General features: G+C 47.3%; 1 protein-coding gene across 1 annotated transcript; it reads right to left on the bottom strand.

Annotated features, from left to right (window-relative positions):
• Positions 1-36,368: 36,368 nt before the first annotated feature.
• Positions 36,369-92,631, bottom strand: LOC147114525 (desmocollin-3-like). Its single transcript, XM_085992260.1, has 16 exons — positions 91,824-92,631; positions 76,629-76,722; positions 73,751-73,956; positions 67,075-67,203; positions 66,815-66,970; positions 63,162-63,306; positions 58,830-59,002; positions 57,644-57,778; positions 55,816-56,001; positions 54,496-54,743; positions 54,035-54,177; positions 49,213-49,446; positions 46,835-47,059; positions 43,310-43,440; positions 41,719-42,066; positions 36,369-39,864 (listed from the first exon to the last, which is right to left on the bottom strand). Exons 1-16 carry the CDS (start codon positions 91,908-91,910, stop codon positions 39,670-39,672), a joined length of 2,835 nt encoding a protein of 944 aa, XP_085848386.1. The 5' UTR covers positions 91,911-92,631; the 3' UTR covers positions 36,369-39,669.
• Positions 92,632-144,179: the final 51,548 nt, after the last annotated feature.

A 144,179-nucleotide genomic window follows, 5' to 3' on the forward strand; every position in this document is an offset into this window, starting at 1 on the left:
CTTTAAAATTATGAAAGGGATTTGATAGGATAGATGTAGAGAAGATGTTTCCCCTTGTGGCTGAGACCAAAACTAGGGGCCATAAATATAAGACGATCACTAATAAATCAAATAGGAAATTCAGGAGAACCTTCTTTACCCAGAGAGCGGTGAGAATGTGGAACTCGCTACCACAGGGAGTGGTTGAGGCAAATAGCATAGAGGCATTGAAGGGGAAGCGAGATAAACACATGAGGGAGACAGGAATAGAAGGATATGTTGATGGGGTGAGATGAAGAGGGGTGGGGAGGAGATCCATGTGGAGTAGAAACACCGGCACAGACCAGTTGGGCTGAATGGCCTGTCTCTGTGCTGTAGTACTTTGTATTAAGGAGGCTGTTTCTAATGTTTGCGTGGCTTTTGGTTGCTGTCCTATTTTGACAGTCATTTTCCTGATATCAGTCTACAGATTGTGGCGTGACGAGGAAATTGGCCAATCAGGGGCCTCATGGAGGTCGCAGCCAATCACATGACACTGTAACTACCTGCAGCAGACGCCATGAATCAGATCGAGCAGTGGCACTGGGCAGAAAGTGTCCGGCAACGCCTCGAATTTAAAATTCTCGTCCTTGTTTTCAAAACCCTCCATGGCCTTCGCCCCCCCCCCCCACCATCTCTGTTACCTCCTCCAGCCCCAAAACCCTCCGAGATCGCTGTGTTCCTCTAATTCTGCCCTCTTGAGCATCCCCGATTTTAATCGCTCCACCATTGGCGGCCGTGCCTTCAGCTGCCTGGGCCCTAAGCTCGGGAATTCCCTCCCTGAACCTCTCCACCTCTGAATGTGCAGCAAATTTGATCTGATTATGTTAGAATGCAAACTATTTACACTGTCTGACCTCATTTCTAAGTTGCAGAGCAAAGAAATATCACAGAATAAGGGAACTGGCTGATTGCCTAGGTAGGTGATTCAGCTGAAACAAGTTATTCCATCAGTGCTCAGTGAAGATTAAAGGGCCAGGATTGTGTTTCCAACTGCTCAATATATACTGACTAGACAAGTGACACAGACCAGTCTTTTCAACAACAACTGTACCTGACTAACACCCAGCTGCAAACTCTCTGTGATCCTATCCTTTATTATTCAGTCACAGGATGTGGGTGTCGCTGGCAAGGCCCAGCATTTATTGCCCATCCCTAATTGCCCTCGAGAAGGTGGTGGTGAGCCGCCTTCTTGAACCGCTGCAGTCCGTGCGGTGAAGGTGCTCCCACAGTGCTGTTAGGGAGGGAGTTCCAGGATTTTGACCCAGCGACGATGAAGGAACGGCCGATATATATTTCCAAGTCAGGATGGTGTGTGACTTGGAGGGGAATTTGGAGGTGGTGGTGTTCCCATGCGCCTGCTGCCCTTGTCCTTCTAGGTGGAAGGGGTCGTGGGTTTGGGAGGTGCTGCCACAGAAGCCTTGGCGAATTGCTGCAGTGCATCTTGTAGATGGTACACACTGCGTACACATGGTACGAATTACAGTATGCAGCCGATGCTTGCGTCTGCACACACTCTGAGGCCGAACTCCAAACCATCGTCAACACCTTCACCGAAGCGTACGAGAGCATGGGCCTTACACTAAACATCCGTAAGACAAAGGTCTTCCACCAACCTGCCCCCGCCACACAGTACTGCCCCCCGATTATCAAAATCCATGATGAGGCCTTGGACAACTTGGACCACTTTCCATACCTCGGGAGCCTACTGTCAACAAGGGCAGACGTCGATGACGAAGTCCAACACCGCCTTCAGTGTGCCAGTGCAGCCTTCGGTCGCCTGAGGAAGAGAGTGTTTGAAGGCCAGGACCTCAAACCCGCACTAAGCTCATGGTCTACAGAGCAGTAGTGATACCTGCCCCCCTGTATGCTTCAGAGACATGGACCATGTACAGCAGGCACCTCAAAGCACTGGAGAGGTACCACCAACGCTGCCTCCGCAAGATCCTGCAAATCCATTGGCAGGATAGGCGCACCAATGTCAGTGTTCTCGCTCAGGCCAACATCCCCAGCATCGAAGCTCTGACCATGTTCAATCAGCTCCGATGGACGGGCCACATCGTCCGCATGCCCGATACGTGACTCACGTGAGGGGGAAAGAAATAGAGGGTTATGCTGATAGAGTTAGATGAAGTAGGGTAGGAGGAGGCTCATGTGGAGCATGATCCAGTTGAGCCGAATGGCCTGTTTCTATGTATTATTGCTGATTATTACCATTGCAATGTGCAGTGAGTCAGTGACTCACTAATGTGATGGTAAGGTATGCGAGAACAGTGTTCTCGCTCAGGTCAACATCCCCAGCATCGAAGCTCTGACCACGCTCGATCAGCTCCGATGGACAGGTCACATCGTCCGCATGCCCGATACGAGACTCCCGAAACAAGCGCTCTACTCGGAGCTCCAACACAGCAAGAGAGCCCCAGGTGGGCAGAGGAAACACTTCAAGGACACCCTCAAAGCCTCCTTGAAAAAGTGCAACATCCCCACCGACACCTGGGACTCCCTGGCCCAAGACCGCACAAAGTGGAGGAGAAGCATCCGGGAAGGCGCAGAACACCTCGAGTCTCTTCGCCGGGAGCAAGCGGAAGCCAAGCGCAAACAGCGGAAGGAGCGCACGTCAACCCAAGCACCCCACCCACCCGCCCCTTCAACCACCGTCTGCCCCACCTGTGACAGAGACTGTAGGTCCCGCATTGGACTCATCGGTCACCTGAGAACTCATTCTTAGTGTGGAAGCAAGTCATCCTCGGTTCTGAGGGACTGCCTAAGAAGACACACTGCAGCCACGGTGCGCCGGTGGTGGAGGGAGTGAGTGTTTAAGGTGGTGGAAGGGCTGCTTTGTCCTGGATGATGTGACCCCACAGCAGTTTCAGTGCAAGCTGACTAATTCATGCGTGTTAACCACTATTATAATAATATATACACTCGGCAATAAATGCTGGCGCTGCCAGCGACGCCCACCTCCCATGTGTGAATAAATATAGATTTTTTAAAAACACACCTTGAACCTATTATGATCCCACGGCCATTATTTTGAAGAAGTGCAGGGGAGTTATCCCCGGTGTCCTGGGTCAATATTTATCCCTCAATCCAAAAAAAACCAGATGATCCGGTCGTTTATCACATTGTCGTTTGCGGGAGCTTGCTGTGCGCAAATTGGCAGCCGCCCTTCCCGCGTCACAACAGCGACTGCCCGCCAAAAAAGTGCTTCATTGGCTGTAAAGCGCTTTGGGGCGTCCTGAGATCGTGAAAGGCGCTATAGAAATGCAAGACTTTCTTACCGGCCAAGAACTCTTACAACCGCAATTTTTGTGTGCAATGAAGGTTCGTGGGATATTTTAAGCAAATCATATCATTGGTGATTCACAGGAAAAGGTTCCAGTTGCATTTTTAACAAATTAGATTGTGTTGTACTTCTGCTTCACCTTGCTGGTCAAGTTTGTAAGTTTGAGCACATTTAGAACTTAACACTGCCGGTGTGACAGGAAGCGAACGTGAAATAAATGGAAGGATTTGAGTAGATTAATTACAGGAGTGGTGTGTTTTTATTGGAATTGCTGAAAGTATAGTTGCGGCTCCAGATTATTGGGCCTGATCTTGCTGGAGCAAGGCATCTCACAGCGCGTCTTTAGTTAAACATTTTCCCCACACCCTTCAGTTCAGAAATATTCTATGCCGTAACTTATTTAAAATTTGTTTTTATGGGATGTGGGCGTCGCTGGCAAGGCCAGGATTTATTTCCCATCCCTAATTGCCCTTGAGAAGGTGGTGGTGAGCCACCTTCTTGAACCGCTGCAGTCCGTGTGGTGAAGGCACTCCCACAGTGCTGTTAGGGAGGGAGTTCCAGGATTTTGACCCAGTGACGATGAAGGATCGGCTGATATATTTCCAAGTCAGGATGGTGTGTGACTTGGAGGGGAACTTGGAGGTGGTGGTGTTCCCATGCACCTGCTGCCCTTGTCCTTCTAGGTGGAAGAGGTCGTGGGTTTGGGAGGTGCTGCTGAAGAAGCCTTGGTGAGTTGCTGCAGTGCATCTTGTAGATGGTACACACTGCAGCCACAGTGCGCCGGTGGTGGAGGGAGTGAATGTTTAAGGTGGTGGATGGGGTGCCAATCAAGCGGGCTGCTTTGTCCTGGATGGCTGGCAGTGCGAGCTGGTAATGGCGTGGTGAGGGCCACGGGGCATATCTGGGACCTCGGTGACCGATGGGACCAACAGTCTGTCTCCTTAACCAATGAGACTGAAGGATTGAGAAAGAAACAGAGGAACGACGGAGAAGGAATTTGAGCGAATTAGAGTCAAATCAGGCACAGAGAGAGAAATAAAGAGAGGGAAAGAAAGATTGGATTAATTGAGAGAGGGAAAAAAGAGACAGAAAGGAAAAGTTAGGGAAAAAAATTTAAAATTCTAAATTGAAATTTAAAAAATCTCTAACAACAATTGACTACCAGCAGGCATGAGACTGAACAGTTTAAATTGTTTCCTTTCTGGGCCGGAGAGGTCGATTGGCACTGCAGTAACAATTATCATGTCGTTAAAAAGGTCCTTAAGCTCTTAATCACCAGTCCTAACTTTCTGCGGTGAGTTTAATGGGCAATTAATGTGCAACGTTCTTAAAAATAACGGGGAGGTTGAGGGCGAAATGTCGTTTGCGGGAAGATAACAGCGGAGCGGCGTGAACCGACCAGCAAGTTCTGGCGATTCACGACTCACGGCAAATCTCTTCATCCCCTGAACTTGCTGGCGGATTTTGCTCATTAATAATGGGGAGCGTTATTTATCCAGAAGATTTTTTTTAAATTTTGCTTAAAATCAATTTTGAACTGCTGACTATGTCTGCAACCCGCCAGGTTTAGTATTTTAGTTAAGCCGCCTCCAGCTGCTCATTCCCCGCTACCTGTTGCCAGGCCTGTTTCCGAGGCAACTCAAGGCCCACGGCACAGAGTAGGTTCATTAACCTGCCTCTCACTCCAGCTGTCCTCGAAGGAAGTGTTAGCAGCCTGATTGGGTTAAGCACTTAAATATATCCAAAACTCAATGATCTTACCCAATTTTTCTTGCTGTTTTGCCTCTTTATATTAACACGGGCAAGCCAGAGGCTGCATTTCCAAAGCAAGATGATTTCATTTAGAAGGCCTTTACTCTCTCAGGCATTGCATCCATCTCTCACAGTGACTGGTACAGTACTAAATTCATAAAGATCCAGGTCCTTGCTCAGATGGTGCTGAAAATGAAGGATAATTTCAATGAAACGAGAAAGAGTATTTATAGCCCAGAAACAGGCCATTCGTCCCAACTGGTCCGTGCCAGTGTTTATGCTCCACACGAGCCTCCTCCCACTCAATTTACCTCATCTCACCCTATCAGCATATCCATCTATTCCTTTCTCCCTCATGTGTTTATCCAGCTTCCCCTTAAATGCATCTATACTATTCGCCTCAACCACTCCCTGTGGTAGTGAGTTCCACATTCTCACCACTCTCTGGGTAGAGAAGTTTCCCCTGAATTCCCTATTGGATTTATTAGTGACTGTCTTATGTTAATGGCCCCTAGTTCTGGTCTCGCCCGCCAGTGAAATGTCTACCCTGTCGAACCCCTTCATAATTTTAAAGACCGCTATCAAGTCACCGCCCCCCAACCCCAGTCATCTCTTTTCCAAAGTAAAGAGCCCTAGCCTGCACTGCACTTAAAATATTTACGATCCGTTTATCACCGATAACACTCCCAAAAATAGTGCTGAATCAGAATAGAAGATCTGCTTTCTCCAAGCTACAGGGTAAAGGCTCGTGCAGCTCGACTGTGAAGAACTTATCTGTGATTGATAGGCAACAACTCAGATACAAACCGGCCATCATTAACTTGACAAACCTTCTCCATCCGACCCCACTAGAGTTACCTCGGCATCAATTTAGTTCCATTTGATGTAGATATGGTTGCTGTAAAGTTACAAAAATGGTCAGCTACATTTCAATTCATAAAACTTATATTTCTAAGGATTCTACTCTTCCGCACATCATTCACTCCCTCCACCACCGGCGCACCGTGGCTGCAGTGTGTACCATCTACAAGATGCACTGCAGCAACTCGCCAAGACTTCGGCAGCACCTCCCAAACCCGCGACCTCTTCCACCTAGAAGGACAAGGGCAGCAGGCACATGGGAACACCACCACCTGCAAGTTCCCCAAAAAGTACTTCATTGGCTGTAAAGTACTTTGGGACGTCCTGAGGTTGTGAAAAGTGCCATATAAATGCAAGTCTTTCTTTCTTTCTTTAACAGAACTGAGATGACAGGCCATCTATTCATTCCAAATATAACCTTTATATATTTATGGGAACACCACCACCTCCAAGTCACACACCATCCTGACTTGGAAATATATCGGCCGTTCCTTCATCGTCGCTGGGTCAAAATCCTGGAACTCCCTCCCTAACAGCACTGTGGGAGCACCTTCACCACACGGACTGCAGCGGTTCAAGAAGGCGGCTCACCACCACCTTCTCGAGGGCAATTAGGGATGGGCAATAAATGCTGGCCTTGCCAGTGACGCCCACATCCCAGGGACGAATATAAAAAAATTAAAAATGTTTGCTTTGATCCCACAAATAATCTCCCTTTATGCCATCTTTCGATAGTGTGCTGCCAGCTTATTCAGTGGGAACAAAACTGACCTTTAATTATCCTTCTCAGACATTAAACAGATGGCCTACTGTTCAGCATCAGGAAGCGCTGCACTGGAAGCAGCTGACACTCTGTCTCGCCTGCTGTTACTCTGCTTGCAGCCTATTTGTCTCTCAGATAATGAACCTTGATCTCTGCGACTCCTTCTTATCACTCGACCATTTTGACCCCCTAGTATGTCGTTCTTATTTTTTGTTCTTGGGATGTGATTGTGGGCTGGAGCCAGAGGTCGGCCAGATCAACAACAACAACAACTTGGAGTTAGAAACATAGAGGATAGGAGCAGGAGTAGGCCATTCGGCCCCTCGAGCCTGCTCCGCCATTTAATGAGATCATGGCTGATCATCCAAATTCAGTACCCTGTCCCTGCCTTCTCCCCATATCCCTTGATCCCTTTAGCCTTAAGAAATATATCCAACTCCTTCTTGAATATATTTAATGAATTGGCCTCAACTGCCTTCTGTGGTAGAGAATTCCACAGGTACACAGCGCCTTGAACGTAGTAAAATGTCCCAAGGCGCTTCCCAGGAGCCATTAGCAAACAAAATTTCACACCGTGCCACCTTCTCAAGGGCAATTAGGGAAGGGCAATAAATGGCCAGCGATGCCCACATCCCAGGAACGAATAAAAAAATAAGGAGCTAATGGCCCAGAACTTCGGGTCTCCACGGGTGAGTACGCACGGGGCACTCACCCGTAGGCCCAATGGAAGTGCCGGTTTCCTGCATGCACTGCGCATGCGCGGGAAACCGGCACTTCCGTTCCCCTGAAAGAAGGGGTTCAGAGGTGGAACGCGTGCGCGGGAGAGTCTGCGCGTGCGCATCGAACTTACGTTTTTTTCCCAGGTTTTCCCGGGAGGGTAAGTCTGCAGAATTTACACATTTAAAAAGCAGTCGCAAGGCCTGCTTTCTACAAGGTAAGTGGTGAATTAATTAAAATTAAAACATTTTTTCCACAGGTTTATTATTTTTAAATACTTTAAAGAAAGGTAAGTTTATTTTTAGCCCCGTTACAAAATAAAATTATTTTTTCCAAAAATTTAAATTATTGTTTAAAATAGTTATTTCATGTAATTTATAGTTTATTTAAAAATGTGATTTAAAAAAAAAATTATTTGAAGATTTAATGATGTTTTGGGGCCCGTAAGATTTATAAGTTTTGACAGCTCTTCCTGTCAAACTTATGAATGGGCATTTCCCTGCTACCATTGGCTCTCCATGGCCCACATGATCCCAGGGGACGCTTCGAGCTAACTGCGCCCCTGGGATACGCAAGCACTGCGCGCCGGCAGTTGGAGCAGGCCCAGGATCGGAATCCCACGGGGGCCCACAGCTCAACGGCCGGCGCGCTAGGTAAGTGCAGGTCGGAGGCTTGCACCCGCGGGAAGCCCCCAACCCGAATTTCTGGGCCATTAATAAGAAGATGTGAACCTTCTTTCTATAGTAACTTGCTCAATAGCCAAATGTTGTGCTAGTGACCTGCAGTTTATCGGCACGGTGCTGCCTGCTGTGAGAAGCTCATTCGTCTTATTTTAGATGTTTTATCTTTCTTTTCTTTTTAGTTGTTTGTATGTGTTCTCTTAGGGCTTGTACCATCAATTGCAGAGCTGTGGGTCTCTCCCGGCCTTAAGCAGCAATCTCCAGCACAAAGGCCGTGACCTCCGGCATTCCAACCGCACCGGGGATAACTTTATGTTCCTCTCATGACCTGGGGTTGGATTCGCTGCTTACTGTCCTGTGTCACTCGAAGCCTAGGATCGTACGGCACAGAAGGAGGCCATTCGGCCCACCGTGCCTGTGCCGGCTCTTTGAAAGAGCTCTCCAATTAACAGCTGTGCGCAAATGGGCTGCCGCGTTTCCTACATTGCAACAGTGACCACACTTCAAAAAGTACTTCATTGGTTTTACAGCGCTCAGGGACACCCTGAGGTCATGAAAGGTGCTACAGAAATGCAAGTTCTTTCTTTACACTCACCCCATGTCAAAATCAGGACAGATGTTAACTGCGGACAAAGTTTGACATGAATCAGTCATTCATGAAAGAAAGACTTATGAAATAATACTGAGCGGCCTGCGGGTGGCGCTGTCCAGGGAGCGTATAAATACTCGGGCACGGGCCCAGCTTGCGCAGGACATTCTTAACAGGAACTAGTGAAGGGCACAACTAGACCTCCATGTTGTAAAACAGTTGATTAAAGCTTTGTTTAGCGCTTAGACCAAGTGCCTAGTAGTTTTCTTACATCAAAGTGACCCAAACTTTTTTGATTTGATGAATTGAATATTTAGATTGGCAGTCGTGAAGGTCACTTTAAAAAGACTTCTGCTCATTAACACATACCTTTACCAATGCATGTTCTGTTCTTGCCACTGGTAACAAGCTGTCGGAAATGCGCTCAAAATGTGGAGCTAGAGTTTCATTGTTAATGCTGGATGACATTATGCTTATGCACACGGTGCTGATTTAGCAGCTCAGAGGTCGAGAGCTCAAATCCCACCATGGCAAGCTGTGCAAGCCAACTCAATAAATCTGGTAATTTATGGGCTGGCACCGGAGAAAATGGAAGATACCAGATTGCTGTAAAAACCCAACTGTTGTAACGATGTCCTTCATGGAAGCTGCATCTACTTGAGAACCTCTCTAGCTCTGCAACCTCCTCCAGCCCTACAACCCTCCGAGATCTCTGCGCTTCTCCAATTCTGGCCTCTTGAGCATCCCCGATTTTAATCGCTCCACCATTGGCGGCCGTGCCTTCAGCTGCCTGGGCCCCAAGCTCTGGAATTCCCTCCCTAAACCTCTCCGCCTGCTATTTAACCTTCAACATATTACCAAGATATGCAGTTTTTGCCGGTGTAATTTGGTCGCGCTGCTTCATTTTTGAACAATTCACTCTCGGAATGTGTTGCCCTGCGAAGGTGGTGGTGGGCCTTCTTCTTGGATCGCCAGTAGAACTTGACCGAACCGGGTGGATTGCTGGGACACTTCAGAGGCCAGTTAAGAATCAAGGGGCTGGAACTTCATCTACTTACCGCCTCTCCGTAGTGCCATGAAATGACGATAAAATGGCAGCCTCCGCTCTTTCGCCAGGTGGTGGCGGGTCTCGTGACGGCCGCCATGTTGTTTTTTTATTCCTTCTCGGGGGTGTGGGCGTCGCTGGCAAGGCCAGCATTTATTGACCATCCCTAATTGTCCTTGAGAAGGTGGTGGTGAGCCGCCTTCTTGTACAACTGAGTGGCTTGCTCGGCCATTTCAGAGGGCAGTTAAGAGTCAACCCCATTGCTGTGGGTCTGGAGTCACATATAGGCCAGACCGGGTATTTATTCCTCTTTCTCTTTGCACTGCTGGTTACTGTCAGCGCCCTGGAAAAAAAATGGCGCCGTGGTGATGTCAATCTCGGCGTGTCACGCCGACTTAATGTTACCAACACGAACTTCGACACTAGCGCTGAAAGCATGCCAGGTTAACCTGCCGTGCAAGCGGGCTGACAGTGGCAATGTCTGCAGCTCTTAAAGGGACACACACCTCATTCAGGTAAGTTTGAATTTAAGGGTTTGGACTCGGTTTTTTTTGATTTTATTGAAGTGGTGGCTTGCTGCAATAGATGTGAAAAGTTTTTTAAGTGTGTAGGGAGTGCTGCTGGATGCTTGCAAGGGCTCGGATGGTAAATGAAGGCATTTGAGAAGACAGAACATGCTGCAAATACTCAGCAGGTCACGAAACATCAGTGGAAAGAAAAACAGAGTTCACAGGCTGGATTTTCATTGAGGAGGTGGGTAGGAGGCGGGACTACAACTTTCGGGGTTGTAGTCCCGCCTCCATCGAGTTGTGGCCAACCCACGTGATTTTCACTTGATTGACCTTGTTGAGCCCGCCCAGCGGGCCCAGCAGGCCAATTAAGGGCCACCCGGCAACAGGTGACGTCACAGATTGACATTTCAACTGTCAAGACCTTTTGACAGATGCAATATCAGTGTTTGACAGCTGTTTGAAGCTGAATGCTGCAGATTTTGACAGCTCGCAGCCATTCTGCTTTCTGTGCCGGTGAGATGAGGGACTCCCGAGACCTGAAGGAAGGAAGGCTGTAAAGGTAAGTTGAACTTCTTTAAACACTTTACACACACCAAACACACTTACCTCTGCACTCAAGCACACATCACTCACCTGAACACCGGACATCTCGACCCCTCCAAGCCCTTCAGCCCGACGGCCCACCTCACTAACTTGGCGTGATTTGGAGCCGTCGGGAGTCCCACACTTCAACAATGAAAATGGGGATTAGGCTAAAAACTGCCTGGTAACTGAAAACTACCTGTTAACAGGCAGTTAATTGGCACTAATCCCCTTCCCACCTCGGGGAGGCGGCTCCCAGTGCGGGTAAGGTACCCACATCCTTTGAAACTGGCATGGAGGTGGGTTGGGGGCGGGATGGGTTCGTGCCCCCCGATTTCGGGATTTTAACCCCCCACACGCCTCCAATCCCGAATCCACGGCCCAATGAAAATCCTGCCCCACATCTCAGGTCGACAACTGAGTATTTCCAGGATTTTATGCTGTTATTTCACATTTACAGCATTCGCTTGCAGAGGGAAGAGGAAGACGCAGAAGAGGAGGAATCAGACGCAAGGATGTATCCCAGACAGCCGCTTTGTGGCCGGGATATCTGGGATGGAATCATCCGCCTGCAGTCCCATTGGCTGGGTAGGCTGCCTCTTCTTGTTGACCCACTGGCTGGGCAGGCTGCATTTCTTGGGTGTGTGAAATGAGGAAGGCACGAGGGTGGAGTTGTGCTGACGGGAGGGTGAGAAAGCAAGAGCTGCATGCGAGAAGGAGGATAACGTATGAGGATACCAGCATCTTGTATCCTCCCAGCCCCGCCGCTGGCCAAGGGCTCAGCCATGGCCCTGCCAAGAATGGCCAGCACCGTCTCCTCCAAGGGGGTGAGGTGAGGTTAGGAATGGGAGATGTGCCTCGTCATTGGTGCAGATTGTTGGTAGGTGAGTGATAGGGGGGTTTGTGCATTGAGCAGTGTGTGAGGCGAGTGGTGCAGTTGGTAGGAGATGGCTTTTGAAGATGCATTGACTGACCTTGACCACTGGTCTGAGGTCATGAAGCTTCTTTGGGCACTGGAGCCAGGTGGTGGGGGCGACACTGCTGGCAGTGATGGCCTTAGTGACGTACTCCCCACATTGTTCATTCTGGAGGGCCTCCTGGCCCCTGTGGGTAGAGGGCCGCTCTTGCAGTGTTGACCCCCTGCAGAAAGCTGGACTGCTGCATGTGAGACCCTCGGTGCCCCTTCCCTGGCCTGCTGAGCCATTTGCGTTAGTGCTGAGGCAGTTTTCCCATTTGTTGAGGTTAGGAAGGTAATTCAGCCTTAACAGCTGAATATTCACATTTGGAACTTCTTTAAATATTGAATATTTCTTAAAAGGCAGAAAGGGCTACAAAATGTATTGATTCACTGCATTTTATTCTGTATTGCGTCAGTGTGCGTGGCCCCTTTAATTCTCAGACCTCTTCATTGCCCACAATTTCCTGCGAGCTCCACAGCTTCGCTCCCGTTGGCTGTGGGAAGCTGCAACGCCAGACCTGGACAGGAACTTCGTCCCGGATCCCTCCCGCAACGCCACCAGGATGGCGTTCCACAGAAGGTGAGCGCTGCACCACCTACCTCCACACCCCCCCAGACCAATTTCACTCGGTTAGCGTTGTGGCCATTTCCAGCGGCCGTTAACTGCGGTTGCCGGTGACGCCGGCACCTTTGGTGGCGAAGACGAATTTTTTCCCCAACCACTTTGATGTGGGACTGGAGTCACATATAGGCCAGGTTTCCTCCTGTAAAGTACATCAGTGAACTAGTTGGGTTTTTAAGAACATCAGAATTAGGAGCAGGAGTTGGCCATTCGGCCCCTCGAGCCTGCTCCGCCATTCAATAAGATCATGGCTGATCTTCGACCTCAACACCACTTTCCCGCCTGATCCCCATGTCCCTTGATTCCTCGAGAGTCCAAAAATCTATCGATCTCAACCTTGAATATACTCAACGACTCAGCATCCACAGCCCTCTGGGGTAGAGAATTCCAAAGATTCACCACCCTCCGAGTGAAGAAATTCCTCCTCATCTCAGTCTTAAATGACCGACCCCTTATCCTGAGACTATGCCCCCTAGTTCTAGACTCTCCAGCCAGGGGGAAACAACCTCTCAGCATCTACCCTGTCAATCCCCTTCAGAATCTTTACAACAAAACTGACAGCTTCCAGATTTTCTTTAAACCGAATACAAATTCTCGAACTGCCACCGTGGGATTTGAACTCATAATCTTATATGATTATTATCCAGGCCTCTGGATAACTAGTCCAGTAACATACTGAGCAACATTTTCATCCTCCAATGTCCCACACCTTTATATGAATCACAAGTTTCAGCCTCAGTCCTTTCATCTTTTCTTAATCCAAGCAGAACAAAGACAGATCCTCACACAAGGTGCGACTGCCCCGGAGGAGATACAGTCACACTTGAGGGACCGGCTCTACTTGGGTGGGATATCTGTAATGATCTAATCAAAGATCTTTGGAAAACATTTACTATGGTCTCAGGACAGCCCAAAGTGCTTCATGGCTGATAGATTACTTCTCAAAGTTTTGCCGTATAAGCGATTGTGACATCCAATTTACACACAGCAAATGAACGAATGACCAGATAATCTGCTTTTGGTGATGTTGGTTGAGGGAAGAGCATGGGCTTGGTGTTAGCTGTGATTCAGTGGGTGGCACTCTTGCATAGAAACATAGAAACATAGAAGATAGGAGCAGGAGTAGGCCATTCGGCCCCTCGAGCCTGCTCCGCCATTCAATGAGATCATGGCTGATCATCCAAATTCAGTACCCTGTCCCTGCCTTCTCCCCATATCCCTTGATCCCTTTAGCCTTAAGAAATATATCTAATTCCTTCTTGAATATATTTAATGAATTGGCCTCAACTGCCTTCTGTGGTAGAGAATTCCACAGGTTCACCACTCTCTGGGTGAAGAAATTCCTCCTCATCTCTGTCCTAAATGGCTTACCCCTTATCCTTAGACTGACCCTTGATTCTGGACTCCCCCGCCATCGGGAACATCCTTCCTGCACCTAGTCTGTCTAGTTCTGTTAAAATTTTATAAGTTTCAATGCCTTTGAGTTCAGATGGCTGTTGGTTCATGTCCCACTCTAGAGACTTGAGCACAAAATCTAGGCTGATACTTGAGTGCCGCACTGTCAGAGGTGCCGTCTTTCGGATGAGACGTTAAACCGAGGCCCTGTCTGCTCTCTCAGGTGGATGCAAAAGATCCCAAGGCACTATTTCAAAGAAGAGCAGGGGAGTTCTCCCCAGTGTCCTGGGGCCAATATTTATCCCTCAACCAACATCACTAAAAAAAACAGATGATCTGGTCATTATCACATTGTGGGAGCTTGCTGTGTACAAAATTGGCTGCCACTTTTCCTACATTACAACAGAGACTACACAACAACAACTTGTATTTATATAGCGCCTTTAACGTAGTAAACCGTCCCGAGGCACTTTACAGGAGTGTTATAAGACAAAAAATTTGACACCGAGCCACATAAGGAGAAATTAGGGCAGGTGACCAAAAGCTTGGTCAAAGAGGTAGGTTTTAAGGAGCGTCTTAAAGGAGGAGAGAGAGGTAGCGAGGCGGAGAGGGAAATTCCAGAGCTAGGCAACAGAAGGCACGGCCACCAAAGGTTGAGCGATTATAATCAGGGATGCTCAAGAGGGCAGAATTAGAGGAGCGCAGATATCTCGGGGGGAGGGGGGGTTGTGGGGGTGAAGGAGATTACAGAGATAGGGAGGGGCGAGGCCATGGAGGGATTTGAAAACTTCAAAAAGAACTTCATTGGCTGTAAAGCGCTTTGGGACTTCCTGAGGTTGTGCTGTATAAATGCGAAGTCTTCCTTCCCTCTCTTGGATACCAATAGAATTTCCTGCAATTTTTCAAATAATGCTATAAGATATTTTATATTCATCTGAGAAGTTCAACAGGGCCTCAGATTATTGTCGGCACCTCTGACTGTGTGTCACTCCCTCAGTACGGTACTGATAGTATGTTCTCAGTACTGTACTGATAGTATGTTCTCAGTACTGTACTGATAGTATGTTCTCAGTACGGTACTGATAGTATGTTCTCAGTACGGTGCTGGGGGCTCAACCCTGCAGCTTTCTGATTCAGAGCTGAGCACCACCAACTGAGCCAGACTGACACCGTCTCGGTCTGCTGGATCATGCTTATGAGTTGTGCCTCGATGAGCCTGCACACATATTGGTAGCATGAGCAAGGCACTGTGAGCATTGGAACAAGCTCAGACTTGATCAAAAAACAGCAAAGCAACAAAATGATCAAGAACAGGGGGTGATGGGTGAACGGGACTGGGTGTGAGTTAGGACACGGGGCAGTGAGCACAGGGGGTGATGGGTGAACGGGACTTGGTGCGAGTTAGGACACCGGGCAGTGAGCACAGGGGGTGATGGGTGAACAGGACTGGGTGCGGGTTAGGACATGGGGCAGTGAGCACAGGGGGTGATGGGTGAACGGGACTGGGTGTGAGTTAGGACACGGGGCAGTGAGCACAGGGGGTGATGGGTGAACGGGACTGGGTGTGAGTTAGGACACGGGGCAGTGAGCACAGGGGGTGATGGGTGAACGGGACTGGGTGTGAGTTAGGACACGGGGCAGTGAGCACAGGGGGTGATGGGTGAACGGGACTGGGTGTGAGTTAGGACACGGGGCAGTGAGCACAGGGGGTGATGGGTGAACGGGACTGGGTGTGAGTTAGGACACGGGGCAGTGAGCACAGGGGGTGATGGGTGAACGGGACTGGGTGTGAGTTAGGACACGGGGCAGTGAGCACAGGCGGTGATGGGTGAACGGGACTGGGTGCGAGTTAGGACACGGGTGGCAGAGTTTTGGATGAGCTGAAGTTTATGGAGGATGAAAGATGGGAGACCGGCCAGGAGTGCGTCGGAATAGTCAAATTCAGTTTGAGTCACTTGATAAATGGTATCTGCTGGTAAAGGTTTTGAATTCTTCCAGCATTTAAAATAACAGATGACGGGACGTCAATCAAGTGCTGCAATCTGAAATGTTGTAGCACTTACTGAATAGGCCTTACTGACAGGCGCTGCACAGTCTGAGCAGTGAGAAACAATGAGCCGAGACTGAACTGTTGTTCCAGAGACATCACATATTATCATCGAATCATAGAATGGTTACAGCACAGAAGGAGGCCGTTCGGCCCGTCGAGCCCGTGCCGGCTCTCTGCAAGAGCGCTTCAGCTAGTCTCACTGCCCCCGCCCTTTCCCCGTAGAATTTTTTTTTCTTTCAGGTACTTATCCAATTCCCTTTTGAAAGCCACGATTGAGTCTGCCTCCACCACCCTCTCGGGCAGTGCATTCCAGATCCTAACCACTCGCTGCGTAAAAAAAAGTTTCTCCTCGTGTCGCCTTTGGTTCTTCTGCCAATCACCTTAAATCTGTGTCCTCTGGTTCTCGACCCTTCCGCCAATGGGAACAGTTCACTCGATAGCTAAACAAACACAAAGTCAGACAAAAGGATATTGTACGGAGAAAAAGGAAACCATTAGTAACCGCAAAGGCAATTACTTCTCAAAACTAAAAATACAACACAACAACTTGCATTTATATAGCACCTCTAACATAGTAAAACGTCCCAAGCTGCTTCAGAGGAGCGATGATCAATCAAAATTTGACACCGAGCCACATAAGGAGATGTTAGGACAAGCGACCAAAAGCTTGGTCAAAGAGGGAGGTTTCAAGGACCATTTCAAGGAGGGACATAGGAGCAGGAGGAGGTCATTCAGCTCCTCGAGCCTGTTCCACCATTCAATGAGATCACGGCTGATCTGTATCTTAACTCCATTCGCCTGCCTTGGCTCCGTATCCTTTTATACCCTTGTTAGCAAAAATCTATCAATCTCAGATTTAAAATTATTAATTGAGCCTCAGCGTCTGCTGTTTTTCTGTAGGAGAGAGTTCCACACTTCTACCACCCTTTGTGTGAAGAAGTGTTTCCTAACTTCTCTCCTGAGTGGCCTGGCTCTGATTTTAAGGTTATGTCCCCCTTGTCCTAGACTCCCCCACCAGCGGAAAAAGTTTCTCTCTATCTACTCTGTCAAAATCTTAAAAACCTCAATCAAATCACCCCTTAACCTTTAATAATCCAGGGAATACAAGGAGAGAGAGGCGGAGAGGTTTAGGGAGGGAATTCCAGAGCTTAGGGCCTTGGCATCTGAAGGCATGGCCGTCAATGGTGGAGCGATAGAAATCGGGAATGCGCGAGAGGCCAGGATTGGAGGAGAGCAGATTTCTCGGACGGTTGTAGGGCTGGAGGAGGTTACAACAACAAAGGTTGTGAGTTTACTTATCTTGGCGGGTCCGGGGCGGGCGTTGTCGGTGGCGGGTCCCAATCCCGCTGCTGGCTCCTTCCCGCTCTGTGAAATGATCTTCCGTTGATGGGGCTTGTTAAGCCCCGCCCAGCGCATTTCCCGGCCCAATTGGAGGAAGCGGGTCTGGTGACGTCGTTTCATGACGCGTCATCAGCCGGTTTCCTTAAAGGGACCACGGCCACATTTGTCTTGACGTTTGTGCTGTCAGCGTTCTACAGCATTGAGCTGCTGCAAACACTGACAATGACTGCACAGAGGCACAGGGCTGCACCCAGGTTCTCCCATGACTCACTCCATATGCTTATGGAGGGAGTCACAGCACGCAGGGAGGTCCTCTTCCCTTCCCATAGGTGGAAGAGACCGCCCCAGGAGATCAACACAGCCAGGTTGCACATTGAAATGGGTTAGTACAAAGCCACACTCAACCTCATCCTGCTGTGCCTCTCATCACATCCCCATCATTCTGCCTTCCCTACCCTACTCCTGCACATCCTTACTCACACCAACTTACCTTGCACCTCCACCCATCCCTCTCTATCTACATTATCACTTCCCCATCTCACTAGCCACCCCTCACACTCACCCTCATCCTAGTGCAATCATACCAACTAACAACACACAAGGGTAGGCACTTGGGTGTTTTATGCAACGTTCATATGAAGTTTCTGTTAATGTGGTGTTGTGGCAAAGCCACCAAAGAGACTCTCACAGTAACTTGTACAATTGTCTTTAATCATTATTGTTACCTTTTAATGTTTGCCCTGTTTAAACAGCGCGGGATCGATAAAATCGCGATCTGACATGATGACGTCATCACGTGGGTCACGTGACATTCCCAACAGCGGGAAACGTGATGACGTGATGACGTCAGGGTTGGAGGGCGTTTTCCAGTGAGTCCTCATGGAGTGAGCTAGTGTACAGACCTGTTTGGAGTTTCTCCTGCGTTTTTGTTTTGTAATACTTTCAGTGCATTAAACTAAGTTTGTTAACTACCAGTTTAGTTCACAGTGTTTTTGTTAGGAGTGCACAGACTCCTACAGTGTCAAACATTGAAACCTTTATTTTCAACACTTTGCGTTCTTGGACAGATTTGTGTGCACCTTTGGAAGTGGTTTAGTGAGTTGCAGTGAATGGTGAGACATAATGGTACCCCCCGCAATGGTGATGAGTGTGAAAGGAATGGCTTGGGCATTGTAGGGGTGCTTTATGGTGTTGGTGTTGGGTGGTGCCAACCTGGCACATCATGTGGCAGCCAGGGTGGAGAAACATAGACATAGAAACATAGAAAAATAGGAGCAGGAGTAGGCCATTTGGCCCTTCGAGCCTGCTCCACCATTCAATATGATCATGGCTGATTCTCCATCTCAATACCATATTCCCACTCTCTCCCCATTACCCCTTGATGCCTTTTGTGTCTAGAAATCTATCTATCTCCTTCTTAAATATATTCAGTGACTTGGCCTCCACAGCCTTCTGTGGTAGAGAAGCCCACAGGTTCACCACCCTCTGAGTGAAGAAATTTCTCCTCATCTCAGTCCTAAATGTCCTACCCCGTATCCTGAGACTGTGACCCCTCGTTCTAGACCCCCCAGCCAGGGGAAACATCCTTCCTGCATCCAGTCTGTCAAGCCCTGTCAGAATTTTATACGTTTCAATGAGATCCCCTCTTATTCTTCTAAACTCTAGTGAATACAGGCCTAGTCGACCCAATCTCTCCTCATACGACAGTCCTGCCATCCCAGGAATCAGTCTGGTGAACCTTCGCTGCACTTCCTCTATTGCAAGTACAGTAAACTTTTTCGTATCCGGCACCTACGGGACCGGGATGGTACCGGTTGATTAAAACTTTCGGATAACGGAGAGGTATACCCACCGAGGCAATTTATATATCGGCCGACCTCAGACCAGAAGAAGGGACATGGAGTGACAATGGCCCAAGGTACGAGAGCCCCGTTACACAGCCACAGGTGCAGGAACCCCAGTTACATGACCACAGATCCAGGAGTCCATGTTACACAGCCACAGGTACAGGAGCCCCGGTTAATCAGCCACAGGTACAGGAGTCCCGGTTACATGGCCACAGGTACAGGAGCCCCGGTAACATGGCCATAGGTAGAGGAGCCCCGGTTAATCAGACACAGGTACAGGAGTCCCGGTTACATGGCCACAGGTGCAGGAGCCCCGGTAACATGGCCACAGGTACAGGAGTCCCGGTTACATGGCCACAGGTACAGGAGCCCCGGTAACATGGCCATAGGTAGAGGAGCCCCGGTTACACGGCCACAGGTGCAGGAACCCCGGTTACACGGCCACAGATTCAGGAGCCCCGGTTACACGGCCACAGATCCAGGAGCCCCGGTTACACGGCCACAGATCCAGGAGCCCCGGTTACACGGCCACAGATCCAGGAGCCCTGGTTACACGGCCACAGGTGCAGGGACCATGGTTGCACAGCCACAGATCCAGGAGCCCCGGTTACACGGCCACAGGTGCAGGAGCTCTGGTTACACAACCAGAGGTGCAGGAGCCATGGTTACACGGCAAAAGGTACGAGAACCCCGGTTACACAGCCACAAATATACAGTAAAACTTACCTTTGGGTTCCTCTTTGGCTGGGCGGTCAGCTGATACTGTGCGGGGAAGATTGCAGCGCCCACAGCGATGGCGGAGACAAGTGGTAAGTCATTCCCCACCATTTTCGAGACACTACTGCCCTGTTACTTCTGGGGCGGAAGCCTCAAAACCTACTCCTGAATTTTGCCGGTTATTAAAGAATTCCGGATGATTAAGTGCCGTTTAAACAAGAGTTTACTGTATATCCTTTCTTAGGTAAGACCAAAACTGCACACAGTACTCCAGGTGTGGTCTCACCAAGGCCCTGTACAACAGTAGTAAGACATCCTTGCTCCTGTACTCAAATCCTCTTGCAATGAAGGCCAACATACCATTTGCCTTCCTAACTGCTTGCTGCACCTGCATGTTTGCTTTCAGTGACTGGTGTACAAGGACACCCAGGTCCCTTTGTACATCAACATTTCCCAATCTATCACCATTTAAATAATACTCTACCTTTTTGTTTTTCCTACCGGAGTGGATAACTTCACATTTATCCACGTTATACTGCATCTGCCATGTATTTGCCCACTCACTCAACTTGTTTAAATCGCCTTGAGGCCTCTTTGCATCCTCCTCACAACTCACAATCCCACCTAGTTTTGTGTCGTCAGCAAACTTGGAAATATTACATTTGGTTCCCTCATCCAAATCATTGATATATATTGTGAATAGCTGGGGCCCAAGCACTGATCCCTGCGGTGCCCCACTAGTCACCGCCTGCCACCCCGAAAAAGACCCATTTATTCCTACTCTCTGTTTCCTGTCTGTTAACCAATTTTCAATCCATGCCAGTATATTACCCCCAATCCCATGTGCTCTCATTTTGCACACTAGCCTCTTATGTGGGACTTTATCAAAGACCTTTTGAAAATCCAAATACACCACATCCACTGGTTCTCCCTTATCTATTCTACCAGTTACATCCTCAAAAAACTCCAGTAGGTTTGTCAAACATGATTTCCCTTTCATAAATCCATGTTGACTTTGTCTAATCCTGTTGATATTTTCTAAGTGTCCTGTTATCACATCCTTTATAATAGACTCTAGCATTTTCCCTACTACTGATGTTATGCTAACCAGTCTGTAGTTCCCTGATTTCTCTCTCCCTCCTTTTTTTAAATAGTAGAGTTACATTTGCCACCCTCCAATCTGCAGGAACTGTTCCATATTTGTATTTGTTTAATTGCTTACCCATTTCCTTGTTCCCCATTATGAATTCTCCCGTTTCTGACTGTAAGGGACCTACATTTGTCTTCACTAATCTTTTTCTTTTTACATACTTGTAGAAGCTTTTACAATCTGCTTTTATGTTCCTTGCAAGTTTACTCTCATACTCTACTTTTCCCCTCTTAATCAATCCCTTGGTCATTTTTGCTGAACTCTAAACTGCTTCCAATCCTCAGGCTTGCTACTTTTTCTGGCAATTTTATATGACTCCTCTTTGGATCTAATACTATCCTTAATTTCTTTTGTTAGCCATGGTTGGGCCACTTTTCCTTTTGTGTTTTGGCGCCAGAAAGGAATGTATAACTGTTGCGATTCATGCATTCGTTACTTAAATGTTAGCCATTGCCTATCCACCGTCATGCCTTTTAATGAAGCTCCCCAATCTATCATAGCCAACTCACTCCTCATACCTTCATAGTTTCCTTTGTTTAGATTTAGGACCCTAGTTTCAGATTGGACTTCTTCACTTTATTATTGCTAATATGGTTTGGCCAGTCTATATGTAGATTAAATTCACCCATGATTACTGTAATACCCTTGTTACATGCATCTCTAATTCCTGTTTGATGCCATCCCCTACATTACCACTACTGTTTGGAGGCCTATAGACAACTCCCACCAATGTTTTCTGCCCCTTGGTGCTTCTTAGCTCCACCCAGACTGATTCTACATCTTGATTTTCTGAGCATCAAGTGAAGTAAATTTGGCCATGGTGAGACCATCCCTGGCCTCCCAGGCAGCTGATTCCCTGTGTCCTTTACAGCATCAGTTGATTGTGGAGAAGGTTGGTGTTGTTGTTGGTGCTGCTGGTGTGCCCGGTGCTAATTGTTGTGTATGTACCTTTAAGAGAATAACTGGTCTCAGACTGCAGTACCAGCAGTGACCACCCCTGTATAAAAGGCGCTAGAGAGCCTCTGTTTGTTAGTTTCACTATTGACTTCCACCAGTAAAGACTTGTTTGTTTTCACTCCTGCTGGTCCGTGTCTCAATCATTCACGGACTTAACACTGGCGACGAATAAGAAACAAACTTACCTGCAACTCAGCAGCACCTCAGACGATGTTGTTGAAGGTCGGAGACAGAAGAAAGAAAAAAAAATAGAGTCCAAAGAAACTCGGGAAACGGGCATCGACCGTCAATCATCGGTTTGAAAACTTGCAGGAGTGACTGTTCAGAGCCAGGCTGGGTTCCTCAGTCTGTGGTTTCCCAGCTAATCGGGCTGGTGGCAGGTAGTGCTCTGATCCTTCCTGGGCTGCGGCGGGCTGAAGCTCGATCGGGTGGCTTTTCAACGGGGCCGGGCAGCGAGTCGGGAAGCAAGGAGAGAGAGAGAGGGTGCAGCACATAGGGCGCGGCCGGTGCTTCGAAGCCGGGCAGCGTTCGGACCTAAGAAGAGGGAGGGAAGTGTCCCAGAGGGTCCGCTCCACGACGGGAAAATAATAAAAGAAAAAGAATCAATATTTAACGCGCAAGAAACCATGGAAAGCAGCGCTAACAACAGCGGGGAAGAAGGCAAAGCGCGGGAGGCGCCATTTTGTTAAATCGGGGAAGAAGGCAAAGCGCGGGAGGCGCCATTTTAAATTTGCAAGATGCCGAAGACTGGCTGTATCACTGCTTTTGATAATACATTAGAGGACTGGACCACGTATGTGGAAAGAGTCGAGGTATATTTCGAGGCAAACGAAATAGCGGAGGGGAAAAAGGCATCGATATTACTAAACTTAATGGGCGCTAGAATGTACGGCCTATTGCGGGACCTGATTACTCGAGCCAAACCGAAGGCGAAGAGTTTTAACGAAATTGTTGCTGTCCCTGCACCGCTGTTGATAGCAGAAAGATTTAAATTCCATAGGAGAACTCAGCACAAAGATGAGAGCAATGCTGAGTATCTTACGGAACTACGCAAGCTATCAAAGCACTGCCAGTTTGGAGCAGGACTGGCAGATACCCTACGGGACAAATTTGTCTGTGGACTCCTGAGTGAAGGAACACAGAAGAAGTTACTCTCAGAAAAAGAGCTGACGCTAGATAAGGCTTTCAGCGTGGCAGTATCGTATGAAGCAGCAGCCAGGGGAGCTGCAGAAATTCAACAAAAACCACAGGAATACGGCACCCACGAAATGACACGGGGATTTGCAAAATGTTATCGCTGCGGCAGAACTAACCATGACCAGAAGGACTGCTGGTCCAAAGACAAAATATGCAGACAATGTGGGAAGATTGGACACATTGCACGAGTTTGCAGGTCTGGGAAGAAGACCAGCGACAACAAAAAGGCTACTAAGGAACCGTACAAGAAAGTACAAAAGATGACGGACAGTAGTTCTGAAGACCAGATGAGCGATAGTGAATCCGGGAACAGGAGACTAAGCTGTCACAAACTTCACAATGTAATCGCAAAAGAGGATCACCGAACTATTTGGGTCGCCCTCACGATAGCAGGGTACTAAGTTAAAATGGAATTGGATACAGGATCAGCGCTAACCGTCATGAATCGACGAGACTACGAGTGGCTATTTTCACACATACCCTTGAGAGAGACATCCATCGTCTTGATGACGTATACGGGGCAAAAAGTATACCCCAGAGGAAAAATAAGGGTGCCTGTCGAATACAATGGCAAGAAAATACGGAAATTGTATCTCTACATACTGCCAAATGGTGGACCACCGTTATTGGGACGGGAATGGATCAGGAAGATAAACTTAGATTGGCATTCCATTCATGCAATGACGGTGGACGGTAAAAAAGATGAAGACGTCGCTCCTGGACGATTGTCAGCAATCTTAGCTAACGCCAAAGAGGTATTTCAACAAGAACTGGGCACGCTTAAAGGCGTAACCGCCTCGATAAAAATAGAAGAGAATGCAGTTCCCAAGTTTTTCAAAGCAAGACCGGTACCATATGCAATTCGCCCAGCCGTCGAGGCAGAGCTGGAGAATCTGGAGAAGGCGGGCGTGTTGTCTAAGGTTGACTGGAGCGAGTGGGCGACACCCATCGTTCCTGTCATGAAGAAAACGTTAAGCAATAAGCCCGGAGAGCCAAGGAAGATTCGCATCTGTGGGGATTTCAAGGTGACGGTGAACCCTGTCCTTCACACAGTACAATATCCTCTTCCAAGGATAGAAGACATCTTCGCCTCACTGTCTGGAGGGAAGCGTTTTAGAAAAATTGACCTAGCACAAGCATATTTGCAGATGGAGGTTGAAGAGTCCTCTAGGAAGTATCTCACGATAAACACTCACAAAGGTCTTTACCAGTATCATCGATTGGTATTCGGAGTAGCATCGGCTCCGGCGATATGGCAAAGAACGATGGAACAAGTCCTGCAAGGGATTCCGGGTACTCAGTGTTACTTGGACGACATCCTTGTAACAGGTGAAGATGACAGTGAACACCTTAACAACCTAGAACAGGTGCTCACTAGACTACGGGAACATGGGCTGCGAGCCAACCGCCCCAAGTGCGAATTTTTTAAGAAACAGATATCGTATTGTGGCCACGTGATTGATGAAGAGGGGTTACATAAGTCCCCTGACAAAATTGAAGCGGTTGTTAAGGCCCCAGCACCTGAAAATGTGTCGCAACTGAGGTCATTCCTCGGGTTGGTGAATTACTATCATAAGTTTTTGCCGAATTTGTCGACAATTTTGCACCCACTGAACGCCCTGCTACGAACGGGGGTAGCATGGAAATGGAGCGATGATTGTAAGCGTGCTTTTCAGAAGAGTAAGGACTTAATCACTTCAAGGGAAGTATTGGCTCACTACAACCCAGCACTGCCAATCAGGCTGGCGTGTGATGCATCTCCCTACGGCATTGGGGCGGTACTGTCACATAAATTCCTTGATGGTTTAGAGAGGCCGATAGCTTTTGCGTCACGCTCGTTAACTTCTGCTGAGCGTAACTACGCCCAGATTGACAGAGAGGCCCTCAGCCTAGTGTGGGGGGTGAAGAAGTTCAATCACTATCTGCACGGTCAAAAATTTACTCTACTAACCGATCATCAACCTCTTGTCTCCATTTTCAACCCTCAGAAGGGCGTACCGATAATGACGGCACAACGGCTGCAGAGATGGTCCCTTTTCCTAGGGGCACACCAATATGACATCGAGTACAAAGGAACTAAACAGTATGGAAATGCTGATGGATTGTCACGCCTACCGTTGCCGACGGTGGAAGAAGAAGACCTTGCAGTGGATCCAATGGAGTTATTCCACTCGACCATAGTCGAATGTCTCCCTGTGACGAATGCAAACATAGAAAAGGAAACACGGAATGACCCGACACTATCACGAGCCTATGATTTAACGGTGAAGGGATGGCCAGCACATGGCGAACCACTGCTGCCAGCATTCTCGCCGAGAAGAGAACAGCTGTCAGTGTGCAGAGGAACCTTGATGTGTGGATCCAGCGTAGTAATTCCACCTAAGTTGACGGATAGAGTGCTCAATGAGCTTCATGAGGGTCATCTGGGTGGGGTAAAAATGAAGAACTTAGCCAGAGCGTTTGTGTGGTGGCCGGGAATCGATAGAGAAATCGAAGAGATGACCAAGAGCTGTGCAGGATGCCAGAAGGTCCAAAACGCCCCACCACAAGCTCCTCTGCATCCATGGGAGTGGCCCTCATCTCCATGGCAACGGGTGCACATTGATTTTGCTGGTCCCTTCATGGACTCGATGTTTTTAATTGCGGTGGATGCACATTCAAAGTGGCCAGAGGTAATAAAAATGTCCTCAACCACCACGGAAAGAACTATCACAGTTTTGCGAACCATATTCGTCAGGAATGGGCTGCCTGAACAGATTTGCTCTGACAATGGACCACAGTTTGTGTCTGAAGAGTTCCGGAGGTTCTTAAAGAACAATGGCGTTAAGCATTACACATCTGCCCCATATCATCCAGCCACTAATGGATTGGCCGAGAGGTTTGTCCAAACATTCAAGAAGGCTATCATGGCAATGTGTAATGAAGATATACCCCTACAACACAAGGTGGACAACTTCTTGTTTCCCAGCGGAATGCGACACATGCGGTTACCAACCAAACCCCAGCCATGATGTTCTTCAATCGAAGACTACGATGTCGCTTGGATTTGGTTAAGCCAAACGTCCGAAGAGATGTGGAGAACAGGCAGTTTCAGAATATGAATGAAAGGCCGACCAGGAGTTTTAAGATAGGTCAAGCAGTTTTGGCCCGGGACTACCGCACTGAGAAATGGCAGCCAGGAACGATTTGTACACGGCAAGGACCTCTCATGTATACCATGGACATTGGAGAGAGCATTGTAAGATGCCATGCTGACCAGATTCTAGAGTCAATGGAAAACGTCAACTCCACACCACGATCTGATACACCTGGCAATGAAATCGACGTACCAATTGCAGCTACCGCAGAATCGGTGATATTGGAAGCAGATGAACCAAACAACGACATTGATCTCGACTCAACATTGCCAGAAGAACCTGATACCCCAAAGAGGCGTTATCCAGACAGAATCAGGAAGCCTCCTCAAAGACTGAACTTATAATTGCTTAAACTTAACCAATGTATCTAGCAACCGTGATTGTGATTGTAATTAGTTATCATTTAGTTGTTAAATGAATGTTATGTACTGTTTATCTAAATGGGGAGGAATTGTTGTGTATGTACCTTTAAGAGAATAACTGGTCTCAGACTGCAGTACCGGCAGTGACCACCCCTGTATAAAAGGCGCTAGAGAGCCTCTGTTTGTTAGTTTCACTATTGACTTCCACCAGTAAAGACTTGTTTGTTTTCACTCCTGCTGGTCCGTGTCTCAATCATTCACGGACTTAACACTGCTGGTGTTGGGGCTGATCGTGATGGGATTCTGAGGACCAAAGTGAGGGAGTGTAAAGGGCGCCCATGCTGATGGAACAGATGGCAGGTGAAGTAGAGCTGACAGAGGCATTCTGTCAATGGTGAGATAGTTCTTCCAATGAGGTGAGAGTGGTTGGGGAGTGGAACGTGGAAAGCCTGCAGAGTGGGTGCTGGAAATGGAGTGAGAAGAAGCTTCTGCCTGAGAAAAGTGAATATCAGTCTGGTGGGAGCTTTTACTGTACATCTGAAGCTGTCAAGTAATCAGCTGGAGCAATGGCCACTGAACTCATGCCTCAGCTTGACAGCCGTGGTCTGCGCACAGTGGGACATCCCGTGGTCATGAAGTTAAAGACAAAAGGTAAGTGAAAAAAGGCTGTTAAGCATCTGGCGACTAGATGCTAATCCTTTTAATTGCCTCACTTGCTGCTGCCGGTCGGGTCTGCTCAGCGTTGACGGACCCAACATTGGGAAAGGTGCGTGGCGGCGGGTTCCCGACCCGCTGTCAAAAACAAACACTTTCCCACCTGACCCGCCACCGATCCCGCCCACTGATCCCCTTGGAAAATTCCTTCCAAACATACACCACTAGTGAGAGGAACAGCACCACAATTGATGATTCACACTTAATTTGAAACAAATCAGCTAAGGATCCATTTGCACACTGCTGCAAAGCTATTGTGGATCTAACAGTAAAATGTGGGAGTGGGTTCGCGGCTTGACTCTCCGCTTTATTGAAGCCACATTGCATGGGATCCACTACAGCGGCTTGTTTTACACCTGTGTTTGCAGGAACTCTCACCATAAGAGGTCTGTGGGCTGTGAGAACTGTGGCCACGTCAAATTACACATACATAATGCACCTTTGATGCTTGAAAAACTGTGAACCTGCAAAAAACGGGCATCTGCCCAATTAAATCGAGTGGCTCAGTGGCTAACGGTAGATGCAGGGAGAATGTTTCCCCCCTGGCTGGGGAGTCTAGAACCAGGGGTCACAGTCTCAGAAAAAGGGGTCGGCCATTTAGGACTGAGATGAGGAGGAATTTCTTCACTCAGAGGGTGATGAATCTTTGGAATTCTCTACCCCAGAGGGCTGTGGAGGCTCAGTCGTTGAGTATATTCAAGACTGAGATCGATAGATTTTTGAATATTAAGGGAATGAAGGGATATGGGGATAGTTCAGGAAAATGGAGATGAAAAAGAATTTATACAATGCTTTATGTCCTCAGGGTGTCTCAAAGCATTTTATAATCAATTAATTACTTTTGCCTTAGAGGGAGTGAAATGAAGGTTCACTAGACTGGTTCCTGGGATGGGGGGAGTGCCCTATAAGGAGAGATTCAGTAGACTACACCTATATTCCCTCGCGTTTAGAAGAATGAGAGGGGATCTCATTGACATTCTTAAGCGACTTGACAGGGTAGATGCAGGGAGGATGTTTCCCCCCTGGCTGGGGAGTCTAGAACCAGGGGTCACAGTCTCAGAATAAGGGGTCGGCCATTTTGGACGGAGATGAGAAATTTCTTCACTCAGAGTGTGGTGAATCTTTGGAATTCTCTACCCCAGAGGGCAGTGGAGGCTCAGTCATTGAGTATATTCAAGACTGAGATCGATAGATTTTGGTTATTAAGGGAATCAAGGGATAGAAACATAGAAACATAGAAGGTAGGAGCAGGAGTAGGCCATTCGGCCCCTCGAGCCTGCTCCACCATTCAATGCGATCATGGCTGATCATCCAAATTCAGTACCCAGTCCCTGCTTTCTCCCCAGACCCCTTGATCCCTTTAGCCTTACGAAATATATCCAACTCCTTCTTGACTATATTTAATGAACTTGCCTCCACCACCTTCTGTGGTAGAGAGTTCCACAGGTTCACCACTCTCTGGGTGAAGAAATTCCTCCTCATTTCTGTCCTAAATGGCCTACCCTTTATCCTTAGATTGTGTCCCCTGATTCTGGACTCCCCGACAATCGGGAACATCCTTCCTGCATCTAGTCTGTCCAATCCTGTCAGAATTTTATAAGTTTCAATGAGATCCCCTCTCATTCTTCTAAACTCCAGCAAGTACAAGTCCAATCGACCCAATCTCTCCTCATACGTCATTCCTGCCATCCCTGGTGAATCTTCGCTGAACTCCTTCCATGGCAAGAACATCCTTCCTCAAATAAGGTGACCAAAACTGCACACAATACTCAAGATGTGGTCTCACCAAGGCCCTGTACAACTGCAGCAAGACATCCTTGTTCCTGTACTCAAACCCTCTCGCTACGAAGGCCAACATACCATTTGCCTTCTTAACCGCCTGCTGCACCTGCATGCTTACCTTCAGCAACTGGTGCACAAGGACACACAGGTCTCGTTGCACTTCCCCTTCTCCCAATCTATTGCCATTTAGATAATAATCTGCCTTCCTGTTTTTGCCACCAAAGTGGATAACCTCACATTTATCCACGTTATCCACGCCATGTTTCTGCCCAATCACCCAACATGTCCAAATCATCCTGGAGTTTATCGACATCCTCCTCACAGCACACAAGCCCACCCAGCTTTGTGTCATCTGCAAATTTGGAGATATTACATATAGTTCCCTTGTCCAGATCATTTATATATATTGTGAAAAGCTGGGGTCCAAAGATCGATCCCCCACTAGTCACTGCCTGCCATTCGGAAAAAGACCCGTTTATTCCAACTCTTTGCTTTCTGTCTGCCAACCAGTTCTCTGTCCAAGTCAATACCTTGCCCCCAATCCCATGTGACTTAACTTTACACGCTAATCTCTTATGCGGGACCTTATCGAAGGCCTTCTGAAAGTCCAGATACACCACATCCACTGGTTCTCCCTTATCTATTTTACCAGTTACATCCTCAAAAAATTCCAGTAGATTAGTCAAGCACGATTTACCTTTTGTGAATCCATGTTGACTTTGTCCGATCCTGTCACTGTTTTCCAAGTGCACTGCTATTACATCTTTTATAATGGACTCTAGCATTTTCCCCACTATTGATGTCAGGCTTACCGGTCTGTAATTCCCTGTTTTCTCTCTACCACTTTTTTTGAATAGTGGGGTAATATTAGCTACCCTCCAATCCATGGGTACTGTTCCAGATTCCATCGAATGTTGGAAGATGATCAGCACTGCATCTACTATTTCTAGCGCCACTTCCTTAAGTACCCTAGGATGTAGATTATCAGGCCCTGGGGATTTATCGGCCTTCAATCCCATCAATTTCCCTAACACCATTTCCCTACAAGTACTGATTTCTTTCAGTTCCTCCCTTTCATCATACCCTATGTTCCCCGGCATCTCTGGGAGGTTATTTGTGTCCTCCTTTGTGAAGACAGAACCAAAATATGTATTTAGTTGGTGTGCCATTTCTTTGTTCCCCATTATAAATTCCCCTGATTCTGACTGCAAGGGACCTACGCTTGACTTCACCAATCTTTTTCTCTTCACATATCTATAAAAGCTTTTACAGTCAGTTTTTATGTTCCCTGAAAGCTTACTCTCATATTCTATTTTCCCCTTCTAAATTAATCCCTTTGTCCTCCTTTGTTGAATCCTAAACTGCTCCCAATCCTCAGGATTATTGCTTTTTCTGGCCAATTTATATGTCCTCTCCTTGGATCTTATGCTATCCCTAATTTCCCTTTTTAGCCACGGTTGAGTCACCTTTTTTGTTTTATTTTTATGCCAAACTGGGATGAACAAATTCTGTAGTTCATCCATGCGGTCTTTGAATGTTTGCCATTGCGTATCCACCGTCAACCCTTTGAGTGACATTCCCCAATCAATCCTACCCAACTTGCGCCTCAGACCATCATAGTTTCCTTTATTTAAATTTAGGACCCTAGCCTCTGAGTCAACTACTTCATTCTCCATCTTAATGAAGAATTCGATCATATTATGATCGCTCCGACCCAAGGGGCTTCATACAACAAGATTGCTAATTAATCCTTTCTTGTTACATAATACCCAATCTAAGATGGCCTGATCTCTGGTTGGTCCCTCGACATATTGGTCCAGGAAACCATCCCGTAAACACTCCAGGAATTCCTCCTCCACAGTATTGTTACTAATTTGGTTGGCCCAATCTATACCTGGATTAAAGTCACCCATGATGACTGCTGTGCCCTTATTGCACGCTTCTTTAAATTCCCTTTTAATACCATCCCCAATCTCCGCCTTACTGTTTGGAGGTCTATATACCACTCCCACTAACGTTTTCTGCTCCTTGGTATTTCTCAATTCTACCCATACAGATTCCACATCATCAGAGCTAATATCCTTCCTTACGATTGTGTTAATCCCTTCTTTAACCAGTAATGCTACCCCACCTCCCTTTCATTTTTGCCTGGGGATAGTGCAGGAAAGTGGAGATGAAAAAGAATTTATATAATGCTTTATGTCCTCAGGGTGTCTCAAAGCATTTTATAATCAATTAATTACTTTTGCCTTAGAGGGAGTGAAATGAAGGTTCACTAGACTGGTTCCTGGGATGGGGGGAGTGCCCTATAAGGAGAGATTCAGTAGGCTGTGCCTATATTCCCTCGCATTTAGAAGAATGAGAGGGGAACTCATTGACATTCTTAAGGGACTTGACAGGGTAGATGCAGGGAGGATGTTTCCCCTGGCTGGGGAGTCTAGAACCAGGGGTCACAGTCTCAGAATAAGGGGTCGGCCATTTAGGACTGAGATGAGGAGAAATTTCTTCACTCAGAGGGTGGTGAATCTTTGGAATTCTCGACCCGAGAGAGCTGTGGAGGCTCAGTCGTCGAGTATATTCAAGACTGAGATCGATGGATTTTTGGATATTAAGGGAATCAAGGGATATGGGGATAGTGCAGGAAGGTGGAGATGAGGTCAAAGGCCAGCCATGACCTTATTGAATGGCGGAGCAGGCTCGAGGGGCCGAATGGCTGACTCTTGCTCCTAATTCTTATGTTCTTATGTGAGTGGGCAAAACTGTGGCAGATGGAGTTCAACGTGGGGAAGTGTGAGGTCATCCACTTTGGACCCGAGTAAGATCGATCAGGGTATTTCCTAAATGGTGAGAAGCGAGGAGTTGTGGAGGAGCCGAGCGATTTAGGGGTCAAAGTACAGAAATCATTAAAGACTAGTGGCTAGGTACAAAAAATAATTTAAAAGGCTAATGGAATGTTGGCCTTTATCTCGAGGGGACGGGAATACAAAGGGGTGGAAGTTATGTTACAGTCTAGAGCCAGGTCTTTCAGGAGTGAAGTTAGGAAACAATTCTACACACAAAGATTGGTAGAAGTTTGGAACTCTCTTCTTCAAATGGCAGTTGATGTTGGGTCAATTGCTAGATTTCCGTTAAGAAAAGGTATTAAGGGATGATGTAATAAAATTCACTACACACTTGGTTTGAGTATAAAGCAAGGCTTTAATCAACTTGTTTCAGAATATGGAAGTCTAGTTGTACTTCACTCGCTCCTTGTCTTACAAAATGTCCCTGACAAGCTGGGGCCCACACCCGAGTATTTATACTCCTTGGACGGCGCCACCAGCTGGCCGTCCAGCGTTATTTCCTAAGTAGTTTCTTGATGATGAGATTTTTAACAAGGGATATGGTGCAAAGGCGGGGGTTCGGTCACAGATCAGCCATGATCTCATTGAATGGTGGAACAGGCTCGAGGGGCTAAATTTTTCGACTCTAGGGATAGCAAGGGATATGGAGATCGGGCAGAAAAGTGAACTGAAGGTCTAAGTCCACCATGAGGGACGTATGGCCTACTCCTGCTCCGATTTCTATGTTCTTAAGTCGCCTACTCCTGTTCCTGTGTTCCTAAGCTGTACAGAGCTCTGGTTAGACCCTATCTGGTGTAACTGCGTTCAGTTCCAGGCCCCACAGCTCAGGAAGGATATATCGACCTTGCAGAGGGTGCAGCGCAGATTCACCAGAATGATACCGGGGGCTAAAAGAGTTAAATTATGAGGACAGGTTGCACAGACTGGGCTTGTATTCCCTCGAGTATAGAAGATTAAGGGGGTGATCAAATTGAGGTGTTTTAAGATGATTAAAGGATTTAATATGGTGGCTAGAGAGAAACTATTTTGTCTGGTGGGAGAGTCCAGAACAAGGGGCTTAAAATTAGAGCCAGGCCGTTCAGGGGTGATGTCAGGAAGCACTTCTTCACACAAAGGGTGGTGGAAATCTGGAACTCTCGCCCCCAAAAAGCTGCTGAGGCTGGGGGTGGGGGGATTAATTGAAAATTTCAAAACTGTGATTGATAGATTTTTGTTGGGTAAGGGGCATTGAGGGTTACAGAACCAAGGCGCGTAGATGGAGTTAAGGTACAGATCAGCCATCATCTGATTGAATGGTGGAAGAGGCTCGAGGGGCCGAATGGCCTCCTCCTGTTCCTACCTTTCCATTCGCACACTTTATGATGTTTCAAAGTGCTTTTTACATACTTGTTTTTGGAGTGTCGCAATAAAGTAAATAATATATTTCAATTTGGTTGTCAGGCATGTCATTCCAGGGTGTGTACACAACAGTACCTACAACAAAAGTCCCTTTCATGCATGGAAGCAAATTAAAGGATCACATTATTATTGACTATAAAAACCGAAACGAGCCACACCCTCGTGTGAAGGCACCTTGCGAAACATGTGTTTGTGGTAATGATCAATGCATCAGTGTGCGCGCTGGGTGAAACTACAAGCTGTGACACAACTGAATGGTTATGTGCCAAACAGACACGGAGCTGCTAGGTTATCCTCATAATAAAAAAGACTTGCATTCATAAAGCACTTTTTATGACCTGGGAACGCCCCAAAGCCCTTTACGGCCACTGAGGGATCGTTTGAAGTGTAGTCAACTGTCATAATGTAGGAAACGCAACAGCCAGTTTGTACCCGCAAAGAGCTCGGCGATAAAAGATCAGATAATCTGTTTTTTTAGTGATGTTGGTTGAAGGATAAATATTGGCCAGGACACCGGGGAGAACTCCCCTGCTCTTCTTCGAAATAGTGGCCCTGGGATCTTTGACGTCCACCTGAGAGGGCAGACGGGGCCTTGGTTTAACATCTCATCCAGAAGACGGCACCTCCAACAGTGCAGCGCTCCCTCATTTACAACACCAACTGGCATTTATACAGCGCCTTTAACATAGTGAAGCGTGCCAAGGCGCTTCACAGGAGCGATTATCAAACAAAATTTGACACCGAGCCATATAAGGACAGTGCTCAAAAGCTAGGAGCATCTTAAAGGTGGAGAGAGAGCACAGAAGTTTAGGGGGGGAATTCCAGAGCTTGGGACCTAGATAAGTGAAGGCACGGCTGCCAATGGTGGAGCGATTCAAATCGGGGATGTACAAGAGGCCGGAATTGGTGGAGCGCAGAGATCTCGGAGGGTTGTAGGGGCTGGAGGAGGTTACAGCGATAGGGAGGGATTTGAAAATAAGGATGATATTAGATTCGAGGCAGTCGGGCTGGGAGCCAATGTAGTTCAGCGAGCACAGGGATGACTGGTGAACGAGACTTGGTGCGAGTTAGGACATGGGCAGCAGAGTTTCGAATGAGCTGAGTTTACGGAGAGTGGAAGATGGGAGTGACTGCTTTTTTTTTTTTGGCACAGTGACGCCAAGCTGTGGAGCATAAACACCGGCGTGGACCAGCGTGGACCAGTCGTGGACCAGTCGTGCCAAATGGCCTGTTCCTATGCTGTATGCTGAAACACTCATCCCTGCCTTTGTTACCTCGAGACTTGACTATTCCAACGCACTCCTGGCTGGCCTTCCACATTCTACCCTACGCAAACTTGAGGTCATCCAAAACTCGGCTGCCCGTGTCCTCACTCGCACCAAGTCCCGTTCACCCATCACCCCCTGTGCTCGCTGACCTACATTGGCTCCCGGTTAAGTAGCGCCTCGATTTCAAAATTTTCGTCTTTGTTTTCAAATCCTTCCACGGCCTCACCCCCTCCCTATCTCTGTAATCTCCTCCAGCCACACAACCCCCCCCCCCACCCCGAGATCTCCGCCCTCCTCTAATTCTGGCCTCTTGAGCATCCCCGATTATAATCGCTCAACCATTGGTGACTGTGCCTTCAGCTGCCTGGGCCCTAAGCTCTGGAATTCCCTCCTTAAACCTCTCTCTCTCCTCTTTTAAGATGCTACTTAAAACCTACCTCTTTGACCAAGCTTTTGCTCATCTGTCCTAATTTTTCATGTGGCTCGGCGTCAAATTTTTTCTTTTGCAATTCTCCTGTGCAGCGCCTTGGGACGTTTTACTAGAATAAAGGTGCTATATAAATACAAGTTGTTGTGGTAGACTCTATGTAATTGGGCACATGTCCGTTTTTGCAGGTCCACTGATTCCCAGGCATTAAAATTAATGAACGGAATATTCTCGGCCTGTGAATTGGGCGCCCACCTGACTTATCTCTGATCTGGAAGCGTTTGCAGGATTGATAGTTGTACGCAGTTAGTTAAAGTGGCTGACCAATTAAAAAAAACACCCGCGGTTGCAAGGTCTGAAATCATTTCTAGTTGGTTGCCAACTGAACTTAAGAAATGCCGCAGCGGTGTTGGCAATGTCTGCTGTAGCCATTTATGAATTGAATTGCAGCTCTCCTTAGAAGGGTATGCCGATACGGTGAGATGAGGTTCGAATGGAGCATAAACAATGGCCTGGGCCGGTTGTGCCCGTTTCTGTGCTGTTAATTCCATGTAACCCTTTTCACAGAGGAAAGTGCAGGCTTACCAGAGGACCTAGTACACTTAACTCCCTAGCGTCAGCCGTGGCTCAGTGGGCAGCACTCTCGCCTCCGAGTCAGAAGGTTGCAGGGTTCAAAGTCCCTAGTCCCACGCCAGAGACTTGAGCACAACTAGGCCGACACTCCCAGTGCAGTGCTGAAGGAGCGTTGCACTGTCGGATGAGACGTTAAACCGAGGCCCCATCTGCCCTCTCATAGAAACATTGAAGATAGGAGCAGGAGTAGGCCATTCGGCCCCTCGAGCCTGTTCCGCCATTTAATGAGATCATGGCTGATCATCCAAATTCAGTACCCTCTCAGGTGGACGTAAAAGATCCCATGGCCACTATTTCGAAGAGGAGCAGGGGGAGTTATCCCCAGTGTCCTGGAGCCAATATTTATCCCTCAATCAACATCACTAAAAACAGATCATCTGGTCAACTATCACATTGCTGTTTGTGGGAGCTTGCTGTGCACAAACTGGCTGCCGCATTTCCCACATTACAACAGCGACTACACTCCAAAAAGTACTTCATTGGCTGTAAAGCGCTTTGGGACGTCCTGGGGGTTGTGAAAGGCGCTATATAAATGCAAGTCTCTCTTTATGCGCGCAGTTTCCCAATGAAAATGGCGAGAAATTATGGTTTGTTGGTTTCAGTAGTTAATTGTGTAGAAATCAATCAATCCTGAAAACACTGTGCAGCATTAAGTTAAATAAATTTGCTTGGTGTATTCAGAGAAATCAATTTAATGCAAAATTGCAACATGTCAAATTCAACATACTGGATAGCTCTTCTGAAAATAGACCGGCTTACTCCTCCTCATATATACCAATTTTATTTTACAAGTACATTTTGACAGATATACAGATATAAAGTCAGACATCTCCTATTACATCAAGATGAACTCCATTCTGAAACAACATAGCATTGGGATGACTCATTGTTCAAACCTTCTAAGGCAGTTCTGGATTTTAACACATTTTGAAATACCTAGCCATTTAGTACAACTTTGGTTCAGCAAGTCATCATGGTACTACACTCGTTAATGCCACGTTTTGCACAACATCTTCAGGAACAGGTTTTTTAACTGTACAGCGCTCAAAATTATTTGTGGATATTTACACTAATGTAACCATGGAAGCCCGCATTTTCTTATTCCTGTATTTCAAAAACCAGCACACAACAGAAGCAACATATTTGAAGCATGACAATTGAAACACATTTCTAGAAACATAAATGGGTAAAATTCACCGATTCCACACTCACAGCAGGTATCGTGACTTCGAGCCACAGTACAAAGCCGCAAGCCATTTTATAAGTTGGTAGGCGTGCTGCGAGGGAGCACTGCGACAGAAACCGAAGCTTGCTTAGAGCTCAATAAATTTACCGAAAACTTATAAATTCAACATTGGAACAGGAAGCTAAACCTCAGTAGTGTTTCTTTAAAAGAAAAAAGACGCAACATCTTGCTCTTTTACTTGGAGAATGAAGGAAAGTTTCCCACCCCCAATAAAACAGCAGTTATTATCTACTACAAGCCCCAAAATCAGGAGGGTGTGTGTGTGTGCGCGCAATTACAAAATCTTGCATTTATGTAGCACCATTAAGCGTCCCAAGGCTCTTCACAGGAGCGATCATCCGACAAAACGGGGGACCGGTCCATATAAGGAGATACTAGGGCAAGGTGACCAAAGGCTTGGTCAAAGAGGCAGGTTTTAAGGGACTTCTTAAAAAGGAGGAGCAAGATGTAGAGAGGCGGAGAGGATTAGGAACACAACCACTTTCCTTCCAATGAAGGTTCGGTTACCATTCCTGCACGGTGGCATAGTGGTTAGCACTGTTGCCTCACAGCGCCAGGGACCCGGGTTTGAATCCGGCCTCGGGTGACTGTCTGTGTGGAGTTTGCACATTCTCCCCGTGTTTGCGTGGGTTTCCTCCGGGTGCTCCGGTTTCCTCCCACAGTCCAAAGATGTGCGGGTTAGGATGATTGGCTATGATAAATTGACCCTTAGTGTTAGGGGGATTAAATACGTCGGGTTACGGGGATCGGGTGGGATATGTGTCGGTGCAGGCTCGATGGGCCGAAATGGCCTCTATCTGCACTGTGGGGTTTCTGTGTGATTCTGTGTGTGAAATTAAAAGTTCAACCAATCTGCAAAACAAAAAAAGGACTTAACATATTAAAAAAAAGTGAGCTTGTGGCAAGCAGTACAATCCCACCCAACATGAACAAGCAGCACTTACATTTTCATAAACCACTGAGACAACAATCGATCTGGATCTTGCCAGCACACGTTGCTGCAGTGGTTTAAGGCGGCGGCTCACCACCACCTTCCCGAGGGCAACTAGGGATGGGCAATAAATGCCAGCCTTGCCAATGACGTCCACATCCCGAGAATGAATAAAGGCAGGCCAGGTGTACATTAATATGGGCCCTACAGCAAGTATAGGAAGTACTAAATTCCCCTAATCTCGACCACCCCAAACCCTAGAAGGCGCCAACTCACGCTGGGGTATGTTCCCACAGGCACTGCAGCCCTCTGCTACTGGATTCAAGTGCCCAATCTTCAGGTGAGTCTAGGCAGGGAGCATCAGCAGCTCATTCCAAACCGGCTATGTACACACACACACAAAATGTCCAGCAAGCATCAACTGATAGCGATCGGGAGCAGGAAACCTCTTGCTGATAGCATCCGCGCCACCATCACCCCCCACCCTCTCCGCAACTGTACAACCTCACTGGAATCCAGGCCAAGATCAACCAACTTTGGAGAAGTTATTCCTAACTTTTCAATAAAACTTGCGCAGAGGAAAATAAACCACGAGTAACAAGTTATTTGGGACCGTTTCGGTGACTTTAAACCAGTGTAATACATTTTCTGTTATTTCGGATTTCCAGCATCCGCAGTATTTTGCTATCGTAATACAGGAGGTGTTACATTACCGCAGGGCAAGGACAGCAGGACCTGTAATTTCAGGTTATGTACTTGCTCCTCACTCAAGCCCAGCCAACGCAACTCAAGCCCAGGTTTAATCGTCCGATTGGCAGAGTAAGACAGTACAAATTGTGCATCACCTTGTATTCACACTCTAACCCTAACCTCTAAAAACTCCAATAGGAATATTTCATATCAACAGTTTAATACTCCACACTTTAAAAAAAATTATATATTTTTTTTTTATTTGAGCCAAAATGTACCCAGCTTCCTAATGTAATTTAAAGTAATTGGTGGAAGGATTAGAGGGGAGTCGAGGAGAACTTTTTTCGCTGGAGTTTAGAAGAATGAGAGATCTGATTCAAACTTATAAAATTCTAACAGGACTAGACAGACTAGATGCAGGAAGGATGTTCCCGATGGTCAGGGAGTCCAGAACCAGGGGTCACAGTCTAAGGATAAGGAGTAAGCCATTTAGGACTGAGATGAGGAGGAATTTCTTCAACCAGAGAGTGGTGAACCTGTGGAATTCTCTACCACAGAAGGTGGTGGAGGCCAATTCATTAAATACATTCAAGAAGGAGTTAGATATATTTCTTGAGGCTAAAGGGATCAAGGGATACGGGGAGAAAGCAGGGACAGGGTACTGAGTTTGGATGATCAGCCATGATCTCATTGAAAGGTGGAACAGGCTTGAGGGGCCGAATGGCCTACTCCTGCTCCTATCTTCTATGTTTCACCCAGAGGGTGGTGGGGGTCTGGAACTCACTGCCTGAAAGGGTGGTTGAGGCAGAAACCCTCATCACATTTAAAAAGTACTTGGATGTGCACTTGAAGTGCCGTAACCTACAGGGCCACGGACCAAGAGCTGGAAAGTGGGATTAGGCTGGAGAGCTCTTTGTCGGCCGGCATGGACACAATGGGCTGAAGGGCCTCCTTCTGTGCCGTAGATTTCTAATAAAACTGAGGGGTGCATCTTCGTTGCAAGAACATTATGCTACCCGGCTGATCTGATCATTTGTCGAGTCCGTTCAATACAGTAAAGGCATGGAAAGAATACCAGTCAGCAACTAGCTCGGAAATCTTCCAATCCAAACATCCATTTCCAAAATACCTTTCACAAGATAAAAAAAATAAAATGAAGTGGTTTAAACGGTTTTGAAACTCAAGACGTGGCACGGGTGTTATCTTTTTAAACAAACATTGGCCAAGTTATTAAACTTGGGTCCCAGATCATCCAAATAGTCGGATCCTGTAGTCTCTCGCACTTCACTGCAGCAGCCGACTGACCCATTAGCTGACTCGGCTCCCTCGTAGTGATATTCGTGTAGGTAATCAGCGGGGATAACCTGTTCTCCCAGCTCCTCCTCTTCATACACCTTAACAAATCAAAACAGCAAGCTTAAAATTTGCCAAGTCTTTCAGTATGAACGGCGACACATTACCTTCAATAAAACAAACTTAAAGTGAAGTAACTTTCTTTTTCGGACTGACAAAAGATTTGTCGTTTAATTACAAATCTTTATTGCAGATTAAAAAAAGGAACAACCAAAGCATTACTTTCCAATAAACCTCATTTTTGAAAGGCGCATGGGAACACCACCACCTCCAAGTTCCCCTCCAAGTCACACACCATCCGGACTTGGAAATATATCGGCCGTTCCTTCATCGTCGCTGGGTCAAAATCCTGGAACTCCCTCCCTGACCGCACTGTGGGAGTACCTTCACCACACGGACTGCAGCGGCTCAAGAAGACGGCTCACCACCACCTTCTCGAGGGCGATTAGGGATGGGCAATAAATGCTGGCCTTGCCAGTGACGCCCACATCCCATAAAAAAACAAATTTAAAAAAATTAGTTGAAGAGCCAAAGGCGAGAGGAGAAATTTATTTTACGTAGCGTGCTATGATCTGGAATACACTGTCTGAAAGGGCAGTGGAAGCAGATAGAATCATAGAATGGTTACAGCACGGAAGGAGGCCATTCGGCCTGTCGAGCCAGTGCTGGCTCTCTGCTAGTCGCCCCCCGCCCGCCCTCTCCCCGTAGCTGGGCAAATTTTTTTCCTTCAGGTATTTATCCAACTCCCTTTTGAAAGCCGTGATTGAATCTGCCTCCACCAACCTGTCAGGCAGTGCATTCCAGATCCTAACCACTCACTGCGTAAAAGTGTTTTTCCTCATGTCGCCTTTGGTTCTTCTGCCAATCACCTTAAATCTGTGTCCTCTGGTTCTCGACCCTTCTGCCAATGGGAACAGTTTCTCTCTATCTACTCTGTCCAGACCACTCATGATTTTGAACACCTCGATCAAATCTCCTCTCAACCTTCTCTGCTCTAAGGAGAACAACCCCAGCTTCTCTAATCTATCCACGTAACTGAAGTCCCTCATCCCTGGAACCATTCTCGTAAATCTTTTCTGCACCCTCTCTAAGGCCTTCACATCCTTCCTAAAGTGCGGTACCCAGAATTGGACACAATACTCCAGTTGGGGCTGAACCAGTGTTTTATACAGGTTCATCATAATTTCCACACTTTTGTACTCTATACCTCTATTTATGAAGCCCAGGATCCCATAAACCTTTTTAACTGCTTTTGCAACCTGCCCTGCCACCTTCAATGATTTGTGCACACATACCCCCAGGTCTCTCTGTTCGTGCATCCTCTTCAAGATTGTACCATTTAGTTTAAATGTCCTCTCCTCATTCTTTCTACCAAAATGTATATCACTTCACACTTTTCTGCGTTAAGTTTAATCTGCTCCATGTCCGCCCATTTCTCCAGCCTGTCTATGTCTTCCTGAAGTCTATCATTCTCCTCCTCACTGTTCACGATACTTCCAGGTTTTGTGTCATCTGCACATTTTGAAATTGTGCCCTGTACACCCAAGTCCAAGTCATTGATATACATCAAGAAAAGCAGTGGTCCTAGAACCGACTCCTGGGGAACACCACTGTATACCTTCAATAATAACTTCCAAAAAAAGGGAATTGTAAGGGAAAAATTTGTAGGGCTATGGAGAAAGAGGGTGCGGGATGAATTGTCGAGCTCTTTCAAAGAGCCGGCACAGGCACAATGGGCCCCTTTTCTGCGCTCTCATTCATTTCAGCCGTAGTTAACCTTCTGCTCCCCATAAAAAACATGCATACATTGCTTAAATTACTTGCGAGTTACTCCTATAAAAAGATATAGGTGCAAAGTTTCACAGCTTGGTTTAGAGTCAAATTGTAATATTCACCTGCTCAACCCGTGACCGCAGGAGATCCATCAGCCCATGACTGTTTCTGCGACTGAGTGAACTGGCGTTTGCCATGGCCATGTTTCCATTCATCATGCTGCCCTGGGAAAGCATCGTATGTTGGGCATTCATCGTTCCGCTGTGACCATAAACCACTCCACTGTTGACGTTCATCGTTTCAGTAGTGGTCATCATTGCCCCACTATTCATCCCTTGCACTCCATCTGCATGGCTGAGAATGGGATACTGTCCCTGTCCAAAATTAGTTTCTTGGTCGACAGCATACGCGCCACCTAGAGTTGCAATGTTATCTTTCTGAGACAGAGGGATATCCAGGGCTGCAAGATCCTGAAAATGGGAGCACAGTAATAAGCAATTGCGGTATTGAATCTGCGAATCACTACATTAAGAAATGCAACAATGGAGTCAAAAACTATTCCATAACAAACTATTCTACACGGGCAGATATTTATCAACCAACACTATGTGCAAACAGGCTTTACAAAGTGCCATGAAAAACAGGTTATGTCCTAAAGGGAGGTTACAAAAGTGCATAACATTACAAATATTAACAGATCGACCCAACATGCTGTGCTCGTCAATTTTGTCAGTCAATTCAAATATTAATTTAAAAAATTGAATATATATCTACATTATATAAATAATATATAGAATATAATACAAATAAATATTTATGTAAATATATATTAATAAATGATCAATGGGTCTCTGAAAGAAACTCTTGGTAGTTCATAGTGAACATTTCAAACCGGTTTTCATTTTAAGTCATTTACATTTATAAAACTATTAAAACATGGCTGTACATTCCACACAATATTAAGGTCTTGGCAGGTTTACATTCTTCTTTTAAAATTTATTCATGGGATGTGGGCGTTGCTGGTAAGGCCAGCATTTATTGCCCATCCCTAGTCACCCTCGAGAAGGTGGTGGTGAGCCGCCTTCTTGAACCGCTGCAGTCCGTGTGGTGAAGGTACTCCCGCAGTGCCGTTAGGGAGGGAGTTCCAGGATTTTGACCCAGCGATGATGAAGGAACGGCCGATATATTTCCAAGTCAGGATGGTGTGTGTGACTTGGAGGGGAACCTGGAGGTGGCGGTGTTCCCATGCGCCTGCTGCCCTTGTCCTTCTAGGTGGAAGAGGTCGTGGGTTTGGGAGGTGCTGCCGAAGAATGTGGGAAATGCAGCAGCCAATTTGCGCACAGCAAGGTCCCACAAACAGCAATGTGATAATGGCCAGAGAATCTTAAAAAAAACAAAAAAAGTGATGTTGGTTGAAAATAAATATTTCCGGGACACCAGGGAGAACGCCCCTGCTCGTCTTCAAAATAGCGCCACGCGATCTTTTGCGTCCACCCAAGGGGGCAGACTGGGGCCTCAGTTTATGGTCTCATTCAAAAGACTCTCACTACTGAACTGGGGAGTGTCAGCGTGGATTTTGTGTTCAAGTCTCCGGAGTGGGTCTAGAACCCATGGCCTTCTGACGCAGAGGCGGGTGCGCTACCCACTGAGCCACGGCTATAATTTCACAAAGCGAGACGCGGGAAGCAGAGGCGCAGGCTTGAGAAAACCCACCTTATCTTGTTGCCCACCACCCTCTTCATTAGAGACAATGAGGCTTTGATGATACTGAGTATCCGGATATAAGAGAGATGGCTGCTTCTGGTCATGTCCGCAAGACAGTACAAGTGCTGCCAGGAGTAAACCTGTTAAGAATACAAGAAAAGGATTGTTATGCGCTTTCAAGTTTTGAAAAACACAACATCTAAATGGCCCAGAAATTCGGGTCAGGGGCTTCCCGCGGGTGCAAGCCCCCGACCTGCACTTACCTTGCGCGCCGGCCGTTGAGCTGTGGGCCCGCGTGGGATTCCGATCCTGGGCCTCCTCCAACTGCCGGCGCGCAGTGCTTGCGTATCCCAGGGGCGCAGTTAGTTCGATGAGTCCCCTGGGATCACGTGGGCCATGGAGAGCCAATGATAGCAGGGAATGCTTCATTCATAAGTTTGACAGGAAGAGCTGTCAAACCTATAAATACTATAAGCCCCAAAACATCACTAAATCTTCAAATAAATTTAAAAAACCATCACATTTTAAAAATAAACTATAAATTACATGAAATAACTATTTTAAACAATAATTTAAATTTTTGAAAAAAATAATTTTATTTTCTAACGGGGCTAAAAATAAACTTACCTTCCTTTAAAGTATTTAAAAATAATAAACCTGTGGAAAAAATCTTTTAATTTTAATGAATTCACCACTTACCTTGTAAAAAGCAGGCCTTGCGCCTGCTTTTTACATGTCTAACTTCTGGAGACTTACCCTCTCGGAGAAACCTGGAAAAAAAACATAAGTTCGATGCGCACGCGCAGCCTCTCTGGCGCACGCGTTCGACTTCTGAACCCCTTCTTTCAGGGAAACGGAAGTGCCGGTTTCCCCCGCATGCGCAGTGCATGCAGGAAACCGGCACTTCCATTGGGCTTACGGGTGAGTACCCCGTGCGTACTCACCCGTGGAGACCTGAATTTCTGGACCAATAATTTAGTAGAGGATAATAAAGCTGGATATTTAGCTGTGTGCATTTTGTTTTTTTAACTCCTTCATGGGACGTGGACGTCGCTGGCAATTTATTGCCCTCGAGAAGGTGGTGGTGAGCCACCGCCTTAAACCGCTGCAGTCCGTGTGGCGAAGGTCATTTTTTCATCGCGCATTGATACAACTGAGTGTCTCGCTCAGCCATTTCAGAGGGGCAGTTAAGAGTCAACCACATTGCTGTGGGTCTGGAGTCACATATCGGCCAGACCGGGTAAGGGCAGCAGATTTCCTTCCCTAAAAAAAGGACATTAGTGAACCAGGTGTTTTTTTTTAAATGACAAGTTGCATGGTCACCATGAGTTGAGGCCTCTGAATTACTAGCCCAGTAACATAACCACCATGCTACGGCACCCACGAGGTTTGTTAAATCAAAAGTTAACGGCAAGCTTTTAAAAAAAAACTATAAATTCACTAAGCTCATTTATCTGAGCAACTTATAAAAGATTTAAGGTTCTCTATACCAGAAAAGGGGTTGAACAGTTCATTGTTACTATAGTGTTGGCATCACTATTGTTCACAATTTGCATCAATGATTTCGACTCTGGAACCAGCAGTACAATTTCGGACGACATCAAATTGAGAGGTGGTTAATACAAAGGATAATGGGACAAAAGACAAGAAGAATGGGCATGTAATCGGCAAAGAAAAAGGATACAGTGGTATTGGAGTGAGGTGCAAAAATATTCACAACGATGTTACCAAACTTGTACTGATCAGGCAGGGGCTTTGTTCTCTAGAAAGAGAGAACAGGACACAGAGAGAGAGAGCGAGAGAGAGAACAGGAGAGAGCGAGAGAGAGGACGAGAGGGCAAGAGAGCGAGAGAGAGAACAGGAGAGAGCGAGAGAGAGAGAGAGAACAGGAGAGAGCGAGAGAGAGCGAGAGAGAGCGAGAGCGAGAGAACAGGAGAGAGCGAGAGAGAGAGAGAGAACAGGAGAGAGCGAGAGAGAGCGAGAACAGGAGAGAGTGAGAGAGAGCGAGAGAGAGAACAGGAGAGAGCGAGAGAGAGAACAGGAGAGCGAGAGAGAGAACAGGAGAGAGCGAGAGAGAGAACAGGGGAGCGAGAGAGAGAACAGGAGAGAGCGAGAGAGAGAACAGGAGAGAGCGAGAGAGAGAACAGGAGAGAAAACAGGAGAGAAAACAGGAGAGAGAAAGAGCGAGAACAGGAGAGAGAGAGAACAGGAGAGAGAGAGAACAGGAGAGGGAGAGAGAGAGAGAGCGAGAGAGAGAGCGAACAGGAGAGAGCGAGAGAGAGAACAGGAGAGAGAGAGAGAGAGAGAGAGAGAGAACAGGAGAGAGAGAGAGAACAGGAGAGAGCGAGAGAGAGAACAGGAGAGAGCGAGAGAGAGAACAGGAGCGAGCGAGAGAGAGAACAGGAGAGAGCGAGAGAGAGAACAGGAGAGAGCGAGAGAGAGAACAGGAGAGAGCGAGAGAGAGAACAGGAGAGAGAGAACAGGAGAGAGCGAGAGAGAGAACAGGAGCGAGCGAGAGAGAGAACAGGAGCGAGCGAGAGAGAGAACAGGAGCGAGCGAGAGAGAGAGAACAGGAGCGAGCGAGAGAGAGAACAGGAGCGAGCGAGAGAGAGAACAGGAGCGAGCGAGAGAGAGAACAGGAGCGAGCGAGAGAGAGAACAGGAGCGAGCGAGAGAGAGAACAGGAGCGAGCGAGAGAGAGAACAGGAGAGAAAACAGGAGAGAGAGAGAGAGAGAGAGAGAGAGCGCGAGAGAAAGAGCGAGAACAGGAGAGAGAGAGAGAGCAGGAGAGAGAGAGAGAGAACAGGAGAGAGAGAGAGAGAGAGACAGAGAGAGAGACAGAGAGAGAGACAGAGAGAGAGAGACAGAGAACACAGGAGAGAGAGAACAGGAGAGAGAGAGAGAACAGGAGAGAGAGAGAGAGAGAGAGAGAGAGAGAGAGAACAGGAGAGGAGAGAGAGAGAGCAGGAGAGAGAGAGAGAGCAGGGGAGAGAAAAAGAGTGACCTGATAGAAGCCTTTAACATTGTGAAAGAGGTTTGATAGGTTAGACGTAGAGAAGATGTTTCCACTTGTGGGCGGGTCATAAATTTAAGATAATCACTAATAAATCCAATCGTGAATTCAGGAGAAACTTCTTTACCCAGAGAGCGGTGAGAATGTGGAACTCGCTGCCACAGGGAGTGGTTGAGGCGAATAGTATAGAGGCATTTAAGGGGAAGCTCATTAAGCACGAGGGAGAGAAGAATCGAAGGATATGCTGACAGGGCGAGATGAAGGAGGGTGGGAGGAGGCTCGTGTGGAGCATAAACACCTTTTTTTTTTCTGCTGTAGACGTGAAAATAAACCAACAATGTAAAATTGACTCAACCCATAAATCAGCAACCGTTTATAACATTCATTCTGTGCGTGGAGCCTTTTTAAAGTTGTTGTATGTCATTGAACATAATCAGGAAACTTGTATTTTTTTTTCTTAGCTCTTTGTGAGGTTTCAACTGCTTCTTAAAAAAAAAAATAGCAATCTCTTAAAAAACTTACAGAGCAATAACAATGCCGCCAACAACATTACAAGGATTCCCACTCCGCCGAGGACAGCATTTCCAGAAGCAAGTTTGCCGGCACAATTCACATTGTTCGGGCAGTCGCAGATCATAATCTTCAACGTTTGTTCGCTTCCCTGATGCTGCTGATCCTGAACGATGACAGGAACTTCATAATAACCAGGAGCAAGGTTCGCGGTTGGTTTGATATGGGCATAGGATCCTAGGAGAAAAGGAAATGGCGATGAGCTGAAGGTGGCAAAAAAGTTTCGTGCAAGAGGCGCTGCAACAGTTTCGTTCTCAACTTACATAAAATCGACATAAAAACCACACACTGGGCTTTCATTTCGTTTCAAAAAGAGTTCATTTAAAATTTCACCCAAAATCTTCCGATGCATTCTCGTATACCGTCAACTAAAATAGGAGACACACGAAAAGCATGCAGATATTTTAAGATGCAAAGAGGTCATTCCGTAATCTTAAGCAATGTTCCCGCTAAGGTGCGCGCAGTCATCCGAAAGGTCCCGCGCAGGCCACTCACCAGCTTTCCCGTTGTAAATACTGCCCACGCGCAGAAATTTTTTAAAGGACTGCGCAGCTTACAGGCAACGTTGATCTGAACGCCACGTGATTAGCACCTAACACGAGCAGAAAAATGTGTTCAACAGTCTACCTGGGGTTTGCTTCAAAAGAATAAATTTATCTTCTATCTTGCAAACCAAGGCCAATTCATACATCATCTACTGTATTCCAACGCACTCCTGACCGGCCTCCCACCCGACATAAACTGGAGGTCAGCCAAAACTCGGCTGCCCGTGTCCTAATTTGCACCAAGTCCCGTTCACCCATCACCCTGTGCTCGCTGACGTACATCGGCTCCCGGTTAAGCAACGCCTCGATTTCAAAATTCTCATCCTTGTTTTCAAATCTCCCCATGGCCCTCGCCCCTCCCAATGTCAGTAATCTCCTTCAGCCCCACAATCACTCCCCCCCACCCCCCGAGATATCTGCACTCCTCTAATTCTGCCCTCTTGAGCATCCCTGATTATAATCGCTCCACCTTTGGTGGCCGTGCCTTCTGTTGCCTGGGCCCTAAGCTCTGGAATTCCCTGCCTAAACCTCTCCGCCTCTCCACCTCTCTCTCCTCCTTTAAAGATGCTCCTTAAAACCTACCTCTTTGGCCAAGCTTTTGGTCACCTGCCCTAATTTATCCTTATGTGGCACGGTGTCAAATTTTTTGCCTTAAAATACTCCTGTGCAGCACCTTGGGACATTTTACTACATTAAAGGCGCTGTCTAAATACAGGTTTTTGTTGTTGTTGTATGCCGATGGAATGATCTCCCAAAAGAGTAGGATGGTAGAAGGCCAGATTCAGTTTGAATTAAAAAAGGTAAAAAAAACCAGCAACATCCTTTCACCTCAAGTACTCTAGTCGCAATGTGCGTTGACATTAACACCAACGCTCCCTCTAAGCTGCACGGTCGCACGGTAATGGGAAAGGTCCCGCGCGCAGGCCGCTCATCGGCTGTTACGTGGTAAATACCCTGCGGGCGCAGAAATTTAAAGGGACCACGCATTAAAAGGAACCGGCTGCGCCGATCAGCACGCAGCTTCCAGGGAACGTGGCTTAACACCAACCCCCATTGATCAGTAACTTTTGCAAACCTGACTGTGAACCTCCCCCCAACTTCGCCTCAAATATTAAAAGGGTAACAAACAAACCCCCCCGCCCCCCCCAGGTTTTTAATAAGATGGCAGAATAGCTTTCGGTGACGTGCACTGTTAGTGTACACCGAAATATTGTACACCACAGAAGTATACAGCCAAGCCAGAGTTCTCGCTCAGGCCAACATCCCCAGTATCGAAGCTTTCACCACGCTCGATCAGCTCCAGTGGACGGGTCACATTGTCAGCATGCCGGTACGAGACTCCCAAAACAAGCGCTCTACTCGGAGCTCCGGCACGGCAAGAGAGCCCCAGGTGGGCAGAGAAAATGCTTCAAAAGGACACCCTTCAAAGCCTCCTTGAAAAAGTGCAACATCCCCACCGACACCTGGGAATCCCTGGCCCAAGACCGCACAAAGTGGAGAAGCATCCGGGAAGGCGCCGAACACCTTGAGTCTCTTCACCGGGAGCAAGCGGAAGCCAAGCGCACATCAACCCAAGCACCCCACCCACCCGCCCCTTCAACCACCGTCTGCCCCACCTGTGACAGAGACTGTAGGTCCCGCATTAGACTCAGCAGTCACCTGAGAACTCATTCTTAGCGTGGAAGCAAGTCATCCTCGGTTCAGAGGGATTGCCTAAGAAGAGCCAAGCCAATAAAGTCTTAAACATCAGAACGCAGATTTAACGGAAAAATAAAGAAACTGTACCCATTTGTTTCGAGATCATCCATTTTTTTTTTATATCCTCTGGGGTATTTGGCAGCAGAAATGTAAATGGAGCTGAATTAGGCATCGCGTCGAGATCCTCAGCCGAAACATTCACAAACTGTTGGAATCCATTCTCGCAAATATGCAAGTGGTTGTTGTGAATAATTGGAATGTTGTCATTGACATCATCGAGGTTTATGACCACCGTGCCAGTTCCGGTTCTTGGGGGAACTCCTTATGTAAACACAAAAAGAAATATATAGTGAAATGCAAAAACCTTAAACCATGTCATCCAACTTAACATTTGCCATTTTTTTTTATATTGGCAAGATTATTGGCGGACAAGTTCATTTGGACAGTCAAGTACTAAACAAGAGCTGAAACCCGGAGATCAAAGCATCGATTTTCAATGCTCTCTCCCCTGCTAGTTCCAGGATTTGATACCTGAAGGAATGGAACCAAGGCGGGCAGATGCAGTCAAGATACAGGTCAGCCGCGATCTAACTGAATGGCGGAACAGGCTCGAGGGGCTGAATGGCCTCCTCCCATTCCTAGAAGCGATCGGGGACATACAATAGGTCCACTTGTGTATGGGGTGGACTTATTCTACCGGATATGCAAGCGACAGAAACACAAATCATCCAGCGTATTTTTCTATATTGTACCATAGCAATGCTGGACTGAAAAAGGACACTTGCGAGTTCTTGGCCTCCAGAGTTACTACGGGGGTGGAGGAGTTATTTGCATTTTTGGGTGGGGGGGGGGGAGGCGGACATAAAAAACCTGCAAGGGGACATAGACAGGCTAAGTAAGTGGGCAGAGATTTGGCAGATGGAATACAATACTGGAAAGTGTGAGGTTATGCACTTTGGCAGGAAAAATCGTAGAGCAAGTTATTATCTTAATGGCAAGAAACTGGAAAGTACTGAAGTACAAAGGGATCTGGGGGTCCTGGTGCACAAAACTCAAAAGGTTAGTATGCAGGTGCAGCAAGTGATTAAGAAGGCCAATGGAATGTTGGCTTTCATTGCTAGGGGGATAGAATATAAAAATAGGGAGGTATTGCTTCAGTTGTACAAGGTATTGGTGAGACTGCACCTGGAATACTGCGTACAGTTTTGGTGTCCATACTTAAGAAAGGACATACTTGCTCTCGAGTCAGTACAAAGAAGGTTCACTCGATTAATCCCGGGGATGAGGGGGTGGACATATGAGGAGAGGTTGAGTAGATTGGGACTCTACTCATTGGAGTTCAGAAGAATGAGAGGCGATCTTATTGAAACATATAAGATTGTGAAGGGGTTGGATCGGGTGGATGCGGGGAAGATGTTCCCGATGATGGGTGAAACTAGAACTAGGGGGCATAGTCTTAGAATAAGGGGCTGCTCTTTCAAAACTGAGATGAGGAGGAACTACTTCACTCAGAGGGTGGTAGGTCCATGGAATATGCTGCCCCAAAAAGCTGTAGAAGCTACATCATTACATAAATTTAAAACAGAAATAGACAGTTTCCTAGAAGTAAAGGGAATTAAGGGTTACGGGGAGCGGGCAGGAATTTGGACATGAGTCTAGGTTCGGATCGGTCATGGCCCTGTGGGTAGCGGAGCGGGCCCAGGGGCCGTGTAGCCTGATCCTGCTCCTATTTCGTGTGTCTAATTCTGTTAGATTCAGGAGATGGTTCTGTGATAGTGGATTGGCGGTTAGGATCAGATCAGCCATGATCGCATTGAATGGCGGAGCAGGCTCGAGGGGCCGAATGGCCTACTCCTGCTCCTATCTTCTATGTTTCTATGTAGATCATGGCTGATCTGCATCTCAACTCCATTTACCTGCCTTGGCTCCATAATCCTTAATGCCCTGGCCTAACAAAAAGCCGATCAATCTCAGATTTGAAATTTAAGTGAACCACCCCCGCCCCCCCACCGCTCCAGCCTCAACAGCTTTTTGCGGGGGGGGGGGGGGGGGGGGCGGCGAGAGTTCCAGATTTCCACTAGCCTTTATGTAAAGAAGTGCTTCCTAACAGCACCCCTGAACGATTTGGCACTAATTTTAAGGTGATGCCCCCTTGTTCTGGACCCCCCCCCCCCACCCCCCCCCCACACCAGAGGAAATAGTTTCTCTCTCTATCAACCCCATCAACTCCTTTAATCATCTTAAACACCTCAATTAGGTCACCTCATAATCTTCTATAATTCAGGGGAATACAAGTTCTAGTCTGGGCAACTTGCCTCGCAATTTAATCCCGTCAGCCCCCGGTATCATTCTGGTGAATCTGCGCTGCTCTCCCTCCGAGGCCGACATATCCTTCCCGAGGTGCGGGGCCCAGAACTGAACACAGTGTCCAGATGGGGTCTGACCAAGGCTCTGTACAGCTTAGCAACATCCAGTTCAGATGTGTTTGTTACCCCTCCAATCCAATCCCTTCAATACATGTCGCCACTTTATTTTCTCTCCTCTCAATTTAAGTTGCCAGTTCTTAATATTCTCTCTCCCGCCCCCAACAGGATCTGGCAATTTTCTATCTCCCTGCCCCATCCTCTATTTCAGCTACGTCTACAGAGCAGTGAAACCCGCCCTGTTGTATGCCTCGGAGACATGGACCATGTACAGCAGGCACCTCAAAGCACTGGAGAGGTACCAGCAATGCTGCCTCCGCAAGATCCTGCAAATCCATTGGCAGGATAGGCGCACCAAGGTCAGTGTTCTCGCTCAGGCCAACATCCCCAGCATCGAAGCTTTGACCACGCTCGATCAGCTCCGATGGACGGGTCACATTGTCCGCATGTCCGATACGAGACTCCCAAAACAAGCGCTCTACTTGGAGCTCCGGCACGGCAAGAGAGCCCCAGGTGGGCAGAGGAAATGCTTCAAGGGCACCCTCAAACCTCCTTGAAAAAGTGTAACATCCCCACCGACACCTGGGAATCCCTGGCCCAAGACCACACAAAGTGGAGGAGAAGCATCCGGGAAGGCGCCGAACACCTTGAGTCTCTTTGCCGGGAGCAAGCGGAAGCCAAGCGCAGGCAGCGCAAGGAGCGCACGTCAACCCAAGCTCCCCACCCACCCGCCCCTTCAACCACCGTCTACCCCACCTGTGACAGAGACTGTAGGTCCCGCATTGGACTCATCAGTCACCTGAGAACTCATTTTTAATGTGGAAGCAAGTCATCCTCGGTTCCGAGGGACTGCCTAAGAAGATGATTTCAGCTACTGCTCTTCATCCTCCCTCAACCTCATTTAAACTCGTCACTCTTCTTCCAACTACCTCACTCAGACAGCACTCTCTCTCCCCTCCTGGAATTCAAGCTTCCATCTCTTCGGGGGCCCCAACCTCGCACCCCCACCAAAATTCCTGCCAGCAATTAGCTTTCCTTCGACCCCCCCCCCCCCCACCCACGACCCTGTTGCCACCGACACACTTCATCCCCGCTCCCCCCAAGTCATTCTCGTTGCCTCACTACATCTTCAACATAGCTTCTGGCTCCTTTCCCCTAATGCGGCTGCTCGAGCAACTCGAAGCCAATGCATGCGGGAATCAGAGAGTGAGAGAGCAGGAATCGTCGCCCAAAGTATACAACCGCAGTCCATATGAACATAAGAAATAGGAGCAGGAGTTGGCCATTCGAGCCTGCTCCGCCATTCAATGAGATCATGGCTGATCTTCTGCCTCAACTCCATTCACTGGCCCTATCGCCATATCCCTTGATGCCCTTACTAGTCAGAAATCTATCGACTTCTGTTTTGAATATACCCAATGACTGAGCCTCCGTCACTCTGGTGAATCTGCGCTGCTCCCCCTCCAAGGCCGATATATTAAATTTTGGTTAAATTCCAAAGATTCACCACCCTCTGTGTGAAGAAATGTCTTCTCATCTCAGTCCTAAATGGCCGACCCTTTATCCTGAGACTGTGACCCCTGGTTCTAGACTCCCCAGCCAGGGGAAACATCCTCCCTGCATCTACCCTATCAAGCCCTGTAATGATTTTGCATACTTCAATGAGATCCCCCCTCATTCTTCTGAATTCAAGAGAATACAGGCCTAGTTTACTCAATCTCTTCTCATACGACAGCCCCGCCATCCCAGGAATCAATCTCCTGAACCTACGTTGCACCGGGTTAGAGCAGTAGCAAAAGAGAGAGAGAAGCAGGGAGTGGTGTAGAAAGGAGAAGCGAAGAACTGCACTATTTACTGTCCATGTGCCCTGACCTGCCTTGGAGGCAGAGTGTGTGAAACATAGGCAAGAGAAAAAAGAGTTTAGAAGAAGGAGAGGTGATCTCATCGAAACATACAATATTCTTACAGGGCTTGACAGAGTAGATGCAGGGAGAATGTTTCCCCTGGCTGGGGAGTCTAGAACCAGGGGTCACAGTCTCAGAATAAGGGGTCGGCCATTTAGGTCTGAAATGAGAAATTTCTTCACTCAGAGGGTGGTGAATCTTTGGAATTCTCTACCCCAGAGGGCTGTGGAGACTCGGTCCTGGAGTATAATCAAGACAGAGGTCGATAGATTTTTGAATATTAAGGGAACCAAGGGATATGGGGATAGTGGAGATGAGGTAGAAGATCAGCCATGATCTTATTGAATGGCGGAGCAGGCTCGAGGGGCCAAATAGCCGACTCCTGCTCCTATCTCCCTATTTTCCTATGTTCCTAGCAAACCAAGTGCTTATCCTTTTGGTCAAGAGTGCGGAGCATGTAGATAATCAGGTTTTTGTCTGCATTTATTAATTTATTGAGAAAATGCAAATAATTCTATCCAGTCAGGTTGTAATTCTATGCATTACAATACTAAAAATATACATTGAATTTGTTGTACTTACTGTCTTCTATGGCGAGCACCGTAACATTGTACTTATTGTTTTTTACAAATTCAGACTCTCTGTCCATCACACTAGTAGTTTTGATCTGGCCAGTTTTCGCATCAATGGAAACCCAATCTGCGGGATCGGTTAGTTCCGTATACCTGGTTAGTCAAACAAGAAATAGAACATTTTGAAAGTTAGCTTCGTTCATTCATAAACTGGGTCACTGAAGCGTTCAACTAATAGTGAAGGAATAATGTAGCTAATGTACCCCTCAACCAACAATTACCTGGTCATTATATTGCTGTTTGTGGGATCATGCTGTGCATGATTTGGCTGCTGCGTTTCCCACATTACAAAAGTGACTACACTTCAAAAAAAAAAAAGTACTTAATTGGCTGTAGAGCACTTTGGGACATCCAGAGGTCGTGCTGAAATGCTTTACTTTCCCAATCACCAGCGATAAGCAATGATGGTACCTGATGCCATGGCTGCTCTTGGACTCCGGATCCTTTGCGGTGTAAGATCCCAGAACCGTGCCGGTGGCCACATTCTCCTTTGTCCACAATTGTTTGACGGCGGGTTCGAATTCCGGACCTTCGTCCACGTCCAGCACGTTAACGGTTACTGAAGCGGTCTGCCTTGCAGTGGAGCTCCCAATCAGAGGGACCTCGTTTTCCACCGCCACCTCTAATGGGATTGAAGACGTTGCCTCGGCATCCAGCGGCTATAGAAAGCACAGACACAAGAGAGAGATTACACTACACACCCGATTCATCTCAGGAACCAAGCAATCCTGCCTCAAGATGGAACATTAAACACACTTAGGGTCACTGCCACTGATACCACTGTACTAGAGCACCGTGGGACATTTTTACTCTGTTAAAGGTGCTATATAAATGCAAGTTGTGGTTGTTGGGTTTATTTCCCCCCTCCCCCTTTTATTTTGACCAATACTAAGAATTGTAATCTGATCGAAAGATTTAAATATTTTGTCCATAAGACTCACATTTCTATCGCGCCTTTCACGACCTCAGGACATCCTGAAATGCTTCACAGCCAATAAAGTACTTCTTTTGAAGTGTAGTCACTGTTGTAATGTAGGAAACGCGGCAGCAAATCTGCGCACAGCAAGCTCCCACAAACAGCAATGTGATAACGACCAGATAATCTGTTTTTTGTGATGTTGATGGTGGGATAAATATTGGTCAGAGCACCAGGGAGAACTCCCCTGCTCTTCTTCGAAATAGTGACCGTGGGATCTTTTACATCCACCTGAGAGGGCAGACAGGGCCTTGGTTTAACGTCTCATCTGATAGACGCTCCCTCAGCACTGCACTGTGAGTGTCCTGAAAGTTTTATAGATTGCGCGGGGATCAGTTTCAGGATAAAACAAATTACGCACACATATGCTCTTGTGCGAAGAGCAGAGGAAAACCAAGAACGTCGCAGAATTGAAGGGCACTGGAAGGTATGATCACCTGTGCCAAAGGCGGACGACGGGTCTAGAGGGGATACAGCACCATGGCCAGTCCCAGCTGTTTGGTGACTTTGGTTAGGGCTGGTTTGGTGCGGCGAGAGGGGTGTAAACTGGATTGGAAGGATTCAAACAGGGGAGGGAGATGGGCCCTGGCGTATCCAGGAGAGATCCATCAGTTGGGGAAAATGGATCGACAACTAAAGTTAGCAAAGGGCCAACATATGACCTCGTTTTCATTCAATAGCATTTAAAAGAATGCAAAAAAGTGACCATTTCATAGCAAATCTAGCAATATTTGCAGGACAAATCATTTGCTTACCTTTACAACATACAATAGACCGTCATTTGTTTTGGGATCGGTTAAGATCTTGAAATTTCCGTTTTTATTCCCCTTTGTGATGGTGAATACGGCTCTGCTAGCGTTCGTGTTCTTCAAGTCCTTATCATCCACGGGCATCCGGAGGACCATTATGTCGCTTTCAGTCTCGTTAACAGCAATGGTGTACTGAAGCAAAAGAAACAATGTTTAAAAAACAAAGAGATTAGGCAAATAATTTTAAGTCAGAACAGTCCACAATTAAAGGATGTGAAGGCCTTAGGAGAGGGTGCAGAAAAGATTTACGAGAGTGATTCCAGGGATGAGGGACTTCAGTTACGTGGATAGACTGGAGAAGCTGGGGTTGTTCTCCTTAGAGCAGAGAAGGTTGAGAGGAGATTTGATAGAGGTGTTCAAAATCATGAGTGGTCTGGACAGAGTACAGAGAGAAAAACTGCTCCCATTGGCGGAAGGGTCGAGAAGCAGAGGATGCAGATCTGAGGTGATTGGCAGAAGAACCAAAGGTGACACGAGGAAAAACTTTTTTACGCAGCAAGTGGTTAGGATCTGGAATGTGCTGCCTGAAAGGGTGGTGGAGGCAGATTCAATCGTGGCTTTCAAAAGGGAATTGGATCAGTACCTGAAGGAAAAAATTTGCAGGGCTACGGGGAAAGGGCGGGGGAGTGGGACTAGCTGAAGCGCTCTTGCAAAGAGCCAGCACAGGCTCGACGGGCCGAATGGCCTTCTTCTGTGAGGTAACCATTCTATGAATTAAAGTTGCTGTAGCTTAATAATGGTGATAACTTGATCAATGATGCAATACGGTTAATGTATGATTAAGAGCCAGGAAAACGAAAATGGGAATTCTGAAATTTGGATCAGACAGTCGTTACTTAGATCTTGAAATAATATTGTGCAAACATATACATATAATTACTTAACATAACTATACCAGTGCAAATTCTGAACACATACTATTTGAATAGAACTTTTAACAGGTGTGAATGGTGCCTTCAGCTGTCTAGGTCCTAAGCTCTGGAACCCCCTCCATAAACCTCTCCACCTCTCTATCCCCCCTTAAAGATGCTCCTTAAAAACTACCTCTTTGGCCAAGCTTTTGGTCATCTGCCCTAACATCTCCTTATGTAGTCCGGTATCTAATTTTGTTCGATAATCGCTCCCGCGAAGCGCCTTGGGACGTTTTGCTACGTTAAAAAGGTGCTATATAAATGTAAGTGGTTGGTTAAAGTCTTTATTAAAAGTAGTGGATATTTCTTAAGTGTCAAGCAGTTTTTATACTAATTTCAATGCCTCAGTAATGGTCAACCCTACTTTCCATGAATTTATACTGCACATATAATTTTTAAAAAAGGAAGGTGCTATAGACTCAAATTTGTAGTGAAATGTTAAATGAGATGTTAATCCATGGTAAATGTAGAACCTCCACATCTCCCACCTTCTGGCAAAAGAACCAGAGGGGAAGAAAGAGGAGGATTTTATTTTTCACGCAGCGAGTGGTTGTGATCTGGAACGCGCTGCCTGAAAGGGCGGTGGAGGTAGATTCAATATTAAGTCAATAGGGAATTGGATAAATACTCGAAAGGGAGAAAATTGCAGGATTGCGGAGATAGAGCTGGGGGAGGGGGGGGGGGAAAGAGTGGGACTAATTGGAGAGCTCTTTCAAAGAGCCGGCACAGACACAATTTGGGCTGTCTGGTCTCCTTCTGCGCTGCATCATTCTATAATTCCTGAATCAAGCACGGAAGAATGTCAAAAACATTTTTTTAAAAACCAAATCAGATTATTTTTCCCACAGATGTCAGTAACTTACTTTGGTGACCTTAAAGGTCGGAGTATGGTCATTCACATCAGTAACTTGTACAACGACCGTAGCGGTCGAGAATAACCCATATGGTGCTCCACGCATGTCTCTAACTTCAACTGTGAGGTTGTAAGTGTCCTGGTCCTGAAAATGTCGAACATTTGATGGTGAAGCGGTGCACGTAATTTGAAATGACAAAATTTTAAACACAAACATTACGTTGACGCTTTAGGAAGTGTACTTCCGTGTTTCCTCCACCCACACAAAGTACAAGTGTCAGCTGAGGCTCAGTGGGCAGCACACTCGCCTCCGAGTCAGGTTGTGGGTTCAAGTCCCACTCCAGGGACTTGAGCACATAAAGCTAGGCTGACACTCCCAGTGCAGTGCTGAGGGAGCGCTGCACTGTCAAAAACGCCGTCTTTTGGATGAGACGTTAAACCGAGGCCCTGTCTGTTCTCTCAGGATGGTGTAAAAGATCCCACGGCCACTATTTCGAAGAGGAGTTAGGGGAGTTATCCCCGGTGTCCTGGGGCCAATATTTATCCCTCAATCAACATCACTAAAACAGATTATCTGGTCATTGTCACATTGCTGTTTGTGGGACCTTGCTGTGCACAAATTGGCTGCCGCGTTTCCCACATTACAACAGTTGTACACTTCAAAAAGTACTTCATTCACTGTAAAGCGCTTTGAGACGTCCAATGGTCGTGAAAGGCGCTATAAAAATGCAAGTCTTTCTTTCTTACTAACTCCTCAGTGATGTAGGTGCGCTTTTAAGCTGAATTTGATCATCCTAACCAACATTCGTACCCGGCAAGACAACCAAAGCAAACAGGGTGGTGGGGGAAGACAGAATTCGGTATAAATGAGTGTTTTGAGACAGGACATGTGAGGAGTGCAGCGAGCTCGGGAGGAACGGGTGACTTTGGACACATGGTTCAGACAGCTCTCCGCCACTGGGGGTTTTCCTCATCACGTGCCTGGGTCTGTCGTAGACCAATTGATCAAGAATACCATCCTGAATTACCGAAAATGGACAGGAGCTACCTGCGGTCAACAGTTTGGGTGAAGCCCACCTTTTTCCTCTCAGATGCTGCGCATTTCTAGTATTTCAGACTTCACTATTTTGTGTTTTTAAGATCCCAAGTTACAAAATGCAATCTACAATTGACATACGGAAGGAAGCCTAGCCTACCTCTCGGTCCAGTTTATCACTGCTGGTTCTGATTTCGCCCGTACTTTCATCCACGTAGAAAAGCTGACCGAATTTAGAGACTGGCATCTGCGACAGAATCTTGTAACGCAGCATGGTATTTAAGGTTTTGGCTTCATCTCGGTCAGTAGCATTAAGAGTCATTACTGCTGTACCTAAAATTGCAAGTGTAAAAGTTATAAAATCTACTTTCACCACAAAGTTGGATGAGACAGTTAACTGCATGTGTAGAGAAAGACCCCGCCAGGTACAGGCAGGTACTTTTCCCGCCTGCTCAGAAGAGCGGGTTAAAAGGGACAATGGTGGGATCCAGGAAGGGACATCGGTAGTTCGCAACCTTGGGGTCACATCTGACCCGGAAATGAGCTTCCGACCACATATCCGCAGCGTAACAAAGACCGCCTACTTCCACCTCCGTAACATCGCCCGACTCTGCCCTTGCCTCAACACATCCGCTGCTGAAACCCTCATCCATGTCTTTTGTTATCCCTGGACTTGACCATTCCAACGCACACCTGGCCGGCCTCCCACATTCCACCCTACGTAAACTTGAGGTCATCCAAAACTCGGCTGCCTGTGTCCTAACTCGCACCAAGTCCCGTTCACCCATCGCCCCTGTGCTCGCTGACTTACATTGGCTCTCAGTTAAGCAGCGCCTCGATTTCAAAATTCTCATCCTTGTTTTCAAATCCCTCCCTGGCCTCGCCACTCCCTATCTCTCTAACCTCCTTTAGCCCCACAACTCCCCTCCCCCCAGAGATATCTGCGCTCCTCAAATTCTGCCCTCTTGAGCATCCGATTATAAATCGCTCAACCTTTGGTGGCCGTGCCTTCACAGAAATCACAGAAATCACAGAAACCCCACAGTGCAGATAGAGGCCATTTCGGCCCATCGAGCCTGCACCGACACATATCCCACCCTATCCCCGTAACCCCACGTATTTAATCCCCCTAACACTAAGGGTCAATTTATCATAGCCAATCAACCTAACTCGCACATCTTTGGACTGTGGGAGGAAACCGGAGCAACCGGAGGAAACCCACGCAAACACGGGGAGAATGTGCAAACTCCACACAGACAGTCGCCCGAGGCCGGATTTGAACCCGGGTCCCTGGTGCTGTGAGGCAACAGTGCTAACCACTATGCCACCTTCTGTTGCCTTAGGCCCCAAGCTCTGGAATTCCCTCCCTAAACCTCGCCGCCTCGCTACCTCTGTTTCCTCCTTTAAGACACTCCTTAAAACCTACCTCTTTGACCAAGCTTTTGGTCACCTGCCCTAACTTATCCTTATGTGGCTCGGTGTCAAATTTTGTGACTTACAATACTACTGTGCAGCACCTTGGGACGTTTTACTATGTTAAAGGTGCTATATAAATACAAGTTGTTGTTGTTGTGGTGTCACCCAGTTGATTTTAACTACCTATTCGCCTGGTTTCTGCTAAGCTGATAGGGTTAAAATCGAGCCCAAGATGTCTGGCGGCATAAACTGGTCTGTTTTTTGCCTCACTTAGAATCATAGAATAGAATCATCGAATAGTACAGCACAGAAGGAGGCCATTCGGCCCATCGAGTCTGTGCCGGCTCTTTCGAAGAGATGATTAAACACGCAGACGACAAACTGAAACTGGCTATCCTAAAACTCTTCAACTTGGTTCTGAGTGTCGGTTATTTCCCTGACATCTGGAACAAAGGACTCATAACACCCATATACAAAAGTGGGGACAAAATCGACCCAAACAACTATCGAGGCATCTGTGTAAACAGTAACCTGGGGAAGGTATTCTGTAGCATCATAAACAAAAGACTTATAAACTTCCTTGAAGAGCACAATGTCTTGAGTAAAAGCCAAATTGGATTCCTGCCAAACTATAGAACATCCGATCATATCTTCACCCTACAGACCCTAATTGACAAACACGTTCACCATAACAAAAGCAAAATCTACGCATGCTTTGTAGATTTCCAGAAGGCTTTCGACTCCATCTGGCATGACGGTTTATTCCTGAAACTTATCGAAAGCGGGGTAGGAGGTAAAACATATGATGTAATTAAATCAATGTATACAAACAATAAATGTGCAGTTAAAATTGGAGACAAACAAACAAAATACTTCCCACAGGGGCGGGGGGTGACGCAGGGCTCGCCAATCTCACCGACACTCTTTAATATTTACATTAATGGATTGGCAAAACTACTTGAACAATCTACAGCACCCGGCCTCACCCTATATGAATCCAAGGTTAAATTCCTCCTCTATGCCGACGACCTGGTTCTGCTGTCACCAACTAAGGAGGGTCTACAGCAGAACCTGGACCTGCTGGAGTCGTACTGCCAGACTTGGGCCCTGACAATAAATCCCCAAAAAACCAAAGTCCTTGTGTTCCAGCAAAGATCCAAACAACATGGACCCACAATAAATTTCACAGTAGGAACAACCAAAATTGAACAAACCACTTACTACACATACTTGGGCTTAAAAATCAGTTCTACGGGAAACTTCAAACTGGCTGTGAATGAACTGAAAGAGAAAGCAAGAAGGGCTTTCTATGCCATCAAAAAATCAATCCAAATAGAAATCCCAATTAGCATTTGGCTCAAAATTTTCAAATCAGTAATTGAACCAATTGCACTCTATGGCAGTGAGGTCTGGGGACCACTAACACAACAAGATTTTGCAAAATGGGACAAACACCCAATTGAGATCCTACATGCGGAATTCTGTAAAAGTATCCTCCGGACTCAAAGGAAAACAGTAAACAACGCATGCAGGGCGGAACTAGGCCAATACCCATTAATAATCACTATCCAAAAAAGAGCCACCAAATTTTGGAATCACCTACAAATGAGCAACCCCCAATGCTATCACTACGACGCCCTGAAATGCCAAGAGCTGACCATAAAGAAGAATACCCTCAGTCAACTAGTCCTGGGACTCAATAAAGTAACTAATAACAATACTAACAATAACCAGCCCCAGGACAGTGACAGGGTAACACAAAGAATTCGACCCAACACAATCGTCGCTAAGCAAAAGGAAAAATATCTGTCATATTGGGCAGAAACAACAAAAACCCAAAGCAAACTCAATTGCTACTTGGCCCTAAACAGACAATACAACATAGCTGATTACCTGACCATGGTAAAGGATAACAAACTGAGAAGAACCTTGACAAGGTACAGACTTAGCGAACATAGCCTAGCGATCGAAAAAGGCAGACACAGGCAGACCAGGCTGCCAAGAGAAGACAGGATATGCTCTCACTGCAGTCAGGGAGTAGTTGAGACAGAGATGCACTTCCTCACAGCCTGTGGAAAATATCAGGGCATCAGAGAGAATTTCTATCAAAAATTCTCACAAATATGCCCTGAATTCAGAAATCTGACTGACAACCAAAAACTCCCATTCCTACTGGGGGAGGAGAGAAGCTGTGTAACACTGGCGGCACACTATGTTACAGCTTGCCATGAACAGAGGGACAACCAGTAAACTAAGACAAGAGTATATATAAACAAGGCGAAAATATATTTATAAACTCAGGGATATACCTGTTTATACACTGTATGAATGGAACCGCGTTTATGTGTTCAACCATAAATGTATTTTGATGCTTTGGCAACATAAGATGTACCTTATCATGCCAATAAAGCGATTTGTATTGTATTGTATTGTAGTCCCACTCCCCCGCTCTTTCCCCATATCCCTGCAAATAATTCTCCTTTGAGTTTTTATCCAATTCCCTTTTGAAGGCTACTATTGACTCCACCTCCATCCACCACAAATCCTAACCACTCCTTGCGTAAAAAAAAAGTTTTTCCTCATGTCGCCTCTGGTTCTTTTGCCAATCACCTCAAGTCCGTGCCCTCTGGTTATCGACCCTTCAGCCATTGGAAACAGTTTCTCTTTATTTACTCTATCTAAACCCTTCATGATTTGAAAACCTCCATCAAATCTCCTCTTAGCCTTCTCTGCTCCAAGGAGAACAATTCTAAGGATAAGGGGTAAGCCATTTAGGACAGAGATGAGGAGGAATTTCTTCACCCAGAGAGTGGTGAACCTGTGGAATTCTCTGCCACAGAAGGCAGTTGAGGTCAATTCATTAAATATATTCAAGAAGGAGTTAAATATATTTCTTAAGGCTAAAGGGATCAAGGGGTATGGGGAGAAAGCCATGATCTCATTAAATGGCGGAGCAGGTTCGAGGGGCCGAATGGCCTACTCCTGCTCCTATCTTCTATAACATCTACAATTATATTATGGATATTTGCAATTAATACATTTCAGTTATAAAAGGCTTCAGTCAATGTATGCTTACCAGTTGATGAACGTTCAGCTACGTTTGCACGGAACTCTATTTGCGTAAATTCGGGGATATTATCATTGACATCAATGACTTTAATAGTCAGGTCAAGAGGCTGTTCCGGGTAGAACCCTTCCGCGGTTCTTGCAATTCCAGTCAACTGAGGAATTAGAGAGAAGCTGTTACAATTGGTCCACAATAAAAAGTTATTCCTTTTTCACAAGTGTATCCAAGCTAGCTTCAACTTGAGCATCCCCGATTTTAATCGCTCCACCTTTGGCGGCCGTGTCTTCAGCTGCCCAGACCTCAAGCTCTGGAATTCCCTCCTCAACCTCCCCGCCTCTCTCTCTCTCCTCCTTAAAATCATAGAAAGTTACAGCACGGAAGGCGGCCATTTCATCCCATCGTGTCCGCGCCGGCCAACAAAGAGCTATCCAACCCAATCCCACTTCCCAGCTCTTGGTCCGTAGCCCTGCAGGTTAGAGCATCCCAAGTGCACATCCAAGTACTGTTTAAATGTGGTTAGAGTTCCTGCCTCTACCACCCTTTCAGGCAGTGAGTTCCAGACCCCCACAACCCTCTGGGTGAAGACATTTACCCTCAAATTCCCTCTAAACCTTCCCCCAAATTACTTAAAATCTGTGCCCCCTGGTTTTTGACGCCACTGCTAAGGGAAATAGGTCCTTTCTATCCACTTTATCTAGGCCCCTCATAATATTATACACCTCAATAAAGGTTCCCCCTCAGCCTCTTCTGTTCCAAGGAAAACAGACCCAGCCTATCCCCATAGCAAAGATTCTCTACTCCCGGCAACACCCTTGTAAATCTCCGCTGTACCCCCCCCCCCCCCCCCCCCAAAAATTCTATTTGCAATTTTTATGGCGTTATTCCACCTGCACTTTCAGGGAATTATGCATTTGAAGCACTATTTATTCTATTGGGGAAACCAAACGCAGATTGGGTGACCGCTTTGCGGAACACCTCCGTTCAGTCCGTAAGCTCGGTGGCATAGTGGTTAGCACTGTTGCCTCACAGCGCCAGGGACCCGGGTTCAAATCCGGCCTCGGGTGACTGTCTGTGTGGAGTTTGCACATTCTTCCCGTGTTTGTGTGGGTTTCCTCCGGGTGCTCCAGTTTCCTCCCACAGTCCAAAGATGTGCGGGTTAGGTTGATTGGCCATGATAAAAAATTGACCCTTAGTGTTAGGGGGGATTAAATACGTGGGGTTACGGGGATAGGGCTTGGGTGGGAAGGCTGTCGGTGTAGGGACCGGGTGCCAGGGTTTGGATGATCAGCCATGATCTCGTTGAATGGCGGAGCAGGCTCGAAGGGCCGAATGGCCTACTCCTGCTCCTATCTTCTATGTTTCTATGTAAGGGGGACCCCGAGCTTCCGGTCGCCTGTCATTTCAATTCACCGCCCCATTCCCACTCAGACCTCACCGTCCTTGGCCTCTTGCATTGTTCCACGGAAGCTCACCGTAAACTCAAGGAACGGCACCTCATCTTCCGATTAGGCACTTTACAGCCTTCCGGACTCAATATCGAGTTCAACAATTTCAGATCATAACTTCGGCCCCTATCATATTTTTATATATTTTTTATCCACACTTTTGGTTTGTGCCTTTTCCTTTTTTTTTTCTCTCCCACATGGCAGCTGCCCCTCACTCTGCCAGCGCATTTCAAACCTAATCTAGAGCCATCCTTTGTCTCTTTACCTGTCCTATTACCATCTCGTCTCGCCTTGACTATCTCTTAATGTCTCTTCACCTCCCACAGACCTTCCCTTTTGTTCTTTCATCCCCTCCCCCATTTCCCAGCCCCCAAACTTGCTTTTTAATCTGTTTCATTTCCTGCTTTTTTCTCAGTTCTGACGAAGGGTTTCGACCTGAAACGTTAACTCTGTTTCTCTCTCCACGGATGTTGCCTGGCCTGCTTTCTGTTTTTATTTCACTATTTATTCTACTCTTCCTTCTTGGAAAAAAGGTAATGGCCCAGATTTTGCGCCGAGAATGTCGGCGAGTCCATCAGCGCTCACCGTTATTGAGGAGTAAATCGGATTTCAACTCCCGGGGGCCCGCACACGCGCAGTTAAAAACGGACATCTGGACTTTGCCGTCGTCTGTGGGTGGAACCTTCACCTCCGACTGCAAAATCCAGGCTGTTCCGTTGACTAATCTCCAGTCAGAGTCATAAAGGCACAGAAGGAGGCCATTCGGCTCATCGAGTCCATGCCAGCTCTCTCTAGAGCAATCCAGTCAGTCCCATTCCCCCGCTCTATCCCCATAGCCCTGCAAGTTTATTTCCCTCTTGTGCCTATCCAGTCTCCCCTTGAAAACATTGAGTGTCTCCGCTTCCACCACTTCCGTCAGCAGCGAGTTCCAGGTCCTCACCACTCGCTGCGTAAAAAGGTTTTCCCCTCACGTCCCCCCTGTATCTCTTGCCCAAAACCTTAAATTTGCGTCTCCTAGTCCTTATACCATCATCTAGTGGGAACAGCCTTTCCCCGTCTAGCCTATCCAAACCCGTCATGATCTTGTACACCTCTATTAAACCACCCCTCAACCTCCTTTGCTCTAATGAAAGTAAATCCAGCTTCTCCAACCTGTCCTTGTAGCTAAGATCCCCCATCCCCAGAACCATTCTGGTAAATCTCCTCTGCACCCTCTCGAGGGCCTTCACATCCTTCCTAAAGTGTGGAGACCAGAACTGGACGCAATACTCCAGTTGTGGCCTAACCAGTGCTTTATAAAGGTTCAGTATAACTTCTCTACTTTTGTACTCAATACCTCTATTTATGAAGCCCCAAGATCCCATATGCTTTGCTAGCCACTCTCTCAATATGTCCCGCCACCTTCAGGGACCTATGCACATTAACTCCCAGGTCCCTCTGTCCCTGCACACTCTTTAAAACTGTGCCATTAAGTGTATATTGTCTCTCCCTGTGGCGTAAGTCTTGCTGCAGTTGTACAGGGCCTTGGTGAAACCACACCTTGAGTATTGTGTACAGTTTTGGTCGCCTTAGCTGAGGAAGGATGTTCTTGCCATGGAGGGAGTGCAGCGAAGATTCACCTGACTGATACCTGGGATGGCAGGAATGACTACGAGGAGTGATTGGGTCGATTGGGCTTATACTCACTAGAGTTTAGAAGAATGAGAGGGGATCTCATTGAAACTTATAAAATTCTAACAGGACTAGACAGACTAGATGCAGGAAGGATGTTCCCGATGGTGGGGGAGTCCAGAGCCAGGGGTCACAGTCTAAAGATAAGGGGTAAGCCATTTAGGACAAAGATGAGGAGGAATTTCTTCACCCAGAGAGTGGTGAACCTGTGGAATTCTCTACCACAGAAGGCAGTGGAGGCCAATTCATTAAATATATTCAAGGAGGAGTTAGATATATTTCTTAAGGCTAAAGGGATCAAGGGATATGGGGAGAAGGCAGGGACAGGGTACTGAATTTGGATGATCAGCCATGATCTCATTAAATGGCGGAGCAGGCTCGAGGGGCCGAATGGCCTACTCCTGCTCCTATCTTCTATGTTTCTATAAGTCACGCATTTGAGGATTTGCAGCTAGAACTGCAGCTTTTTTAAAAAAATCAGTAGCACATCTTCCTGGTGGAATCACTCTTTGCAACTACAGAAAAAAAGGCATTAGAGACACTTACTTTAAACTGTGGGTATACTTCACGATCCACGGCCCGCAACACATATATTTTACCAGTCTCGGATTCTATTGTGAACAAATTCAATGGAGGAAGATCCACCCCTTGACCGCCGATTTTGTAGAATAATGTATGATTCTGCTGATAATCTGATCTTATCTGCGAAAAAGTATTTTGAAGAATTTGGGGTCAACTAAAAGTTTAGCACAATTTAATTTTTTCCTCCCTTGTCCAACTGAGATTCACTCAATACTGCAACTTACAGTTTGAACATAAAGCGGGAAAGGTCCCACCGAATTCTCAGTGATGGTAAATGGAAGCGGTCTCCACCGTCTTTTCTGACGCCGCAGAATGGTCGCACGCCGGTATCGAGAAGGTCTTCCTACTATCGGCTGAAAAATATTAAGCACGCCGCAGGTAATGTGAATATGATTGCAAAATACTGCGGATACTGGAAATCCGAAATAACAGAAGACGCTGGAAAAACTCCGCAGGCCAGGCAACATCCGTGGAGAGAGAAACAGTGTCAACGTTTCGGGTCGAAACCCTTCGTCAGAACTGAGAAAAAAGGCAGGAAATGAAACAGATTAAAAGGCAGTTTGGGGGCTGGGAAATGGGGGAGGGGATGAAACAAGAGACATTAAGAGATATTCAAGGCGAGACGAGATGGTAATAGGACAGATAAAGAGACAAAGGATGGCTCTAGATGAAGTGTAAAATGCGCTGGCAGAGTGAGAGACACCTGCCATGTGGGAGAGAGAAAAAAAAGGAAAAGGCACAAACCAAAAGTGTGGATAAAAAATATGAAAGTATAATAGGGGCCGAGGTTATGCTCTGAAATTGTTGAACTCGATATCGAGTCCGGAAGGCTGTAAAGTGCCTAATCGGAAGAGGAGGTGCAGGTAATGTTAATCCTGTTCATGAGGACAGACATTTATGCGGCGTCTTTCACAACCTTAGGCATGTCCCAAAACGCTTTGCAGCCAATGGAGTGCTTTTGGAAGTGTAGTCACTGTTGTAATGTAGGAAACGCGGCAGCCAATTTGCGCACAGCAAGCTCCCACAAACAGCAACGAGGTAAGTGGCCGGATAATCTGTTATTTAAAACTGACGTTGGTTGAGGGGTATACATTGGCCAGGGCACTGGGGAGAACGCCCCTGCTCCTCTTCCTAATTGGAGGCGGCATCGGCAGCGACTTCCAAAAAAAAACAGGGAGTGACATCACAGGACAGCAGGTAGATGATTGGTTGGCGAGTATGAAGGTTTTTTTTCCCTCTCTAACCTAGGACAGTGGTTTAAACTAGGTGCGGGAAACTACAAAGTACTGTATTAAATTTATAGCTTAACTAGTTAAACTTAATATAACTATAAATAATTGTTGAATGAAGACTTTAACTAATTAAATAAAAATACAGCTAGACTAAGATATGGCAGGGCAGGTTGTGTGTCTGGACTGCAGCGAGTGGGAGTTTGTGGACAGTGAGACTGTCCCGAGCGAACACGTCTGCAGGAGATGTCTCCATCTCGAATTTCCCCGGCTCAGAGTCATTGAGTTGGAGTGCAAGTTGGAGACACTCCAACACATAAGGGAGGAGGAGGAGGAGGAGGAATTTCTGGACCGTTTTATCCAGATTGCAGTCACACCCCAGAGGAAAACACAGGTTCAGGAAGGGGAGGGTGTGACTGTTAGGGAGTCGGGTAGCGGGGATTTAGGAGAGGTTGAGAAGGAGGTTCTGCAGACACTGGTCCTGTCCAACAGGTACGATGTACTCACTACCTGTGAGGACAAGGAGAAAGACTGCAGGGAGAACAGCCACAATGCAGACCAAGGCACCGTGGCTCAGAAGGCTGTCCGGGGGGGGGGAGAAAGAGAGAAAGAGAACAGAAATGTGGTAGTGATATGGGACTCTATAATTAGGGGGATAGATAGCGTCCTCTGCAGCCAAGAACAAGAATCCTAAAAGGGTGTGTTGCCTAACCAGAGCCAGGGATATCTCATTGCAGCTGGAGAGGAACTTGAAAAGGGAGGGGGTAAATGCAGTTGTCATGGTCCATGTTGGAACAAATGACATAGGTAGGAAGAGGGAGGAGGTCCTGCTGAAAGTGTATCAAGAGTTAGGCTCTAAATTAGAAAGCAGGACCTTGAGGGTAATAATCTCTGGATTATTGCCTGAGCCATGTACAAATTGGCATAGAAACAGTCAGATCAGGAGAATTAACACGTGGCTAAAGGGATGGTGTGGGAAAGAGAGGTTCCTTTTTAATGGGACACTGGCACCAGTTCTGGGACAGGAAGGAGCTGCACCGATGGGACAGGCTCCACCTGAGCCGGGATGGACCCGTGTCCTAGCGGAAAGGGTGAACAGGGAGGTAGCAAAGGTTTTAAACTATTAAGATATGGGGGGGGGGGTGTGGAGATGGATCTACAAGAAACGTAACCACCCTAATTATAAACGAAACAGGAAAAGAGAGCATAGGAAAGACTAAAGTAAGGGAGGACATTGATGGCAAGGGAATAAATAGAGTTATAGAACAAGGCCTAGAAATTCATTAAGGCGCTGCCAGCTTTGCGGCCAGTTACCGCCTAAAGAGGGCTTCTGCGCCAAAAATGAGTTTGCGCTGATATTCAGCGCAGCGGTATTGGCGGCGGTAGCCGTTAGCGCTGCGCCGGCACCGATGACATCATCGGTGTGCGCAGCGCCCCGGTTCCGCCCCGAAACCGGCCCGATCCCCATATTTAGTAGCGGCCGCCTCCTCTGAAGCGGCCGCAAACAGCGACCAAAAAACGGGGCCGTGCTGTAGCCTTAGTGGGGCGCTTTAAAGGTGACGGTGCGGCCGGCCGCTTTTTCGGCAGCCGCCTGCCCGCACCTCCTTCCCCGGCCTCCTCTCCCCTCCCCCCCCCCCCCCGCGGCATTGCCGGCTGCTTTCTGCGAACCCGGCACTTCTCCGTGGTGCCGGGCTCATTTGCTGGCACTCTCCAGCGGCGATCTCCCCGTTGCAGGCAGCTCCCCCTTAAGAGGAGGAGGCCTGCAGTACCGCAGCCTGCCGCTCCGCAGCGGCTGGCGCAGCGGCGCCAAGAGCGCTGAAATTCAGTGTCAGCGCCCCAAGCGGAGGCGGGCACACCCTGGTATAGCGCCCGGTTCCGATTTGGGGCGCTAACACTGAATATCTGACGATCGCTAATGGCTCCCCGCCCAGCGCTAACTTTTGGGCGCGAGCGAGCTGGCCGCCCCAAAGTGAATTTCTAGGCCCTAGAGTCTAAAAAGATGGTTAAAAATAAGAGAGCAAATCCTATTAAAAATGAGTTAATCTGCCTGTACAGCAATGCACAGTGTCCATAATAAAACAGGGGCGCTGGAGGCAATTATAAGTTGCGAGGAACCAGACATAGTAGGGATTACTGAGACATGGCTGCAGAAAAATCAGGACTTGGAATTAAACATTGCAGGGTATAACATATTTAGAAAAGATAGTGAAAAAGGGGAGGTGGAGTAGCTGTACTTATTAGGAATAACATAATGGCAGTAGAAAAAAAGTGACATAGCTATCAGCAAAACAGAAATAGAATCTATATGGATAGAGAAAAAAAGATAATAAAGGATTAATCACACTAATAGGTATAGTCTACTGACCACCGAATAGTGGTAGGGAGGTGGAGGAAGAAATATGCAGACACATTAGGGAAGGGAGTAAAAAACAGAATAATCATGGGGGATTTCAACTACCCCAATATTAATTGAACAGAAGAGGTAGGTAAAGGGGATAAGGGAATGGAGTTCCTACAATGTGTACAGGACTCCTTTCGAACCCAATATGTAAAAAGCCCAACAAGGGAGGATTCGCTATTGGATCTAGTAATGCGGAATGAACCAGAGCTCACAAGAGAAGTAAAAGTAGGGGAACATCTAGGCAATAGTGACCATAATATAATATGCTTTAAAATGATAATTGAGAAGGACATAAGTATGTTGAAAACCAGGTTAATAGATTGGAGAAAAGCTGATTTTGAGGGGCTGAGAATAGAACTTGGGAAAATAAAATGGGCAACAATATTGGCAAACAACGATGTAGAACAGCAATGGGAAACATTTAAAATGGTGTTCAACAGAGTCCAGGAAAAATATATTCCACTAAAAGGAAACAAACTAAACACTAATGAGACTCCATGGATGAATAAAATCATAAGGGGACAATTGAGGGTAAGGAAAGAGGCATACATTAAGTACATGGACAGCAGGGGAGTGCATGATAAGGGAGAATACAAAGAGATAAGGAGAGAAGTCAAAAAATCAATTAGGAAGGCTAAGAGCAACTATGAAATTAAATTATCAAGGAACATAAACAAAATAGTAAAATATTTTATAGGCACATCAATAAAAAAAGGTTGGTAAGGGAATAGGGCCATTAAGGGATAGACAGGATAATACCACAAGTAAAAAATAGAGAGATGGCAGAAATATTAAATAATTATTTTGCTTCAGTATTTACCAGGGAGATAGAACAGGTGGACATGACATTGAATGATGAGATTAGTAATGAGATAAGTGCATTTAAAATAAAAAAAGAGGGGATATATTAAATAAACTAATCAAACTCAGGATAAAACCCCTGGTCCGGCTGGATTGCATCCACACATTTTAAAAGAATCTAGGGGATAGCAGAGGCATTACTACACATATTTAATAGTTCATTCGAAAAAAGTGTAGTGCCAGAGGACTGGCAGATAGCTAACATAATACCTATATTTAAGAAGGGGGAATAGAACATGTCCAGGGAATTATAGACCAGTCAGCTTAACATCGGTGGTAGAAAAAATAATGGAATCCCCACTAAAGGAGAAAATAGAAGAACATCTAGAAACGAAAAACATAGTAATGAAAAATCAGCATGGATTTCAAAAGGGAAAGACTTGCTTGACCAACTTCATTGAATTTTTTGAAGAGGTAACAGAGAGAGTAGACAAGGGTAATGCAGTAGATGTAATTTATCTAGATTTTCAAAAGGCCTTCGATAAGGTACCCCATAATAGACTGATGAACAAGGTCAGAGAATGTGGAGTCAGGGGACAAGTAGCAGAATGGATTGCTGGCTGGCTTCAGGACAGAAAGCAGAGGGTAGGAGTAAAGGGTAGCTATTCACAGTGGCAGAAGGTGGGTAGTGGTGTTCCACAAGGATCAGTGCTGGGACCACTGCTGTTCACAATTTACATTAACGATTTAGACTTTGGAATCAAAAACACAATTTCTAAATGTGCAGATGACACCAAATGGGGGGATAGTCAATACTGAGGAGGACTGCAACAAGTTACAGGAGGACATTAATAATCTTGCAGAATGGGCATATCATTGGCAAATGAAGTTCAACAGAGATAAATGTGAGGGATTACATTTTGGTAGGAAGAATATGGAGGTCACATCACTTGGAGGGTGCGAGTCTAGGTGGGGTAGAGGAACAAAGGGATCTCGGAGTACAAATACACAAATCACAAAGTTGCGACACAGGTTAGCAAGGCCATAAAAAAGCAAACCAAGCACTAGGGTTTATTTCCAGAGGGATAGAATTGAAAAGTAGGGAAGTTATTCTAAATCTGTATCAAATCTTGGTTAGACCACACAGAGTACTGCGTGCAGTTCTGGTCGCCATATTATAAAAAAGATATAGAGGCACTGGAGAGGGTGCAGAGAAGATTTTCAAGGATGATACCAGAAATGCAAGGGTATACCTCTCAGGAAAGGATGAACAGGCTGGGTCTCTTTTCTCTTGAAACAGGCGGAGGGGTGACTTAATAGAGGTCTTTAAAATTATGAAAGGTTTTGATAAAGTGGATACAGAGCTTGTGGGGAAGAGCATAACTAGAGGCCATCAATATAAGATAGTCACCAAGAAATCCAATAGGGAATTCAGAAGAAACTTCTTTACCCAGAGAGTGGTGAGAATGTGGAACTCGCTACCACAGGGAGTGGTTGAGGCGAATAGTATAGATACATTTAAGGGGAGGCTAGACAAGCATATGAGGGAGAAGGGAATAGAGGGTTACGCTGATAGGGTTAGATGAGGAAAGACGGGAGGAGGCTCGAGTGGAGCATAAACGCCGGCATGGACTGGTTGGTCCGAATGGCCTGTTTCTGTGCCGTATATCCTATGTAATCCTTCAAAATAGTGGCCATGGGATCTTTTACGTCCACCTGAGAGAGCAGACGGGACCCTTGGTTTAACGTCTCATCCAAAAGACGGCACCTCTAACAGTGCGGCGCTCTCTCAGCGCTGCCCTGGAGCATCAGCCTAGATTTTTGTGCTCGAGTCTCTGGAGTGGGACTTCAACCCACGACCTTCCGACACAGGAGGTGAAAATGCTACCCACTGAGCCACGGCGGGTTGTACATATGAAAAATATTAAACACAGAAGCATAGCAGTAAATTCCCGCGAGTGGAGACGAGAGCTCCAGTCTCCGAATACTGACTTGACATCCAGTGGGATGTGTGTGGCAGACAGGAGCAGAGTAAACTCTTCCCCAATCCCATTGCAACCCCAGCAAGCAGGAGATTGGGGCTCTGGCCTCTTGAATACAGGGCTGGTGTCTAGTGGGGTGCTCGCGTCCAATGGGAGTGGAATGGCCAATGGTCATTGCATCTGGACAGTCCTGCCGGTAAGGAATGGCCAGACTATTGAACTGTCCACATAAAAAGGGCCTGCATTATGTAAATGACCAAGAGTACGATCTACTGGATTAAAAGCAGTACAAGAAACGGGTTGTCTTCAGTTCCGGTAAGCATGGTAGAGAAAGAAGATAGCCATAAAAACATTGTTTACTGTTGAACTTGGCAACATCAAATTTCGCTAAACATTCCGAACTATTTAACCCTTCCTGAGCATAACTGGCAGAAATCAATCATTACCAGGGCTTGGGGCAGGGATTAAGAGCAGTTAAGTGGCCCACCTGTTGATTCAGTTGAATCAGCAACAGGACATTAATTGTCCACTTCTTCAACGTCACCGAGTCTTGCAGCTCAATGTCAAAGGTCCGTTGTTCAGGAATAATGTGGAGGTAACGAGTTGCATACAAAGAGCCATCGAGCTTCAGAGCAAAATCTGGATCACTGGTGCTGATTTGCAATGTGTCCTTGTGGCATTGTTCTAAATCCACTGTTGAAGAAAAAAAGGACATGTAGGGCGAATCAGTAAGAGCATGGTTATTTTTTAATTCATGTTTCATTGTATATGATGCATCTGAAGACTGCTAGAAGTTACATCCTCAAAGTGTTCTTCACTACAGCATGCAACTTAGCAAAAGAGTAACACAATGTCAAATATAAAACATGAAAGGAATAGACCAAGTATACTTTTCGTAAGAATTAGGAGCAGGAGTGGGCCATTCGGCCCTTCGAGCCTGCTCCGCCATTCAATGAGATCATGGCTGATCTTCTGCCTCAACTCCATTCACCGACCCTATCGCCATATCCCTTGATGCCCTTACTAGTCAGAAATCTATCGACTTCTGTTTTGAACATACCCAATGACTGAGCCTCCACAGCCCTCTGGGGTAGAGAATTCCAAAGATTCACCACCCTCTGAGTGAAGAAATTTCTTCTCATCTCAGTCCTGAATGGCCTACCCTTTATCTTGAGGCTGTGGGCCCTGGCTCTAGACTCCCCAGCTAAGGGAAACATTCTCCCAGCATCCATCCTATCAAGCCCTGTAATAATTTTGTATGCTTCAATGAGATCCCCTCTCATTCTTCTGAATTCAAGAGAATACAGGCCTAGTTTACTCAATCTCTCCTCATACGACAGTCCCGCCATTCCAGGAATCAATCTCGTGAACCTTCGCTGCACTCCCTCTATGGCAAGTATATCCTTCCTTAGGTAAGGAGACCAAAATTGTACACATTACTCCAGGTGTGGTCTCACCAAGGCCCTATATAATTGGAGTGAGACTTCTTTACTCCTGTACTCAAAATACAGGCTGTAAGACACCGTACACAAGGGCCCTGGTTAAAATACAGGCTTTACTTCCTGTATAACCAAGGACGATGGAACGCGCCGACGTGAGAGGCGTCGCTGGACACCCTCTCTTTTATCTTCTCTGAAGTCTTCTCCATGTGGCTTGGGGTTTGGATGTTAACTTTCTTATACCTTTCTTTAATGTGCATTTGTCACATTCCTTGTTTGAAGGCTGTCTGAGCTTCACTGTTTAGTTGATGATCGGATGAACATGTTCGAATCTCATGATCGGGTTCCATCTCCTCTGCTCTTTGTGACGGTGTCTTCCAGACAGGGAGCATTAACCCAGCGAGCGTAATTACAATAGCCGACTCAGTAAGGCCATTAACAAATCTAGCCTTAAAGACAGGGCCCTTGTGAACGGTGTCTTACAGACAGAAAGCATGAACTTAACAAGCACATTTATAACAGTCCAGGAAGCAAACTGTTGCTTCAGCGAAGATATTAGCCCTTTACAACGGCCCTTGCTGGTATGTGGATGGCAAGCGACGATCTTGGCTAACAGATGTGGGAATTGAGGGGGATGGGGAAGACTTGCATTTATATAGTGCTTTTCACGACCTCAAGGCCCCAAAGCGCTTCACAGCCAATAAAGTAAATGTGGCAACTGCTGTAATGTGGGAAACACGGCAGCCAATTTGCGCACAGCAACGTGATAATGACCAGATAATCTGTTTTAGTGATATTAAGGGAGGGGTAAATATTGGCCCCAGGACACTGGGGAGAACTCCCCTGCTCTTCTTTGAAATAGAGCCGTGGGATCATTTACGTCCACCTGAGGAGGCAGACGGGGCCTCGGTTTAACGTCTCATCTGAAAGACGGCACCTCCGACAGTGCAGCACTGCCTCAGCACTGCACTGGAGTGTCAGCCTAGACTTATGTACTCCAGTCTCTGGAGTGGGACTTCAACCCACAACCTTCCGAGTCAGAAAAAAATTCTGCCCAAGAAGAATTTTTTTCTGACTCGGAGGTGAGAGTGCTCCCCAGTGAGCCACAGTATTTTCGGGATTGAATGGTTCGTGGATTGATTGGTTCGTGGATTGATTGATGTTAAATTAACAGCGAAAAAATAACCATACTGGTTTTCTGAAATGCTTGCTATAATTTTGCACTTCAAAAAAGGCAACAGTTTAATTTCTTGTGTCTCCTTCTCGATCAGAAATCATTCTAGTTTTCTTTAGAATATGTTCAAACAATGGGGCTGAATTAAAGGGCGGACTCGTGTTTACTTAAATAAAAATCCCACCCAAAAGCAATTTCAACCCAGCCCATTTTTCTGAGTTAAATCAAATCCCGATGTGTGCGAACATGCAGATCTTTGTGCACAACAGTAAAAGCTGATCTAAGCTTCCCCTACTACAATACCTTTTTTCTGGACCTTGTTAAACAAACTGATCCTCTTTTTAGAAGTGCTCAGAAGGGACCTAGGAGTTTCACTAATCAAAACTCACTCTCGCCACCTTTCCTCCACCACTCAAGAGCTTGTATCTATACAGCGTCTTTAACGCAGTGAAACATTCCAAGGTGCTTCACAGGAGCGATTATCAAACAAAAATTGACACCGAGCCACACAAGGAGATTTTAGGATGGATGACCAAAAGCTTGGTCAATGAGGTAGGTTTTAAAGAGCGTCTTTAAAGGAGGAGAGTGGTGTAGCGAGGCGGAGAGGTTTAGGGAGGGAATTCCAGAGCTTAGGGCCCAGGCAGCTGAAGGCACGGCCACCAATGGTGGAGCGATGGAAATCAGGAGGAGGTCAGAATTAACCAAAGCAACTCCGTTGCTCAATCTCATTGCCATAGGCAGAGTTACGTTACCTTTTGAAATGACTTGATCTGCATTAATCAGATGACTCGGCACAACAACAACAATAAAGTCGTTGACGCAGGTTTCTCCGAATCTTGAGAGCATCTATAAATAAAAAATGCAATTTTAAGTCCACAGCTAAATCAAACTTAACAGTGCAAAGTAAATTTTGAAACTATGTAAATACAGGATTAGGAAGCAAAATGCAAGAAACAATGCACGAACTACCACTTTTGCATTAATTAAATATTTGGTACTAAATTCTTTTTCTAAGTGAATAAAAAGCTGCAAAATGCTGGAAATCAAATGAAAACAGAAAATTCTGGTAACAGCAGGCCTGGGCAGCATCGGTAAACAGCAAAGATTGGTTAACATTTCAGGTGTGAACCCTTCAAAGCTAGTAACTGGGGAGCAGAGGAGCCCGTCAACAGTCTGGTTTGAGTGATCTGGCCTCAGATCCACGTTCCTAAGCTCCTACCGCAACGAACTCCAAACTCAATATCACGCTTCTTCTGCCACCCTTTATCTTTTTTGGGTCAAGGAGGCTCCCCTTCCAGAGAAATCTATGGCACAGAAGGAGGTCATTCAGCCCATCGTGTCCGCGCCGGCTGAAAAAGAGCCACCCGGCCTAATCCCGCTTTCCAGCTCTTGGTCCGTAGCCCTGTAGGTTACGGCACTTCAAGGGCATATCCAAGTATTTTTTTTAAACCGAGGCCCCGTCTGCGCTCTCAGGTGGATGTAAAAGATCCCACGGCACTATTTCGAAGACGAGCAGGGGAGTTAGCCCCGGTGTCCCGGCCAATATATCTCCCTCAACCAACAGAACAAAAAAAAAATTACCTGGTCATGATCACATTGCTGTTTGTGGGAGCTTGCTGTGCGCAAATTGGCTGCCGCGTTTCCCACATTACAACAGTGACTACACTTCAAAAGTACTTAATTGGCTGAAAAGCGCTTTGAGACATCCGGTGGTCGTGAAAGGCGCTATATAAATGCAAGTCTTTCTTTAAATGCGATGAGGGTTTCTGCCTCTCCCACCTTTCAGGCAGTGAGTTCCAGACCCCCACCACCCTCTGGGTGAAAACATTTCTCCTCAACTCCCCTCTAATCCTTCCACCAATTACTTTAAATCTCTGCCCCCTGGTTATTGACCTCTCTGCTAAGGGAAATAGGTCCTTTCTATCCACTCTATCCAGACCCCTCATAATTTTACACACCTCAATTAAGTCTCACCTCAACCTGCTCTGGTCCAAATTCTTTCAAATATTCCTTCGGTCTCCAACCTTCTTGATGCTCCTCAATCCCATCCTTTCAGAGTCCAGTCAGTTGTCTCATCAAATGCTGTCGCTAGGTTATCAGCCATTGTAGTTGCTTCACTCCCGTTAATCACCCTCTTGCTCTAAACATTTAAGCGCCTAATCCCTCAATTCCAATACTTGCAAACCCATGAACAGAGTTGGCACAGCGGTCATGGCAGAAGGACCTGAACATAGCCAAGTCTAAACACCAACACTAGGATTCATCCTCTTATCTCCCTCTGGATCCATGGTAGTTTGGACTCCGAACCATTCCCCAGACCGTCAGCCCGAGATCGTGCCTCCCCCAACATCTTCCAATCTCAGTTCCTCAGCACCGTACCCCATTTAAACCTCCTTCACAAGGTACAGAAACAAGGCTATCCTGGCACACATTTGTAAGTTTGCTTCTATCCCTCCAAACTACAGGAAACTCTTTTTTTTATCCGGCACCGACGGGACCAGCGTGGTGCCAGTTGATCAAAAAGTCCGGATTACAGAGAGGTATACTTACCAAGGTACAAGAGCCCCGTACACGGCCACAGGTGCAGGAGCCCCGGTTACACGGCACTTGTGCAGGAGTCCCGGTTACACGGCACTTGTGCAGGAGTCCCGGTTACACGGCCACAGGTGCAGGAGCCCCGGTTACACGGCCACAGATCCAGGAACCCCAGTTACACGGCCACAGATCCAGGAACCCCGGTTACACGGCCACCAATATATAGTAAAACTTACCTGAACCTACTCCTGAATTTTGCCGGTTAAGAGATTTCCGGATATTTAGGTGCCGGTTAAAAGGGAGTTTCCTGTACTGCACTCCCTTCTCAAGCCCACAGATTTCCACAACCACCCAGATTATGCTGCGTCCCACACTACTTGGTGCAAAGACTCCATTTTCTTTCTCTGCCCTGATGACTACGTCTGAGCCAGAACTTCTGAAATCTCATTTTTCCTCAGCCAACTTTTCCCCCCCACTCAGCTGTGATTGACAGGGTCCTTACCTTACTGTATCTACCCCATTTCCCCATGACTACGCTCTCTCTTGCTCCTCTCATGCAAGGGTCCTCCTGGTTCCTGCTTTTCACCCACCAGACTCTGCGTCCACCAGGTCCTTTCCCGCCATCTCCACTATAATGCCTCCACATCATCCTCTCTTTGCCTTCCAGAGGGAGCACTCTCTTCAGGAAAACCTCATCCATCCTTTCCCCACTCTGACTGCCAGCCACCCTTCACAGGCACATTCCATTGCAACCATAGCTGGTGCAACACCTGGCCATTCACCTCTTCCGACATCATTGCCCAGAACTCAATCATTCCTTCTGTAGGAGATAGCAATTTACATTGACTTCTTTCCAAATGAGTTATACTGTATTCACTGCACCCAGCGTGGCCTCCGAGACACTAGGGGAGGAGACCAAATACAGCTTTGAAAACTGCTTTGATGAAAACCTCCATTCGGTCATGAAGTGTGATCTGAGGCTTACCACATTAACTCTACGCCTCCTATTCCCACTCCAGGCATCTCCACCATTGGCTTCCCACACCATTACATACCACGCTCACCGCAGGCTACAAGAACAGTATCTCATCTCCATCCCAGGTACTCTGCAGCCCTTTTCTATAAACACTTGACTTAAAAACCTTCAGATTTTAAGCCAGCTCCTCCATTTTCTTTGGAGTAGGGGATGTCGAGGTATTACAAAATATTTGCAGCACAGAAACAGGCCATTCGGCCCAATGGGTACATGCCGGTTTTATGCTCCACACGAGCCTCTTCCCACCCTACTTCATCTAAGCCCATCGCTTTATCCTTCTATCCCTTTCTCTCTCATGTACTTACCCAGCTTCCCCTTAAATACATCTATACTATTCTCACCCACTCCCTGTGGTAGCGCGTTCCAAATTCTCACCACTCTCTGGGTAAAGAGATTTCTCCTGAATTCCCTATTGGATTTAAGAGTGACCATCTTATATTTATGGTTTCTAGTTGTTGTCTCACCCGCAAGTAGAAACATCTTCTCTACGCCTACCCTATCAAACCCTTTCATAGATTCATAACGGCACAGAAGGAGGCCATTCGGCCCATCAAGTCCGTGCCGGCTCTCTGTAGAGCAATCCAGTCAGTCCCATTCCCCCGCTCTATCCCCGTAGCCCTGCAAGTTTATTTCCCTCAAGTGCCTATCCAGTCTCCCCTTGAAAACATCGAGTGTCTCCGCTTCCACCACTTCCGTCGGCAGCGAGTCCCAGGTCCTCACCACTCGCTGCGTAAAAAAGTTTTTCCTCACATCCCCCCTGTATCTCTTGCCCAAAACCTTAAATCTGTGTCCCCTAGTCCTTGTACCATCAACTAGTGGGAACAGCCTTTCCCCGTCTAGCCTATCCAAACCCGTCATAATCGTGAAGATCTCGATCAGGTCACCCCTCAGGTAGATGGGCGTTCTGTATGTGGACTCTTCGCCGAAAACAGTTATCCTCCTTTTTCTCTCATCAGACATCTGCCATGCACATCCAGAACTTTCCAATTTTCTTCCATATTCCCTGCACTACCAGTTTTTCCTTTGCATGTTCACATCTTCCCCCACCTGCATCCCCTTCACAAGATTTCATTTTTTATTTTTTTTTTTTCATTTTTTTTTAAATGGCATCATTACTTCGTGGAGATATTCTTTGCTTTTCATCTACCAGTTTTTACCCTCTTCCCTCCTCCCCCCTTCCGCCACCCCCCCCCCCACAAAAAAACTGGTTTGCTAGTATCTGGAGTTAGGTCACAGATCGGCCTTGATCTCACTGAATGGCGGGAACAGGCTCGAGGGGCTGAATGACCTCCTCCTATTCTTATGTTCAATTTAGGCTTGTGAGGAGTCAGAATTTGCAAAGCTTGATTTTTGTCTTATTTGCCACGTTTCTCCCCCCCCCCAATCTTTTGTTCAGCCACATTAAGGTGTTTTACTCATCACCAAGTTCCAGCTCTGATGAAGGGTTTATAGAAACATAGAAGATAGGAGCAGGAGTCGGCCATTCGGCCCTTCGAGCCTGCTCCGCCATTCAATAACATCATGGCTGATCCGCAACCTCAACTCCACTTTCCCGCCCGATCTCCATATCCCTCGATTCCCACAGAGTTCAAAACTCTATCGATCTCGGCCTTGAATATGTTCAACAACTGAGCAACCACAACCCTAACCCTGTGGGGTAGAGAATTCCAAAGACTCTCAACCCTCTGAGTGAAGAAATTCCTCCTCATCTCAGTCCTAAATGGCCGACCCCTTATCCTGAGACTGTGCCCCCTAGTTCTAGATGCCCCAGCCGGGGGAAACAACCTCTCAGCATCTACCCTGTCAATCCCCCTCAGAATTCTGTGCATTTCAATGAGATCACCTCTCAATTCTTCTAAACTCCAGAGAGTATAGGCCCAATCTACTCAATCTCTCCTCATAGGACAACCCTCTCATCCCAGGAATCAATCTAGTGAACCTTCGTTGCACCGCCTCCAAGGCAAGTCTATCCTTCCTCAGATACAGAGACCAAAACTGTGCACAGTACGCCAGGTGTGGTCTCACCAAAGCGACACGAGGAAAAACTTAGGATCTGCCTGATAGGGTGGTGGTGGAAACAGATTCAATAGTAGCTTTCAAAAAGGGAAATGGATAAAAATTTGAGCGGAAAAATTGCAGGGATATGGGGAAAGAGCGGGGGAGTGGGACTAACAGGATTGCTCTTCGAAAGAGCCGGCGCAGACTCGATGGGCCGAATGGCCTCCTTCTGTGCTGTGCTATTCTATGAAACAAATTTTTTTTTTAAGTATTAAAATACATATAATCATACACAAATGTATGTGGGAGCACACACACCGTACATGGATGCAACATTTCTATCAGCCTTGGGTCACTGCTGCAGTTGGACTTTGTGAAATAGGAGCAGGGGAGGGCAAAGACTGTTCGTGAAAATGCCTTTAAAAAAGCACAGAAAGAGCGATCGAGATCGGGGATGGCCAATAATCAACAGTGCGGGGAAAACCTGTCTGGGTACGATGAGGGGAGATAATTACTACTGCTTATTAATCTTACTTTGACTGGGAGGGTGATGTGAAGTCATCAGTATCCACGCGGCTAACGGACCAACGCTTCGGTTAAATGTAAATTTATTGCATATGGCGCATGTGGGGGAGAAAAGACGTTAACCCTGAAATAAACCACATCGTCAATATTCGACGCAGTGTGAAATTTAACGCAAAAAAAAGTGAACGGTGATTCAATCACAACATGTCTGAACGGTAGTTTCAAGGTTTTGCCAGTTCAACTCAAGGTCTGAAAATTTGGTTTATGTTCTGCATAGATTTAGTTAAGTTGTTAAATGAAGTCCTCAACCTAAATGTTACAATTTGTGATTGTGAAAGCACAAGAGGTAGTACCAAGAACATAAGAAATAGGAGCAGGAGTCGGCCATTCGTCCCCTCGATCCATTCAATAAGATCACGGCTGATCTGATCTTGGTCTCAACTCCACTTCCCTGCCCGCTCCCCATAACCCTCGACTCCCCTGTTTTTCAAAAATCTGTCTATCTCTGTCTTGAATGTATTCAATGATTCCACCTCCACAACTCTCTGGGGTAGAGAATTCCAAAGATTCACGACCCTCCAAGAGAAGAAATTCTTCCTCACCTCCGTTTTAAATGGGCGGCCCCTTATCCCGAGACTATGCCCCCTCGTTCTAGATTCCCCCACGAAGGGAAACATCCTCTCAGCATCTACCCTGTCAATCCCCCCTCAGAATCTTTGTTTCTATAAGATCATCTCTCATTCTTCTAAACTCCAATGAGTAAAGGCCCAACCTGCTCAACCTTTCCTCATAAGACAACCCCTTCATCTCAGGAATTAACCGAGTCAATCGTCTCTGAACGGCCTCCAATGTAAGTATATCCCTCCTTAAATAAGGAGGCCAAAACTGTACGCAGTACTCCAGGTGTGGTCTCACCAACGCCCTGTACAGTTGTAGCAAGACTTTCTTACTTTTATACTCCATCCCCCTCGCAATAAAAGGTATTGTTCCGCTGAATGCGCCATAGAAGCACAATTTAGGAATAATTAATTTCTTTTTTAGTTCAGTGATAAAGCAGGAATATATTTGTTTTAATAAATTTGAATAAGGATATCCTGGTACATTCAAACAGATTCCAAAATCCTTGTACTAATCTATTGTTCAAGCAACCAATCTTTAATTTTATATTAATTGTGGCCTTCAAACCAATTTGTGGCCTATTAATAATAATAATTCAACTTTATTGTCATTGCACAAGTACATGAACAACGAAATGTGATCTTGCAAGCTCCCATGAGTCCAGTACAAATAACATTAACATTAAACGTAAATAGCACCGTCCTGGGAGAAGCAAAGCCGCTGCGTCTGTGCGCGCCGCCATTCCATTTCCACCGTTCCTCCTGTCCGACAATCTTCAGCCCAATGCCCGGGCCTGCTCACCAGCCGCCCCTCCCGGGGCTCCTTCCGTGACCTTCTCACCAACCGCCCCTCTTCGGGGCTCCTTCCGTGACCTTCTGCACCTGGTCTTCCCTGATGGTCACCCCTCCAGGTACTAACCAGGCCTGGCTCTGCTTAGCTTCCAAGCCTTGCCCAGTGACTCTGTCCATAGCCCCAGGAACCCAGGTCCCCTCATAACCCTGAAACGTCAGATTCAAGATTACAAAGTGACCAACCTCAAATGAATTCAGTCAAAACGTTTTCATAATCTTAATTATGTTTAATCAGAATCTACCATCTTAATATAAACTTCAAACTGTTTCACCTGTAGGAGAGAGAAACAAGCTCATGGTCACCACTAAATGTGAAGGGATAAAGAGAGAAGAATTTGGAAAGTGTGCAATTTTCAATTTGCCGTCTCTACGTTCTTATGTTACTGCTGCCCGGGATCAATACAACAGAGAAAAATGTACAGCACAATGTTAAGCTTTTAATAATACTAGTTTGGTCTAGTCAATAAAATGGAGAATATTTATTTTCATTGTTGAATACGATGATACAGAAGAAAGAAAAGAACTTGCATTTCTATAGCACCTTTCACGGCCTCAGGACGTCCCAAAGCGCTTTACAGCCAATGAAGTACTTTTGAAGTGTAGTCACTGTTGTAATGCAGGAAATGCGGCAGCCAATTTGTTCACAGCAAGCTCCCACAAACAGCAATGTGATAATGACCAGATAATCTGTTTTAGTGATGCTGATGGCGGGATAAATATTGTCCCAGGACACCAGGGATAACGCCCCTGTTCTTCTAAATAGTAGCCAAGGGATCTTTTCCATCCACCCAAGTGTAGACAGGGCCTCGGTTTAACGTCTCATCCAAAAGACGGCACCTCCCTCAGCACTGCATTGGAGTGTCAGCCTAGATTTTTGTGCTCAAGACTCTGGAGTGGGACTTGAACCTTCCGACTCAGAGTGACGCAAACCTTCTGACTCAGAGACGAGGGTGCTACCCAGTGAGCCACGGCTGACACGTGCCAGCTCTTGGTCCGTACAGGTCACGACACCTCAAGCGCACATCCAAGCACTTTTTAAATGCAATGAGGGTTTCTGCCTATACCACCTTTCAGGTAGTGCGTTCCAGACCCCCACCACCCTCTGGGTGAAAAAAGTTCTCCTCAAATCCTTCCCCCAATTATTTTAAGTCTATGCCCCCTGGTTATTGACCCTTCTGCTAAAGGAAATAGGTCCTTCCTATCCACTCTCTCGGCCCCTCATAATTTTATACACTTCAAATTAAGTCTCCCCTCAGCCTCCACTGTTCCAAAGAAAACAACCCCAGCCTATCCAATCTTTCCTCATAGCTAGAATTCCCCAGCCCAGGCAACATCCTCGTAAAGGCTTGATGGGCGGAATGGCCTTTTTATGCTCCCCTCAACTCCTTCTACCAATTACTTTAAATCTATGGTTTGGAATAGAAAAGTGAGGAAGTGATGCGGAACACCTCCGTTCAGTCCGTAAGGGTGACCCCGAGCTTCCGGCGGCCTGTCACTTTAATTCACCGCCCCATTCCCACTCTGACCTCACCGTCCTCGGCCTCTTGCATTGTTCCACGGAAGCTCACCGTAAACTCGAGGAACAGCACCTCATCTTCCGATTAGGCACTTTACAGCCTTCCGGACTCGATATCGAGTTCAACAATTTCAGATCATAACCTCAGCCCCTATTACATTTTTACTTATATTTTTTATCCACACCTTTGTTTTGGCCGTTCTCCCCCCCCCACCACCACACCAACCCAACCCTCCCCCATTCTTTTTTTTTCTCTCTCCCACATGGCAGCTGTCTCCCATTCTGCCAGCACATTTCACACCTAATCTAGAGCCGTCTGTTGTCTCCACTAGTCCTATCACCATCTCGTCTCATTTTGAATACCTCTTAATGTCTCTTCTCTTTTGTTCTCTCCCAGCCTGGCCTCTTAATCTATTTCATTTCCTGTGCTTCTTTAGTCTTGACAAAGGGTTCACCCGAAACGTTGACTCTATTTTCTCTCCACGGATGTTGCTTGGCCTGCTGAGTTTTTCCAGCATTATCTGCTGTTAACCCGAAGTTCTAGACTCTCCAGCCTGGGGAAACAACCTTGTAGTGTATGTACCTTTAAGGGGAGAACTACTTTTTACAGCTCCTGTATACTGTAGTACCGGCAGTGACCACACCTGTATATAAACCCTGAGTAGGGATCTGTACTTTAGTTTTAGAGTAACCTGCATCCAGTAAACACCTGTTGATTGTTCCTCTGCAGTCTCTGTCGATTTATTGAAGAACACCATACATCAACATTCACGGATTCAACAGTGGCGACGAGTCGATTTGAACCTAGCTGCAACTCTGTAGAAGAAGGCCGATTCCACCAGTGTGGGCGTTGACCATCCGGAGAGGACTTGAACATCGCAGAGGAGGCTGTGGAGAGCTGGGCTTGGTTCCCCAGTCGAGGCGATCCAGCGCAGCGGGCTGGCCGCAGGTACGGCGCAGACCCTTCCCGGACAGCAGCGGCTGGAGCCGACTGACGGCACAGAAAAAGGCCGAGCAGCGTCGACGGGGTAAGTGAGAGGGTAAAGCGCACAGGGCGCAGCTGGGGTTGAAGACCGAGCGGCGTCAACGAGAAAAGGGAAAACGCGCAGAGCGCGGCCGGGGTTTCAAGGGCTGAGCAGCGTCCGCGGGGGAAGAAAGAAGCGCGGAAGACGCCATTTTGAGCCAGCGGAGAAGAAGGGAGAGCGCGGGAGACACCATTTTTAGCCAGTCTAACCACACCCAGGGATGCAGAAGAGTGGCAGTGTCACAGCGTTCGACAATGAAGTCGAAGATTGGGCAACATATATAGAACGTGTAGAAGTGCCAGATGCCAGGAAAGCACTGGTATTGTTGAATTCCATGGGTGCAAAAACGTATGGCTTACTGCGAAACCTAATAACCCCAGAGAAGCCAGTGGAAAAGGATTTTGAAAGCATAGTGGCAATCCTACAGGACCACTTAAACCCCACACCGCTGCTGATAGCAGAAAGATTTAAGTTTCACAAAAGGAACCAGCATAAAGACGAAAGTAATGCTGAGTATTTAACGGAACTGCGCAAACTATCAAAACACTGACAGTTTGGGACGGGACTAGCAGATACTATAAGGGACAAGTTTGTGTGTGGGCTTCAAAGTGAAGGAACCCAGAAACGGCTTCTATCAGAAAAGGATCTTACGCTGGACAAGGCTTTCAGCATGGCAGTATCACATGAAGCAGCCGCATGGGGCGCTGCAGAGATACAACGGAGATCGCAAGAATATGGTACAAATGAAATGTCATATGGAGCAGTGAAGTGTTATCGCTGCGGCAGAACAACACACGACCATAAGGATTGTTGGTTCAAGGATCAAGCGTGCAGACAGTGTGGAAAAGTAGGACACATAGCAAGTGGCTGCAGGTCGGGAAAGAAAACCAGCAGCAAGAAATCTCCACAGGAGAAGTACAAAAAGGTACATAAGGTGACGGAGAGTAGTTCAGACGAACAGAAAAGTGATACAGACTCCGGAAGCAAGGAGCTGGGTTGTCTGAAACTACATCATGTAATCAAAATGGAGGATCACCAAACTATCTGGGTCACGCTCAAGATAGACGGAGTCCAAGTGAAAATGGAATTGGACACAGGATCAGCCCTAACAGTCATAAACCGAAGGGACTACAAGCGGCTATTCTCACATATACCCTTGAGAGATAGAGATTGTCTTGAAGACGTACACGGGGCAAAAAGTCTACCCCAAAGGAAAAATAAGGGTGAACGTGATATACAGCGGCAAGGTAACACCAAAAATGGACATATATGTATTGCCAGATGGAGGACCGCCACTACTAGGGCGTGAATGGATCCGGAAGATACAGCTAGATTGGCATTCCATACAACCACTGACTGTAGATGCCAAAAAGGATGACGACGTCACACCGGGACGACTGTCAAAAATGCTAACTGACGCAAAAGAAGTGTTCCAGGAGGGACTCGGAACACTAAAAGGCATAACAGCAATGATCAAAATAGAGGAAAATGCAAGCCCAAAGTTTTTTTTAAGGCCAGACCGGTACCTTATGCGATCCGCCCAGCCGTCGAAGCAGAGCTGGAAGGTTTGGAACGTTCAGGAGTACTGTCCAAAGTGGACTGGAGCGAGTGGGCTACACCCATCGTTCCTGTAATGAAGAGGTCCGTTGAGTAATACGCCTGGGGAACCAAAGAAGGTTCGCATCTGTGGGGACTTTAAGGTGACAGTGAACCCAGTCCTTCACACTGTACAATATCCGCTTCCGCGGATTGAAGATATTTTCGCCTCGCTATCTGGAGGGAAATGCTTCACTAAGATTGATCTGGCCCAGGCGTACCTGCAAATGGAGGTAGAAGAAGCCTCGAAACAGTACTTCACGATCAACACTCATAAAGGTCTCTACCAATACAACCGGCTGGTGTTCGGGGTAGCATCAGCTCCGGCTATTTGGCAAAGGGCAATGGATCAAGTCCTGCAAGGGATTCCAGGGACCCAGTGTTATTTGGACGACATCCTGGTCACGGGCGAAAATGACAGTGATCACCTCGCCAACCTGGAGCAGGTGCTCACTAGATTGAAGGATTATGGGCTCCAAGCTAATCGCCACGAATGCGAGTTTTTCCAGAAGCAGATCTCGTATTGTGGCCACATTATTGATGAAGAGGGGTTACATAAGTCCCCTGAAAAGATTGAGGCAGTAGTCAAGGCTCCAGCACCGGAAAATGTGTCACAACTGAGGTCGTTCCTCGGGCTGGTGAACTACTACCATAAGTTCTTACCGAATTTGTCTACAGTTCTACACCCACTGAACACCCTACTGCAAACGGGGGTACCATGGAAGTGGAATGACGAATGTAAATGAGCTTTCCAGAAGTGCAAAGAATTGATCACATCAAAAGAGGTGTTGGCTCATTTCAACCCAGCACTACCAATTCGGCTGGCGTGTGATGCATCACCCTATGGCATTGGAGCGGTGCTGTCGCACAAATTCCCGGACTGCTCGGAGAGGCCATTAGCCTTTGCGTCTCGGTCACTAACCTCAGCCGAGCGTAACTATGCCCAGATTGACAGGGAGGCCCTCAGCCCAGTGTGGGGAGTGAAAAAGTTCAACCACTATCTGCACGGGCAGAAGTTCACCTTGCTGACTGACCACCAACCACTTGTCTCCATCTTTAACCCAAAGAAGGGCATTCCGGTGATGACTGCGCAACGGCTACGAAGATGGTCCCTTTTTCTAGGGGCGCACCAATATGATATCGAGTAGAAGGGCATGAAGCAGCATGGAAACGCTGATGGGCTATCACGCCTGCCACTGCCTACTGCGGAGGAAGCACCAGCAGTGGATCCTGTCGAAATTTTTCATTCGACTATAATTGAATGCTTGCCAGTAACTAACGCTGGTATAGAGAAGGAGACCCGAAATGACCCGACACTGTCTCGGGTATATGATTTGACGGTGAACGGATGGCCAGCACATGGCGACTCACTGTTGCCAGCATTCTCATCCAGAAGAGAACAGCTGTCAGTATGCCAGGGGACGTTGATGTGTGGATCCCGAGTGGTGATTCCACCCAAGTTAAGGGAGAGAGTGCTCAATGAGCTTCACGAAGGCCATCTGGGAGGGGTGAAAATGAAAAGCCTTGCTAGGGCTTATGTGTGGTGGCCGGGGATCGATCAGCAAATCGAGGACCTGACAAAGAGCTGCTCAGGATGCCAGAAGGTCCAAAATGCACCACCACATGCCCCTCTACACCCATGGGAGTGGCCCTCATCTCCATGGCAACGGGTGCATATTGATTTTGCTGGTCCATTCATGGACTCAATGTTTTTAACAGCTGTGGATGCACACTCGAAATGGCCTGAGGTGATCAAAATGTCCTCCACCACCACGGAGAAAACTATTGCAGTCCTACGGACCATCTTTGCCAGGAACGGCTTGCCAGAGCAGATTTGCTCTGATAACAGACCACAGCTTGTGTCCGAAGAGTTTCGAAGATTTATGAAAAGGAATGGGGTAAGGCATTACACCTCCGCCGCATATCATCCAGCCACCAATGGATTGGCTGAGAGATTCGTACAAACCTTTAAAAAAGCAGTAAGGGCCATGTGCGATGACGACATTCCACTGCAGCATAAGGTGGACAATTTCCTGTTAGCCTACAGAAATGCGACACATGCAATCACCAACCAGACCCCGGCCATGATGTTCTTTAACCTAAGGTTGAGATCTCGTCTGGATTTGCTCAGACCAAATGTACGAAGAGATGTTGAGAATAAGCAATTCCAGCACATCAATGAGAAGCCGACAAGGAGCTTCAATGTAGGGCAACCAGTCTTGGCCCGCAACTACCAAACAGAGAAATGGCAACCAGGAACGATACACACACGGCAGGGGCCACTAATGTACACAGTGGATGTTGGGGAGAACATTGTGAGACGCCATGTCGACCAGATCCTGGAGTCACAGGAACGAGTCCACCCCAGGTCTCGCGTACCTGGTGATGAACCCGACATACCGGTAGCACCTACCCCAGAAACAGTAGCATCGGAAGCTGATGAACCAACCGACGACAGGGGGCCAGAATCGCCTCCGCACCAAGAGCAAGACACTCAGGAAAGGCGCTATCCAGAAAGGATCAGGAAGCCGCCCCAAGACTGAATTTATAAATGGACTATTTGCCGTTAATGTTGCATGTTAAAAGTGTTAATTGTTAAATGAATGTTATGGTACTGTTAATCTAAAAGGGGAGGAATTGTAGTGTATGTACCTTTAAGGGGAGAACTACTTTTTACAGCTCCTGTATACTGTAGTACCGGCAGTGACCACACCTGTATATAAACCCTGAGTAGGGATCTGTACTTTAGTTTTAGAGTAACCCTCATCCAGTAAACACCTGTTAGTTGTTCTCTGCAGTCTCTGTTGATTTATTGAAGGACCCCATACATCAACATTCACGGATTCAACAAACCTCTCAGCATCTACCCTGTCAATCCCCTTCGGAATCTTGTATATTCCAACAAGATCACCTCTCATTCTTCTAAACTCCAGAGTTTAGGCCCATTCTACGCACCCAATCTCTCCTCATAGGGCAACCCTCTCATCCCAGGAATTAATGTAGTGAACCTTCATTGCACCGCCTCTAAGGCAAGTATATCCTTCCTTAGATAAGGAGACCAAAACTGTGCACAGTACTCCAGGTGTGGTCTCACCAAAGCCCTGTACAATTGTAGCAAGACTTCCTTACTCTTATACTCCAACCCCCTTTGCAATAAAAGCCAACATACAAGTTGCCTTCTGTACCTGCATGTTAACTTTGTGTTTCTTGCGCTAGGACTTAAAAAGAGCTGCACTGACATAGCAACTCATCAGGTCAAAAAGTCAAGGCGCTGCACACAATGAAATGATTTTTGGAACAGTGTCTATATGTAGGAAAATCGGTACAGTCCCAACGACGTCCCACTAACAGCAGTTAGGTGAATGTCTGGTTAAACCTCAAGAGAAATTGGGTTTAGTTTTATTTTCAAGTTTAATAATCAATATTAGTCACACTCTCGCCTCCGAGTCAGAAGGTTGTGGGTTCAAATCCCACTACAGAGACTTGAGCACAAGATCCCGGCCGACACTCCAGTGCAGTACTGAGGGAGTGCTGCGCTGTCGGAGGTGCCGTCATTCGGCTGAGACGTTAAACCGAGGCCCTGTCTGCCCTCGCAGGCGACGTAAAAGATCCCATGGCACTATTTTGAAGAAAAGCAGGGGAGTTAGCCCCAAAGGCCCTGACCAATATTTATCCCTCAATCAACATCACTAAAACAGATTATCTGGCCATTATCACATTGTGGTTTGTGGGACCTTGCTGTGCGCAAATTGGCTGCCACATTTCAACAGTGACTACACTCCAAAAAGTACTTCATTGGCTGTAAAGTGCTTTGGAACATCCGGTGGTGGTGAAAGGCGCTTTAGAAATGCAAGTCTTTCTTTCTATAATAAGTTACCTTTGCCAAACCAAAGTGGCCACAAGTACCTCAAATATCAACAGGAACCAATCATTTTTACTTAAAAAATGCAACCTGTTTCCACACGACTTAAAAGAAACCATGAAATAAAGGCAGCTAAAAGCTTTTGAACAATATGAAGTGTTGCGCCGCCCTTTGAAAGGGTAACAGAATCTATCATTGTTCCCATCACCCATTCCCTCCCCTGTGTATTGTAAATCATTTACTTTAACCCATGGAGATTTGAGTCACTCGGCACACATCGCCCCGGCTACATCGATTCCCATAATACGGGGCGAGGGTGGAATTTTAAACAACAGACAGCGGCTGCTGTGAAACCATCACATTTTGAAAAGGAGCTCAATCTTACCAGAAGGAGCGAGGTGAGGAGAACGAGGGCTGGCTGGCCGCAGACCGCCATTGTCCCGGAGCCCGGCTTGTGTAGCAGCGGCACCATTCAGTCCCCTGTCTGGAAAAAAGTGTGTGTGTATGTAAAAGGGTGTAAAGTGTGTGTGAAGTTTGTGTACAAAAACGCGTACACAAGTTTCTGTATGAGTAAAAGTGTGTAAAGTTTGTGTGTAAAGGTATAAAATTTCTGTGTGTAAAACCGTGTGAGGAAAAGTGTATAAAGTTTCTAAGTGTATGTGTGTATAAAATGTGTAAAAGTATAAAAATTTCTGTGTGTAAAACCGTGAGGAAAAGTGTATAAAATTTGTGTAAAAGTATAAAATTTCTGTGTGTAAGTGTATAAAATTTGTGTGTTTGTAAAAGTATAAAGTTTCTGTGTGTGTAAAAGTATTAAATTTCTGTGTGTAAAAGTATAAAGTTGGTGTGAAGTGCTGTTTCCCTCCTCGCCCTGTTGAAGTAACTCTGAACGCAGACCCGCTTCTTGTCCTGTGCCTGTTGTCTCTGAGCTGCAGCCTGTTGTCTGAGCTGCAGCCTGTGTGGCTGGGCCAGGCCGCCTCACCCAGTCACACCCACCTGTCTGACTCTCTGCCAGTGTCCTCGCTCACCTGGGCGCGGCTCCTCTCTCGCACAGGTGAGCAGCGCCCCGGACAAAGAGAGGGCAGGGCAGGGCAGGGCCTCCCTCCCTCCCAGTGTGAGTCACACTTCTTCCAAGACAGCAGCATTCCGTTTACTTCCAAGAAATCCCATCTCCCTGGTGACGAATAAAGAGATCGGCTTCATTAAAAAGAGTGCTTTCTGCATTGCCCTCCCTCCCACCATCGCCGACAAGCTTTTGCACGGCCCGGCATCAGGTATGCGCCTGTGTCAAACCCAACCGCAATCTGCAAAAAAATATATACAGGTAGACTACCCTTTATCCGAACTTCCGAAAACCGAAACCCTCTAAAAACCGAAGGTTTTTTCGGTCAGCGTAAGTCGTGCGCACGACATGACCAGAGTGGCGCACGACTTACGCTGAGCAGAGGGTCAGTGTAAGTCGTGCGCACGACCCCCCGCGGACCCCCCCGCTGACCCCGACCGCCGCGGACCCCCGCCGACCCCGACCCCCGCCGACTTACGCTGAGCAGAGGGTCAGCGTAAGTCGTGCGCACGACCCCCCGCCGACCCCCCCGCGGAACCACCTGACTCTCTTCCAAAGGCTCGAAAGCAACGAGAGCTCTGAGCCCGCGGCGGTGCCGGCCCCTGTTCCAACCGAGCACGACGACCTGTTGGTGGAAATGCAGAACTTCATTGCATTCCAGGCTAGCAGCGACGGACAAGCCACGACTGTGGACCCCCCTGCGGACCCCCGCCGACCCACCTTCCGAAATCCGAAATTTTCCGAAAACCGAAACACGGCTGGTCCCGAGGTTTTCGAATAAAGGATAGTCTACCTGTATATAGGTCCTGGTATATATATAAGTCACACCCCCATCCACATCAATGGGGCTGTGGTGGAAAGGGTGGACAGCTTTAAGTTCCTCGGAGTCCACATCACGGAAGACCTCTCCTGGTCCCTCAATACCTCCTCTCTGGTGAAGAAGGCCCAGCAGCGCCTATATTTCCTAAGGAGGCTGAAGGGATGTAACCTGTCACCCCTGATCCTCTCTAACTTTTACCGCTGCACAATAGAGAGCATCCTGACAAACTGTATCACAGTATGGTATGGCAGCTGTAGCTACTATGACCGGAAAGCCCTGCAGCGGGTAGTCAAAACTGCCCAACGCATTACCGGCACCCGGCTACCGACCATAGAGCACATATACCAGAAACGCTGTCTACGGAGGTCACGGTCCATCATCAAAGACCCTACCCACCCCAGCCACAGTCTGTTCGCCCTCCTGCCATCTGGGAGACGCTACAGATGCATTCGCACCCGTACGACCAGACTTAGGAACAGCTTCTTCCCAAGGGCTGTCATCCTACTGAACTCCACAAATAAACTCTAAAGCCTGCACATCTGCCAATGCACTTTATTATGGTCATGTTTATGTTAATGTATTACAAGCCAAATGTATGTTGAATGTTTAAATGTCTTAATCTAAATGTACACTCTCGGGAGCCGCAAGCCTACATTTCGTTGTACTGCACATGTGCACTAACAATGACAATAAAAGTTGATTTGATTGATTTGATTCAGTTTTTCACTGTTTTTCTCTGTTTGAAGACCAGGACCTTAAACTCTTAAGCTCATGGTCTACAGGGCAGCAGTGATGCCCGCCCTGCTGTAAGACTCAGAGACATGGACCATGTACAGCAGGCACCTCAAAGCACTGGAGAGGTACCACCAACGCTGCCTCCGCAAGATCCTGCAAATCCATTGGCAGGATAGGCGCACCGACGTCAGTGTTCTTGCTCAGGCCAACATCCCCAGCATCGAAGCTCTGACCACGCTCGATCAGCTCCGATGGACAGGTCACATCGTCCGCATGCCCGATACAAGACTCCCAAAACAAGCGCTCTACTCAGAGCTCCGGCACGGCAAGAGAGCCCCAGGTGGGCAGAGGAAACGCTTCAAGGACATACTCAAAGCCTCCTTGAAAAAGTGTAACATCCCCACCGACACCTGGGAATCCCTGGCCCAAGACCACACAAAGTGGAGGAGAAGCATCCGGGAAGGCGCCGAACACCTCGAGTCTCTTCGCCGGGAGCAAGCGGAAGCCAAGCGCAGGCAGCGCAAGGAGCGCACGTCAACCCAAGCACCCCATCTACCCGCCCCATCAACCACCGTCTGCCCCACCTGTGACAGAGTCTGTAGGTCCCGCATTGGACTCATCAGTCACCTGAGAACTCATTTTTAATGTGGAAGCAAGTCATCCTCGGTTCCGAGGGACTGCCGAAGAAAAGAAGATATATATATATACCAATAAGCGGCTCTTTTTCCGAGTGGCAGGCAGTGACTAGTGGGGTACCGCAGGGATCGGTCCTAGGACCCCAGCTATTCACAATATATATTAATGATGTAGACGAGGGAAGTAGATGTAATATCTCCAAGTTTGCAGATGACACAAAGCTGGGTGGGCGTGTGTGCTGTGAGAAGGATGCCGAGAAAATCCAGGATGATTTGGACAGGCTGGGTGATTGGGCAGATGCATGGCAGATGCAGTATAACGTGGATAAATGCGAGGTTATCCACATTGGTGGAAAAAACAGGAAGGCAGATTATTATCTGAACAGCAATAGATTGGGAGAAGGGGAAGTGCAACGAGACCTGGGTGTCCTTGTGCACCAGTCGCTGAAGGTAAGCATGCAGGTGCAGCAGGTGGTTAAGAAGGCAAATGGTGTGCTGGCCTTCGTAGCGAGAGGGTTCGAGTACAGGAACAAGGATGTCTTGCTGCAGTTGTACAGGGCCTTGGTGAGACCATATCTTGAGTATTGTGTGCAGTTTTGGTCACCTTATCTGAGGATGGATGTTCTTGCCATAGAGGGAGTGCAGCGAAGATTCACCTGACTGATACCTGGGATGGCAGGAATGACATATGAGGAGAGATTGGGTCGATTGGGCTTATACTTGCTGGAGTTTAGAAGAATGAGGGGGAATCTCATTGAAACTTATAAAATTCTGACAGGACTAGACAGACTAGATGCAGGAAGGATGTTCCCGATGGTGGGGGAGTCCAGAACCAGGGGTCACAGAAGACAGAACCAAACTGGGATGAACAAATTCTGTAGTTCATCCATGCGGTCTTTGAATGTTTGCCATTGCCTATCCACCGTCAACCCTTTGAGTGACATTCCCCAATCAATCCTACCCAACTCGCGCCTCATACCATCGTAGTTTCCTTTATTTAAATTCAGGACCCTAGTCTCTGAGTCAACTACTTCATTCTCCCAACCCCCTGCCATTTTAGTTTAAACCCTCCCCCAGAGCACTAGCAAACACTCCCCCTAGGACATCGGTCCCTGCCCTGCCCAGGTGCAAACCATCCGGTTTGTACTGGTCCCACCTCCCCCAGAACCGGTTCCAATGTCCCAGGAATTTGAATCCCTCCCCCTTGTACCATTCCTCTAGCCACGTATTCATCTGAAATATCCTTCTATTTCTACTCTGACTAGCACGTGGCACTGGTAGCAATCCTGAGATTACTACCTTTGAGGTCCTATTTTTTAATTTATCTCCTAATTCCCTATATTCAGCTTTTAGGACCTCATCCCGTTTTTTACCTATATCGTTGGTACCTATATGCAGCACGACAACTGGCTGTTCACCCTCCCCTTCCAAAATGTTCTGCAGCCACTCTGAGACCTCCTTGACCCTTGCACCAGGGAGGCAACACACCATCCTGGAGTCACGTTTGCGGCCGCAGAAACGCCTATCTATTCCCCTTACAATAGAATCCCCTGTCACTATAGCTCTACCCCTCTTTTTCCTCCCGTCCTGTGCAGCAGAGCCACCCCTGGTGCCAGGAAGTTGGCTGCTGCTGCCTTCCTCTGATAAGCCATCCCCCTCAACAGTATTCAAAGTGGTATATCTGTTTGAGAGGGGGATGTCCACAGGGGACTCCTGCACTACCTGCCTGCGCCTACTACTCTGTCTGTTGGTCACCCCTTCCCTTTCTGCCTGTCCAACCTTTGCCTGCGGCGTGACCAACTGCTTAAACGTGATATCCACGACGTCCTCAGCATCGCGAATGGTCCAGTATGTATCCAATTGCTGCTCCAGCGCCGCAATGCGGTCTGCCAGTAGCTGCAGCTGGACACACTTCCTGCACACATGGTTGTCAGGGACACAGGAAGTGTCCCTGAGTTCCCACATAGCGCAGGAGGAGCATACCATAGGGCCGAGCTCTCCTGCCATGGCTTACACTTTAATTAATTCCAATTAAATTAAATTAAATCAATCCCACCAATTACACTACAGTTAAATGATATAATTAAGGGCCCTGGTTTACCAACATTCCCTGCTGCACCACAGAAAGCTTAGAAACTATAAACCACAGAGTTTAAGTTTACAAAGAGAGAAATACTCACCAACCTGCTTTCTGGTGACGTCACACTTTGATTACTTTTTACTTCTCTCCCTCCCTCTGAGCTCGGAGATTGGCGATTAGTAAGCCTACCTGGTCCTCGCCGCCGCTTTATAGCCTCGCCGCCGAGTCTCCCGCAGGTCCGCCGCTGCCGCCGCTCTGAGGCCTACTTAGAACAGAGATGAGGTGGAATTTCTTCACCCAGAGATTGGTGAACCTGTGGAATTCTCTACCACAGAAGGCAGTTGAGGCCAATTCATTAAATATATTCAAGAAGGAGTTAGATATGTTTCTTAAGGCTAAAGGGATCAAGGGATATGGGGAGAAGGCAGGGACCGGGTACTGAATTTGGATGATCAGCCATGATCTCATTGAATGGCGGAGCAGGCTCGAGGGGCCGAATGGCCTACTCCTGCTCCTATCTTCTATATTTCTATATGCAAGTCACCTATGCAATTGCAATCAATGCTTAGAGAGTGACTGTGGGCAATCGGTGTAGGTAGGCGCGTGCAATGTAAACAATAGCATGTTTTTTTACTTGCAAGGGCTGTCAGGCATGAAAAATAAATAATTGATTCTGAGACGGAGAGGAAATGCCTGCTCAAAGAAGGTTGCACGCACAATTGCAACTGTGCATTGTGTCCCTGTACTTCGATTGTGTTCAGCACTTTGACCATGTAAACATAGAATTTACAGCACAAAAATGGGCCATTCGATCTAATTGGTCCATGCCAGCCAGTGTAAGCATCAGCGCAGGCCCTAAGGATTTTTGTATCGGACATTTTGTATGATTGTTGCTGCTGATTGACCAGCAGCCTGTTTGGAAAAGATGGGAGGGGCCCAGGTGTTCGTGATTGACAGGCGATTCCAGCCAGGCTGACAAACTGATTACGGGAGAATGTCTGAGCAGACAGAGTTCTCTGGGAAACAATGGGCCCGGTTAGGTGACTCAGATGGTAAAGGGCATGTCACGGCCACAAAAAGCAGTGTAATTTCCCCAGAGAGGCAGAATCCGACTTGGAAATGGCACTGGGATCCCTGGTAGAACAGGAGGTGTTGAGGCCAATAGCCACCCACGTGAACTCACCGCTCTGGCCGGTTAGGAAACCCGACCAGTCGCGGAGGGCCACCGTGGACTGTCGGGTGCTCAATAAAACATCCCAGCCTGCGCGCCCACAGTCGCGGCTGTTGCCGATCTGATAGGGAGCATTCCAGCGACCGCAACCACCTTCACGGTGCTGGATATCTCCAATGGGTTTTGGTCGATTCCTCTAAAAAGGGAGGACCAATACAAGTTTGCCTTTACTTTTAAAGGGCAACAGTACACCTGGACATGCCTTCCCCAGGGCGTTCATAACAGCCCTTCCATATTCCACCAGTGTATGGAGGACGCCTTAAAGGGTTTTAGCCGACCTCAGCAGCCAGTACAGTATGTGGACGACTTGCTTTTGTACTCCGCCGAGGGGGAGGAGCCTGGGCCACTGCTGGCCGAGCTGCTGAGGGAGGCTGGGTTTATAGTAAACCCGAAGAAAGCCCAGATCGTCCGCGAGGACGGGCCATAGATGAGGCGAAAAGAAAGGCAGTACAGGAGTTACCAGTCCCCAAGGACGTAATGGGGTAAGATCCTTCCTGGGACTCACAGGGTACTGCAGGGATTTTATTGAGGGTTACGCAGCCACGGCAGCCCCTCTGCTTCAGCTCCTCCGCGAGGGAGTCGGTTGGGAGTGGGACCAGAACTGCCAGGAAGCATTCACACACCTCAAGGAGGATTTGCAGACAGCTCCCGCACTGGGGGCCATCAACAGTGGGGAGGAATGATTATGGAGGTAGCAGCCAGCGGGGATAGCTTGAGCGCGGTGTTGTTCCAGGAGCGACACGGCAAGCTACGGCCCATGGTCTACTCATCTAGGGTTCTCACCAAGGTAGAACAGGGATATTCCAACTGCGAGAGGCATCTCCTGGCCACGCATTGGGCTGTAAAACGCTCACAGCTCTTTACGGGATCATCCCTGATAGTTCTACTCACCCACCATACCCCCACTCAGATGTTGTTGGACGGGAGAATAAAGGACGGGACAGTGAGCAGTGCTCGCATTGCTTGCTAGACTTTATTGCTCTCGCAGATGAACCTGAGAGTGCAGGGGTTGACCGAGCCCAAGTTGGCAGCGAATTTGATTTACCCAGGTACGGCCCACACGTGTACGGTAGAAGGGGTATGGGACGTGGATGTTGGGTTCCGGGCCGGGTTACACCCGACGGGCCGGGACATTTACGTGGACAGGTCCAGTTCGGTAGTAAAGGGGAAGCGCTTCACCAGGTGCGGGATTTATGACCCCATGGCTAAGATAGCTAAGGCCCTTAAACTCCCCAGCACCCTGAGCGCTCAGCGCGCCGAACTGGTGGCGGTGGTGTATGTGGTCACCCACCCTGACGAGTTCCCCACCCCTACACCATCTGCTCAGATTCCATGTTTACATGTAATTCGTGCGCCGAGTACCTGGCCATCTGGGCTCGGCGCGGTTTTAAATCCACGGCTGGGAAGCCCCTAGCAACAGCACCGCTGCTAGGGAGGATTTTGGAGGTCACGGGCACCCGGGGAGATCACTGTATACATAAGGTCAAGGCCCACTCTAAGACAGAGCCCAGAGGAGAAGGTCACCAAAGGGCCAGCGAGTTGGCCAAGCAGGGGGCCAGGGAAGGAGAGTTCTGGGATCCCTATGAAGTAGGCCGGGTAGCAGCACTCCGGGACAAGGGAGGAACACCGGGGGTAACTTTGGCCCCGGACTTAAAACAAGTCCATGCCCAGGATCCCGTCCTTAAGGCTATCCTGGGGAAGAAGGAAAAGGGCGAACAGGTAGAGGGTCTGTTCGGAGCAGCGGACATTACCGTTAAAGAGGGGACGCTATTTAAAGGGGATCGGTGGAGGGAATTCCTCCAGTTGGCCCACGGGGGCCCAGGAGCGGGACACCCAGGGCCGGAAACTACCTGGCAGTGGGTAGAACAGGCAGGGTGGTGGCCGCAAGTCAGGGAGGATGTCCGCGACTTTTGCGCGGACTGCCTGGCGTGTGCAGCAAACCACCCCGATCCTCAGCGGAGGAAAGTCCCCGTAGGACACACAAGGAGGGTAGAAGGACCATGGCAGTCCCTCCAGGTGGATTACATCGGACCACTACCCACCACACAGGCAGGTAACAAATACTGCCTAGTCCTGGTGGATGTGTTCTCTCAGTGGGTGGAAGCCTTCCCTTGCCGAGCAGCCACGGCTTTGGCGACGGCAAGGATTCTGATAAAGGAAGTGTTCTCCCGGTGGGGACTGCCACAGGTCATGGAGTCCAACCAAGGGAGTCATTTCACGGGGCGAGTAATGCAGGCCACCTTGAAGCTTTTAGGGATTATGGGGAAGTGGCATGTGGCTCACAACCCACAGTCATCGGGGGTTGCGGAGCGCCTTAACCGGACGATTAAAGAAAGTCTAAGGAAAGAGACAGGGTCGTCTCTGAAAAAGTGGGATGAGGTCCTGCCGTTAGTTTTAATGGGTGTCCGGGCCGGCCTTTCCAGAAGCACAGGGTATTCCCCGCATGAGCTCATGACCGGGAGGCTCATGCACACCCCCACCCACGTTTTGGCACCAGTCCTAATGGAAGTCCAAGTCCGGGAAGTGAACCGGGACAAGTCTGTACAGAATCTGTATGATAAATTAAAACAGATTCACTGGCAGGCAGCCAGTAACATGGGGAACCAGCACCAGAAACATCGCTTGCTGCTCGAGCCCCAGAAAACCCACGAGTGGAAGGTGGGTGACCAGGTAATGGTACGGAACTATGCCCAGGTAGGGGCATTTGAGCCACTATACATGGGGCCATATAGCATAGTGGACAAGGCAAGCCCCATGGTGTACGTGGTTAAACTCCCAAACCGCACAAAGTGGTTCCACATTAACCAGTGCAAGTGGTTTAACCCAGGGGAGAGAACAACAGAAGTAAAACGACACCAAGGCCCAATAATGAGCATGGTGGATGTGGGTCTTCCTCCCATGATTTGGGATGACGATGACCCGGTGGTCGGGACAGTAAGGAGGAGCAGTAGGGTCCCACAGCCGAGGACGCCGTGGACGCCTCCTTACACACCGAACGTGAGCCGCAAAAGGCGAGAAGAGCCTTAGTGGGGCACCCGGCAACACGGGCAGTGATGTACATAGTTCTTGTATATAACGAAGCCAGACCTGTGGAGGGAAACCCTCTCACAGAAAGGGATTGTTGCTTTTTGTTTCATAGGAAGCCGAGGACGGAATGGAGACAGTCCTGAGACTGAGCGTGATCTTAATGTTGGCCGGGACGGGGCACAGCGGGAGAGGGGACACCGAGTCGTCCCTCCTCTACGGCTGTACTTGGGGGGCTGGACCCACTGTGACTAAGGGGGGGTAGGAGGGGGGGACACAGACGGGATGGCAGCCTACCTCCACGAGGGAAGATGGACAGGGTGGCTGGGGTCCAATTGGACGAAATACTCCAGCCACGCCGGGTTCACATACGGGGAGGCTTCCCTACCATGTCCCCAACTGAAGATCACAGCCACACGGGTTAGGGTGACCGAGGGCAAGCGTATGTGCTTAAGATGCAAGGGACACATTCCCCTGGGACAGTGGTGGTGGCTTAGGAAGTTGAGTCAGGACAAGGGGAACAGGTCAGCGGACTGGGGAATGACACGTACTGACAGATCACGGGGATGAAGGGGGGAGTGGAAGTGTGCTGGAACAAGTGGTGGAAGGAGGAACAGGGGATTTATGTGTGTGTGTGGGGGTCAGAATGGATCTGCCCAGCGGGTGTATCGATTGTTTTCATACGGCAATGGCAGGATTCCGGGGCCGGTATGGGATGGGATCGGAGTTTGGATGCTTGCGTAGTCCCAGACCCTCCCAACACAATAAATTCCATGGAACTGGTAGTGCAGGATAGGAAGCCGCTGCCCACAGCCCCACCGGTACAGGAGACAGAAGTTAGGTGTCCCGCCACCACACCAGGCCCAGGGAATGTTTTCGTTCTAGTCCCGACCAGGAAGGTTTTATTCCAGGATGTACATTACATGGCCGTGTCCGTCATCTTAAATTTAACCCGGGTGCAGCTGCCTGAGTGGTGTCCGAAGGAGACTGAGCAGTTTTACGAAGCCCTTATTAAAGAAATGTTCCACCAATTTTTCGAGCTCAGCTACAGGGATGTGAGTCGGGAGAAACTGTATGGCATGGATGCGTATGCTAGAGGCAATCTGGGTAGACAGAGGCGAGGGACGGTTAATGACATGGCACGGCTTTTAGCACGGGCACGTCCCTCGTCAATAGTATGATGATATCCAGCTGCAGATGCAGATTAATAGTTTAAGGGACCAGCTGCGAAAGATACTGGGGGAAGGAAACGAGGTGGAAGGTTCGGCGCTAAAAGAAGACCAGGCGATGACCATTCATTTAGAAGAGGTCATCGCTGAGCTGGAGACACACGCCAAGACCATCAACGATTTGATACGGGAGGACAGGAGCAGCCTGAACTGATGCGTGTGTGTTGTACGGTGCGTGGTTGCTAAACGAGGGACGCAGTAATCTGGAGAACTTACAACAAGGTCGCGTCCCGTCGTGGGTTAGCAACTGGCACCTCACAGCGCTCAGCCCGTATCATAATTCGATGAGCCCATGTCAGCTCCGATCAGCTTCCAAAGCCTACCCTGTCCCAGTTGATTGCGGACGGCCCAACCACACGGTTATGGAGATTGTACTGCAGCCAGTGCCGGTATACCGGGTCGATAACATTGGCATCTTGAGGGACGGGGTGCATGTGCGGTATCATGGGGCCCCACCGTTTGTTATAAAGTGGGAGCACGCCATGACTGGCACTGACCTCAAGGGGTGCCAGAGCAGGGGCGCACACGTAATATTGTGTCCCCAGCACCTGAACGCGTTCGATCGACCAGTGTGTGGGTTTGAATCGGAAAGTGCAGAGCCCATTAATTGCACCATGGAGGTGATGGCCCAGAGCCACGTTCCACCTCAGGTAGCATACGCGGGCGACGGGACGTACTGCGTCACGACAAGCGTAGACCAGTATCGGGTACACAACCACACTTGGTGCCCGGTCACTGATTCGACTTTCTGCTTCAAACCCCACACAGAAGCTCAGGTGACTCAAGAGCGAACCCTTCCCATTTCAGAGCCATCCACAGGACACCTCGTGGTTAACAACACGGTACAGAATCTGCAGCAGTACGTCACATGGTTCAGATATGAGATACAGCCTCTGCCCGAACACCTCACAAAATTAATAAAAGCCGTTGAGCTGTCACAAAAACATTTTTACACGCTCGAACAGCGAAACCGGGACACACGGGGAGGAAATTAAAGGGATGATTTCCCCGCCCTGGTGGGACATTGGGTTAAATGTCGAGATCCCTAATTATACAGAGTTTGGTGGTATTGTACTTGTTACGGCTCTCCTGTAAAAAGCAAAGCGAGGCACTCGGAAGTCGTTGGCAGGCCCTGATTAAAGGGTAACCAGGAGTTTTGTTCTCTGTAAAATGTTGTATAAGTATGTATTTGTGATTAAAGAACAGAACCTGGGGGTTTTAAAGGTAATGAACAGTTTGGTTGGGGCTCACGATGCTTCTACACAGTGGAAGAAGACAAGGATGCTTGAGTGGGGACATTGAAATATCAAAGGGGAGTCTGTAAGTATCGAATGCAGGCCTCAAGGATTTTTGTGTCGGACATTTTGTATGATTGTTACTGCTGATTGACCAGCAGCCTGTTTGGAGAAGATGCGAGGGGCCCAGGTGTTCGTGATGGACAGGAGATTCCAGCCAGGCCTGCAAACTGATTACGGGAGAATGTCTGAGCAGACAGAGTTCTCTGGGAAACAATGGGCCCGGGTGGGTGACTCATACGGTAACGGGCAGAAGATGGAGGGCCATTGTAAATTAATGGGAAACCGCTTAACCCAGGATCGGGTGAGAAGTGCGGCCCATCATCTGCCATTAACATCATTACCTAGATGAGATAGCCCCGAAAGGCGGTAACCGGACAAAGGAGGACCATTGGAGACTAATGGGAAACCACTTAACCCAGGATCGGGTGAGAAGTGCGGCCCATCATCTGCCATTAACACTAGCACCTGGATGGGCTAGCCCTGAAAGGCAGGAAACCAGACAAAGAAGGGTGATTAAAAAGACATCACTTCAATACACATCCTTCCCAAGATCCACAAACAGGATTGCCCTGGTAGACCCATCGTTTCAGCCTGTTCTTGCCCCACGGAACTTATCTCTTCCTAGCTCGGCTCTATCTTTTCTCCCCTTATCCAGTCTCTTCCCACCTACATCCGCGACTCTTCGGATGCCCTCCGCCACTTTAACAGTTTCCAGTTTCCTGGCCCCAACCGCTTCCTTTTCACCATGGACGTACAATCCGTCTACACCTCCATCCCCCACCCGGATGGCCTGAGGGCGCTCCGCTTCTTCCTTGAATAGAGGCCCGACCAGTCCCCATCCACCACTACCCTCCTCCGCCTGGCTGAACTTGTTCTCACATTGAACAACTTCTCCTTTAACGCCACTCATTTCCTCCAAATCAAAGGTGTTGCTATGGGTACCCGCATGGGTCCTAGCTATGCCTGCCTTTTCGTGGGATATGTGGAACACTCTTTGTTCCAGTCGTACTCAGGTCCCCTCCCTCACCTCTTTTTCCGATACATTGATGACTGTATCGGTGCCGTTTCCTGCTCTCGCCCTGAACTTGACAAGTTCATTCACTTTGCCTCCAATTTCAACCCTTCCCTCACCTTCACATGGTCCATCTCTGACTCTGCCCTTCCCTTCCTCGACTTCTCCATCTCCATCTCTGGGGATAGGTTATTGACCAATATTCACTACAAGCCCACTGACTCCCACAGGTACCTGGACTACACTTCCTCCCACCCCGCCTCCTGTAACGACTCTATTCCATTCTCCCAGTTTCTCCATCTCCGCCACATCTGCTCCGACGATGCCACCTTCCACACCAGTGCTTCCGACATGTCTTCCTTTTTCCTCAACCGAGGATTCCCCTCTACCGTGGTTGACACGGCCCTCGACCGTGTCCGTTCTATCTCCCGCACTTCTGCCCTCACCCCTGCCCCTCCCTCCCGGAACCATGATAGGGTTCCCCTTGTCCTCACCTTTCACCCCACCAGCCTCTACATTCAACGGATCATCCTCCGCCATTTCCGCTACCTCCAAAGTGATCCCACCACCAAACACATCTTCCCCTCCCCTCCCCTTTCAGCATTCCGTAGGGGCCGCTCCCTCCGAGACACCCTAGTCCAGTCCTGTATCACCCCCAGCACCCCTTCCCCTTCACCTGGCACCTTCCCGTGCAAGCGCAGGAGATGTAACACCTGCCCTTATACCTCCTCCCTTCCCACTGTCCAGGGCCCCAAACACCCCTTCCAGGTGAAACAGCGATTTACTTGTACTTCTTGCAATCTAGTATACTGTATTCGCTGCTCACGATGCGGTCTCCTCTACATTGGGGAGACCAAACGCAGATTGGGTGGCCGCTTTGTGGAACACCTCCGTTCAGTCCGTAAGGGTGACCCCGAGCTTCCGGTCGCCTGTCATTTTAATTCACCGCCCCATTCCCACTCGGACCTCACCGTCCTCGGCCTCTTGCATTGTTCCACGGAAGCTCAACGTAAACTCGAGGAACAGCACCTCATCTTCCGATTAGGCACTTTGCAGCCTTCTGGACTCAATATCGAGTTCAACAATTTCAGATCATAACCTCGGCCCCTATTACATTTTTACTTATATTTTTTATCCACCCCTTTGCGGTTTCTCCCTTCCCCCCGCCCCACTTTCCTTTTTTTCTCTCTCCCACATGGCAGCTGTCTCTCATTCTGCCAGAACATTTCACACCTAATCTGAGCCATCTTTTGTCTCCACTGTCCTATCACCATCTCGTCTCGTTTTGAATACCTCTTAATGTCTCTTCACTTCTTTTGTTCTCTCCCAGCCCTGCCTTTCGATCTATTTCATTTCCTTTCCAGTTCTAAAAAAAGGGTTTCGACCCGAAACGTTGACTCAAATTTCTCTCCACGGAGGTTGCCTGGCCTGCTGAGCTTTTCCAGCATTTTCTGTTGTTATACTGCAATACACAGACCTTAATGAACTTTTAGAATATAAGAGAAGGCAGCTTTGGCCATTCTCGCTCTCTCTCGCTCGCTCTCGCCTTCGCGTGCCCTCATCCCTGAACCAAGAACCGAGCACTCCATCCGGGATGGAGAGAAGAAACCACCACGAGTGACAAGAGCCTCGCCTTGCTCTTCGACTGTAGGAACGAACCTCAAAACTGGGACTTGGATACTGCATCGGCGATACAGAACCAGGAGACACGCTCTACACAGGGGAGCAGTGAGCAAGAAAACGGACAATGGGGGTGAGCATTGTCCAAGCCCACGCATCCTTAAGACCACCGCTATTGTGTGAGGGGGTGATGTGTGTCCCAACCAATCCAGAGGGGATTAGTGCGGAGGTTCTGTGTGTATTATATAGTGTATGTTGTGGGGTTTGTGGGACAAGTCCATGTTATACTCTGTATAGCAACACAGTGTGATTTTAGGCATCTTAATACGAGACGGGGCCTGATCGATGGGCCAAGTTGTATTGTTGTACTCTTTGTTTTACGTCACCAGGCATTTTACGTTCTGGAGGTGGGTGTGTGTGTGAACCTTATTAAACACCGTACGGTTGAGTCCGAATAGCTTGTCTGTGTTCCAATCCTGTTCACCGTAATTCCTATCGTCTAGAACTAAATAGGAGAGGTGATTCAAACCACCAAGGCAAACCACCTACACCGGTTTTTATGCTCCACACGAGCCTCCTCCCTCCTCTCTTCATCTCACCCTATCAGCATATCCTGCTATTCCTTCCTCTCTCAATTTCTTATCTAATCTATGTGATAATTAAGGGGGGCAGAGCTAGATGAGAAATTCCTTGAATGTAGGAAGTATGATAAAGAAATTTGCAAAAGATACAAAAATTGGTCGTGTGGTTGATAATGGAGAAGAAAGCTGTAGACTGCAGGAAGATAAGAATGGACTGGTCAAGTGGGTAGAACAGTGGCAAATGGAATTCAATCCAGAGAAGTGTGAGGTAATGCATTTGGGGAGGGCTAACAAGGCAAGAGAATACACAATAAATGGTAGGACACTGAGAAGTGCAGAAGATCAGAGGGACCTTGGAGTGCATGTCCACAGATCCCTGAAGGTAGCAGGACAGGTAGATAAGGTGGTTAAGAAGGCATATGGGATACTTGCCTTTATTAGCCGAGGCATAGAATATAAGAGCAGGGAGGTTATGCTTGAACTGTATAAAACACTAGTTAGGCCGCAGCTAGAATACTGCGTGCAGTTCTGGTCACCACATTACAGGAAGGATGCGATTGCACTAGAGAGGGTACAGAGGAGATTTATGAGGATGTTGCCTGGGCTGGGGAATTTTAGCTATGAGGAAAGATTGGATAGGCTGGAGTTGTTTTCTTTGGAACAGAGGAGGCTGAGGGGAGATTTAATTGAGGTGTATAAAATTATGAGGGGCCTAGATAGAGTGGATAGGAAGGACCTATTTCCCTTAGCAGAGGGTCAATAACCAGGGGACGTAGATTTAAAGTAATTGGTCTGAGGTTTAAAGGGGATTTGAGGAGAAATGTTTTCACCCAGAGGGTGGTGGGGGTCTGGAACTCACTGCCTGAAAGGGTGGTAGAGGCAGAAACCCTCATCACATTTAAGAAGTACTTGGATATGCCGTAACCTACAGGGCCACGGACCAAGAGCTGGAAAGTGGGATTAGGCTGGAGAGCTCTTTGTCGGCTGGCACAGACAAGATGGGCCGAATGGCCTCTTGTGCTGTACATTTCTATGATTCTATGATACTCTATGTGGTAGCAAGTCCGCTGTGGCTCAGTGGGCAGCACCCTCTAGGTGGGAGGGGCTAGGAGTGAGCCAGAGCCAGGTGTTACTGGTTGCCTAATTGCAGCTGGGTGTTGGAGGAAGTTTTGTAAAAAGTTGGTGGTGGGTTTTGGGGTGTTGTTTTCAGGTTTTAGGGCCTTTTTGGCCCACAAAAAACAGCCAGATGGCTGCTGAGGGGTCCGGAGTGCCGGACCCCTCAGAGGACAATATTCCCGAGAGGAATTTAATTAGGGAAGAAGCTGTGGTGGGAAGGGGAAAAAAAAGGCCCAAAGATTTGGGCCAGGACCTCAGGAGGTTCGGTAAAGAAAATACAGTGGTGGTGCAATGTGAAGATAAGAAGATTCGAGCCTGGGATATTATCCAGGTGGTTCATGGGGACTGTGGTGAGGGAAGCTGCTTTGCCTGCCGACCAAAAACAAATGTGGGATTTGAGGTGACGGTCAGTGGCCATGAGGAGGTGGAAAAACTGCTACTCAGTCTGAAAGTTGGTGAGAAATTCTTGGAGGTGACTCTGCTATATTCAGAGGAGGTGGTGGTTTCATTTTTGAACTTGCCAGTGTACATTGAGGACGAAGTGCTGAGCAAAAAGTTGGAGTCATGGGACATTAAAATCTGTTCTGAAATAAAGAGGAGGTACTATCCGGGAACACGGGTAGCAGACAGAACCCAGTATGTAAAGGTGCAGTTCCCAGAGGGGGTGAGGTCTTTGCCATACAGTATGAAGTTCGAGACACTGGAAGGAGTGCAGTACTTTCGTGTGCTGCACGATAACCAAGTAAAGGTGTGCTCTGGGACATGACCATCTCGTAAGAAACTGTCCAGATTTGTATTGTTATAATTGCGGTGAGTCGGGACATATCGCTCGGAGCTGTAAGGCGAAGAGCTGTGGGGTGTGTTACAAAGGCCCCACCCGCTGTGAGTGTGTGGCAGAAGGGAGCGATATGAGTGATGAGGAGCTGGGAGAAGGAGAAGGAGATGAGTGTGGAACGGCCGGAGGAGCCGTGCAGTCGGAGGACACAGCCGGTAAAATGAAGGAGAAAGGAGCACAGGAAGAGGCAGAGGATGGCGGAGCGGAGGACGGGATGGAAATGGCGGAAAACACGCCAAGTGCTGTGGAGGGGAACAAAGACAGCGGCGGGCAGCGAGGGTTGAGTGCAGACTCGAGCCTTAGTGCGGTTCGGCTCCCCCTGGGGAGTCTGGTGGCTGCGGGGGGAGAGGAGGCGGGAGCGGGGTGTGTGGTGGATGTGGGTGCTCCGGGGAGAGGCGGGGAGTCGGATATCTTGGTGAGTGGGAGGGGGCAGGACGGGGAGAGGGAGCAAGAGGCGGGAGCCTTAAAGGGACAGCAGGATGGGATCGGTGAGGTAGAGACGTCAGAAGGGAACAATTTAGGTGCGCCATTGTCCCATGGAGAGAGGGAACAGGGTGAAAGGGTCAGAGGTGGAGATGTGGTCGAAGGGAGCGGCACAGTGGGAGAAACTGTGATAGCAGGAAGACTCTCTGTGGGAGATGAAGTATCTGACGGGGAGCAGGATTATGTATCGGACGGGGAGCAGGCACAGGGGGTTGCAGAAGAGCTTGAGTGTGAGGAATTAAAGGGGGACAGAGACATGGAAGTCGGGGGTGGGGTGGCATCATGTGAAAAGGGAAAGGTTAGTGAGGAGCAGAAGGAGGGAGGAAGGGCAGCTCCTGGGCCCAAACTTAATGCAAGGAAGAGGCTGAAACAGCAGGGAAAGTTTAAACAGGAGGGGAAAAAGAGTCGGAGGCTGCAGGAAAAAACAACAGCTGCCCGAGAAGTTGGGAAGGAGCATGTGAGGAGGGAAGGGCCAGAGATTAAATGATGGGGAGATTATCAGGCATACTTCCCTTCTTTGGAGCCATGATTACATTGGTCTCGATTAATGTGAACGGACTGAGGGGTGAGAAGAAATTGCAGCAGTTGTTGCAGGGTTTTAAAGGTACGGACTTGTTGTGTCTGCAAGAAACCTTTTGGGATGAGGATATCCTAGAAAGAGTTCAGAAGGTTTGGAAGGGAGAGGTGTTTGCGAGTTGTGCAAACAATAACCGTAGAGGGGTGGCTGTTTTGGTGAGTCCGTCCATAAAAGTGAACGTTGCCTTGATGGACAAGGACGCTGAGGGGAGATTTTTATGGCTAAGGGTAAAAATGGAGAGATTTAATTGCGATCTCTTTAATATCTATGCACCGAATGACCATTGCAAGCGTCGCGAGTTTTTTCGGGGGTTATTCACTGAAGCGGCAGAGGTGGAAAATCCTTGTATAGTGGGGGATTTTAACGTATTTTTATCTCGGATGGACATTTCAGCTCAGATGACCTTTAAGGATGATAACTCCAGAGGGATGATTGTAAAAATGATAGCAAATTTAAATTTGAGAGACTTATGGAGGGACCGGAACCCCATAAAAAGGGAGTTCTCCAGATCAGGTTGGGTGGGTGATGTTTTAAAACAGAGCCAAATAGATTTTGTGTTAATGCGGGAAGGGTTAAGTTCTGAGGTGATGGAGATTTATTATAAAAAAGTATTTTTTAGTGATCACTCGGCTTTGGTTCTTAGAATTAGGAACAGCAGAGTTAAGATCGGTTCAGGGGTGTGGATTTTAAAAAATCAATACCTGAAAGAAATTGCTTATAAAGAAGGGATTATAAATATAATAAAGGATGCTCGGAAGGAACCTTTGTTCTTGAAAGAAAGAAGAGTTTAGTGGGATAATTTCAAATATGAGGTAAAAGTTTTTTCGGTACGTTATGGGAAAAAGAGGGCGGCAGCTAACCAGCGTCGAGAAGAGAATATAAATCAAAGGTTTACGGATGTCTGTAAAGCAGTTGACGGAGGGGATAAGGGAGCGGAGACTAAGTTCCGGGTGCTAAAGGAAGAGTGGGAATTATTGCAAGCTGAAAAATGCAAGGGGGCCATTCTCCGTGCAAAGGCTAGAGATGCATTGGAGGGCGAAAGATGCACTAGATATTTTCTAGAGCAAGAAAGCCTGCGACAGAGATTATCGTTAATTGAAGAGTTGAAGGTTGGAGAGAAGATCATTCATGAAAGTGGGGAGATTTTAGAGGCGGCTAGCAGCTTTTATCAAGAGTTATATACTAAAGAAGACATTTCCAATTTGACGATGGAGAAGGTTACTGCTTTTATTGAAGAGGGTTTAAAGGAGGATGAGAGAAGCATGTGTGATAAAGAAGTAGGATTAGCGGAAATAAAAGTAGCAATAAGTGGAATGAAGGGGGGGAAAAGCCCAGGGTCCGATGGACTAAGTGCAGAATTTTATAAAGAATTTTGCGAGATTTTAAGTTGAGGGAAGCCTGGCCCCATTTATGAGGAGAGGGATCATAAGCTTAGCTTACAAAAATAAAGGGGTTAGACGGGATCTGAAGAATTGGAGGCCCATCACGTTATTAAATGTGGATTATAAGATCTTGGCGAGGGTTATGGCAAATCGTTTGAAGGAGGTGTTACCCATAACGTACCGAAAAAACTTTTACCTCATATTTGAAATGAATGTTGAATGTTTAAATGTCTTAATCTAAATGTACACTCTCGGGAGCCGCAAGCCTACATTTCGTTGTACTGCACTTGTGCACTAACAATGACAATAAAGTTGATTATTATTATTATTATTATTATAGTTAGTTTTGCCCTCTCAGTCCTATGGAGTCATAAGCCGGAACATCGCAGACTCTGTGGTCTCAATCCGAGATGCAATAGAGCTCATGGAAGAGAGTGGGAGGGAGGCTTATGTATTAAAGATAGATCAAGAGAAAGCCTTTGATAGGGTCTCTCATGAGTTTTTATTGAAGGTTTTGGAAGCATTTGGTTTCAAGGAGAATTTCATTCAGTGGATAAGGATTTTTTATTCAAACATATTTAGTTGTGTTAAATGTAATGGTTTTTTATCCAAGTATTTTCCGATACAGAGATCAGTGAGACAGGTTTGTCCCCTGTCCCCATTGTTTTACACATTGGTAGCAGAACCATTAGGTTATACATGATGCGAAAGAAACAAGGTGTAGTTGGGATTGTGGTCCCCAGTTCTGGGCTGGTGTCGGTGATACACCAATATGCAGATGACACAACCTTAACATTGAGAAATGGGGAGTCAGTGAGGAAAGCTATGGATGTAGTGGAGGAATATTGTAGAGCTTCAGGAGCCAGAGTGAATTATAGTAAGTCCCAATGCCTGGTTGCAGGGAGGTGTAGGGGGGAATGGTTGGGGGAATGTCCCTTTAAGGTGATGGAGGTTTTGGAAGTTCTGGGGGTGCATATGGGGTGCAAGAAAGACAGGGATGAAGTGGATCGATTAAATTGGGAACCAAAGGTTATGAAAATTAAAAAGATTTTGGGAAGATGGGAAAGAAGGTGGTTGAAAGTGCAAGGAAGAGCGACAGTGGTGTCTGCCCTCCTGCTATCTAAGCTATGGTACTTATTGACGGTGGAGGATATTCCTGAGTGGGCGGAAAAGTCCATCTGAGAGGCTTGTGTGAGGTTTTTATGGGAAGGGAAACCAGCCTTGGTGGCTTACAATACCATCATTGGACGGAGAAATCAGGGAGGACTCAATTTCCCAGATATTGATTTGAAGAAAAAATCCTTCAGAATCAAATGGGTGAAGAGATTTCTTCAGAAGTCAAATACAAGTTTTTGGAAGAGTTGTTTTGAGCATTTTTTAAAACGAAGTGGGATAGGAAGGCAGGGGATATTGTATATGGAATACAATAATATGTTTTTGAAATCAATTAAACTTCTCCCTAGGTTTTATAAGGGGGTTGTAGAGACTTGGGCCCAATTTTTTAAAAGTGTGCAGTTTATGCCCAAGGGGGCTGAGGAATTTTTAGAACAGCCCTTATTTTTGAACAGGTGGGTCAACATCGAAGGAGAGGTTTTATTTAATCAAGCTTTTATAAAAGCTGGGATTATATCTGTGAAAGTTGTATTACAGGTATACGAGGTGATTCCAGGTTGGTTGCCGGAAGCGATAGTGAGGGACATGGTGTGGGAGGAGGATCAGGAGGTAGAGGAAAAAGCAATAGGAATTATGTATGAGAAGATTGTGAGGGCAATGCCACAGGATTGGATGGAAGAAATAAATGCGGAAATCTCCAAAGGAAGTGAAATGCGTCCTGCTTTTCCAAGCTTTGTACTGGAGAAAGGGGGAGAGTTGGTCCAATTTGACAACTGTAATACTCGAAATTTCAATGAGGTATTTAGAGAATGGAGATTCAAGACACCTGCTGGTCAGGAGTTTTGGCAGAGTATATACCCACAGCTGGACTTCAACAGGATTTGGAAGGGAGTGTGGGCGAATTTTAAATGTCCAGCGTGGATTGAACTGGATTTCAAATTGGCTCATAACCGGATTTTTACCATGACGGTCTTGTGCAAGATTGGGCGAGTGGAGGCGGCAACTTGCCCAGTGTGTGGGACACGGGATGAGACTCTGTCCCATTTACTGGTGTTATGTCTGCAGTTAAATGATTTTAAGTACTATGTTCGACAGTTGTGTGAAGCTTTTTTGCTGGGTGGGGACCGAAGAGCGAGAATGGGAATCCCGTGGGACTCAATTTTGAGATGGGGATGGCAGGAGAGTCTGCCCGAGTCTAGCGGAGCGGCAATTAATTTAATGTTCAGTTTGGCTAGATTCGTGATTGTGCAAAGAAGGAATGCTCTGTTTTTTAAGGGGAGGAGAATCAATCTAAAAGATTATTTTAAATATAAGCTAAAAGATCATTATAAGGCTCTGTGGATGTTTTATTCAGAAAGGAATTTAAGGACAGTATTTTACAACCAATTTTTAAAGTACAATCGATTAATATATGTTACAGGTGATAAATTAAACTTCAGGTTTTGATGTTAAAATGTGGTGGCGGAATGGCTGTGCAGAGCGGTGGAATTGATTTGTATCATACAATGAAATGATCAAGATGTTGTAAATGTTCTTAATTTTCAATAAAGTATAATTATATATTTAAAAAAATGGGTAGCACTCTCACCTCTGAGTCAGAAGGTCGTGGGTTCAAGTCCCACTCCAGAGACTTGAGCACAAAAATCTAGGCTGACACTCCAGTGCAGTGCTGAGGGAGTGCTGCACTGTCGGAGGTGCCGTCTTTCAGATGAGACGTTAAACCGAGGCCCCGTCTGCTCTCTCAGGTGAACGTAAAAGATCCCATGACACTATTTTGAAGAAGAGCAGGGGAGTTATCCCCGGTGTCCTGGCCAATATTTATCCCTCAATCAACATTAATAAAAAAAACAGCTTATCTGCTCATTATCACAGTGCTGTTTGTGCGAGCTTGCTGTGCGCAAATTGGCTGTCGCATTCCTTACATTACAACAGTGACTACACTTCAAATGTACTTCATTGGTTGTAAAGTGCTTTAGAATGTCCTGGGGTTGTGAAAGACGCTATTGAAGTATTTCTTTTTAAAGTTCCACATTCTCACCACTCTGTGGGTAAAGAAGTTTCTCCTGAATTCCTTATTGGATTTATTATATTGATGACCCGTAATTTTGGAATCCCCCACACAAGTGGAATCAATGGGCTGTATTTTGCGACCCCTGTGGGTGCGGGCGAGTTGAGCACGTACCTGTAGGGGCCACGCTACCTGCACTACCGGGGCGTTGCACGCTCGACTGACATCACGATCCGCGGGCGCAGGAGATCGTGGCGGTAGTGTTTAGCGCTGCCGCAAAATGTCTGGTCAATTTCGTGAGCGGTGCAAACATCGCCGCGCCCGGTGCGCTAATCAACCGAATTTTTCCCCCTTAGTATTAGAATTGAGTCTTCAGAACATTTTCATTGAGCGCATGCCCAGACCCTTCTAAGAACACTTGTGCTAGCGTGTGTATGGGGATGGAAATTTTTTGGAAAGGATGAGTACAATTTTTAATTTGCATAAACTCCCGATGTGGAACAACTTTTTTAAACGGCTGCCCAAAGATTTTGCTAAAACTCATCTGATTTCTTCCATGATCCTTTATTGTTAAACAATCAATTTTCCACTGAATGCTCCTAATTCTGAGCGGAGTCGGCAGGAGTCGGCAGCAGACCATAAACAGAGCGGTCGCAGAGGCAGCGCGGACCGGAGCGGAGTCAGCACCGGAGGAGGCTGATACAAATCCGGTAAATTCTAAAACAACAACAAAAACAGGGAGGGATCTCACAGGACAGCGGGTCGGTGATTGGTGGGGGGGTATTAACATTTTTTTCTCTAAGCTAGGCAGTGGTTTAAACTAAGAGCGGGAAACTATAACGTACTTTATTAAATTAATAACTTAACTAGTTAAACTAATTTATATAACTATAAATAATCATTGAATAAAGATTTTAACTGATTAAATAAATAAAAGGTTAGACTAAGATATGGCTGGGCAGGTTGTGTGTCTGGACTGCAGTATGTGGGAGTTTGTGGACAGCGAGACTGTCCCGAGCGAACACGTCTACAGGAGATGTCTCCATCTCGAATCTCTCCGGCTCAGTCAGTGAGCTGGAGTGCGAGTTGGAGACACTCCGACACATAAGGGAGGGGGAGGAGTATCTGGACAGTGCGCTCCAGGCCTCGGCCACACCTCGTAGAGAGGTGCAGGATCAGAACGGGGTTGGTGTCACCAATGGTGTGCAGCGTAAGGGGGAACCCAGGTGAGATAGAGAACGAGGATTCGCAGAAACTGATCCTATCCAACAGGTACAATGTATTTGCTATGTGTGAGGATAAGGATAAAGACTGTCGGAAGGACAGCCAGAATGCAGACCATGGCACTTTGCAGTAGGAGGCTGTCCTAAAGGGGGGAGGAGTATGAGGCGGGGACGTGTAATGTGTTAGTTGTAGGGGATTCTATAATTAGGGGGACAGATAGCATCCTTTGTAAGCAGGATCGAGAGTCCCACATAGTATGTTGCCTACCTGGTGCCAGGTTGAGGGACATCTCCAACTGGGTTGAAAGGATGCTGGAGATTGAGGGAGAGAATCCAGTTGTTGTGGTCTTTGTGGGGACCAACAACATAGGGAAGAGTAGGCAAGAGGTCCTGTTTGGGGAGTACCAGGAACTAGGAGCTAAATTAAAGAACAGGGGGTAAAACTTGGGTAGTGCCCCCTTTGGGGCGCTAACTTTTTTAGGGCGCTTATTCAAAAGCTCATCTTCTTAAAGAAATAAGATTCTGTAATGCATTTTGCCCAAAATTTATTATAATGAACAATTTCATTCACATGTTCTTTTATCAATGTTGGCCCAGAAATTCGGGTCAGGGGCTTCCTGCGGGTGTAAGCCCCCGACCTGCACTTACCTTGCGCGACGGCAGTTGAGCTCTGGGCTCCCGTGGAATTCCGCTCCGGGGCCTGGCCCAGCTGCCGGCGCGCTGTGCTTGCGTGTCCCAGGGGCGCAGTTAGTTCGATGCGTCCCCTGGGATCACGTGAGCCATGGGCAGCCAATCAGAGGAGGGAAAAGCCCATTCATAAGATTGACAGGAAGACCTGTCTAAACTTATGAATATACGGGCCTAGAAATTCAGTTGGGCGCGCCAGCCGTTAGCGCCTTAGGAGGAGTAGATCTCGAGCGTTAGGCGCTTAGCGCCCGGGCGCAGCGCGATCTGCGCCTTGCCCCAACTTCAGTACACATTTAGCGCCGGCACAAAGTCTTAGCGCGCGCCCTGCTGCGCGCGCAGATCATGACATCATTTCGTCGTGCAACGCCCTTTGTGCGCCCCGAACCGGAACTTCACTTGCGGCGGCCCTAACGACTGTGAAGTGGAACGGTACACAGCCGATGCGGGCCGCGGGGAGCGCAAATTAAAGGGCCCTCCTGTACTAGAAATGGTACGGCTGGGAGGAGGAGGAGGAGGAGGACGACTACTACTACTGGTGTTGTGCCGGGAACACATAACAAACTGATGGAGAGAAACCCTCCCCAAAACCACAAATACACCAGTGTCGGCCTTTCAAAAAAACAAATCCACCCTCCCCCTTTAAGAGCTCACCGGAGCCAGAGTGTCTGCCGTCAATCAGCAGCTCGCCGCACCGGCCCTGCGCCCAACTTCCAGTTTAGCACCCCGGCCCGCCGGCTTAGCGCCTAAAGAGAGGCGTGCAGCGCCAGTTTTAGCGCTCGAGCAAACTCTTAGGGCGAAGCTAATGAATATCGGAGAAGTGGCCTCGATTTGGCGGCGGGCGCAAACTTTAGCGGCCGCCCGACTTTACCGCCCCAAAAGTGGCTACAATGAATTTCTAGGCCACGGGCCCCAAAATAACAGTAAACCTTCAAATACATTTTTTTTTTAATCACACTTTTTAAATAAACTATAAATTACATTAAATAACTATGTTAAACAATAATTTAAATTTTTGAAAAAAATAATTTTATAAAAAACGGGGCTAAAAATAAACTTACCTTGCTTTAAAGTATTTAAAAATAATAAACCTGTGGAAAAAATGTTTTAATTTTAATTAATTGACCACTTACCTTTTAAAATGCAGTCCTTACGCCTGGTTTTTACATTTCTAAAATCTAAAGACTTACCCTCACGGAAAAACCTGTAAAAAAAACGTAAGTTCAAAGCGCACGCGCAGACTCCTGCGCGCACGCGTTCGACCTCTGAACCCCTTCGTTCAGAGGAACAGAAGTGCCGGTTTCCCGCGCATGCGCAGTGCATGCAAGAAACCGGCAATTCCATCGGGTCCACGCGTGAGTACCCCGTGCGTACTCACACGTTGGGACCCGAATTTCTGGGCCGTTATCTTTTATCATACAAACCAAGGTGGGACTACATTATATTAAAATTTTAAAGACAGAAATATCTTCTTGCCATTTGTGTCAGCCTTTGCTCAGTGGGCAGCACTCTCTCATCTCGGAGTCAGAATGTTGTGGGTTCAAATCACACTCCAAAGACTGGAGCACAAAAATCTAGGCTGACAATCTAGTGCAGTACTGAGGGAGCGCTGCACTGTCGGAGCTGCCGTCTTTCAGATGAGACGTTACACCGAGGCTCCATCTGCTCTCTCAGGTGGATGTAAAAGATCCCATGGCCCTATTTCAAAGAAGAGTAGGGGGAGTTCTCCCCGGTGTCCTAACCAATATCTATCCCTCAATCAACATAACAAAAACAGATGATCTGGTCATTATCACATTGCTGTTTGTGGGAGCTTGCTGTGCGCAAATTGGCTGCCGCGTTTCCTACATTACAACAGTGACTGCACTTCAAAAAGTACTTCATTGGCTGTAAAGTGCTTTGGGACGTCCTGAGGTTGTGAAAGGTGCTGTAGAAATGCAAGTCTTTCTTTCTTATTTACACCTCAGGATGTCCCAAAGCACTTCACAGCCAATTAAATATGTTTTGAAATGTAGTCAGTTTTTAATGTAGGGAATCACGGCAGCAAGTTTTCACAAGTAGCAATGTGACAAATGACCAGAAACATAGAAACATAGAAGATAGGAGCAGGAGTAGGCCATTCGGCCCCTCGAGCCCGTTCCACCATTTAATGAGATCATGGCTGGATCATCCAAATTCAGATAATCTGTTTTACTGATGTTGATGGAAGGATAAATATTGGCCCAGAACATCAGGAAGACTTCCTCTGCTCTCCATCAAGTAGTGGCATGGGATGTTTTACATCCGCCTGCGAGGGTAGACAGGGCCTCGGTTTAACGTCTCATCCAAACAATGGCACCGCTGACAGTGCAGCGCTCCCTCAGTAATGCACTGAAGTGTCACCTTAGATTATGTGCTCAAATCTGTGGAGTGGGACTGGAACCCAGAAACTTCTGATTCAGAGAGGAGAGGGTGCTACCAACGGAGCCACGGCTGACACGAGCAGGCGCTTTCCCTCCAACACGAGCGAGGCTTGAACCCACAACCTTGTGACTCAGGGGCGAGAGTGAGCTGAGGCTGACACGAGCAGGCGCTTTCCCTCCAACACAAGCGAGGCTTGAACCCACGACCTTGTGACTCGGGGGCGAGAGTGAGCTGAGGCTGACACGAGCAGGCGCTTTCCCTCCAACACGAGCGAGGCTTGAACCCACAACCTTGTGACTCAGGGGCGAGAGTGAGCTGAGGCTGACACGAGCAGGCGCTTTCCCTCCAACACGAGCGAGGCTTGAACCCACGACCTTGTGACTCGGGGGCGAGAGTGAGCTGAGGCTGACACGAGCAGGCGCTTTCCCTCCAACACGAGCGAGGCTTGAACCCACGACCTTGTGACTCGGGGGCGAGAGTGAGCTGAGGCTGACACGAGCAGGCGCTTTCCCTCCAACACGAGCGAGGCTTGAACCCACGACCTTGTGACTCAGGGGCGAGAGTGAGCTGAGGCTGACACGAGCAGGCGCTTTCCCTCCAACACGAGCGAGGCTTGAACCCACGACCTTGTGACTCAGGGGCGAGAGTGAGCTGAGGCTGACACGCGTTACCAGAAGTTAATTGGTAGTTATTAGAAGTGAACAATAATGCTCCCCAATTATCATATTAATCCACTGTGTTAACTAAAGTACACAGACATATGCAACAACAACAAAGGGTTAGAGCATGGTGATGATCTTGTCATTGCAACGAAACACTTTAGATGCATTCACAAGTGCCATTGGTTGCCAATATGGATCAATCCACTCAGTCCTCACATAGGTGAAAATATTTGGAAAGTATAATCCCATACATGAATTTTGGTGTTCGTTGAATGCCTACCTTCAAATATATTGGCCCGTATTTTCCGATCGGAGGCTTCCTGTGCATGGAGGCCTCCGATCTGGAACAATCTACACTCTTACCTGAGGGCTCCCGAGGTGCGGACACTTCCGCTCCTGGGCCTCTCCAACTCGAAATGTGCAGGGCCCACGTATCCCAGAGGCGCAGGCGGTTCGCAAGCGTCCCTGGGATCACGTGGGCCATGGGGAGCCAATAGGAGAATTGAATCTCCCTTCATACACTTGACAAATAGACCTGTCAAATATATGAATGGAGATCACCCCAAAAACACTGTAAAACATTAAAAAAAAAAATTTTTTAATCACATTTTTAAAATGAGTTGAAATTACAATAAATTAAATACTTTAAACAAAAGTTTAATTTTTTGAAAAAATAATTAAAGTTTTTTACAGGGCTAAAAATAAACTTACCTTTTTTAAAGTATTTTTAAATTATAAATGAGTGAAAAAAAAGTATTTTTAAAACTTTTTTCAACTCTTATGCTGGTAAAAGCAGGCCTTATGCAGGCTTTTACCAGGCGTAAGATTTCTACGGGTTTTCAGCAGGCGGAGGTTCTCCAGAAAGTGGCACTCTCCTCCCGCAGAGGCCCTTCTCCAGGGCAGGCGTCCGATCTGTCAGGAGCATTCTTGACAGATCGGAAATGCTGGTTTTCAGCGCATGCGCTTGGCACGCCTGAAACCGGCATTTCCGATGTCCCGTAGGGATCGGAATATACAGCCCATTATGATGGAAACATCGTCGCCATCTTTGATTTCATCCAATATAATTAAAAAAATAAGGACATCAGAAAATCTGAAACAGCACAGGCATTTGCAATTTTCCAATGGAACCTGCAGCACAGTGGCTACGTTACTGGACTAGTAACCCAGAGGGCTGGACTAACAACATGAGTTCAAATCCCACTTACGGCAGCTGAGGAATTTAAATTCAATTCATATAAATAAATCTGGAATGCAAAGCTAGTAGCAGTAATGGTGACCATGAAACTACCGGATTGTCGTAATAAAACCCATCTGGTTCACTGATGTCCTTTAGGGAAGGAAATCTGCCATCCTTACCCGGTCTGGCCGATATGTGACTCCAGATCCACAGCAATGTGGTTGACTCTTAACTGCCCTTCTGAAGGGGCCCAACAAGCCACTCAGTTGTATTGAAGAAGGCGGCTCACCACCACCTTCTCAAGGACAATTAGGGATGAGAAATAAATGCTGGTCTTGCCAGCGACGCCCACATCCCTTGAATGAATTTTAAAAAATACTGGGCAGGATTTTCATTCAGGAGTCGGGTTGGAGGCGGGACTACAACTTTCGGGGTTGTAGTCCCGCCTCCATCGAGATGCGGCCAATCCACGCGATTTTCACTTGATTGACCTAGTTGAGCCCGCCCAGTGGGTGACATCACAGACTGAAATTTCATCTGTCAAGAGGTTTTGACAGATGAAATATCAGTGTTTCACAGCTGTTTGAAGCTGTCAAACACTGACAGTCTTACTTCTAACATGAGTCCTTTTCCACAGACTCAGTTAGAAATCTCTCCTGCACAGAAAGCTGCAGGCTGTCACTTTTGACAGTTCGCGGCCATTCTGCTTTCTGTGCCGGTGAGATGAGGGACTCCCCGAACCTAAAGGAAGGAAGGCTGAAAAGGTAAGAAAACATATGTTAAACTTCTTTAATCACTTTAGACACACCAAACACACTTACCTTTGCACTCATGCACACATCACTCACCTGAGCACTGACATCTCGACCCCTCCAAGTCCTTCAACCCGATGGCCCGCCTCCTCTAACTTGGCGTGGTTTGGAGCCGTCGGCAATCCCACACTTCAACATTAAAAATAAGGATTAGGCTAAAAACTGCCTGTTAACTACCTGTTAACAGGCAGTTAATTAGCACTAATCCCTTCCCGCCTCGGGGAGGCGGCTCCCAGCACAGGTCGGGTACCTGCCTCCTTTGAAACTGGTATGGAGGCGGGATTGGGTGCGGCATGGTGTCGGGACCTCTGATTTCAGGATTTTAACCCTCCGCATGCCTCCAATCCTGACTCCACGGCCCAATGAAAATCTTGCCCACTGTGTGTCCACTTTCAATACAGTTACATTTTGATGTAGTGCAGTCAAATGTATTTTAGTTACAAGTAAAGGGAGGCTTTGCCAACTAACAGAGGGTGCTCTTATCTGAAGCTCATTAAATGTCCTCAAAAAGGGACAAAAACAAACAACCTTAATTCTCAACAGATATTTCGGGAATTTTTTGTAAATTGTTCCACAGTGTGATAAAGTATATGCTAAGTCTTTGCAAATCCCTCAATGACCTCGCCCCTCCCTATCTCTGTACTCTCCTCCAACCCCACAACCCTCCTAGATATCTGCGCTCCTCTAATTCTGGTCATCCCTGATTTTAATCGCTCCACCATTGGCGGCCGTGCCTTCAGCTGCTGAGACCCCGAGCTCTGGAATTCCCTCCCTAAACTTCTCCACCTCTCTACCTCTCTCTCCTCCTTTAAGATGCTCCTTAAAACCTACCTCAGTGACCAAGCTTCTGCCACAATATCTGCTTTTGTGGCTCGGTGTCAAACTTTGTCTGATGATGCTCCTGTGAGGCACCCTGGGATGTTTTACTATGATAAAGGTGCTATAAAAATGCAAGTTATTGTTGTTTTTACACAATCATAATTTGGTTACACCCAAGTTGTGGGCACGATCCACTCACTAAGGGTAGAATATATCCACAGGCAAATGGGGTTCGCCTGGCCCATCAGCCATTGCTTCAGTGTGGTGGAGCTTGTAAAGGGATATTCGACAGCAATGAGCAATCATTTGTTGTACAGCTTCATCTGACAGTTGTAGTGCGGTTCCATGCCCACAGGTCTGAAGGCATCTTGCACAACTCCAATGTGGGTTTTTTTTCCCCTGCCACCTCACAATCATCTCCCGAGCCCCCCAAGCATTTTTTCCTTGGCCCCTCCTCTCCCTCAATCTACACGTTGCCACTTAGTGATGTCATACGAACATACGAACTAGGAGCAGGAGTCGGCCACTCGGCCCCTCGAGCCTGCTCCGCCATTCAATAAGATCGTGGCTGATCCAATTACTCCACATTCCCGCCTACCCCCAGTAACCTTTCACCCCCTTGCTTATCAAGAGTCTATCTACCTCTGCCTTAAAAATATTCAAGGCTCTGCTTCCACTGCCCTCTGAGGAAGAGAGTTCCAAAGACTCACCACCCTCTGAGAAAAAATTTCTCCTCATCTCTGTCTTAAATGGGTGACCCCTTATTTTTAAACCGTGACCCCTAGTTCTAGATTCTCCCACAAGAGGAAACATCCTCTCCACATCCACCCTGTCCAGACCCCTCAGGATCTTATATGTTTCAATCAAGTCACCTCTTACTCTTCTAAACTCCAGTGGATACAAACCTAGCCTGTCCAACCTTTCCTCGTAAGACAAGCCGCCCATTCCAGGTATTAGTCTAGTAAACCTTCTCTGAACTGCTTCCAACGCATTTACATCCTTCCTCAAATAAGGAGACCAATACTGTACACACGTCATCCATAAAATGGGGTCAGCTTCCATATCTAGGCTCCCCATCACAACCATTGACCTCAGAACTGCCTCTGTGCTGTTCAGTCTGACACCAAGTTAGGGATGAGTCACAATACCCTCCAACTGAACATCAAGAAAACCAAAACCATCGTTTTTGGCCCCGGCCACAAATTCTGCTCCCTTCTCAATGACTCTATCCCCCTCCCTGGCCACTCATTCAGGCTGCAGCGAATAACGTGAAAATTTGATGTTGTGTTCGACACCAGAGCTCAGTTTCAAAACCCCACAACCTATCCATCATCAAGACCACTTTACATCCCCACAACACTGTCCGTCTCCACTCAATCAAAAACTCAATCAAAATGTCACCTCGCCCTAATCTTCAGTAATTGTCTCATCACTGAGATGTAACCAGAAAATTACCTTTCCATCTACACAATTAAAACACAAGATATCAATAAATTGGTCAGGTGGGCAGAACAGTGGCAAATGGAATTCAATCCGGAGAAGTGTGAGGTAATGCATTTGGGGAGGGCTAACAAGGAAAGGGAATACACTATAAATGGTAGGACACTGAGTAGTGTAGAGGAACAAAGGGACCTTGGAGTGCATGTCCACAGATCCCTGAAGGTAGCAGGCCAGGTAGATAAGGTGGTTAAGAAGGCATACGGAATGCTTGCCTTTATTAGCCGTGGCATAGAATACAAGAGCAGGGGGGTTATGCTTGAACTGTATAAAACACTAGTTAGGCCACAGCTAGAATACTGCGTGCAGTTCTGGTCACCACATTACAGGAAGGATGTGATTGCACTAGAGAGGGTACAGAGGAGATTTACAAAGGATGTTGCCGGGAGTAGAGAATCTTAGCTATGAGGAAAGACTGGATAGGCTGGGTTTGTTTTCCTTGGAACAGCGGAGGCTGAGGGGAGACCTTATTGAGGTGTATAAAATTATGAGGGGCCGAGATAGAGTGGATAGGAAGGACCTATTTCCCTTAGCAGAGGGGTCAAAAACCAGGGGGCTGTAAGGGGTTTTAGATCGCAGAGGTTTCTCTCTCTAGAGGCCTCTCTCTCTTGCACAGTAAAACCGTGAGTGGTTCGACCCACTCGCCCCTTAGATTCTGTACTCTGGACTTTGGGGCAGGAACTACAATGTAGAGAAAACTCTTATAGACCAAGTTTGATGAAACAAAATGGAATTTTATTGCATAATGTAAAACAAATCAAATGCAAGCAAATAAGAGGGTACATGGGAGGGGAAAACACAAACAAATCATAACGACACAATACTAACTAAGGCAAATACAGGCATATTATACTCTACAAAGATCATCATGAAATGGGGAAACACACGGAACATCGAGGGACAACAACTCATGTTCATTGTACCCTTAAATATCCACCCCCTTAAACCTATCTAGATCTGATTATGACGGGCCAGAAACATGCTCACCAATCCAACTAGGAAGTGTAAGGTTTTGAAACAGGTCTGCGTTTGATCCTTTCAGGCGTCCCGTCTCCACGTGGTTAGTATGGAGCCCCAGCGAGCTGCGCCACACCTCTCTCCTGAGGTGGGGGTCGGGGACGGCTGGACACCGGCAGGTCTGGATGTCGGCGGGGTCAGGGATCGTCTGCTCGACCCCAGTCAGAGGAGCCTCGGGCTGGCCCCCATAGTTTCTTCTGTAGTTTTTTATTGTCTCTTCTCCCGAGCCGGAGTGGGTCGATGGCCTCCCGTTTCGTCAACGGCCCGGGGTTGGTCGATGATCTCCCGATGTTTTACCCCGGGGGCGGGACGCCGGCTCGAACCGTCGTCTTCTCCTTCTTCTAGCGATGACGCCACCGATACGATGGTAGCACCACGATAACTGCTTTTCTTTCTACCTCTGGGTTCCCAGATATACTTCTCATCAGAAGCCCTTATCTCACGCCAAATCAGGTTAGTCTTTTGTTTTAATTTTGGCGGGCTGGGAGCACAATGGGGTAGTTATTATATTTTAAACTGTTCTTGGATGGCCGGTAACGGGCCATCTCTGGTCTGGAATGACCTTCATTGTTTTTAATGTCCTGGTGATGTCCTTAACGGGTCCTTGATGCTCTTCTCATGAATATGAAACTGTTCCATTTGTCTGGTTAAACATTTAGATGGCCTTTATCTACAGGCCGATCTTGACTGGATCTGCATCCAATCTATATGTATATGTGGGTGTCTGGTTTTGTTCTCTCAGAAACGGCTTCCAGAACTTACTGTGGGCTGAATCCACAAAGCTGTCTGAGGACTGCAGGTACCATTTTAAAGTGTCCCAATAAGTTGGTCACGGGGTCTGGTGGCCATTTTGAATGCCCCTTTTTCCTGGGCTTCTTTTAAAACAGTCTTTAAAATCATGGCCTCTTCTGCCATTCGACCCTTTATAATATAAAGTTCAATTTTGCGAATCCTACAGGGCACAGATTTAAAGTAATTGGTGGAAGGTTTAGAGGGGATTTGAGGGGAAATGTCTTCACCCAGAGGGTTGTGGGGGTCTGGAACTCACTGCCTGAAAGGGTGGTAGAGGCAGGAACCCTAACCACATTTAAAAAGTACTTGGATGTGCACTTGGGATGCTCTAACCTGCAGGGCTACGGACCAAGAGCTGGGAAGTGGGATTAGGTTGGATAGCTCTTTGTTGGCCGGCGCAGGCACGATGGGATGAAATGGCCTCCTTCCGTGCTGTAACTTTCCATGATTCTATGACAACCATACTCCAGAATCCAAGGCGGATTGCATTGTTGAACATTGTTAGTATTTTGCCTGGATTGAGCCCCATCTAAGTACATGACACGCAGAAAAGCATCCATCTGTTTCTGAAATGTAGCACATTATCTCACCTGAAGTGCGATGCAAAGGAAGTAGAAATCAATCCATGGGCCACCCACAAGTCTTAACTTACACCGGTATAGAAGCAGAATTGATTTATCGTGCCTACAGTTTGTGAAATCCACATGGAAACAAAGAACAAAACGAACGAGAGAGGAGATTACACGCGTCAGCCCGTGGACTCCACAGATCGTGTGTCATTTGCTGTATCATGTACTTCATCAACCCCATTTAATCTCCTGCAGCAACGGTACAAAGTATAACAAAGTATTAACAGCACAAACACAGGTCATTCGGCCCAACTGCTCCGTGCCGGTGTTTATGCTCCACAGGAGCCTCCTCCCACCCCCTCTTCATCTCACCCCATCAGCATATCATTCTATTCCTTTCTCCCTCATGTGTTTATCCAGCTTCCCCATAAATGCATTTTTACTATTCGCCTCAACCACTCCTTGTGGTAGCGAGTTCCACATTCTCACCACTCTCTGGGTAAAGAAGTTTCTCCTGAATTCCCCATTGGATTTATTAGTGACTGTCTTATATTGATGGCCCCTAGTTCTGGTCTCGCCCACAAGTGGAAACATCTTCTCTACCTCTACCCAATCAAACCCTTTTATAATTTTAAAGATCTCTATCTCCCCTCAGCCTTCTCATTTCTGGAGAAAAGAACCCCAGCCCTGTTCATCCTTTCCAGATATTGTAACCTCTAAATTCTGGTATCATCCTTGTAAATCTTTTTTGCACCTTCTCCAGTGCCTCTATATCCTTTTTATAAGATGGTGACCAGAACTGTTCACAGTGCTCCAAATGTGGTCTAACCAAGGTTCGATACAGGTTTAGCATAACTTCCCTACTTTTCAATTCTATCCCTCTAGAAATGAACCCTAGTGCTTGGCTTGCTTTTTTTATGGCCTTGCTAACCTGTGTCACTACATTTAGTGATTTGTGTATTTGTACTCCGAGATCCCTCTGTTCCTCCACCCCATTGAGACACTTAGGGGGAAAAATTCAGTATCGCTCCGTTTGGGGCGCCATTATCGGCCGTGCGCAAAGTTTAGCGCCTGGCGCTAATTATCGCCTCCGATGGCAAACTTGGCTTTAATCGCCCCTGGAGGTGATTGGAGCGCTAAATCAGGCGCTTCACACCTGTCTTAAGGTGCAAAGGCCGAGGAGCGAGGCGCTACCTCAGAGCGCTGGCGAAGCAAGGAAGGGCAAATCAAAATAAACCTTCAAAGTGCTGCTCAGTACCCAAAACTCTTTCACACAGCGTTGAATCTCTCCAGAAGCCTCTCTCGCTCAGAATGCGTGGTGCAAAAATGTCACCAACAAAAAAAGGCAGGAAGCAGTCACCTTTAAATAGCGCTCCCCCAGTCCCTTCCCGACAGCAAAACGCTCCCCTCAACCTGTCGTTGCTAGCGGCAGGCGGTAAGGCAGGGAGCGCCACTCAATATCCGGTCTGGGGCGCTACCGGGGCGTTGGGCGCTCAACTGACGTCACGATCTGCCGGCGCAGGAGATCGTGGCGGTAGTGTTTAGCGCCGACACAAAATGTCTAGTTAATTTCACAAGCAGCGCAAACATCGCTGCGCCCGGGCGCTAGTTGCGTTGCGCCCCATTAGCGCCCTCTTAAGGCGCTAACGGGTAGTACAAACAACTGAATTTTCCCCCATATTTTCCAAGGAGTACGTGGCTTCCTTATTCTTCCTACCAAAAGTACTACATCACACTTTTCTACATTGAAGCTCATTTGCCAATTACACGCTCATGCTGCAAGTTTATTAATGTCTTTCTGCATTTTGTCGCACTCCCCCTCTGTATTAACTACACCTCTTAATTTGGTGTCGTCCATAAATTTTGAAATTGTACTTCTGATTTCCAAGTCCAAAGCGATTATGTAAATGGTGAACATCAGTGGTCCCGGCACCAATGTTCCCCGTCATATTTTTTGGGGGGGGTCGTGTGTGTTAGATCCGTGATTCTGAGAGTATGATGTTTTTCAATAGCTACACGGATGCTGTAACTTAACAATCAACAGGTATTTACTGGAGTAGGGTAGTCTCAAGACTGGGGTACAGAGGCATGCTCAAGGCTTATATACAGGTGTGGTCACTGCCGGTACTACAGTATACAGGAGCTGTAAAAGTAGTTCTCTCTTAAATGTACATACACTACAATTCCTCCCCTTTTAGATTAGTAGTACCCATAATATTCAAATAACAATTAACATTTTAACATGTACATTAAACAACAATAGTCCATTTATAGATTCAGTCTTTGGGGCGGCTTCCTGATCCTTTCGGGATAGCGCCTTTCCTGAGGTTCTTGTTCTTGGTGCGGAGGCGATTCTGGCCCCTTTTCGTCGGTTATTTCATCCGTTTCCACTGCTACTGTTTCGGAGGTAGATGCTACCGGTATGTCGGGTTCATCCCCAGGGACGCGAGACATGGGGTTGACTCGTTCCTGTGACGCTAAGATCTGATCGAAGTGGCGTCTCACAATGTTCTCCCCGACATCCACTGTGTACATTAATGGCCCCTGCCTTGTGCATATCATTCCGGGTTGCCATTTCTCTGTTCGATAGTCACAGGCCAAGACTGGTTGTCCTACGTTGAAGCTCCTTGTCGGCTTCTCATTGATGTGCTGGAATTGTTTATCTTCAACATTTCTTCGCACATTTGGTCTGAGCAAGTCCAGACGAGATCTCAACCTTCGGTTAAAGAACATCATGGCCGGGGTCTGGCTGGTAACTGCATGTGTCGCGTTTCGGTAGGCTAATAAGAAATTGTCCACCTTATGCTGTAGTGGAATTTCATCATCACACATGGCCTTTATCGCCTTCTTAAAGGTTTGTACGAACCTCTAAGCTAATCCATTGGTGGCTGGATGATACGGGGCGGATGTGTAATGCCTTACCCCATTCCTTCTCATAAATTTTCGAAGCTCTTCGGACACAAACTGTGGTCCATTATCAGAGCAAATCTGCCCTGGCAAGCCGTTCCTGGCAAATATGGTCCATAGGACTGCAATCATCATCTCTGTAGTGGTTGAGGACATTTTTATCACCTCAGGCCATTTCGAATGAGCATCCACTGCTATTAAAAACATTGAGTCCATGAATGGACCAGCGAAATCAATATGCACCCGTTGCCATGGAGAGGAGGGCCACTCCCATGGGTGTAGAGGGGCATGTGGTGGTGCATTTTGGACCTTCTGACATCCTGAGCAGCTCTTGGTTAGGTCTTCGATTTGTTGATCGATTCCCAGCCACCACACATAAGCCCTAGCAAGGCTTTTCATTTTCACTCCCCCCAGATGACCTTCATGAAGCTCATTTAGCACTCTCTTCCTTAACTTAGGTGGAATCACCACTCTGGATCCACACATCACTGTCCCCTGGCATACTGACAGCTGTTGTCTTCTGGATGAGAATGCTGGCAACAGTGAGTCGCCATGTGTTGGCCAACCCCTCACCGTCAAATCATATACTCGAGACAGCGTCGGATCATTGCGGGTCTCCTTCTCTATATCCGCGTTCGTTACTGGCAATCGTTCAATTATTGATGAATAAAATATCTCGATAGGGTCCACTGCTGGTGCTTCCTCCACAGTAGGCAGTGGCAGGCGCGATAGCCCATCAACGTTTCCATGCTGTTTCGTGCCTTTATATTCTATTTCATATTGATTCACCCCTAGAAACAGGGACCATCTTTGTAACCGTTGTGCAGTCATCACTGGAATGCCCTTCTTAGGATTAAAGATGGAGACAAGTGGTTGGTGGTCAGTCAGCAAGGTGAACTTCTGCCCATGCAGATAGTGGTTGAATTTTTTCACTCCCCATACTAGGCTGAGGGCCTCCCTGTCAATCTGGGCATAGTTGCACTCGGCTGAGGTTAGTGACTGAGACGCAAAGGCTACTGGCCTCTCCAACCCGTCTGGGAATTTGTGCGACAGCACCGCTCCAATACCATAGGGTGATGCATCACATGCCAAACGAATTGGTAGTGCTGGGTTGAAATGGGCCAACACCTCTTTTGATGTGATCAATTCTTTACACTTCTGGAAAGCTCATCTACGTTCGTCATTCCACTTCCATGGTACCCCTGTTTGCAGTAGGGTGTTCAGTGGCTGTAATACCGTGGACAAATTTTGTAAGAACTTATGGTAGTAGTTTACCAGCCCGAGGAACGACCTCAGTTGTGACACATTTTCCGGTGCTGGAGCCTTGACTACTGCCTCAATCTTTTCAGGGGACTTATGTAACCCCTCTTCATCGATGACGTGGCCACAATACGAGATCTGCTTCTGGAAAAACTCGCACTTGTGGCGATTAGCTCGTAGCCCATATTCCTTTAATCTAGTGAGCACCTGCTCCAAGTTGGCGAGGTGATCACTGTCATTTTCGCCCGTGACCAGGATGTCGTCCAAATAACACTGGGTCCCTGGAATCCCTTGCAGGACTTGATCCATCGCCCTTTGCCAAATAGCCGGAGCCGATGCTACCCCGAACACCAGCCGGTTGTATTGGTAGAGACCTTTATGAGTGTTAATCGTAAGGTATTGTTTTGAGGCTTCTTCTACCTCCATTTGCAAGTACGCCTGGGCTAGATCAATTTTGGTGAAGCATTTACCTCCAGATAGCGAGGCGAAAATATCCTCAATTCGTGGAAGCGGATATTGTACCGTGTGAAGGATTGGGTTCACTGTCACCTTAAAATCCCCACAGATGCGGACCTTCTTTGGTTCCCCAGGCGTATTACTCAACGACCTCTTCATTACAGGAATGATGGGTGTAGCCCACTCGCTCCAGTCCACTTTGGACAGTACTCCAGAACGTTCCAAACCTTCCAGCTCTGCTTCGACAGCTGGTCTGATCGCATATGGCACTGGTCTGGCCTTAAGAAACTTTGGGCTTGCATTTTCCTCTATTTTAATCATTGCTGTTATGCCTTTTAGTGTTCCGAGTCCCTCCTGGAACACTTCTTTGTGTCAGTTAGCATTTTTGACAGTCGTCCAGGTGTGACGTCGTCATCCTTTTTGGCCTCAACCTTCAGTGCCTGTATGGAATGCCAATCTAATTGTATCTTCCGGATCCATTCACGTCCTAGTAGTGGTGGTCCTCCATCTGGCAATACATATATGTCCATTTTAGGTATTTCCTGGCCTTTATACATCACTTTCACCCTTATTTTTCCTTTGGGTTAGACTTTTTGCCCCGTGTACGTCTTCAAGACAATCTCTGTAGTTTTCAAGGGTATATGTGAAAATAGCCGCTTGTAGTCATAGAGTCATAGAGTCATAGAGTCATAGAGTTTTACAGCACAGAAAGAGGCCCTTCGGCCCATCGTGTCTGCGCCGCCCATCCATCCCTGTCCAGTCTAATCCCATTTTCCAGCATTTGGTCCATAGCCTTGTATGCAATGGCATTTCAAGTGCTCATCCAAATGCTTCTTGAATGTTGTGAGGGTTCCTGCCTCTACCACCCTTTCAGGCATTGAGTTCCACATTCCAACCACCCTCTGGGTGAAAAAGCTCCTCCTCAAATCCCCTCTAAATCTCCTGCCCCTTACCCTGAATCTATGCCCCCTTGTTATTGACCCCCCTACTAAGGGGAAAAGTTCCTCTTTGTCTACCCTATCTATGCCCCTCATCATTTTGTACACCTCAATCAGGTCCCCCCTCAGCCTTCTTTGCTCCAAGGAAAACAACCCCAGCCTGTCCAGCCTCTCTTCATAGCTGAGGCGCTCCATCCCAGGTAACATCCTGGTGAATCTTCTCTGCACCCTCTCCAAAGCAATCACATCCTTCCTATAGTGAGACGACCAGAACTGCACACAGTACTCCAGCTGTGGCCTCACCAGCGTTTTGTACAGCTCCATCATAACCTCCCTGCTCTTATATTCTATGCCTCGGCTAATGAAGGCAAGTATCCCATATGCCTTTTTAACCACCTTATCTACCTGTTCCGCTGCCTTCAGGGATCTATGTACATGTACACCAAGGTCCCTCTGACCCTCTGTACTTCCTAGGGTCCTACCACTCATTGTGTATTCCCTTGCCTTATTTGTCCGTCCAAAATGCATCACCTCGCACTTTTCAGGGTTAAATTCCATTTGCCACTTTTCCGCCCATCTGACCAACCCGTTTATATCGTCCTGTAGCCTGAGGCTTTCCTCCTCACAATTTACCACCCCACCAATTTTCGTGTCATCTGCGAACTTACTGATCATACCTTTTACATTCTCATCCAAATCATTTATGTAGATCACAAACAACAAGGGACCCAGCACCGATCCCTGAGGTACCCCACTGGACACAGTCTTCCAGTCACAAAAGCAACCTTCGACCATCACCCTCTGCCTCCTGCCACTCAGCCAGTTTATGATCCAACGCGCCAAGGCACCCTGGATCCCATGGGCTCTTACCTTCTTGACCAGTCTCCTATGTGGGACTTTGTCAAAAGCTTTACTGAAGTCCATGTAAACCACATCCACAGCATTTCCCTCATCCACCCCCCTAGTCACCCCCTCGAAAAATTCAATCAGATTTGTCAGACATGATTTACCCTTGACAAAGCCATGCTGACTATCCCCGATTAATCCTTGCCTCTCCAAGTGGAGACTAATTTTGTCCCTCAGAATTTTTTCCAATAATTTCCCTACCACAGATGTTAGGCTCACTGGCCTGTAATTCCCTGGTTTATCCCTGCTACCCTTCTTGAATAATGGTACTACGTTAGCTGTTCTCCAGTCCTCTGGTACATCCCCTGTGGCCAGAGAGGTTCTGAAAATTTGTGTCAGAGCCCCTGCAATCTCCTCCTTTGCCTCCCACAGCAACCTGGGATACATCTCGTCTGGGCCTGGGGATTTATCCACTTTTTGGCCTGCTAAAACCGCTAGCACCTCCTCCCTCTCGATGCTAATATGTTCAAGTATGTCACAGCCCCCTTGCCCGATTTCTATGTCTGCATCGTCTTTCTCCATAGTGAACACAAATGCAAAAAATTCATTTAAAACCCCGCCTACATCATCTGGCTCTACACACAGATTGCCACTTTGGTCCCTAATGGGCCCTACCCTTTCCCTGGTTATCCTCTTGCCCTTAATATACTTATAAAACATCTTAGGATTTTCCTTTATTTTGCTCGCCAGTGTTATTTCATGGCCCCTCCTCGCCCTCCTAATTTCTTTTTTAAGTATGCCCCTGCATTTTTTATACTCCTCTAGGGCTTCTTCCGTCTTTAGTCTTTTGTAACTGCCAAAAGCCCCCCTTTTATTTCTAATGCATTTTTGTATATCCCTTGTCATCCAAGGTTCCCTTTGCTTGTTGGTCCCACCCTTGACCTTTACAGGAACATGTTGGCGTTGTACTCTCTCTATTTCCCTTCTGAAAGTCTCCCACTGTTTTGATGCGGATTTTCCTATAAGTAGCTGCTCCCAGTCCAATTTGGCCAGATCCTGCCTTATCATATTAAAATCGGCCTTCCCCCAATTTAGAACCCTTATTTCCGGGCCGTCTTTGTCTTTTTCCATGACCACCTTAAATCTCACCTTTGGTTTATGACTGTTAGGGCTGATCCTGTGTCCAATTCCATTTTCATTTGGACTCCGTCTATCTTGAGTGTAACCCAGATAGTCTGGTGATCCTCCATTTTGGTTACCTTATGTAGTTTCAGACAACCCAGCTCCTTGCTTCTGGAGTCTGTGTCACTTTTCTGTTCGTCTGAACTACTGTCCATCACCTTGTGTACCTTTTTGTACTTCTCCTGTGGAGATTTCTTACTGTTGGTTTTCTTCCCAGACCTGCAGACTCTTGCTATGTGTCCTGCTTTTCCACACTGTCTGCACAAATTGGTCCTTGAACCAACAATCCTTCTGGTCATGTGTTGTTCTGCCGCAGCGATAGCACTTCCCTGTCCCATAGGACATTTCATTGGTGCCATATTCTTGCAGTCTCCGTTGTATCTCTGCAGCGCCCCTTGCGGCTGCTTCGTGTGATACTGCCATACTGAAAGCCTTGTCCAGCGTAAGATCCTTTTCTGATAGAAGCCGTTTCTGGGTTCCTTCACTTTGCAGCCCACACACAAACTTGTCCTTTAACGTATCTGCTAGTCCCGCTCCAAACTGGCAGTGTTTCGATTGCTTGTGCAGTTCCGTTAGGTACTCAGCATTGCTTTCATCTTTGTGTTGGTTCCTTTTATGGAACTTAAATCATTCTGCTATCAGCAGCGGTGTGGGGTTTAAGTGGTCCTGTAGGATTTCTACTATGCTTTCGAAATTCTTGTTCACAGGCTTCTCTGGGGTTATTAGGTTTCGCAGTAACCCATAAGTTTTTGCACCCATGGAATTTAACAAAACCAGTGCTTTCCTAGCATCTGGCACTTCATTCACCCTGCAGTACACCTCAATACGTTCCACATATGTCGCCCAATCTTCGACTTCATTGTCGAACGTAGAGATACTGCCACTCTTCGGCATCCCTGGGTGTGATTTAACTGTCAAAAATGGCGTCTCCCGCGCTTCCCCTTCTTCTCCGCTGGCACAAAATGGCGTCTCCCACGCTTTACTTCCTTCCCGCGCTCGCCCTTCTTCTCCGCTGCGGCTTCTAAAAATGGCGTCTCCTGCGCTCTTCCTTCTTCTCCGTGGCTCAATGGCGTCTCCTGCGCTCTCCCTTCTTCTCCCCATGGACACTGTTCAGCCCTTGAGCCCTGGCTGTGCTCTGCGCGTTCTTTTTTTTTGTGCGCCTTTCCCGTTTCCGCCGATCGGTCCTGAACCCGGCTGCTGCTTTACCCTCTCTCTCTCCGTTTTGTTTTTCCTCGACGCCGCTCGGTTTTCAACCCCCGGCTGTGCCCTGTGCGCTTCACCCTCTGTCTTACCCCGTTGACGCTGCTCGGCTTTCTCTCCGCCGTCGGTCGGCTCCAGCCGCCGCTGTCCGGGAAGGGTCTGCGCTGTACCTGTCGTCAGTCTATTGCTGATCATCGTGGCTGGGGAACCAAGCCCGGCTCTCCACAGCCTCCCCTGCGATGTTCACTCTCTGCCGGATGACTGGGCGGTTGCTCGTGGTCGACGCCCGTGCTTCTGGCCTCGACTTTCTTCCACCGCCCTCCCGGAGCGAATCCTCGAAGGGAAATGCAGAGTTGCAGGTAGATTCGAATCGACACTCGTCGCCACTGTTAGATCCGTGATTCTGAGAGTATGATGTTTTTCAATAACCACACGGATGCTGTAACTTAGCAATCAACAGGTGTTTACTGGAGTAGGGTAGTCTCAAGACTGGGGTACAGAGGCATGCTCAAGGCTTATATACAGGTGTGGTCACTGCCGGTACTACAGTATACAGGAGCTGTAAAAGTAGTTCTCTCTTAAAGAGTCCACACTGTAGTGTATGTACCTTTAACGGGCTGTGCGGCCTGTTCAAAAGCTGGCGCGTGCGCGGTTTTCTCGATTTAAAAGCCGGCTCACCAGCTGCGTGGAACCCCTGGAGCACTGCGCAACTTAAAGGGAACATTGTCCAACACCGATCCTTGTGGAATACCACTTCCCACCATTTGCCAATCTGAGTAACCACCTTTAACACCTACTCTCTGATGTAAGAAAACTACTAGGCACTTGGTCTAAGCGTTAAACAAAGCTTTAATCAACTGTTTTACAACATGGAGATCTAGTTGTGTCCTTCACTAGTTCCTGTTAAGAATGTCCTGCGCAAGCTGGGCCCATGCCCGAGTATTTATACTCTCCCTGGACAGCGCCATCCATAGGCCGCTCAGTATTATTTCATGTCTTTCTTTCATGAATGACTGATTCATGTCACTCTCTATTTTCTGTTTTGTAGCCAGCTTGCTCTCCATTCTGCTACTTGTCCCCCCGGCTCCACGTGTTACGTACCATAATGACATGGAGCACCTTCATTCATAATGCATTTTCTTTCGTCACTCTGCATTGACGGATGAGGAACATACATCAATCATTTTTAACTGAAAGAATTGTTATCTTGGCTTGGTTTGCAAACTGTGACAAAACAAAAAAAGATACGACTGTAAAATTTTGCCGGAAAAATACATTTAAGACTATTCACCATTAGATGGTTATGAATGAGAAACACATTCTTGAAGCGATTCTATTGCTCTGCGTGAAAGAGGATAATGGCAGGCAGTCCATGTGTACAGTGTTAGTTTCCCACTGGGATTTTATTAAGATCGATGTTGTGTGCACCAAAAAAACACACAGCATCAGAAAAACATAGGAAACAAGAGTGGTGAGAATGTGGAACTCGCTACCACAGGGAGTGGTTTGAGGTTAATAGCATAGATGCATTTAAGGGGAAACTAGATTAGAACATGAGGAAGAAAGGAATAGAAGGATATGTGGATGGGGTGAGATGAAGTAAGGTTAGGAGGAGGCTCGTGTGGAGCATGGACCAATTGGGGTGAATGGTCTGGTTCTGTGCTGTAAATTCTATGTAAAATCTGCAGTGCGCAGGAACAGTCTGACCCTGCTTGGATTTTGTTTTATTTTACTGTTCAACACATCGCGACTCTTGAAGTGAGTCAACGGTTTGCCTTCCCATTTTCTGACGTCTCCCTGAAGTTTCTAGTGGATCAAGTCAGGGGAAGGAGGGAAGTACCCTTTACCAGCAGCTGCAGGAGCATCCCCACGGCCATTGTCAAGCAGCCCTGGACCGAGGCGGTTGAGAGGGTCAGTGCCAGCAGCATCACCCTCAGGACCTGGGCTCAATGCAGAAAGAAACAATTCTCTCCCCTCCAACACACCCTTCGACATACAATCCGAAGGGCACAATGCAACGCCTCTCTTTCTCATTCAAAACACATCCTTTCTCCTCTTCACACCACACACTAACACCACTCTCTTCCCACACCCTGCTGCTTGGGCAAACACCATCTCCTCCCAGCACTCCTTCCTCGCTTCACATTACACACATTACACCTCTAACACCTCCCCATCCTCATTCCAACTTGCTTCTTCTCCACCTCTCACCGTATGTACTGCAGGCACAAGCCCCACACATCTCCACTGACCTGTTCAATAGACACTCGCTAACTCTCACCCTGTATTTCTGCAGGACAAGATCATACATAATTCCAGGTACAGGACCAAGGCCAGGGAGAAGTCCCCAATATCATTGCCCTCGCCCAGACAGAGCAAGAAGCCTGGAGATCAGTGGTCCGGGCAGAGTCATTAGTCTTCTTCTTCTTAGGCAGTTCCTCGGAACCGAGGATGACTTGCTTCCACATTAAAAATGAGTTCTCAGGTGACTGATGAGTCCAATGCGGGACCTACAGTCTCTGTCACAGGTGGGGCAGACGGTGGTTGAAGGGGCGGGTGGGTGGGGTGCTTGGGTTGACGTGCGCTCCTTGCGCTGCCTGCGCTTGGCTTCCACTTGCTCCCGGCGAAGAGACTCGAGGTGTTCGGCACCTTCCCGGATGCTTCTCCTCCACTTTGTGTGGTCTTGGGCCGGGGATTCCCAGGTGTCGGTGGGGATGTTACACTTTTTCAAGGAGGCTTTGAGGGTGTCCTTGAAGCGTTTCCTCTGCCCACCTGGGGCTCTCTTGCCATGTCGGAGCTCCAAGTAGAGCGCTTGTTTTGGGAGTCTCGTATTGGGCATGCGGACAATGTGACCCATCCATCGGAGCTGATCGAGCGTGGTCAAAGCTTCGATGCTGGGGATGTTGGCCTGAGCAAGAACACTGACGTTGGTGCGCCTATCCTGCCAATGGATTTGCAGGATCTTGCGGAGGCAGCGTTGGTGGTACCTCTCGTGTGCTTTGAGGTGCCACAATCATTAGTACTGGGGAAGACAAGACTGGCAGCTGACCTCAATCAGGTGTCTACATATTACTTGTAGTCCTTCATTTCACCTAAGCAAATATGCAGCAAGCATCACAACTTCAAATTGCATTTTCAAGACTGCCATCCGTGAATGTCCAGCTTCTATCTGCCATTCTAACTCTTGTCCCTTTTCTCTTTCTTCTAGGTCCTTCTCTGCAGCAAGAGGCCACTTCAGAATACACCTTGGAGGAGGACAGTCCTCTTGAGGATGCATGGTCGGGACCTCCCAGGCACCAAGCTCGGTTACTGGGTTAGATAATGAGGCAGGCGGGTTGTGCATGTGGAGGAACAGCCAACACCAGTGAGCAGCAGCAAGTGCTTTAGGCGGGGACGGAGCAGGAGGCGGCTCGCCAGAGGGCAAAGTCCGCCTCTAGCTCTTCTGAGCAGGACAAAGAGGTGAGGACTTTGGAAGCCTAGCCTGGAAAAGGAAACAGCTTGGCTCACACAAACAGCCAAGCAATTTCCCCACTATGGCTGTGATTGTGGAGCAGTCTGCTTCCAGCCTGTGTGGTGTCATCTCACATGGCTTCAGCACTCTGCAGTCAACCGTGGAGAGTGTGGTCATCTTCAGGGACACTACAGCAGGCCTTCAGAACAGAAATCCACGCCCACACGCTTCGCAGCTTTGGTGGAAGCTCAAACAACTGCCACGCTGGCTCTGGGAGGAGAGACAGGTGCTCACCTTCGACAGGTTGGTGGACCACGTGGGTAGAGACTTTCAAGGCATCATGCAGCTTCTGCAGCCTGCTCCCCCGCAGATCCAGGGCAACAGCGTGATGGCAGCAGTACATGTTGGCCTGTCTCAGGATGTTAGCACATCTGCTCCTTCAGCACATAGAATCATAGAATAGCACAGCACAGTACGAGGCCTTTCAGCCCATCGAGTCTGCGCCGGCTCTTTCGAAGAGTAATCCAGTTAGTCCCACTCCCCCACTCTTTCCCCATATCCCTGCAATTCTTTCTCCTTCATGTTTTCATCCAGTTCCCTTTTGAAGGTTACTGTTGAATCTGCCTCCACCGCCCTATCAGGCAGCGCATTCCAAATTCTAACCACTCGTTGCGTAAAAAAGTTTTTCCTCCCGTCGCTTCTGGTTCTTTTACCAATCACCTTAAATCTGTGCCCTTCGGTTATCGACCCTTCAGCCATTGGATCAGTTTCCCTTTATTTACTCCATCTAAACCCTTCATGATTTTGAACACCTCTATCAAATCTCCTCTTAGCCATCTCTGCTCTAAGGAGAACAACCCCAGCTTCTCCAGTCTATCCACGTAACTGTAATCCCTCATCCTTGGAACCATTCTGGTAAATCTCTTCTGTTCCCTCTCCAAAGCCTTCATGTCCTTCCCAAAGTGTGGAGAATTGAACACATTGGCCCAGAAATTCGGGTCGGGGGCTTCCGGCGGGTGCAAGCCCCCGACCTGCACTTACCTAGCGCGCCGGCACGTTGTGTTGTGGACCCGCGTGCGATTCCGATTTTGGGCCTCCTCCAACTGCCGGCGCACAGTGCTTGTGTATCCCAGGGGCGCAGTTAGTTCGAAGCGTCCCCTGGGATCACGTGGGCCATGGAGAGCCAATGATAGCAGGGAATGCCCATTCGTAAATTTGACAGGAAGTGCTGTCAAAACTATAAATACAAATCAGCCCCAAAACATAACTAAAACTTCAAATAATTTTTTTTTTTAAATCACATTTTTAAAATAACTATAAATTACATAAAATAACTATATTAAACAATAATTTAAATTTTTGAAAAAATTAATTACACTTTCTAACGGGGCTAAAATAAACTTACCTTTCTTCAAAGTATTTAAAAATAATAAACCTGTGGAAAAAATGTTTTAATTTTACTTAATTCACCACTTACCTTGTTAAAAGCAGGCCTTGCGACTGCTTTTTACAAGCATAACTCCCGGAGACTTACCCTCCTGGAGAAACCTGCAAAAAAACCGGAAGTTCAATGCGCACGCGCTGCCTCTCCAGCGCACGCGTTCGACCTGTGAACCCCTTCCTTTAAGGGAACGGAAGTTCCGGATTCCCACGCATGCGCAGTGCATGCACGAAACCGGCACTTTCTTTCGGTCTACGGGTGAGTACCCCGTGCGTACTCACCCGTGGGGACCCGAATTTCTGGGCCAATACTCCAGCTGGGGCCGAACTGGTGTTTTATAAATGTTTAGCATAATTTCCTGACTTTTGTACTCGATGCCTCTATTTATAAACCCAGGATCCTATCTGCTTTATTAACAGCTTTGTTAACCTTCAGAGATTTGTGCACAAACACCCCCAGGTCCCTCTCTTCTTGCGAATGACTCACAGTAAATAATAATTCTAATAGGTCTAAGAGCGTTAAAAAAACAAGCCTGAAGGCTTTGTGTCTTAATGCGAGGAGCATTCGTAATAAGGTGGATGAATTGGCTGCGCAAATAGAAGTAAACAAATACGATTTGGTTGGGATTACAGAAACGTGGCTCAAGGAAGGCCAGGACTGGGAACTCAACATCCAGGGGTATTCGATATTCAGGAAAGATAGGCAAAAAGGAAAGGGAGGTGGGGTAGCATTACTGGTTAAAGAAGGGATTAACATGATTGTAATGAAGGATATTAGCTCTGATGAGGTGGAATCTGTATGGGTAGAATTGAGAAATACTAAGGGGAAAAAAACGTTAGTGGGAGTGGTTTATAGACCTCCAAACAGTAAGGCGGAGGTTGGGGATGGCATTAAAAGAGAAATTAAAGAAGCGTGCAATAAGGGCACAGCAGTCATCATGGGTGACTTTAATCTACATATAGATTGGGCCAACCAAATGAATAACAATACTGTGGAGGAGGAATTCCTGGAGTGTTTACGGGATGGTTTCCTGGACCAATATGTCAAGGAACCAACCAGAGATCAGGCCATCTTAGACTGGGTATTATGTAAGGAGAAAGGATTAATTAGCAATCTTGTTGTAAGAGGCCCCTTGGGTCGGAGCGATCATAATATGATCGAATTCTTCATTAAGATGGAGAATGAAGTAGTTGACTCAGAGACTAGGGTCCTCAATTTAAATAAAGGAAACTATGATGGTCTGAGGAGCAAGTTGGGTAGGATTGATTGGGGAATGGCACTCAAAGGGTTGATGGTGGATAGGCAATGGCAAACATTCAAAGACCGAATGGATGAACTACAGAATTTGTTCATCCCAGTTTGGCATAAAAATAAAACAAAAAAGGTGACCCAACCGTGGCTAACAAGGGAAATTAGGGATAGCATAAGGTCCAAGGAGAGGGCATATAAATTGGCCAGAAAAAGCAATAATCCTGAGGATTGGGAGCAGTTTAGGATTCAACAAAGGAGGACAAAGGGATTAATTAAGAAAGGGAAAATAGAATATGAGAGTAAGCTTGCAGAGAACATTAAAACTGACTGTAAAAGCTTTTATAGATATGTGAAGAGAAAAAGATTGGTGAAGTCAAGCATAGGTCCCTTGCAGTCAGAATCGGGGGAATTTATAATGGGGAACAAAGAAATGGCTGACCAACTAAATACATATTTTGGTTCTGTCTTCACAAAGGAGGACACAAATAACCTCCCAGAGATGCCGGGGAACATAGGGTCTGATGAAAGGGTGGAACTGAAAGAAATCAGTATTTGTAGGGAAATGGTGTTAGGAAAATTGATGGGACTGAAGGCCGATAAATCCCCAGGGCCTGATAATCTGCATCCCAGGGTACTTAAGGAAGTAGCCCTAGAAATAGTAGATGCATTGCTGGTCATCTTCCAGAACTCGATAGACTCTGGAACGGTACGCATGGATTGGCGGGTAGCTAATGTTACCCCACTATTCAAAAAAGGTGGTAGAGAAAAGGCGGGGAATTATAGACCGGTAAGCTTGACATCGGTAGTGGGGAAAATGCTAGAGTCCATTATAAAAGATGTAATAGCAGAGCACTTGGAAAGCAGTGACTGGATCGGACAAAGTCAACATGGATTTACAAAAGGTAAATCATGCTTGACTAATCTACTGGAATTTTTTGAGGATGTAACTGGTAAAATAGATAAGGGAGAACCAGTGGATGTGGTGTATTTGGACTTTCAGAAGGCTTTCGATAAGGTCCCACACAAGAGATTAGCGTGCAAAATTAAGCCACATGGGATTGGGGGCAAGGTATTGACTTGGATAGAGAACTGGTTGGCGGACAGAAAGCAAAGAGTTGGAATAAACGGGTCGTTTTCCGAGTGGCAGGCAGTGACTAGTGGGGTACTGCAAGGATCGGTCCTAGGACCCCAGCTGTTCACAATATATATTAATGATCTGGACGAGGGAATTGGATGTAATATCTCCAAATTTGCAGATGACACAAAGCTGGGTGAGAGGGTATGCTGTGAGGAGGATGTCGTGAAACTCCAGCACGATTTGGACAGGTTGGGTGATTGGGCAGAAACATGGCAAATGCACTATAATGTGGATAAATGTGAGGTTATCCACTTTGGTGGCAAAAACAGGAAGGCAGATTATTATTTGAATGGTAATAGATTGGGAGAAGGGGAAGTGCAAAGAGACCTGGGTGTTCTTGTGCACCAGTCGCTGAAGGTAAGCATGCAGGTGCAGCAGGCGGTTAAGAAGGCAAATGGTATGTTGGCCTTCGTAGCAAGAGGGTTCGAGTACAAGAACAAGGATGTCTTGCTGCAGTTGTACAGGGCCTTGGTGAGACCACACCTTGAGTATTGTGTGCAGTTTTGGTCGCCTTACCTGAGGAAGGACGTTCTTGCCATGGAAGGAGTGCAGTGAAGATTCACCAGGCTGATACCTGGGATGGCAGGAATGACATATGAGGAGAGATTGTGTCGATTGGGCTTATACTCACTGGAGTTTAGAAGATTGAGAGGGGATCTCATCGAAACCTATAAAATTCTGTCAGGCCTGGACAGACTAGAGGCAGGAAGGATGTTTCTAATGGCCGGGGAGTCCAGAACCAGGGGTCATAGTCTAAGGATTAGGGGTAAGCCATTTAGGACTGAAATGAGGAGGAATTTCTTCACCCAGTGAGTGGTGAACCTGTGGAATTCTCTGCCACAGAGGGCGGTGGAGGCCAGTTCATTAAGTATATTCAAGAAAGAGTTGGATATATTTCTTAAGGTTAAAGGGATCAAGGGATATGGGGAGAAGGCAGGGGCAGGGTACTGAATTTGGATGATCAGCCATGATCTCATTGAATGGCGGAGCAGGCTCGAAGGGCCGAATGGCCTACTCCTGCTCCTATCTTCTATGTTTCTATGTTTCTATGTTTCTATGTTTCCTGACTCCCCAAAGCCCTTCCAACATCTACAAGGCACAAGTCAGGAGTATGATGGAATACTCTCCACTTGCCTGGATGAGTGCAGCTCCAACAACACTCAAGAAGCTCGACACCATCCAGGACAAAGCAGCCCGCTTGATTGGCACCCCATCCACCACCTTAAACATTCACTCCCTCCACCACCGGCGTACCGTGGCTGCAGTGTGTACCATCTACAAGATGCACTGCAGCAACTCGCCAAGGCTTCTTCGGCAGCACCTCCCAAACCCACAACCTCCACCACCTAGAAGGACAAGGGCAGCAGGTGCATGGGAACACCACCACCTCCAAGTTCCCCTCCAAGTCACACACCATCCTGACTTAGAAATATGGAAGGAAAATCTGCTGCCTTGTTTTTGTGATATCAGTTTTAATGCGAAAAAGCACAGTTAAGGGGAGATTTAATAGAGGTGTTCTGATTATGAGGGGCTTTGATAGAATAGATGGGGTAAAACTGTTTCCAGTGGCAGGAGGGACGGTAACCAAAGGACACAGATTTAAGATAATTTGCAGAAGAACCAGAGGCGACGTGAGGAATATTTTTTTTTACGCAGTGAGTTGTTGTGATTTGGAACGCACTGCCTGAAAGGGTGGTGGAAGCAGATTCAATAGTAACTTTCAAAAGAGATTTAGATAAATACTTGAAAAGGAAATATTTGCAGGGCTCTGGAGAAAGAGCAGAGGAATGAGACGAATTGGGTAGAGAGCCGGCACAGGTACTGTTGCATTTGCAAAGATAATCCAGAGGCCGTATGTAGAACTCAACTCATGTCGCTTTTAATGGCTGATGCAACCACACTCTTACAGGCAAAAGCAATCAAATACCTATATCCAATGTCAGACATAATATAATGATAACAGCACTATCAAACTTCATGTGCTCAGGCCAAGGCAATCGAGTACCTATCCCCAATGTCAGACATAACACTTCCTCCCCCTTCACAGAATTTCAAACATGAAATGTAGTGACAAAGTCCTGTAGGTGGCCAGGGCGAGAACGTGTACGAACAGGCCGAGGTGGGGACTGGTGAAGAGCAGGCCGAGGTGGGGGCTGGTGAGGAGCAGACCG

Source organism: Somniosus microcephalus, chromosome 7 (assembly GCF_052327205.1).
Source record: "Somniosus microcephalus isolate GS21.2 chromosome 7, FLI_Smic_1.0, whole genome shotgun sequence".
In the NCBI taxonomy this organism is placed as follows: Eukaryota; Metazoa; Chordata; class Chondrichthyes; order Squaliformes; family Somniosidae; genus Somniosus; species Somniosus microcephalus.

Coding starts and splice junctions, on each gene's coding strand:
- LOC147114525 (XM_085992260.1), bottom strand. CDS start 91,910: ATGGTGCCGCTGCTACACAAGCCGGGCTCCGGGACAATGGCGGTCTGC. Junction 73,957..76,628: donor AGATCAAGTCATTTCAAAAG/GTAACGTAACTC, acceptor TTTCTTCAACAG/TGGATTTAGAACAATGCCAC. Junction 67,204..73,750: donor TGATTCAACTGAATCAACAG/GTGGGCCACTTA, acceptor AATATTTTTCAG/CCGATAGTAGGAAGACCTTC.